This window comes from Manis javanica, chromosome 4 (assembly GCF_040802235.1).
Source record: "Manis javanica isolate MJ-LG chromosome 4, MJ_LKY, whole genome shotgun sequence".
Lineage (NCBI taxonomy): Eukaryota > Metazoa > Chordata > Mammalia > Pholidota > Manidae > Manis > Manis javanica.
In genome coordinates, this window is record NC_133159.1 from 42,697,722 (window position 1) to 42,840,832 (window position 143,111).

The window sequence follows — 143,111 nt, forward strand, 5'->3', positions numbered from 1 at the left end:
GTTCTCTTAATATTGTTTCATTCCTGGAGATCCTTCTATCTCTCTCTGTGTCAGCATCTATGCGTTCCTGTTCTCTGGTTTCTATTCCATCAATGGCCTCTTGCATCTTATCCATTCTGCTTATAAATCCTTCCAGAGTTTGTTTCACTTCTCTAATCTCCCTCCAGATGTCTGTAATCTCCCTCCGGACTTCATCCCTTAGCTCTTGCATATTTCTCTGCAGCTCTGTCAGCATGTTTATGATTTTTATTTTGAATTCTTTTTCAGAGAGACTGGTTAGGTCTGCCTCTGCAGATCCTTTCTCAGGTGTTGTTTGAACTATCTTGGACTGGACTAACTTTTTTTGCCCTTTCATGGTGATTGCAGTGGCTGTAGGCAGGTTGCGGGTGTGTCAGTTGGGAGAAGAAAGTCCTTTCCTGCTTGCTGGATACCTTGCCCTTCTCCGCTGCCTGTGTCGGTTACCCGCACTCCTGGAGCAGCCACCAGGTTAGTCCCCTAAGCTGCTGTGGGCGGGGTCTCTGTCAGAGCAGCACGGAGCCCTGTGGGGAGTTGCAGGCACACCAGGTGCACTCCTCTCTGCTAGCAGCACCCCTGCCAGGCAGCTGTGTGGCAGCAGCGGCCTTTGGGTCTGGCCCGGAAGGCTGTGCGTTGGGCTGGGATTCCAGTCAGCTGCTGGGAGCACGCGTGCTCCCTCTGGCTCCACTGCAGGTGTGCGTGGGGCTCTCCTGCGCGGGCCTCTACTGGGCTCCTCTGGCTTCACTGCTGCCTGTGCACACGAGCCGCGCCCAGGCTGTTCGGTCGCGCTGCTGCGGGCTCACACAAGCCTCTCCTGGTCCCATCTGGCACTGCTGGTGCACAGATCTGCTCCCGGTCCCTTCCGGCGCTGCTGTCCCTGGCACACGCTGCCACTATCCCTACTGGGCCAGTGTGTTGGGGTCCATGCCAGTTGGAGGAACGACTGGCAGGCTGCTTAGTGCTGTGAGGGGCTTCAGAGCTGCACTGCCTCCCCCGGGTTTAGGGCACCTAAGTTTCCCCGGGATTCCCAGCTACTGGCTGTGTGTGCCAGGACAACTTTGTCCAGCTATGGGGTCCCTGTCTCTTTAAGACTTGCAGAAAGCACTCGCTTTTCTTTTGTCTCAGGGGCGCCAGTTGTGGGGACCTGCCCACAGGTTTTGCTTTTCCGTTTCTCTAATATTCAGCACCCCATGCATCTTGTGTCTGCATTCCAGGTGTGGATTTCTAGAGCTGATTGTTTAGCAGTCCTGGGCTTTCACTCCCTCCCTGTTCCGACTCCTTTCTTCCCGCCGGGTTCTGGGGTGGGGGAGCATTTGCATCCCGCCTGGCCGCAGCTTGTATCTTACCCCCTTCGTGTGAAGTTGAGTTCTTGCAGATGTAGATGTATCCTGGCTGTTGTACTGCATCCACTGGTGTCTCTTTTAGGAATAGTTGTATTTATTGTATTTTCATAAATATATATGTTTTGGAGAGGAGATTTCCTCTGAACTACTCACACTGCCATCTTCCCGTGATCCTCTGTCTGGAGTGGATTCTTAAGGGATTTTTATGTACAATATTATGTCATCTGCAAACAGTGACAATTTGACTTCTTCCTTACAAATCTGAATGCCTTTTATTTCTTTGTTTTGTCTGATTGCCATGGCTAGGACCTCCAGTACTATGTTGAATAAAAGCCGGATGAGTGGCCATCCTTGTTTTGTTCCTGATCTTAGGGGAAAAGCTTTGATCTTCTCGCTGTTCAGTATGATGTTGGCTGTGGGTTTATCATATATGGCCTATATTATGTTGAGGTACTTGCCCTCTATACCCATTTTGCTGAGAGTTTTTATCATGAATGGATGTTGAATTTTGTCAAATGCTTTTTCAGCATCTATGGAGATGATCATGTGGTTTTTGTCCTTTTTGTTGATGTGGTGGACGATGTTGATGGATTTTCGGATGTTGTACCATCCTTGCATCCCTGAGATGAATTCCACTTGATCATGGTGTATGATCCTCTTGATGTAGTTTTGAATTTGTTTTGCTAATATTTTGTTGAGTATTTTTGCATCTATGTTCATCAGGGATATTGGTTTGTAGTTTTCTTTTTTTGTGGTGTCTTTCCCTTGTTTTGGACTAGAGTGATGCTGGCCTCATAGAATGAGTTTTGGAGTATTCCCTCCTCTCCTATTTTTTGGAAAATTTTAAGGAGAATGGGTATTATGTCTTATCTAAATGTCTGATAAAATTCAGCATTGAATCCATCTGGTCTGGGGGTTTTATTCTTGGGTAGTTTTTTGATTGCCACTTCAATTTCATTGCTGGTAATTGGTCTGTCTAGAGTTTCTGTTTCTTCCTGGGTCAGTCTTGGAAGGTTGTATTTTTCTAGAAAGTTGTCCACTTCTTCTAGGTTATCCAGTTTTTTAGCATATATTTTTTCATAGTATTCTCTAATAATTCCTTGTATTTCTGTGGTGTCCTTTAGTGACTTCTCCTTTCTCTTTTCTGATTCTGTTTATGTGTGTAGACTCTCTTTTTTTCTTGGTAAGTCTGGCTAAGGGTTTATCTATTTGATTTTCTCGAAGAACTAGCTCCTGCTTTCATTGATTCTTTCTATTGTTTTAGTCTTCTTGATTTTATTTATTTCTGCTCTAATCTTTATTATATCCCTCCTTCTACTGACTTTGGGCCTCATTTGTTCTTCTTTTTCTAGTTTTGTTGATTGCGAGTTTAGACTGTTCATATCGGATTGTTCTTCTGAGGTAGGCCTGTATTGCAGTATGCTTTCCTCTTGGCACCACCTTTGCTGCATCCCACAGATTTTGTGGTGTTGAATTATTGTTGTCATTTGTCTCCATATATTGCTTGTTCTCTGTTTTTATTTGGTCATGGATTCATTGGTTATTTAGGAGCATATTGTTAAGCCTCCATGTGTTTGTAGGCTTTTTTGTTTTTTGTTTTTTTGCGTAATTTATTTCTAGTTTCACACCTTTGTGGTCTGAGAAGCTGGTTGGTACAGTTTCAACCTTTTTGAATTTATCAAAGCTCTTTATGTGGCCTAGAATATAATTTACTCTTGAAAATATTCCATGTGCACTTGAGAAGAATGTGTATTCTGCTGCTTTTGGGTGGAGAGTTCTGTAGATGTTGGTTAGGTCCATCTGTTCTAATGTGTTGTTCAGTGCCTCTGTCTCCTTACTTATTTTCTGTCTGGTGGATCTGTCCTTTGGAGTGAGTGGAGTGTTGAAGTCTCCTAGAATGAATGCATTGCATTCCATTTCCCCTTTTAATTCTTAGCATTTGTTTGTCATATGTAGGTGCTCCTGTGTTGCATGCATAGATATTTATATTGGTTATATCCTCTTGCTAGATTGACCCCTTTATCATTATGTAATGTCCGTCTTTGTTTCTTGTGACTTTGTTTTAAAGTCTATTTTGTCTGATACAAGTACTGCAACACCTGCTTTTTTCTCCCTAGTAGTTGCATGAAATATTTTTTTCCATCCCTTTAGTCTGTGTATGCCTTTGGGTTTGAAGTGAGTCTCTTGTAGGCAGCATATAGTCGGGTCTTGTTTTTTTATCCATTCAGTGACTATGTCTTTTGATTGGTGCATTCAGAGCATTTACATTTAGGGTGATTATCAATAGGTGTGTACTTATTGCCATGGCAGACTTTAAATTCATGGTTACCAAAGGTTCAAGGGTAACTTCCTTACTATCTAAGAGCCTAACTTAACTCACTTAGTATGCTATTATAAATACAATCTAAAGGTTCTTTTTTCCCCCTTTTTCCTCCTCCATTCTTTATACATTAGGTATCATATTCTGTACGCTTTGTCTACCCCTTTTTATTACCTCTGCTGACAGCTATTTAACCTTAGGAGCACTTCCATCTATAGCAGTCCCTCCAAAATACACTATAGAGATGGTTTGTGGGAGCTAAATTCTCTCAGCTTTTGCTTATCTGGAAATTGTTTAATCCCCCTTCAAATTTAAATGATAATCTTGCTGGATAAAGTCTTCTTGGTTTGAGGCCCTTCTGCTTCAGTGCATTAAATACATCATGCCACTCCCTTCTGGGCTGTAAGGTTTCTGTTGAGAAGTCAGATAGCCTGATGGGTTTTCCTTTGTATGTGATCTTATTTCTTTCTCTGGCTGCTTTAAATAGTCTGTCCTATCCTTGATCTTTGCCATTTTAATTATTATATGTCTTGGTGTTGTTCTCCTTGGGTCCCTTGTGTTGGAGATCTGTGTACCTTCATGGCCTGAGAGACTATCTCCTTCCCCAGATTGGGGAAGTTTTCAGCAATTACCTCCTCAATGACACTTTCTATTCCTTTTTCTCTTTTTCTTCTGGTACCCCCATAATGCGAAGATTGTTCTGTTTGGACTGGCCACATAGTTCTCTCAATATTCTTTCATTCCTAGAGATCCTTTTTTCTCTGTGCTTCAGCTTTTTTGTATTCCTCTTCTCTAGCTTCTATTTCATTTATTGTCTCCACCATATCTAATATGCTTTTAATACCCTCCATTGTGCTCTTCAACTATTGGATCTCTGTCCTAAATTCATTATGAGTTCTTGAATATTTTTCTGTACTTCCATGAGCATGTTTATGATTTCTATTTTGAAATCTCTTTCAGGAAGATTTATTAACTCAGTCTCACTTGGTCCTTTCCCTGGTGTTGAGATTTTGCTTTGAACCAGGTTCCTCTGACATTTCATGTTTGTTATGCAGTGCCCTCTAGTGCCTAGAACTCTACTCTCTGTAGCTGCTCAGCCTCTGAAGCAATGTTTGGGGTCGCAGGGGTGTGGTGCTGTTTCATTTCATGGCTGCTAAGCCTGTCTCCACTGCCAGAACCAGTGGGCGGACCACAGAGATGTAAGCCTCTATGCTTTGTTTGTAGCTGCCGTAGGTGGGGCTTCCCTCTGGCTTGCCTGACGCCAGGGCAGGAGCTGCTGGTTTGAGAGCCAGGTGCAGCCTAGCCAGGAGGAAGACACAGCAGGCTATGTATCATGGTGGGAGGCCTTGGAGCTGTGTAGCTGGCCAGAGGTATGGAGTGCCTGAAGATCATTTACGTTCCCAACCTGCTGGGCAGAGTGCACCTGGACTATTTTGTCTACCCATCCTTCCTCCTGAGCAGTAAGCTCTGTGCAATCGTTGCCCCTTTAGCAGCCCTCGTGCTGTTAGTCTCTCAGACTGCCAGCCCAGATCAGCCAGATATGAATTGTTTTCCATAAGTAGCTGGAATCTCCCCCTCCAGGTATTCTGCCTTATCTTTCCAACCCCACTAATCACCAGAGCACCACGCAATGTAGGTTCACGCTCCCAGAGCAGATCTCCAGGGCTAGGTGTTCAGCAGTCCCAGGCCTGCACCCCCTCCCTGCTCTGTTTCTCTTCCTCCCGCCAGTGAGCTGGGGTGGGAGAAGAGCTTGGGTCCTGCAGGGTCACAGCTTTGGTACATTACCCTATTCCGTGAGGTCTGCTCTTTTCTCCAGGTGTATGCAGACTGGTGCAGCCCTCTTTCCTGTTGCTCTTTCAGGATTAGTTGTATTAATTATATTTTCATATTATATTGGTTTTAGAAGGAGATCTGTCTCACCTCTCATGCTGCCATCTTTAATCCAATCCCTCTCATACACTGTACTCTTAAATTTTTCTTCAAATTGTCACAAACGTCTAAACTTTTTGCCAATATTTTTCGAAAAAAAATCCATGTTTAAGTGGACTTGTGCAGTTTAAACCTTTTCTTCAAGGGTCAACTGTACTTCAATAACATCAAATATCCAGTGTTCAAATTTCCTTAATGATGTCAATTTTACATTCTTGAATCATGATCCAAATAGGGTCCAAACATTGTATTATGTGTCTCTTAAATCACCTTTAATCTATAGGTTCCCACTCCATCTCTATTTTACCTTTACAATTTATTAATTGAAGAAACCAGATCCCTCTGGAGTTCCCTCTGGATATTGCTGATTGGATTTCCACTGTACTTTTTAACATGTTTCTCTATTATTTCCTGTAAATTGGTAGTTATGTCTAGAGTTGATTAGATTTTTTGGGCAATACTTTAATAGGATGTTAGTGTTTGAAAAAGTAATTGAGAAGAATCCACATATTCAGATCTTTATAATAAAAATTGCATTTTGTTACATATTTATTAAAGACAATCATTTTCAGTTTATAAAAAAAATACTGCCCTGATATACACAAAAATTTCCTAATAATGGTAATTAAAAACAACTACTTCCACCCCCCTGTGTCCACACCAATATTCAATCTAGATTGGCTTAATCTTGAAGTGTAATCCAATAAGACTGAACACCAAACACTTCAGGTCCTGGACAAGATAATAAAATACTCGTAAGCCTTCTGGATCCCTATGATACAAGAGGAAAAATATGTTTAAAAAGCTGAGGAAAACTGAAAGAAAATAATATTTAATTACCCAGATTACTTACATACCAAGATATTCCTCATAAAGGTACTTACAGAATTAAAACTCTGAAAATAATCAAGCTTCCAAAAAGGAAAAAGCTACATGCTGTATATTAAAATAAAATATTATGAGGTCACTTAAAATGTTAAGGTTTTTTTAAAATAGGGAAATACTTACATTAAATGAAAAAAATAATAAAATAACAGATTGTTGACCTCGGTCATATTTTTTTGTGCCTTTAATAAACTAAATATTTTTTAATACAAGGAAAAAAGATAAATACTTCAGGATATTAAAGATCATCTAATAAATTTACTTCTACTTTCCTACATTTCCTGTATTTTCTACAATGAGCATGTATTATGTTTGGATTTAGGAAAACTTTTTTTAAAGTAGTAGTATTGAGCTGGACCAAGAGGCTGAAAATTACTGTGGCGTAACTGGCCAACAGCAGGGAGACTGTCCTAAGGAGGAGTTATGCCCAACGGGTACTAAAGGTGAGCCATTTTGAATCCCAAATCCTCAAAACACCAGAGCCAAAGAAGTCGCCAAATTCTAAGGACTCTTTGTAGCATATAGATTCATGTCAACTTTATAACTTACCCTCTTGACACGAATTTTTAAATTTATATTCTAAATAATTTAAAGTTTCACCGAAGTCAGGTATGTATTTAGTCTAACTGGCCAACACTGTGGAAGGTGTTAGACTCAGTGATGCTATAGTTTATCTCAAGCACTTCTTTTGTTGTATTTCCTTTTTCTAGCCAGATTCTTACCCACTTTGGCTTCTCCTATGGCATTACTCTGTGTGTATGTTTGTCATTGATAAACTCTTATTAGTAGTCACTGAATAAAACATTAAAAGCATTAAGAGCAAGCCCTAAAAAATATTTTGGAGTCTCTCTCTAAAGAAGGGGGCAAAGCTGATCCCTTCTGTCTTTCATTTGTACCAGATCTTATTGTCATAGTCCCAATTTGATTAACTGTTTCATATTAACCTGCTCCAAAACAGACACATCTGGATATGAGCATCATGAACACTTACTTGGATTGATTAACATCAATAAGAGAACCAATTTTTGATGTTGTGAAAGAAATGTGTTCATCTCCAATGACAATTTCAAGCTCCTAAAAACATTAAAAGAAAGTTAAGCTGAACTGGATTTTTCATCAACCACACAGAAGGATTCATCATAGGCCAACTCACATAAACTCTACTACAGATGGCTTCATAAGCCAGACAAGTTCACTCAGCACTAACCTGTACTGGGTACCAGAAACAAAGAGAAAGGATTAAATACTGGTTTAGCTCTTGAGTAACTCATACTAGTAGAGGCAATTGTGTTTGCCGGGCTCCACTATTTCTGGAATTTGGAAGAATTTACATAGTGCTTTGTATGAGTTTTCATTATTAATAATGAGGCGTTAACATGTGTAAGTTTGTTTTACAAATACAAGAATCTAACCTTTCTGGGTAACAGGAGACAACAAAGAATTCCATACCTTGTCACTTACTAGCTGTATGCCCTTGGGTCTCATAATTTCTAAATAGGGATACAAGTACTATAATATAAATCTTAAAAATATCTTGGGGGAAGGGTGGTTTGATATTGTGTACCACCTATTGTTTTTGGGGCTCAGAAAAGATCAGCAGAATCAAAGATCTCTACCATTGTGGAATTTACAATCTAGTGAGCCCGACTTCTTTCTTCTTTTTTTCTATTTCTTTTTGATTTATAGTCTTTCAATTATGAAAAGAACTAGAACAGAAAGTAAACCACGAGACCAATATTCTCAACCCCAGATTTGAAAATGTTAATTTTGTACAACTTGTGTCAGATTTTTTTTTAAAGAAATAAAACACTACAAAGTCTAGGTCCACCTCCCATTCCATTTTCCTTCCTGTATCCCCAGAAGTTGAGATATATTCTTTCCACTCGTGTTTTTTAATTTTTACATAATGATCATACTGTATCTCTTCTTTTTTTATTCAACATTGTATGTCAAATAGTTCATTAGTTTTAATGCTTTAGAATATTCCATTCATTCCCCTATTGAAGCAGACTTATGTTCCTAATTTTTGTTACTATAAATGATGTGGCAAGAATATTCTTCCATTTATCTTCCTGTATATATATGAAAATGTCTCTAGGAAAATTCCTAGAAGCTGGCTCTTATTAGTATTTTCAACTCTGCCAGATATTACCAAACTTCTCCCTGAAATGGGTGTCCCAGTATTATTCCCACCGGTATGTATGATACCCCTTTTCACAGCCTTTTTAAAACTTAGTGCCCTTTATTTTGGCCATTCTAATGGGTCTGAAATGGTATCTTATTACTATCCTAATTTTTGTTTTTCAATCAAACTGTTAATACTTTCACATATATTGGCCACTTGATTTTCCAGTTTCATAAACTGTCTATTCATAACCTTTACACATTCTGCCACTGGGTTATCTTTTTATTATTAATTTATAGTTCTTTATATATTCTTAACATAAACCCATTTCTATGTTTTGCCAGTATCTTCCTGTAGTGTGTGGCTTATCTTTCAGCTTTATTTTGATGTGTTTACCTAAATAGAGGTTTTAAATTTAGGGAAGTCTAATTTACCAATCTTTTCCCTTGAGTTTAAAAAACTTCTCTACCTAGGAATTATAAAAGATAGTTTACATTTTCTTCTATTTTCTACAATCTTGCTTTATTTCTATAAATGCTCTAACTTTAAAATATTCCATGAATATATTGCCAATAGTCCTGGTACAATTTGTTAAACAATTCATCCTTTTTTCCTTTTAATTTGAAAGTCTACTTCCACCATACATTGTTCCAAGTCCCATATATGCATGGGTTTGTTTCTGAGCTCTCTGTTCCACTGTTTCAGTGAGGCTGAACCACAGTACAAAGGACTTTACAAGAAATCCCCAAAATTGTCTTGGCTATTCTTACTCCTATGATCTTCCACGAATTCAATGCTATCAGGTTCTAGGAAAAATCCTGTTGTAATTTGATTTGAATTGGAATTAATTTATAAATTATTTTGATGAAAATCAATATAATGAGTCTTTCCATCCACAAAGATGATACACTTTTTTATGGCCTTTCTCTAAAGTCCTTTCTCCTAAGTTTTATCCATCTTGTTAAATTTACTCCCAAGTTCGTCATAGCTTTTGCTGCTATTATGAGTGGGATTTTGTTTCTATCTACACCACCTAATAGGTTGTTGCTAGTACATAGGAGTATATCCTGCCCACTTCACAGGACTGTTGTGATAGCTGAATGAGTTAATGGAGCTGAAAAATCTTATCAATGGTAAAGCAAAATACATATATATCATATTACTGAGATCCTGTGGACATAAATTAAGAAGTTAGCTTTCGTAAGTACTGAGGATAGGATTTTATTTTCACTTTTCCTTAACAGTTGGCCCAACAGGTTAACTAGGAATTAGCTTATATGGGTTTTCATATTAACTTAATAAATATAATTATTCTTGAGCTTTTACTATACACTGGTACTACTTTAGTCATTAGAAATATCGCAATGAAAAAAATAGGTAAAATCTTTGTACTGTAGGAGCCTGCATATACACTGTGGTCTATTGTACTGGAGGGGGAAAGGGATACATAAAGGAGTACAAACAAGACAATTTCAGCCAATGATAAAAGCTATGAAAAAAAAATCTTTATGTTTTTAGAAAAATGATGGGGACAGGCATTTTAGATTGGATGGACAAGCAAGATATCACTGAGGAAGTGACATTTGAAGACTGCAATAAAAAAGATGTCTTGGATAGAATATTCCAGGCAGTATGCAGCATATGCAAAGATCCTAACCTGAGAATAACTTAGATGTGTCTAAGGAACAGAAATAAGGCCAGTGTTGAGTCTTGAATATGGTGGAGACATTGTCAGAATGGTAGAAGATAAGGTAGGAGTTTGGATCTTATTTTAAATGCAGTGGGGAGACATTACAGAGTTTAAAATCAGTGGAATAGACCAAAGTTTGCATTTGAAAAGATTAGTCGGGCTTCAGGATAGAAAACGGGCTGTATAGAGCAAGAGGAGAAGCAAGGAAATAAAAAGTCTGGATTAGGAAGGAGCAGTTGACATGAAATCTTTCCTGTTTAGTCAAATATGACGGTGGCTTTAAAAATTTTTACAACAGTCTTCAGAATAAATATATAAAACATGGATTTAAAACATATACTTAGTTATTTGCATGATCTTCCTTCCATTTGATTATTGAAATAACTATGTTCTGTTTATCTTTGTATCCTCACAATGCTTGGTCCATATTAGTTACTCAGTGAGGTGGGCAGCAAAACTCTGAGGGGAGGAAGGGGACTGTTCCATGAAGAAATTCAGGGCTGGGCTCTAGGTTCAGCCCCATCACCTGTTCTCTGTTCCTCCCTGTGGGATTACTGCTTCCTCAGACCAAGGTGCTGGCAGTCTACTTTGTGTATGGCTCCATAACACACACACACAAACATACAAGTGGATTTGCTGTCACATGCACAGCAGTAAACCTCATCTCATTTGTAAGATGCCTACAGTAAAGGAGTGTTGCCAAACCACTCACCTGCCGGCCCACTCGGTCAGGAGGAGGCCACAAAGCATCATCTTCTTTGGTAATTTCACTGTCATCAATTATTCTCTTCAGTTCCTCCATCACACTTTTATGTACATATGCCTGAAAGCAAGTTAAAAAACAGAATTTAAGTTGTATCCCAAAGCATTGTTCTGAGTCAGATATTGATAAAAGACTGCTCCTGAAAACTTTTCCTGGCACCTTTGTAGGTGGGGAGACATTTAGGCTTGGCCTCAGCATGCTGAGGAAGAGGGCAGGGTCAGAAGTATCCAGTGATTACATCTCAACCCACCATCTACTTCTTTTTACTTCTTGGCACCTCCTGTTCACTCAGACCTTCTCTTTGCCTACATACCCAACTCATATCTAAACTCAAAACAAAAGATCTTTGAGTAATCCTGGTTTTTCTTAACTAGAGGACATGATTCTGAAGAGCGGAGACATGTCTTTTAAAATACATTTTGCATATTAGTCCATGTTAAAAAAGTGTGAGGATGCTGATGAGTGGGTAAGCATAAAACTGACTGCTAGTTAAATATAATAGTATAAAAACAATTTGACTGCTAAGACATTTTCAAATGAGACAAAGTAGTTAGAAGGCTAGAGTAACCTTGGTGAAGCCTTAATGGGGTGGTAGAAATCACACCAAAATGAAGCACATGGACTTGACAGAGGCAGGCATTAAGTTTGAATTCCTGTCTATCTCTTACCAGCTGGGGTGAATTTGAACAAACTCCATAATTAATATCTGGGCCTTCATTATCTTATCTGTAAAGGGCATATAATAACACCCATAACAAAGGGTTACAATCAGGGTTAAATAAGATTACGTATGTAAAATACCTAGTAACATGCCTGCCACCGAACATGCACTCAGTGATGTTAACTGCTTTCCCATGCTCCCTTTCCCCATTCAAATGCAAATTCTATTGAGGATGATCTGCCAGGGAATATATCAAATACTGAAGTATAACATTTAATTTTATACACACACACAGGAAATTTGGGATAGGTTTCACTATTTCTGTTTACACAGATGGAGAAATTGAGACTTAGCAGTTCAACCAGGGAATTTGCCCAAGGTCACATGGCTAGTAAGTAGCGGATTCAGGGTTCAAACCAAGATTTTCAAGACTTCAAATGATTATCAGTAATCAATTCAGCACTGTGAATGAAAATATAAACTAAAGGATTTGAGAAACACTTTAGAAGCTGTTTAGATACATGTCTATACCTTCCTATTCTTTATCTTTCAATGCTATTCCCAGAAAGAACAAAAACAAGACAGAAAGCTAAACTGTAGTGGCTGAAAGCTCTCAGAAGGCTCATTACCTCTTTTCTGATCATGACATCGTTTTTGTAATTGCTGTTGTTGGCATATCTCAATTTCCCTGTGGGAGGCAAAAAGCAAATTCAGTGTATAATAAAAACATGAATAAAGCATCATTAGTTTATCAAGACTAATCACTGTTGCTTAAAGTGTATCCTAACTTTCCCTTCAAAGTGTCTAAGATTAATTTTTTTTATACCTTTGGTGCTTCAATAGGAGTAGTCGTTTCAATTCTTCACTTTAGGCTATCAAATAGCCTCACAGCCAAAAATACAGCTGACATTGAATTACGGTTCTTGCAAAAGGCAGCTCAGGTGCGATAAAAGAACACAGGCAGACTCTTTTGTGACTGGCAAACCATATCTCTGCAGGTTAATGTCTTCAGCTGAAAACAGGGATAGTAATGGGTAACTTACCTGTGCACAAGCCTCCTGAAGCTCATATGAGTTGCAAAAGTATTTTGAAACTGTAAAATGCTGTTTACATAATGTGACCCTGCAACACTCTGATCTATTCCTAAAATGGAAAAGTTGTGGTTTTATTATTGAACATATTTGGTATAGAAAGCTCTTTTGTGTATATGTGCATCTGACAGGCTAATCTTGGTAAATGGTGGATATGAAGGAAAAGATAAAGGGAAATAAAGAAGATGATTTTTCTCATGTAGAATAGAAGGTCCAGATGTAAAAAGAGTCAAATTAATTGAGGCCTCACTGTACCATCTATGCCACAGGTCTCCATTCAGTTCATTCTCCACACAGCAGACAATGTGATGTAGTAGCAGATTTGTCTTATTAGGCTACTCTAATATGTGGGTACTGACAATGGCTTCCCACTGCCTCCATGATATAACCAACTTCCTCAACACGCCGCACTGCCAAGCTGAGTCCCTGTCTGCCTTTCCACCCCTCTCTCACACAGCTGCATTAAACTATTTGGTTTCTGCAGGAAACATCTCATGCACTTTTTTGGTTTTCGGCCTCTTTGCCTTTAATGCTGTCCAAAATGCCTTCTTGACTCTCATCTGCCTTATCAACTCAAATCCTCCAACCCTCCTCCCCAACTCATTTATGTAGGAAGCCTTCTCTGACCTTGAGGCTAGATTAGGTGCCTTTTTTTCTGCTCCCAGAATCCCTCTGTTTCTTTCTGTCACAGCACCCAATACACTGTCTTGTCACTGTTTACAGATCTATCTCCTCACAGTTGAAGCTTGTCAAATTCATCATTTAGTGGGAGTTTTCATCTTTGGTTCCTTTTTCTTCACTACAGTGCTCCCTCCCCAAATCCTACCAATCAGCAAAGTCCTATTGGTTCTGCCTCCAACACTATCTTCACCCTTCTCTCCTCTTTTATTATTACCCTATTCCCAATCAGCATCACTTCTGTCTTGACAATTGTAATCATCTCCTAATAAGTAGCCCGATTTTCCACTCTTGCCCATTCTGCACTCAATAATTAGAATACTTTTTCAAGAACAGATCACATCTCCTCTCTGCTTAAAACTTCCCAATGGCTTTCTGCTGCACTTAAAACCCAAACTCTTTATTCTGGCCTAGAAAGACCTACATAGTGTGACCCCTGCCTACTTACTTATCCGACATCATCTACTATTCTCCCCAGAGCTTACTTTTCAGCCACACTGGCCACGGGAAACACGTCTAGCTCATTCCTGCTCTATGGCCTTGACACTTGTTAGTCCCTGTCTACAACGCTTTTTCCTGAGCTTCACAAGGTTGGCTCCTTTTGTCCATCAGGGCTCAATTCAAATAACAACTCCTCAGAGAGCAATCCAATGGCCACCCTATCTAAAAGCAGCCCACCGGCAATGTTCGTCATTTTGTTTTATTTTCTGACTACTCATCACTATCTGGAATCTTTTTTGTTTATGATCTCTCTTTCAACACTAGAACACAAATTCCATGAAAGTGGAAACTTGCCTATCGTTCACTCCTGTATCCCAGACTGTGGAACAGAGCCTGGCGCAAAGTTGGCGCTCAATCAGTGTGTGCTGAATGAAGCATTCTGGCCAAAAATGTCACTAAACCACAGAACGTGCACATGGACAGAAAGGATCAGTGGGGCAGACACAAAAACGTTCCCTTCCAATCCGCGCCACACGGTGTCAGTCCTTTTCTAGTTCCTCGCACATCCAGGCCTCCCGGCCTCCCCACCGCCCGACCCCAGGCCCAGCCCTTGCTCCCGGGGGACGGGAGGCAGTTCTTACCGTCGGGTCGGAACTCAAACTCCAGAAACTCGTGGCCGAACTTGCCCTTGTGACCAACGTAGTAACGCAAATAAAAATCACTCTCCATGGTTCCTAACCAGGCAACCGAGAACAAATTCCAATAGCAAACCGTACCAAGGCTGCATGCGCGCGACACTGACGTTTACTGCGGCGCGCGGAAGCTACGTCAAGGTAACGCCGTAGCCCGGAGCGAAGTAGCCCCTGCCCTCCCCTGCCCGGAAGTGGGGGCCAGAGTGCCCCGCCCCCGGCGGAAACAAATCTCTTTCTGCCCGGGCGGGGGCCGTGCAGCACCGCCCTCTCAGCCCCAGGGAAGAAACCGGCGGAGGCTCGCTGCGCGGAGTTCGCCTGGGCTCGACCCCAAAAGCCGCCCGGGGGGGCTTAATTTGGGTTCCCGCAGGGGTTCTGGCAACCGCTTTTCAAGACCTCAGGCACAACACCCGAGTCTCGCCGTCCCTCCAGGCTCAACCTTTTAAAATCACCCGACTTGTGAGAGTCGGACAAAAAGCTCTCCTAGGTCTCAACAGTAAAACGGGGTTTTATGTTATGTTAAATGACCTGACTCCACAGAACACAGCGCACGATAGTGCATGTGTCCTAGGTTGGCTCCTCCTGAGCTTTGCTGTTTAAAGACCAATTCAAGAAAACCGTCTCAGCGACCCTTTCCCTGAAACCATCGTGGAGATGGCCATTTCCCTGGAACTAACTCGCCTGCACTGCTCCCTCATTTTATCTCTTTCCACCTTTTATTTTTTACCTTTTCCTTTCTACCTCACTGGTCTCTATTGTAGATGCTGTGAGTAGAGGTTGAATATCTGATCCTCCACTCGCCAGTCATCTATGCATTGCTTACCCAGCAGTGATTCTCAGCCCTGGTTGCCCAATACAATCACCTAGGAGGATCTAAAAAAAGCTGATGCCTCGACCGCACTCCAAACCAGTTAATCAAACTCTCGTGGTGAACCTTGCACCTGGGCATTGGTATTTTTTCTAAAGTTCCACAGGTGAGTCAGGGCTGAGGATTACTGCCTAAGAAGCTCTTGTCTTTTCACACCGAAGTGGTTGACCTCTGTGAAGGGATGCTGGCTGTGGAAAACGTTTCCTCCTCGAGTGGGCAAAGAGCAATCAAAGTTCTAATTATTGGGAGACTGCTTTAGCTCACCTAAGTTCCAGCCAGAGGGGGGACTGAAATTGGGGTCTAGAGATGGGTCCTGGAATGGCATCATTCTTGGAGCCTGGCAACTATTATTCTCTATTGAGGCCATTGGTCTCTGATTCTCACTCCCAGTCCTGCCATTACTTCTTTTCTCCCGAAACAAGCATTGGTAGTAGAGTATAGAGTACATGTGATGGGAGGGAAAAAAATCACTAGAGACTTGTTAAAATAATCCCTTGTGTGACAGGGATTGACTGTGATGGAAGACGAACTGATTGAATTTATGGACCTCAGGTTTATCTTTAAAATGAGCATGTTAATGTTATACGCCTGGCAGAACTGTTGTAAAGATAAGAAACAATGTCTTGGGAAACGTAAAATATTTTGTAAACTCTAAATTGCTATAAGACCGGTCTTGCCAATGGGCTTCAGCCCGGGCAAGTTCGCTATAGATTCAGTGTGACCAAAGAAATTGACCGCAAAACGCTCTTTCGGGTGAAAGGGTTTATTACCCTGCTTGTTCTCAGGCGGCAGATCCAGCACTAGTGTCTCTGCCTCTGCCCAGAGCAATGGGTCGAGCCCTTTATACAGTGCAATAATAACTCAGTGCCTAAAGGTGTGGAAGCGGTAGCCCAGCAATAGGCCAGTTACATCATCAGGTGGTTTAAGTTCAGTGAGGATCCTGGCCATAGGAACCCCAACTTCCCCACAAGACCATAAGGCATTTTTATTTTAAAAAAAAAATGGATACGGATGGTAACGAAATTGTATATAAAAAAAGAAGGGAACCACCAAATGTTAACACCTAATAAATATCAGCCCCTAGGCTGAGCCCATTTACAAGTGCTTGTTCTTTGAATCCTCACAACAATTTTGAGGTGATTGTATGTATATAGAGACATTGGGTAATTCAGGCGAGGTTATTTTCTAAGAGAGAAAGTAAAAAAATGTTAAGTGAATCTGGACATCTGCAGTGTGATGACAACACAAGCACTGAAAAACTTAAAAGACACCCAACTCAATCAGGCAGTAAAGTGATCCAGGTTTGGGGCAACATGCTACAGCTGAGAGCAGTCTGTGTATCAGATACACCTGAATTCAGCATAATTTACTGAGCATGTTATTTATGTCATGTGCTAGAAATATACTGGCAAGCAAGACAGACCTTTATAGAGCTTGGAGAGGAGGCAAGGAGTGTACAAGCAATTATAATGTAGGGATAATGAAGGTCACAAATAGGGAGAGCACAGAGTACTATGGAAGCACATGGGCTGGCTCCTAATCCAGTCTAGGGGTTTAGGAAAGTCTTTGCAAAGGAAATGTTCCAGACAGAGGGACCAGAACTGTAGTAAGAATGAAATTGGGAATTTAGTAATGAGGTTAGAGAAGGGGCAGAAGCCAAATCATGAGGGCTCTCACAAGCCATATTAAGAAGTTTGGACTAAAACTCAAGTGTATTCGATTTTAATGCAAGGGAAACAGATGAAAGGCTTAAAGCAGTGAAGTGGATGGGGGTGGTGACGATATGACCAGTTAGCATTCTCGAAAGATCCCCTGGCTGCAGTGTTGTAGACTGGATTGGAGATGTAAAGATGAGAAGTATGAAATCCAGATAAGTAGTTGCTAATAACAGTTAACATCACTAAGTAGTTATGATAGCGATAATCTAAGATGATGGTGACCTATATTGGGATAGTGGCAAAGGAGATATAAAAGTGGATGGATTTGAGATAGAATACCATAATTTAAGGAGTGAGCAAACAGATTAAGATGTGGTCAGAAAAGTAGGGGAAAACCGGGAGTATGGTGTTGATGCCGGGGTTCTTGTCTGCGGAGTCGATGAATGAACTTAGCAAACAGTCAAGGTAGGAGAGCCAGGGACGGGCTTTTATTTAGAGATACAGTGAGAGAATAGAGAGAGTCCATAGCGGTGTGCTGTCTAGGAGATTTACAGGCTGTTGAGAGACAAAGAGCTAGGGATGCAGATTCACCAAATAGTCTCTACATGTTTATCTTTGAAGAGACAGTAAGTTTCTTATCAGTTTTCCAGACTATTTTGCAGAGTTAACGCAAGAAATTTACTGCTTTGATTATGTCTCAGAATAGCAGTTTTTTGGTTTGGGAGTATATCAGTCAAGGCTGTTTGTCTTGCTCCCAATGTGGACTGAGTTATTGTGTTTGTTAAATAGAAAGTTAAGAATCTTAACTTCTTGGGTGTAAAAAAAGTCTTATCTTTAAGATGGAATCCTTCCTGCCCTTCACTATGTTGTTTACAGCTGGGCCTGCCTGCTATATTAATTGCCCAGGTTATATATTACTTGATTAGGGGCTGGAGGAGGAAAAGCAGCATTTGGGTAAAGTTAAAGATAAACTGGGCCTTTTAGCAGGCTAAAGTAAATTTTAGAATAGCCTCATTTAATTGAGACAAACAAGACATGGGATATGCTGAGATATTTTCTTATCTGGGGGATGTTCAAACATTCCAGGCTAAGTTACTCCTGGCTTTTAGTTTTAACTAATCTTCACTGAAGAATGCTTATATTCCTAGTTTGATGTTTTACTTTAGAGAATTAATGTGACTCTGTCTTTGCTTAATTGTTTAATACGGAGTTTTGGTAGGGGTCTTTTTCCAGAGGCCCTCACTGTACTCTGACTACATCCATGGTCCCTGTCTGTGTCTTGTAAACCAAAATAAGTACATTTCAAGAGAGGAGAGCCAACTGTATTAAATATTGCCTCTAGGTCAAGGAAGATAAAAACTGAAAGTATTTATAAGATTTATAATCAAGGAGGGTCTGGGTGACCTTGGTAAAAACCACCTCAGTAGCATGAGAGTGAGGAGCAGGGCAGAAGTATTGGGATACAAGTAGGCAAAATTTGTTGTGGAAGCATATAAGTATCTTCCCCTATGAGCTAGGTCTGAGTCTGAGAGAACAGACAAGGCTTTCCAGAGGAGCAGGCCCTAAGTGGACAGAGAATGCCACAGGTAGGTACATGAATGCTACATGTACTTCGGGGACACTAAACATAATTGCATGACTTTGAGCACTTCTTCACCCGTTTCCTCATCTATAAAGTGAAAATAATATTGATAGTATTTATCTCACAGGATTGTTGATGAAGACTAAGATAATTTATGGAGGGTACTGGGTACACATTAGGGACTTAATCAATGATTGTTCACTCCCCCCCTCATTAAAGCATCACAATAAAATACTTCCAGATTTTAAAAATGAATTTAATCTCTCTCTAGAAACAGTGCACTGATTTTACAAATGTCCACATTTGGTTTTTAATTCACCAAGATGATGTCAGTACAGCTAATGAGATGCAGCACACCACCCTTTGACTCTGGAAGAGAAAACAGCAAAGGGCATGGAGTAGAGAAGCTAAAGGAACTCAGAATGACAAGACAAAAAGAGCAGAAACGGTCAGTGAGACCCAACATTCTAACATGCCTGTTACATCAAATACAGTAATTTGAGGGTGTGGGGGGAGGACAAACAAGGAAAATTCACTTGGGCACAATGTGATGGAGTTTGCAAACCAGTATTTCACTCCGTTTGTATAGAACAAAATGCTATTTTAAAACACATAGTTTGTACAGATATTTGTTTTCTCTTGTAGCTTTGTAAAAAAGTATCAAAACCTTCATGTCTTTAAATATATATATTTATACACATATACAGGTGGCTTTTTAGAATTACTTTTTATAGCACAAAGTGTTTGTAAATGCAGAGGGTTTCTGCTGATTCTTGACTATGCACATGGTGCATAGTTTGAATGAATAGAGCTTCCTAATTTCTTCTATTAACTGAAAATTTGAAGCTGTAATTCCTCTACCTCTAAGTTCTCCATATTCTGAAAATCCCCAATACCCTAAAAATCCAGTGTGAGGACTCTGATACTCTTATCTTCATGCATTGATCAGAAGGGAAGTTATTTACTCTGAAACGTCTTATCTATATTCCATGAAATGATGCGTGTATGGCTGGCATTAGGGGGTGGGGGGCTCTGGTTCCTGTGCCCTCTCTCCATTCTCACCAGTGCTTGGCTGGGCAGTGCTTGGAAGTCCCCTCTGCAGACTTCATGTCCCAGTTTTCTTTCTCGTTGAGAAAATCTCAGAGGCTTTTGACAACAGGGAAGGGTTCTGTGAAAATCCCACTGCTCTTACATTAGTTTTCATTGACCATATCATAAGACTTTGACTCAAATACAGGAAAAGCAGTCACATTTCCCTTTGGTCACTGAAAGCTTGAGGCTGAAGACTGTTGTGTCTGCAAACACATCTGGAGGAATTTTCCGTGATACACTTGGTGCCATGTACACATAAATGACCAAGAAATGTTTGCTTAATTGAATCAGAAATGAAATAGTATTCTATAAAGTGCTTACATTGAACCTGTCTTTCCATCCAGTCTCATTCTTTTGCTAAGTCCCCTTTAAGCCTTTTGCTCATTAGAATGAATTAGATGCCGCATGTCTTAGCCCAGTGTCTCTTCTACCTGAAGCAGCCTGGACACCCCTACTTAGTATTTAGGACTTAGCTTAAGGTCACTTTTCCTATAATGCCTTTCTTGACTCCATTCCTCACTTCCTTTGGTAGAAATGAACTCTCTCTCCTTTGTGCCCTAACAGTACTCTGAAAAGAATTTATTCCTCTTTTTTTCCCATGTCTTCCTCTACTGCTCTTGCGAGCTCCTAGAGGACAGAAAACCTTTGCTTGACTTGCACATTTGCAGTGCCTGGCACTTAGCTGGTACTTAGCAAATGGTTTCAGTGAATGAATATATTGCAATCACAGAGAGAGAATTGGAGAGTGATTGTACTTACTGCCGCAAATTTAATTCCAATCCCATTCTGAGGTTATAGGTTACCTCAATCTGTTTTATAAATATGCATGCTATCACGAGTAAATAAATAAAATTTTAGTTTTCCCTGTTTCTGGAAGGCCATTTCTGCCAGTGGCTTCGTAATTCCACTGGAAAGAGACCATAAAATAGGTAGCAGGTCCAGTACAGTGTTCAGGCAGCCCACAGTAGTCTCCTGGAGAAGGAAAGGGAGGAAAAGGACCGGGACCAGTTTCACTTAAATTAAGAAAGAAACGTCTGTTAAATCTTCTGTCCTCCTGGCATCTCCAAGCTCCCTTCCAGCTTTGTAGTCCAATAACTCTACAGCTCATTATTGGCTGTAGACATATGATGGCACAGGGGCAAAAAGGCAAGAGAAATGCAACTACGCCTCAAAATGCCTCCAAGAATAGGGGAAGGATGGACCAGGCTCCTCAGATTTCATCTTTTTATTGCCATCCAACATGTGAGCATCACCCAATTTGGTTTTTGTAGGTTGCTACATAGCTGCTTCTTTCAAACTGCAGTTGTAGCGTGTTAAGGAAACATGGATGTCTCCAAGAATGGATGTCATTATCATTTTGAGATCTCAGGTTGAATCATCCTGATCCCCATTCATTATTTTTTTCTGCAAGGGCCAGGATCTGACTGAAAGCTTAGAAGCTATGAGTTAGTTACTTACTTCCCCAGGAAATTGTTTCTTTGGAGGCAGTTACAGAAAAACATTCTTTTATGATAAAGTGGTTTTATGTAAATTACAATGTTTTTCACTTTCATCATTTTCCTCCAGTCAAAAATAATTTTATTTTCGACTCCTGAAAAAACAGTAGTAAGTGATTAAACTCCATAGGAGTATGTCACCTGTATTTAAAATTCTGTTCAGTATTGGTCATTCTAAGTCAATGTACCCTCTCAATGTTTCAGGACTATCAACACATGCCTATCATGAGGAAATTGCTTGTTTATGCAAAGCATAGTGCCCAGGCTCCAGAACACAGTTCTTTTCTTAGAAGTTAGAAGACCATGAGTGATGTAGAAAAAGGTCCTAGGAACAGAGTGATAGAAATGCAGAGAAATGCAGAATGTCTGCCTGGAAATTCAAAGGGTATAAAGCTGGTGAGACACCCAAGCTTCACTGAGTGTGGGGCAGCCAAAGAGTAGCAAGGAGGAATTTGCTTAAATGTATCAACTTTCAGGTATGTTAAAGGTTAGATATAAGTCCTCTGCTTCTACTTAAGCCAAACACTTCATTGTCACATCTTGTCCCTGGTTGTCCAGTGGGAGTAAAGTGGCAGAACAGCAGAGTTAAATTAAGAAAAGACAACACCTTGGATCAGAGAGCCGTCAGGGACTTAATTCCTTCTGGGACTGTAGGATGATGTTTCCGATGGTAGATCCCCACAAAGAGAAAAGAACACTTCTCTCTGCCTCCCCCAAAGCTCAGGAAAGGCAAAGAAGATGTCCATAATGAAAAAAAAAAATCTATACATAAACCCACAGTTTTTCCTTTTATTTACAAAGCAGTAAACCAAATCCCTGTGTGAACATATATATCCAACATACTTTAATATTGTGTATGCCATTTCCCCCTCAAATGGGACCTTACATTTGGCCAGTTTTTCTGACTTAAGCCACAATTTAGTTTCATCTATATGGACACATGATGGTAACAAACCTATGTATTACTTTGAATGCTTTCCCCACCTAAAGGAAGTGGTAGAGAGTAAGGGGAAGGGAGAAATAGAGCTGTAACAAAACTTATTCTACCATCCTTATCCTCATCTATAGCATATCTCAGAGATTCACCGCCTGAGCCAGTCCCTGGAGTAAACTTGGGCTGTTCTAGAACCATCTCCACTTAGCTCTCTGTAAGTAAGAATGGCACCATCAGGGTGCTTCAGAGGAAACTTAATGAATTCAACCCAAGTGTCCTGAAGGAAAATGAAGTTACTCGAAATGATAAACTTTCAAACAAGGAGTAGCCGAGCTTCAGGCATGTTCTCACCTGAACTCACAAGAACTTCTGGCACTGTTTACAGCCTGTACACAGGCCTCAGCCACAGAAGAGAAAGCCCAGGTGGGAGTCACAGAAGCTGTGTGCCAACCAAAAGCCTTTTCCTGACCGATTGGGATCCTAGGAGTAGCCAGAGGTGGAAAAGATCTGCCTTTTCCACTACATGCTTGTAAAAACCATGGCATCTGTTTTTGGAGCCAAATTTCCAAAGGCTTTCTGAAAATTAGATACCCCTCTTGTGGACTGTTTTAAAATAAACTTATCTTTATGCATCTGAACAACGGCCATAGGTATACCTCTTCTCTACAGATTTTTCTCTCTTTCACATATACACACACACACATAAACATAAATGTACGGAGTCCGTGTGGTGGGCCAATCATACCAAAAATAAATACTCTCATGTTTCTAAATTATTTATAGAACTAATCTTATTTTTGAAATATGTTAATAAATAACCTAAATGAGGGAGGGAGTTGAAGTGTTTTTCTTTTTTTTACTTATGTTGATGGATAGCCACAAAGCATAATCATTTTATTTACAAAAAAAACCCCCAAACTCCAAAACCTAAAAAATCCCCCCAAAATCAAATATCCTCTGTAAATATAGTTTTAAAATGATGAGTAAGCTACTGTACTATCGGCCCTGTTTGGTTACGTACATCATGTTAGTCACTCAGCAGTAGCCATTCCATGAATTCCTCATGGATAGTGCAACCAGGTAAAAAGTGTATAAAACATTATACATATAAAAACTCTCACATCCTTTGGATGTTTGCAGTTCATCATAACTTTGTGGTTACCCCTCTGCAACATAAATTAAAAAAAAAATTACACACACACACGCACACACACACTCACACAGACCCATATCCAGAAACCCTTCCATCCAGAGAGTGTAGTGCATGGGACTGAACTCCATGAGGCACGAAGGGAGTGGTCCCATCCTCAAGGCAGTCCATCGTCTTCAAGGCTTAATGCCACTCGCTGGGGAGACAGAGCAAAGAAATGATCATTAGACCCGCAGGAGTTATTTATTGAATACCCACACGATACCAGACATTCTATTAATTTGCAGGCATTAGCTCACATAATCTTCCAACTATCCCCAAGAGACAGATTTGTCCTATTTCTTTTACAGAAGAGAAAAGTGAGACTCAATAAGCTTAAGCAACATTTATCCAGGATCACAGAGCAAGTGGGTGAACTAAAATTTGACCCCAGATCTGTGTGAAAACAGAGCTGTAGCTTTTTCCATCATTCTGTTCTGCCTCTCTCTAAAGGAGGGCTACAGAGAGCTAATGACTAGAAAGTCACTATAAAATCCCTTACAGGAGTTTTAGGTTTGCCCCACTTCACTGGGTTAGCTTTGGCAAATGTTTAATCCCAGGCCATTAGCTACTTGTCTCTAGCATGCCAGTCACAGTAGGAAGGTAATCTGCACCCCTCCCAACTGATAAAACAGAGTCAGAAGGCAACGCAGGCCAATTAAATTCACTCCCTCTTTCCTTCACCCCTACTTTTTAGTCATTAGATGCTTGACTTCCCTCTGCCACAAATGGCAGACCACTAGATGGCAAGCCCACTGACCCCTCACTTGGTCTATGCCCTCGGGGCCAGTGGACGTAAGTTTTTTTCTGTATTGTCCTGAAATCTACTTCTTTACCATCTGATGGCCCCTGATTCAGTATCTCAGAGAGTTCACATAGATAATCCTTGAAATTTCCAGACGGTGTTTGAGTTCCCTTCCCTTCCTTCTGAGTGGTTTCTTCTCTAAGCTACACATCTAGCCTTCCCTGGCTGGTTCTCATGCAGTCCTGTTTCCCACTCTTCCATTCCCTGGAGAGCCCTCCTCTGGACAGACCCCAGGGTCACAGTATCTTTCTCATAGCTATATGAATTTGGGCTAACCATTCACCTCTTTGAGCCTTGGTTTTATCATCTGTCAAATGGGAATAATAATAGGACCTACCTCATAGGGTTTTTGGGAAGTCAAATGAGAGTGTGGAGAGCTTAATACAGTATCTAACACACACAGGGTCCGGAGGATTCTAGATCAACCTAACCAGCATGAAATAGAACCAGATCAGCACTTTCTATCTCTGGACATTCTACATACAATAAAAAGTAAGTCCTCTGCCTTTCAGATCATCTGGGTTATTTGTGATTTTGCATGAAGGCCATGGCCTTGCTCCACTGGCACAGATATTCAAGACTGTCTTCTAGACCAGTTGCCCTCCCACTCTCTCCAAGCCAGACTAGGCCAAAGGCAGATCCCAGCAGTGGGTGGGGAGCTACCTGAGAAAGAGATGGGGAGAGAACAGGCTGTTGAGAAGATGAACTTCCGGAGTTTCAAGGCTATTTACCCTGTGATGCAAGTAGAAAGAGCATGTGCTTTTGTGTACATACAGGTTGGAATTTGAATCCTGGTTCTGCCACTTCCTGGCTGTGACCCTAGGCAAGTTACTCAATTTCTCTGAGTCTCAGTTTCCTCATTTGCAAAATGGGGCTAATGGTATCAACTTCATAAGATTATTGTGAAGACTAAATGAGAAAATGTATGTAAAACACCAAGTAGTGTCCGACACGTAGTAGGGCCTCACTAAGTGTCAATTTCCTCACTTTCCTACTTGATTTCTCTGCAGGAGCTTATTCCTCAGGCCTTAGAGTCATCAGGAATAGCTCCTCCTCAGTGGCTATTTCCCTCTCTGGAAACAATGCCACTTTACATGTATAGAGTGCTTTATAACTCACGAAGCACTCCCAAATGTGCTATTTTGCTTGAACTTTATACATTTAGGAGGCAGATAGAATGGGGGTTATTATTCCCATTTCATAAATAAAAGTGAGCAGAGAGAGTGACTAAGAGCACAGGGCTGTGGAAGAGTGAATCTGGGAGTCATCTTCTTACTGTGAGCTCCATGGTGCTTCCACTGCACCCTGCCTCATTTTTAAAACCTGGTTCAGTAACTGTGTGGATTGGCCGAGGTTAAGGATCCTCAAAGCCATGTGCTAACCCTCCTCACTTGCTCAACTCCATCTCCCATGCCTCCCCTTCATGAATAATTTGCTTACGCAGCAAGTCAGTCAGCCCTGCCCCATACTCACTCATTTCCCTCAGTCTGCAACGAACCCACCTTTCCTCTTTGCCCTGAAACACATCTTAAAATTTGTAGCCTTCCAGAACCAGAAAGCCTTCTAGGATTGGCTACACCTGCTTGGGTTCATGCCCTCACTCACCAGCCTCTCAGACTCAGAGGGGCACTGCCCTACCTTGCACTTGACGACAGGCAGCTCGGAAAGAGGGTTCTTCGGGAGCTGGTGCAGCTGTGACCTTGGTTCTCCCGGCAAGACAAAAAGCTCCTTGAGGGCAGGGGCTGGGTCTTCCAGTTCTCTGGTCTCCCCAAGACAGGGCTCTGCCCACAGTGGGTGATCAAAGCTGATGATTGCCTGACAGGGGGATGGACTGGATGACCTATGAGGTCACGGTCAGCCCCAACTCTGCTGCTATACAGCCGTGACATCTGCTTCAGCCACTTTGTGGTCCTTGCTCTCCCAACACGCCATTCCCTGTTGTGCCTGTCAGCCTTTGCACATGCTTCTTCCTGGGATGCCATTTTCCTCCTTCTCTACCTGGAAAACTGCTATTGATCTTTTAAGGACATGGTTCATCTGTCACCTCTGTGAGGCATTCTCTGCCTGATTTCCCAAATGGACCTAACAACTCCCTTGTTGATGTTTCCCTAGCATTTGTTCAACAAATATTTACTGGGAGGCAGCTATGCTGAGCTAGGCACCAGGGAAACAGATCAATCAGACAATCCTGCCCTCAAGGAGTTTATGGTCTAAGAGGGAGACCAATGAGTAAAGAGACAAGTTGACTAGGGTGTGACAGGCACCGTGATGGAGAGGCTGTGGGAGAACAAAGAAGCCAGGGAGAGCATCCCAGAACAGAGGGCCCCTGAGCTCCGCACTGGCATTCAGCACACAGGGAGAGGCTCTGACTCCCCAGACAGCTCCTCGGGAGCAAATACAGACCTTGCTTCTTTGAACCCTTGGTGTTGGTACTCAGCTGGTAACAAGTGCACAGTGTTTGCCGAAGTGAACTCATTTGAACTGAATGGCCACAATGACCCTTCCAGGCCAAAGTCCTGAAAACTTCCTCAACAGAAAGGCATATGGCCTTCTTTACTCCAGAAGAGCCACTGGGTACAAGGCGGTCCTGATACCTTCTACCCCAACCACGTGTCCCAGCATTTCTTTGTTCCCAGGGCCTAGAACAGTGCCTGGCGCATAGTGGGTCCTTGAGAAGTGTTTGGAGAAGGAAGGGAGGGAGGGAGGGAGGGAGGCAGGGAAGTAAGGAAGGAATTCTTACAGCAAGAAATACTTACTGCAGGATAGACATGGCCAATCTGAGCAGTCCTCCCTATGTGCAGTTCATCTTCATCCTCCTCTTCCGTGGTTTTCCTGTACACTGGGTTGTCGAAATTCATGCTTTTGGTGTTCTTCCGTTTCCAGTTCCTCCAGATCAGGTAGCCACTCATGCCCAGCAGGGCTACTACCGCTGGAGGGAGAGACACAGTACACTGGACCTCCAGCAGGCTCCGACCCGCTGCTCAGATGTCACTGCATTTTTTGCCACCTCTCCAGCTTTACTGCCCCTTGTTTCTCAGTCTGTTTCTGAGCCCTTCTCCCATATCTTCCTTCATTAGCTACACATCCTTCAAGACCCAGCTCAAATGTGAAGTCCTCCTCAACTTCTCAAGGTAGAGTCAGTCGCTCGCCCATGTTCTTTCCCAGGCCATGGTATTATGCTTTATATATGTGTACCTCCAACTAGACTGAGCTCCTGAGCGAGGGACTGGGTCTTCTTGACCTCACTGTGCCCAAAGCCTGGCACTGAGTAGCTTCTTAGTAACATGCACTGAATGAGTGAGCGGGTAAATTTTTCACCACACCTTTGCCCTAATGCTCTGCTTCCTTGGATCTTCTAAGAAAACCATTCTCTCCCCAAATTGGAGGGCAGAGGGTGAGGTAGGGTGTTTCTTTCCAAAGCTGGGGCCCTGTAAGAAGAGGAGTATCTCTAGAAGGGGACACAGCAGGGACACATGAGCTCTGAGTTAGAATAAATGACTGGGCAAAGGAGGAAATCCTCAAACAGAGCTGGGCAAAAATGGGGCAAGCAGCGTCGTGAGATACCAGGCGATCACTGTGAGCGCTCCAGTGGGAGCTGGACAACAGCTATCCAGGCTGCTGTAAAGGGGGTTTTGACTTGGTAAGGTTATAATAGATATGCGTTAAAGACAGGAACAAGGCAAGGATGCCTGTTATTACAGTTGCTATTTGCTGTTCCAGTGATGTAGCTATGCAGTAAGACCAGACAAAGAACTAAATGGTGCACATATGGGAAAGGGAGAAACCAATAGTTATTAAGAACAGATACTGTATGTTTAGAAAATCTTGGAAAAGCAGATGAAAAACTAAGAGAAATAACTTTTGTTCATCAAGAATCAACATAAAAAACCAATAGCTTTCTTATTAATTGGCAATAACCAATTGGAAAATGGAATGGAATAAGAACACATTCATAGTAAGTCCTCTACAATCTATAAAATTTTACTGAAGGACATAAAAGAAGGCTGAAATAAATAGGGAGATATGTCATGTTCCTTGGTGGGCAGCTTCAATATTGTTAAAAAAAATTCTCCCCACATCAATTTACATATCCACAGCATAAGATTCCATCATTATTGTTATAGAATTAACAAGATAATTCTAAAGTTAATCTAGAAGAGAAATTGAATAAAAATAGCTATGAAAATGTTGCAAGAATTCTAATGCCTTATTAGATGTTAAAACATCACAAAGTTGTGCTTCTAGAGCATGGGAATAGACAGACAATTGGTGGAGGAGAATGAACAACCTAGAAGCAGGCCAAAGTATGTATAGGTAGGTAGTTCATAAAAAGATGAAAATTCAAGTCAGCAGGAAAGGATGGACTATTCAGTAATGGTCTTGGGAAAACTAGATAGGCATGTAGGAAAAAAACAGATGAATCTCTATCTCAAACCATACTGTGAAATAAATTCCAAATGAATTAATATCTAAATACTAAAAAAATGTTTAAAGTAGTGGAAAAAAATATATAGGGAGACACTTTAATAATTTAGAATGAGGCAAATTTCCTGAAGCAAGACACAAAGCCCAGAAATCATAACACAAAAGGTTAACACATCTGGTACTTAAAATTTTTAAATTCTTGTATGGCAAAATATACCATAAACAAATTTAAAAATCAAAATGGCAGTGTGGGGGAAAATATCTGTAACCTGTATTACAAAAGTTTAACATGCGGTATATACATATTTCTACAAATAAATAAGGATAAGACAAAGAACCAACAGCAAAATAAGAAAGGCCTGTGCAATAGGCAATTCATTAAGGATGAAATGGAAATGGCCAATAAGCTTATAAAAAAAGCCTCTATCTCTCAGGGAAATATCAGGGAAAGACTATTAATTTTTTCCCCTGAGATGAGCAGAAATTAAAAATATTGGTTATATCAGGGTGGGTTACATCAAGAAAACAGCACATACATTGCCTTCAACAGAGCAGTGGATAGCAGGGAAGGGTTGATTTCTCTTTCATTCAACAATGCTCAGAGTGTCTTCTGCTCACTCCACCCAAAATAAGTTTGGACTAATCTCACTATGACCTTTACTGTTGAAGCCTTTCAAGGCCAAGGCAAATGCCATCCTCTCCAGAAGAACCACTTCCCTCCCCTCTATGGAGCATCACACCCTTGTTAACGCATGATAATACATGTTAATGCCTCTTACATTAATTTTTAAGAAATGACTAAGTCTGATTAAAGACTGAAAGCTCTTGAGTCTTTTATCTTTATCTTCCCTGGATCCTTGGCACTTGGCACAGTCCCTTACACAGAGTAGAAGTTTTTTAAAACATTCACTCACTAACTCACCACCATCTTGGTGGTTCCCAGGATAAATGGGCAGAGTCCTTGTCCTTGAGATACTCATGGACAAGTAAGTGAGATAAACCTATGAATGGACAATCACAACTCACAGATCCTGTCACAAAATGAGACTGGTATGACAGACAGGATTACAGCGTGCTATGTGAAAATCAGGGTCGGACAGAGTGAATCAGCTGCTGTGGTTCTCTGCAAAGTTTAACCAAATGCTGTATTTGGCCAAACGGAACTCCTAGTTCCAAACTTACTCTACCCCTGCCCTCCCATTCCCTTCCTCAGTCCTGGCTTTGCTTATGTTTTTACTGCGTAGACTGCTTTTGATCCTTCTTCAGTTGGCTGACTCAGCACAAATACCATTTCCACTAGGAAACCTTCCCTGCCTGCTTCTCTTCTCTCCCAATTCCAAGTTAAGTGCTTCCACTGAACCACACACAGCTTAATTTTAGGACTTACCAAGTCGTAACAAATGATCTGTGTTATGTCGTGTCTCTCCAACAAGACTTTAAACTTTCGGAGGACAGGAACCACATCTTACTCATTTTCAACCACCTCTACCCCCCATCACAGAGTCTGGCACATCATAGCTGTTTGATAAATGTTTGTTGGAAACCACACAGGAAGAACACAAGACAGCATGATCCAGCAAAGGAATGGTGAAGCAGATCTACTGATTAATTCAACAAATATTTTATTTCCTACCATGTGCCAGACACTGCTAGAGCTGGGCGCATAGCAACAGAGACACCAGCACTGTCTGCATGGAGCCTGCAGTTCAGCTTCACATGGCTGGTGTGCAGAGTGAATGAAGGGGAAATAGGGCCGCATCTGGACGGTTGCCTGGGGTCAGGCTTTGTGTGCCAAGCTAAGAAACCAAATTATAGGACTGGGAGGTGGGCAGGAAGGCTGCCAGGGCAGAAAAAGTCCACGGGACAAGTCAGTGTGCTATGTACTCTATCCCCCTTGTACTTTTCCCCAGTCCCAGGGCAGGGTCTCTCTTTTCTCCCCAGTAACGTGGGGTCAACTCACCCATGGGCACAACGATCCCAATGACAGCAGCAGTGACTGTTGAGCCCATCTTGCCACTTTCATTCCCATCTGCAAAACACAAACACTTGCAGAATGACATTCCATTACCGTGAGTCCAAGTCCTTGCTGGCCTCCAGCAGTAAGAACTGCCCAACTGCTTCTTGCCCTGATTCCAAAATGATAATCCTATCAAAACTCCTGTGAGGTGAGCAGGACAAAGGTTATATCCATTTCAAAGATGGAGAAATGGAGTCTTACTGGGGTTCTGGGGACTCAAAGATAAGTAAGAGAGCTGGGACTCAAATGCTACTCCTTCCACAGTACGTGGTAGAAAGCTGGGGGCTGTGCGTGTAGGTGAGCATGTAGGACCTTATGTTGCTGACTGACTGGGGCAATTGTCATTATCAGCCAGCGTCCGTTGCTTTGTCTCTGTTGGTTTTGGTGGTCTGTCTGTCCATTTGCATTATCAGTTTATTTTTAATAAGTAATTAAAATGGGATGTGGTATAATGTAACAGAATCAAGAGCACAGAGTCCTGGGTCAGATTTCTTGGGCTTAAATCCTGTTTCTACAACTCACCACTTATGTGGGCAAGTTATTATACATTATACTTTTTTATCTTTAGAATAGGCATAATGATATTACCTAACTCCTTGGGACAATGTGAAGCTTAGAATGAGATAATTCATTTAGAATGCTTACTTAGCACAGTGCCTGGCTTGGCCTTGTCTAGTTCAAAGAGGGTGGGCAGTACTGTGAGGCCAAAATAAAATAGGGTATATAAAAGTACATTCTTAACTGAAAAGTGCTTGGAAAATGTACTGCATTTAAAAGAATACATGTTGTATCATCCTTTTCACTCATAACTATCTTCATTAAAACATTTGCATGGCACTTTTTAGTTTAAAAAGCATTTTTCCTTCGGATCCTCATGACAGCCCTCTGAGGCTGAAGAGGAGCTACCATCTACACTTGCTCCAAGAGAGGAGATGAGTACCCTGGGCAATGGCCAAAGGGCCATCCTTTCAGTGTGTCTGCCTCTCCTGGTTATTCGATGGGAGCCTAGTTATTAAGCAGAGAAAAAAGCTGCACCACTTACAGAGCTTCCTGTGGAAATTCTGCTGCCCTGTCACTGCACGGCCAGAGCAAGCACTGGGCGGGGATACGAAGGCCAAGAGCCTGATTAAGCTGCCCGGGAGGCTTCCTGGTCAGGGACTCTGCCCCCAGGAAGAGGAACTGGAGCTCAGACCTGTTCCCCCTGCCTCTCCAAACCTTAGGGTGAGTGCTCAACTCTGAAAACCCAGCTTCTGCTGGGAGATGGGCCTGGTGAGAAAGGTGCTGCCAAGTTACTTAGTTTCTGAGCCACGCATGTATGGGAAAAAATGCAAGATAGTTTATCCTCTTGAATGAACTCCCCCTGGCAGGTACGTCAGTTAAAAAGGTATTTGCTGACTAATGAGAAAGAACATTTCTAGCAGTAACAATTACTGCTCCCAGGGATTTAATAAGTGGTGAACTCAATTACTTTCACCCAGGGTTTGGAAAGAGAGCAGACCATAGTTACGGATATTACTGTCTGGGGCCGACTGAGGGTGCTAAGAATGGAGCTTCGGAAGTTTCCAAATCTTCAGGATACTCCCTCATACACACATCAGTAATGTGTGACAGCACACACACATGGAGTTGGTAGAGGCTGTGTGTGCCAGCACTTCTGTTTCCACTGCCTCCTCTGTCTCTCGCGGCAGTCTTGTGGACCTAGGGGAGGGGTTATTATTCCCACTTTGTAGGTGAGGCTCAGAGACAGGAAGTGGATTCCCTCAAGACGCTCCTTAAGTTAGGGGCACCTAAGACCGCTAGCTTGCAGGTGGGCACTCTACCTCCCTCTGCTTCCTCCTCGGAGGTACCCAGAATTTAGCTCTGGTTGATCTCTTCTTCCCACATACCCCCATCCCGGCTTCCCTAGGACCCCGCACCCATGTCATGGAGGAATACTCATTTCCTTACAGTGCTGGGAGTGGTTGCTGGTTGCAGGGCTTGGGGTAGACGGGCTGATGCTGGGAGCCCAGGGAACAGTAACTGAGCTCGGGACCGCAGCTGCCAGGCTCGGGGTCTCTGTGCTGCGGTTCTCGTCAGTGGGGCTGTGGGCCGTGGTCCCAGGGGCTCTTGTGGTGTTGGCCACCGTCCTCGTCGTGGTGGAGGCTAACGTTGTAGTTGAGGTAGACTGAGGTGCTGGAGGAGAAAGACCATGGCGGTCACTTGGAAAGACAATTTTGTTACTTTGGTGCCTAAATTATGTCCCCATGAACCACACTTATGAACTCATCTTCATGGTTCAGCTCAAATGCTACTTCTGCGAAGCCTTCCCTAATCCTCCTGAACGGGCTATGATCTTATCTTTAGCTGAATCTCAAGCTCTTTGTCTATGTTTATACTGCATGCTGATTTAATAAAGATAAGCCATTAAGACACGCTGCAGAATTAGGTATGCACAAGACCACTGTAGACTGGGTGGTGGGAAAATGGTATAAATCTGGAAGATTTTGTATGCATACTATTACTCCATTATGTTTAAATTCTCAAGCCACTTTAAACAGCTGAACCTAGAAATCATAAATGATGCTGCAGACTATGCTCAAACAAAAGGTCTTGGCACTGCATCAAGACTAGAGAATGAATGTAAATTTGTATGGTTGCAGTCGTAACTGATTATTAGTCCTGATCATATCACAAGCCTCTAAGTTCTTGGTGAAAAACAGGCAAGCGGATAGTCAACTGCATGTAAACAGTGACTGAGGCCATGGGATCAAGGTTTCTTAATTTGAGGTCTTCAAGGGGTTCCAGAAACCCCCTGAAATGGACTTTAAGATGTTGTATGTATATGTGCACTTTTCTTGGTAATGAGAAGACAAAGCCTTGGGAGGACCCTGGGAGACACCAGCATTCAAGGAAGGTAAAGAGGAGCCTGCAAAGGCACCAAGCAGCCACAGAACACAGGAAGAATGAGAGCTTATGGTGGCCCAGAAGCCAGGGAGGATTTCAGCAGGATGGAGCCTGGCATTTCCAGGGCCACCCCTCCTGGGAGGTCTGCTCACCTCGGTAGCACCTCTTCATGTCTGGGCCCAGCCACATTGTGTCAGGACAGGCACACGTGTATTTGGGAGAGTGGCTGGAGATCTGAGGAGCAGGAAGGCACAGGTACTCACAGCCTCCATTGGGCTGGGTGCTCAGCTCACAGGCATCTGCAGCTAATGGCACACGGAGGGGGAGAGAGTTAGGGCAAAGACTGGACATGCCAGGTCTTCCCTCCTCCCAAGGACGAAGCCCTTCCTGCTCAGCTTGCTCAAAAAGCTTTCTCTGCTACTTTTATTAGGCACCTTCCAGCACTGTGCCTGGTGTTTTGTCCCTACATTTTCATTTAATCCTAACAACTCTTGAGACTTGACTGACAAAAGACGCAGAGGCTCAGAGAGAACAAACCTGTCAAAGCTATACCTCTGGTAATTTGGAGACAGAATTTAAATTGAGGTCTGTTGGAATCCAAAGTCTATGTTTTTTTCCCCTATGCCATACACCACATCTCGAATCAGGGCCAACCTTATCTCCTTACTCCTCTACACTGTCCCACCTTCACCCTGGCAGCCAACACCTCAGTACAGTTAGACTTGGTATATCCTAGTGCTAGGGGAGGGGAAACCTGCTAGGAGGATTCCTGGCTTCCACTCCGGACCAACAAGCTGAATTACTGTATGACCCTAGGCTACATCAGCTTATGCTCCTGCAAAATGGGCACAGCAATAAATGAGAAGCAGTGTGCTCCCTTATAGCAGGAGCTCTGGACTCAGACTTGAGTTTAGGTTTTAGTTCTGCCACCTGCTAACATTATTTTACCTCTCTGAGCTACAGTTTCCTCAGTTGTTAAGTGAGAACAGTAATACCTACACTTTGTAGGACTGGCAAAAAAGGACTTATGTATTTATTTACACCCAGCCTTATTTCCTCAAGAGCTTGAGGTAAAATGAGATAAAATATGTGACTGCAAAGCACACTAGCAATGAGAGAATTGCTGCCATTATTCTGGGGCTGCTGAGACACTACATGTCACGCAAGTGAACACAGGCTGTCTAAGGGAGAGAGAGGACATGAGCAGGGGACCTGGGACCAGGGAAGGCTCACCTCTTGGCTGTTTCAGCTCATGGAAGATGACAATGTCATGTGGGTTATTGAGGTTCTCAGCTAGGACGGAGATTTCCAGGCCATTGAGCCGGTTTGCACTGAAAATGGCCTCATTCTCCAGGTCTGTCCAGAACACCTTGTCCTGTGGGGTACAGATGCAGATGGGAGGCCTAGAACCTAAACCCATGACATCAGTCTAAAGGCTTGGCACCAAACCATAGGCACAGAACTGCCCTGACATCTCCCTTGGGCAATCCTGTCTAAACATCCACAGTGGACACAACCTCTGATCTGTGGCCTATGCTCTGGTACCCCCCTTCTATCTCAGAGAGTTATTCTGTGATTTGGGGCTTTGGCTTGAAGGCTGCTCATTAATGCTCAGTTAGGCCTCCTTCCTGGAGCCCAGCAGAAACCCAAGGTTGGGTCTTTTTAGCTGTTACCATTACTGGGGCCTGGGATCAAGGTTGGAGGGGATGTATGAGTTCCTGAGGACTATTCCCTGCTGGGCCTTCCATGGCCTCAGAGTGTACATGTGTATACACCCAGTGGTTAGTCCACACAAATCTAGAATGGCACACGGAGAATGGCATGCATCTGTAGGCAAATCCATGTTTGTAGATACAACTATGTAGCTTCATGCACAGACCTGGACATATAGCCACACGTTCATCTACACGTACAAAGGCACAGTTATACCTAAATAAGCACTTGGCTAAGTACTGGTATACAAATTTACACTTACAAGCACTTGCCACTAGCACTTACAGGAATGCAAGCTTTTAAATGGACGCACTTACATATACACATGCACATACATATATTTGGTGTGTATATGTTACACATACGCACAAGCACATACACACGTGTCTCAACACACCTGCCTTTTGAAACAGGGATTGGACTTGGAGGTGGGGCTTTGCCCACAATTTCAGAGCAGTGCTGGGTGATGTCACTCCAAAGGAATATTGCCAGCGCCCACCACAGACCACTGTCCCCTTGCTTTCCCTCCCCTTGGTGGCAAGTTAGTTTGGGGGGAGAGGTAGATGTGTGAGACCTTGGTTGGTTCTGGCTTCCTTGTTCTCCAAGGGGAATGGTTGTTTGGGTCAGAACACAGGAGGGCCTTGCCTCTTCACCCTCCTGGGAGCTTCCTGAGAACTCAGATGATGTCTGACTCACTTCTATGACCCCAGGGTCCAGCAAAGGCTGGCAAAAATGTACTGAGTTGAGTAACATCTCTCAGTCCATAGTAAATGGTTCTAAGGAAATGATATTCCTTCTTCCTCCCTCTCTTTCTTGGGTACCTTCTATTTATGTGGGCACAGTGCTGGGTGCTGAGGTGCAGAGAGGAAACATACATGGCCTAGTATGGAGGAAACTTACCCTTGAGAAGTGCTCTGAGAGGAAAGTCTTGGAAAGGGAGCAGAGGAAAGGCCGCCAGGTGAACAACAGACTGCAAAGCCTTTGTTTGTAGGCAGCTCATAAATTGTGCACAAACAAGTCAGTTGGTTTCCCTGTCCCTTGGTTTCCATTTGGACAAGTCTCAGGGAGTTGTCCTATTTGAATAAGACTTTTCTAGGCTTCAGCTTCCTGATGGGGCCATTTCTCCCCTTAAGAGGCTTACCTCAAACACAGCTATCCCAAAAGGGTGGCTCAGGAAGTCAGGGGAAGAAATCAGCATCTTTCTGTTGCCCCCACTAAAGTCAATGCCAGACAGCTGGTGCAGCTTGGAGTCTACCCAGTACAAGCGCTGGTTCAGCAAATCTAGGGGAGAAAAAAAGAGATGGGGGATCAGGTCATGAGCCTGGGACTCCAACCTGGATCTCTGCAACTCTGTGCCCCCTCCTGGAAATGGCTTACATTACCAAGCCAGGCCTCAGAATGAGGCCAGGAGGTACCCATCAGGAAACACAGGCGCAGGCACTCTGAGGGGACAAGGAAACAAGACCCCTGGAGCTCTAGACAGTGGTCAGGACCAGGTGCTAGGGCAGGCCCCCAACCCAGGGAAGGCAGGGCTCACCCAGGGTAATTCCGTTGGGCCATTCAATGTTGTCTGACACAAGTGTTTGCCGTTCCACGCCATTGAGCCCAGCCTTCTCGATCCTGGCCTCGTTCCCCCAGTCAGACCAATACATGAACCTGAAAGAGAGAAGAACCCAATTTGGCTTCTTGTCATCAAGAGACATGACTGGGGTGGTCTGGGTCACATGGGCTCAACAACCCAGGGAATGTTGGAGATTATGCTTAATGGGGACTGGGAAGACCTCTGACGTCTACTGGAACCATCCCATCTTCATCTGAGGGGGAGCCTGCATTCCCCAAGAGTACCTCCAGCCTTGGTGGAACAGCCAGTGAGCCCATCTCTTACTTCCGGCAGCTCCAACTAGAGCCTTAAAGGGCCAGAGCTGGAAAAGCCAGTCAACCTCCTTTTACTGTCCTGGTCTACAGAGGACAAAGTGGATGGACAGCCTACCCAGGGCCATGCAACTGGAACTCTGTCCAGGGCCTCTCTCTAGGCTTTAACATTACTGAGCACTTAGTGTGTTCTGGGCACGAGGTGGGGTGGTTTCACCTCATGAATCTACAAATACAGTTTTCACGTCCATGTAAAAGCATACATTCCTGTAAGTGCCAGTGGTGAGTGCTTGTAAGTGTAAGTTCACTAATCTTATCCTCTAATCACTGCCCCCTCTAATCCCCCTCAAATACAGCCCAAACAAGCTTTCACAAATGGAAATAAGTTGTCACTGTCCTATTGTTAAACTTTACAGCCCATGTGACTCAGACCACCCCCATCATCTCTTATTGCCCTTAAAGTAAAACCCCAAGTCCTTTCCACAGCTGACAGGGCTCTGCATGCGTGGGTCCCTGCCTACCCTTTGGCTGTTTCTCCTTCCATCGTGCTGCACCCCTACAAACCCCATAACTGCTTCACTGGGTTCTCTTAGTTCCTCCAGGGCACCAAGCTTTCCTCACTCTAGGCCTTCACAGAGCCTCTGGCCCCCACTCTTTCCCTGGTTAGTCCCCAGTTTAAATGTCTTTTCAGTAGAGAATCTTTCTCTGACCCCTCAATGCAAATAAGTTCTTTCTGTTATTATGTCTTAAAGCACCCTGTTCTTCCCTCCACAGTACTTACACCATCGGCATCTATGTATACATTTGGGAAGTCTGGTGTATTTATTGTCTGTTCCCCACTGGTCTGTAATCTCCCCTGAACGCAGGCTCTTATTTGTCTTGTTTCTCATTTTCTACCTGGCTCACGTGGTAGCTCATGGGTGATAGATAATAGGTCCTTATTTAATATTTGTTGAACACAGTAATGTTTTCATTCTAGCCTCACCACAGCCCCAGAGGGGTATAATTATTAGTCCCAGTTTACAGATGAGTCAGTTGTAGCTCAGTGGGGTTGACTTCCCTAAGATCACATTGTTAATAAGTGGTGGAGCCAGCCTTCAAATTTAAATACAAATTCAAGCTGGACTCTAAAGCCTGTGTGCCTGATCCTCCCCCAGATTGCCTCTGCTGAAATCTGGTGTTGATCTAAGGCTGACTCCAGGCTTGGGGGCTGAACGGTTGTCCTAGATACCTTGCATTTGGGGTCACTCTCTACCCATCTGCATTCTGCTCTGTATGCTGAAAAGCTGACCCGTGTGAGAACCACATCAGTGGGCTTGCCTCCCAGACTTCCGGCTCCCAGTTTGTTCAGCAAAACATTGGAGGGGGAGGAGGGAGACACTGAGGTCAGGATATTCATTTCCCTGACTCCTCTCTAAAGAGTTGCCTGCAACTGGCTAATGCTCTCAAGGTGACCCTCTCTTCCCCACTCTCTCCTTCCCATTTCAGGTAACCCTCCCTGACGCTGCCACTCAAGCCTAGGGTCGGTAACCGCCTACTGTTTCTAGTCCAGGGGAGTGTATCAGCCTTTAGCCACCCCTTTGTACATAGTCCCTTTGTTAGTGCCCCTCAAATTATCTAGGTCCCTGACAAGACCATAGTGAACTGGGGATGGGCTGGGTATAACTGTATGCTTGGGGACAGGGCAGGGCAAGTGCAGCCCCAGGTCTGCATTAGAGGGCTGAAGCAAAGGTTAAATGAGAGGACTTAGTATCTGTGAAGAGCCTAGCACCTGATGCACATGAATTAAAGGGCAGCTGTCAGTCACTCCCCAAGACCTTGCACGTCCTCTCAGGGGGTTCCCTTGCCCTCCGCTGCCACCACTGGAAGAAGAGGGTTTTCTGATCCCTGTTTTAACAATTAGGGAAACAGCAATATGAAGAAGCTAGTGATCCTGGTAAATGTAATATGATGCAGCTGCTGGAAATCATGCCCTCTCAGGACATCCCCATGGAGGGAGGGAGGGGGCCTGCTCCGTTCAGGATCCCTACCCTCTATATGGAGGTGTGGCCAGAGCAAGGCAGCCTGGGTGGTGAGGGGCCAAGAGACTGTGGGGACAGGCATGGGAATGGAGGTGGGCGGCCTGGAGCAGAGTAGACCCAGTGATCTTGGTCCTCAAATCTTGCCGGCTATCCTGCAGGGCAGGGAGTAGACATGTTTATTAAAATTCCAGAGGCCATCAGAGGAAGTCAAAGCTAGGCAGATTTGGAAATATGAAGGAAAAAGCCTAACATTTTCTAATGGGCAGAGCTGTCCCCAAATGAAACAGCCCCTCTGTCTCGGCATGTGTGTGAGCAGCTACCAGATGCCCACTGGCAGCATGCAGCAGCCTGGGGAAAGCCTTCCTGCCCCAGGAGTCCCCACCAGGCAAACCTAGAGCCCTACCCTGCTCCGAGAAGCTCTGATTCTATGATGTGATAAGAGAGCCCTGGTGACCAATGCCCAAAGGCCCCTTGGTCAGGGGTTAAATAGGCTGAGGGGCCCACACGGACTTTCTTCCCCTGTCTGTGCGTGAGTGACCAGGGGCTCAAGATAGTTCCTGTGGCAGACACCTGAGGACTGAGTACCGATGGGGGGAGAATGGGAATTTGGGGTGGGGTCACTCACCCTCGCAGGGGGTCGACAGCGATGGCCCGGGGTTCACTTAGGTCACGGCTGAAGAGAGTGCATCGGCGGCTGCCATCCACTGTGGCCACTGAGATGGTCTTGTTGCCCGAGTCGGTCCAGTAAATGTGCTTGTGGACCCAGTCTACTGCCAGGCCCTCTGGCGAGTGCAGCTGCTTGTCAATGAGGACCTCCTGATCTGCCGGGTTGCTGGCCTTGTCCATGTAGGCACTGAGGATAACCAGAGCTGGCCATGGGGTGGGTGCTCCATCCTCCACAGGCCCACCTGGAGCTGTCTGTGTACCTGTCCTCCTCACCCCTTCCCTCTGGGCCACTGCTGTAGATTTTAGAGGAACTTGGCTAATTTCTATTCAACATATTTCCTGGGCCACCAAGTAAGCATACAGACTTGAATCAGCCACAGCATCTGGCCTGGAGGAGCTCAGTTTAGTGGAGGACAGAAATTTACAGTCAGGTAATTACAGTACAATGTGATATGGCAGCACGAGAGGCCTCAGCAGCACAGAAATGGAGACTGCACCATCCCTGGAGGGTTGCAGAAGGCTCTGTAGTTGAGTCCTGAAGGACTTGTTCATTAGGAACACCAAGAACAGAAGCAGAGGGAACGGCATGTGCGAATGCCCAGAGGTATGTGTTCCGGAACAGTGAGCTATCCAGTGGGGGAAGAGCTAAGCAGGTGGGGTATAAGACCAGTACTTTCAAGACTAGAAGTAAGTGTAGGCAGGAGTGACATCCTGAGGGGCTGTGGATGCCATGCTAAGGAGGAGGGTCTTATCCTGGAATGGTAGCTGAACACAGGTCGGAGGGCACATCAGAAAGGCATGTTAGCACTGTGGCATCAGGGAACACAAGGTAGATTGGAAGGGGAAGGAATGAAGGCAGGGAGACTGGTTAGGAGGCTCTCAGAGCATCTAGGTGAGTGATGAAGAGGCTCTGCAGAGGGTCGTGCCAGTGACAATGGAGAGAAGACGCTGAAAATATAGACACTCAGGAGGCAACATCAATAGGACTTTGTCTTCCAAATGCTGTTTTCCCAAAGGTTTCTTCTCCCCTACATCCTCTCCCTGGGCTATTAGTCCCACAATGCCCACTGTTGTTCAAAACTCCCATTCCAACAACTCTTCTAAGCTCTAGACTATACAGCCACCTGGCCCCCCTTGGATATCCCATGTGCACCTTGAGCTCAACCTATCCAAAACTGCTCATCCCCATTCCCCTCGCCTCAGCCAGTCAGCCCGGCTGCCCAAGTGCCCACTGATTCTCCCCCGCTGCTTCCATCTCAGAGAATGGCACCGCTCTCCCGGAAACTCCCCACCAGAAACCGGAGACCCCGCAGGAACCTGGAAGTTCATTTGACTCTTCCTCCTGCCGTCCCCCCACAGTCTGTCATCGAATCCTGCCTCTCCCAGTCCCAACTGTTGGACAGGCACTGCTCTAGCTTTTCTGTGTGCGTGTGAACTGAATGTGTGTCTGTGTGCTAGGGGGTTGTGGAGGCATCGAGTGGTCAGTGGGCAGCACCTGGTCCATCCGTCCATCCATCATTCTTAAAGAGCGTCATCGGCAGCTCTGCCAAGCGGATCTCAGCACAAAGACAGGACATGACTGCCAAAAGGGGAAAGGGGGCCTGGCCATGCAGGGAGGATGTCTAACAAGGCCTAGGAGAGCACCTCCTCACATGGGTGAGCGTTCCCAAGAGCCCAGGTCCACTGACTGGTGTCGCACACTGCAGGGCTGGACTGGGGCATCTGGGGAGAGTTCTCTGAACCCCCAGATCAGGTTACAGGCCTCCTCTGTCCTTTCCCCCTCACGATCATCACAGTGGAAGTCACTGTGTTATGAGTGGGATCCTCCAGGCAGGACTGGGTCTGAGTCATCTCTGAGTTCTCAGGATAGAGCACACAGATATGTGAGCTGCTTTGACAGCCCTCACCAAAGCCAGGGATTTTTTCCTTTCTGCCTTGGATGAATATTTCCTGTGTCTTGCACTGCCCACCCCCTAAGGCCACCAGAAGTCAGTAAAGGCTAGGTGTGTGGGGCTCAAAGCAGCTCTCCCAGCAGAGCCTTCCTCCTGGGCCAGCCCTGGAGGTGGTGAAGCCTTGGCAGTTCCACATCCACTGTGATCCTGCGCCCCTTCCCAAGCCCCAGTTCTAACCTGGGGCATTCTATAGGCAGAGGGGCCCAGAGGCCACCCTTCCTCTCCTCTGCCAGAGCGCTGCCTCCACCCAGACCTGGCTGCAGGACACCTGCCCCTGCTCACCTGTAGATCTTGCGGTAGGAGAGGTCACACCAGTAGATGCGGTTGGTGGCCACTTCAACATCTAGCGCCACAACATTCTTGAGCATAGGGATCAGGCGCGAGTAGTCCCGCTTCACCAGGTCTATCCTTCGCACTTCGTGCCGGTTGGTGAAGATTAGGGTTGGGCTTCTGCCAGCTGCCATGCAGGAGGGTGAGAAAGGGTCAGTGCCAGAGGTGGGGGATCTGGGACCAAGGCTCTGCCACTGGTTTGCTGAGCGAAGCCTCATTTTCCTACAATATAGGGGTGGTAATTCCTACCTCAGAGGCTAGAGGAGCAGATGAAATAATGGGTACTTTAAAAAAGATGAAAAATGGGTACAAATAAATAATGGGTACATAATATGCAAAGTACCACACCTAACAGGATTTTTATTCTTTATATTAGACACAAACTCCCCCAAAATGTTTATGATTACCCATTTCCTCCTTAGGCTTGCGTTGAAGGCCTGAAGTGGGACCCCAAGCTCCCTGTCCAGGCTCATCACCCACCGCTCTAACTCCTCCAGATTCCAGCCACCAGACCACCCACCATTACCCGGCCATAGCAGGACTTTGCTACCGGGGCTTTCCCTCGTTTGTCCCCTCTAACTAGAATGCATCGTTCCCAATAGCTACCATCTCCCCACTACAATAGTTCAGAAAGGGGCAACATGAGCATTAAGTGTTCTAGGAGGGTGACTGAAACTATGGCGTGGAGGACAGACAGGAGAACTGGGGGTGAGATTCAAGGAGGTCATTGTGAGTATTTATTTTATGCAGAGTGTATCTGGGTACATGGCAAGAGATGAAACTGCATTAGCTGGCAGGGGCCAGATCACCAAGGGTCCTGTGAGCTGGGTGAGGAGTTTGCACTTCATTCTGAGCCAAAAGCATGGGTGGGATGTGTGATATATGACACAGATTATATACATGCAACAGTCAACCCACAGTTGCCCAGGTATATACAAAACCCATTTTTATTAGACTTAGGATTGGATAAGACTATCAGTGACCCAGATGTTCCTGGCTACTCCTTATGGAGGGTCACTGCCCCACAGGCCTTTGAAGGCTCAGCTCTTAGCACGCTGCTGTCCCCAGCTGGGTTTAGACATATTGGGCTGCTCCCAGGCACCAACACTGTCTGAGTTGCCTGGACCTGCCTTGGCCTTCTCGCCCTCTTGTTTTCCAGTTGGCCTTCTCGCCCTCTTGTTTTCCAGTTGACACTTCTGCAGGCCACCTGGTCCCCGTCACTGTGCACCTGTGTCAGGCTAATGTGCTCCCCGGGGACATAGGGGGACCAGCACAGAGCCATGTGGGGCCTGGGGCCGGGTAGGTGACCTGTGTGTGATGATGGCGACTATTTCAAAGTAGAGTGGGGATGAGAGGGAGGATGTGGTGCAAACAGAGACCACAGGAAAACGGGGCTCAAGCACAGGAAGGCAGGAGGAGGAAGGCTGACTGCAAGGCCCAGTTCTGCCTCCGACAAACTGATTTTCCTCACCCCAGAATGATGAAATGAAGCAGTGGCACTTCCTAAAGGCAGGAGCTGGGTTACAGGATGGCTGAGGTGATTTTGATGGAGAGCTATGACTGTGACAGGAATCCAGTGTGTTTACCATTTGAGTTTTTGTGTAACTGCATCTTAGATATTCAAGGGTATACATGTGCAGTGGTGTGTTGGAAATATATAATCCATGTTGTATATATGTCCCATATGGGGGTAAGAAGTTTGCAAGTTATATGCTAATGTATGTGTTATATATTGTACAGTTTGGGTGGTATGCTTTTTGGGTTTATGGACTATGTGCCAGTCATTGTGGCTTCTCTCTTGTTAGAATCTATTTATTGCGTATTGTATTTGTACATCTGAACTCCAGACTCATATGTCCACCTACCAGTGAATACCTCTACTTAGATGTCTGAACAGTTTTCTTAAACTTAACATGTCCAAATCAATCTAATATTCCCCAAACCCTGCTTATCTTACCATCTTTCCCAACTCCATAAACAGCAATCCTATTTTTCTAGCTGTTTGGCCAAAAACTTTGGAGTTATCTTTGACTCTTTTTTCTCTCACATCCTACAGGTAATTCATAAGTAAGCCTTGTTGCTTCAAAATAAATCCTGACCTTCAAAGTATATACAGTCTGTCCACTTCTCACTACTTGTCCTGTGACACCCTGGTCCAAGCCACCATCACCTCTCTTCTGTTTTGCAAAAATTTCTTAAAAGAGTTTCCTTGCTTCCTCCCTTGTCCTCTACAGTCTACTGTCAACATAGCAACCAGAGGCAACCTGTTGACATGTAAGGTATACCACCTTCCGCTGCTGCTCGAAGCCCTCAAAGGCATCTCCTTGATTCAGAGTGGAATCGAGAGTCAGCCCTTACAATGGTCTGGAAGGCCTTTGTGATCTGCCCCATGTCCCCTCTGACTTCGTCTTCTCCAGTCTCCTTGCTTCGGCTGTGCCGGCTCCCTTGTTATGTGAACACACAGGCATCTCCTGCCTTAAGGCCTTTGCACTCTCTGTTCCTTTGTCCTGAAGTGCAGTTCCTGCAGGTAAATGTATGGTTCCTTCCTTCACCTCCTTCAAGTCTTTACTCAAGTGTCACCTTTTCATGAAGGTGAGGGCTCCTGACCACTCTAAGTATCTAAAACTGTAACCCACTGCCCTCCTGGACTTTTTTCTCCCCTTCCCTACTTCATATTTCTCCATAGCCATTATCACCATCTGCCATGCACTGGATTTTATTTATTTATGATTTCTTCTCTGTCTTCTCCACTAGGATGTAAGTCCCATGAGGGCAGATAGGGATTTGTGTCTATTTTGCTTACTGCTGAATCCCCAGGGCTTACAATTGTAGGTGATAAGAATAAAGAATTGAATAAAATGAATCAATTCAGTTGGCAGAACTGATCGGTGTGCAGGCCTGCACGTTATCATGCTCTGTGTGGGCCACCCATGCTGTATATGTGTAGTCTGCATGGTCCAGTCTGTGTCCACACGCTGTGTGTTGTGAGCCAGCGGGCTGTACTGGGTGGCTCTTTGCAGTGTCCATGGGGGTGTTAGGTGTGCAGTGCATTGTGTGTGTGATGGAAATGTACACTCTGAGCACTGTGTGTGCAACCTACTTTCCGTATGTGGGTGTATGTGCACATCTGCTCCTCATATATGTGAAAGCAGGCTGCTTTCTATACTCCTCAGAGCTGCCCCTTGCCCCCCATCTCGGGCTGTCCATACCAACGGCCTTGCAGTTCTTGCTCGGTGTGTCCATCTCATAGCCAGGGTAGCACTCGCACTTAAAGTAGCCCTTGTAATTGACACAGATCTGGCTGCAGGCGTCTGGGTCCTCGCACTCATCAATGTCTGTGGGGAGGAGCAGAGGTCACAACTGGCAGAAGGACCAGCCTCGGTTTGGGGGGGAGGGGAGGGCCTCACCGCCGCAAGTCTGCTGGTCCAAGAGCCTGTAGCCTGCTGGGCACGTGCACTCAAAGCCAATCTTGAGGTCGGTGCAGATGTGGGAGCAGCCGCCGTTGTTGTGCAGACACTCGTTCAGTCCTGGGGAGGAAAGCGGGCTTCTGAGGGTCCAGGAGCCCAGGCGGGGGTGGGGCCAGGCAGGGGTGGCGCCTAGAGCGAAGCAGACTCAGGGCAGCGGGCATCCAGAGTCAGGATGCTCTGCGACCTCACTGAGCCTCGGCCTCATTAGCCAGGTGGCTGGGTAAGAGGAGGTTCAGAGAGGGCCACGTCCTTGCTTCAAGGTCCGACTCACAGACAGGGACAGAGTGGAACCAGAACTCGGGTCCTTTGCCTCCCAGACCAGGGCTCTGTCCACCACCAGGCTGGAGGCAGCTGGGCTGCCTAAGGTCTTTCCTTTCACAAACTCGTTTCTTACTCCTGACGACCTCGGAGCTGAAGGGGCTGTGTGTACTGCGTCCAACCAGTCTCTTCTGAAAGCCCTTGCTTTAGCCCCTCCAGCCTCGGGGAGCCCACTTCCCTCCTGGGGCAGCTCTCTTCACCTGCAACAGCACTGCCTGCTGAAAGGCTCCTCTCACAGGACCGGCCCTCCTCCAGCTTCTGCTCCCGCTCCCAGCTCAGCTGTGTGGCGGGGGCCTGAGCCCAGTGGAATCTGAGTCTGAACCCTCAGGATCTCCCTAAAGTGTTGATTTCTGGTCCCCGTCCATACAAGTGCCTTTGCCTGGATACACTCCATCTGTCCATGAGGGCTCTGGACAGGGCCCTGAGTTGGTCTGCCACCCAGAAGTCTGAACAATCAAAGATGCTCCCTATTGAGCTTGTGGATATCTAAGACTCCCAGGCCTTTTTGTACATGGAGCTGTTGCTTTTCCTACCATGAAGTATGATGGATTTTTTTCACTTCCTCTTCTCTCAGCATCTGCCCCTATCTCTACACTTAGTCACGGGCCTATCCCAGGAAGACCAACTGGTGCACGGGATGCAGGGATGCCAGGAGGTCATGTGGTTCCTGTGTCCTCCCACTTCCTTACCACCTTCTGGCAGGGTCCTGGGAAGGTCAAGGAGGCCAAGACCAAGGCTCACTAAGTTCTCACAGCATCTTCTGAGCTTTAGAATCACAGAAGGTTAATTCTGCAAGCTAAGGGAAGGTGCATGCCACCCCTCTGCCCACCGGGTTCATGCACTGCCACTCCAGCCAAGCCAAGCAGAGTTGAACTGAGCCAGCCATGGCCATGCACATAGCTGGTCTGAACTGCCCACCCCAGGACATGCACAGCTGTGGGTGCCCCACCTCCACCTTGAGCCATGCTTAGAGAGAATGTTCCCTTTTACCCCTAGGCCGCCTCCTGTTTGCCTGGGATGTTGGCGGAACTGAAAGAACAAGACCACAGCAACCCCATGACTCAGCCAGACCTTGCCCTCTGGAGCACTCAGCTCCGTGCAGTGGGCTGAGCCACAGCAGCTTTGGGGTGTCTCTGTGGGGCACCTCCTCCCGGAATCCTCCTGTTCTTTAGGCCTTCCCTGACCTCTCCCATACCACAGTGTCCCCTCAGCATTGCCTGTTCCCTCATTCCCCCACCTGCTCAGCGCCTCACCACGCATCACTCGTTTCCTCCCTCTCCTTTGGCACGTATCAGCAACTCAACAATTTATTTGTTGAGCACCTGATGGGGGCACGTGTCCTAAAGGGGAACGGAAAGAGCTCAAAGTGACTCAGACCTTCTCTGAAAGAGGAAGGCACAGAGTCCTCCGTGCATGAGGTGGGCCAGGGCAGGAGAATGGGTAGCACGTCTGGACCCTTCTCTCCCTCCAGCGCTGAGGCTGAAGGGGATTCCCAGGGCCTGCCCAATTCTGTCTAGCCTGGAGGTGATTCTGCTGGGGGCTTGCAGGGTAGGAGAGGGGCAGGTGGTCCAGAGAGGCCTGAGTAGTATTTGTGATGTACCGTGGAAGGAAGGGACAGTGTCACTTGCCCCAGCACGTGCACACACTGCATGCTCACACACACCCCTTACATGCAGAGGCAGACAGGCCCGTGGACTCCACAGACACAATCACACAGACGTGGGGGACACGCACAGACACGTGATGCAGTTCCCTTGCCTTACTCAGAGAAGGAGCCATGGATACAGATACTGCCCTCTCACCAGCACAGAGACACAAACACATGCGTACATACTTCTCTTTGGTGTGTCATGCAAAAGATGAGAGAGAAGAGAGTTTAGTAGGTTAGCATTCCCTGGCTAAGCCCAAATCTGGGTGGGGTGGAGAGGCTATGCTCAGTTGCTCCCACTTACTGTCATCTTTGCCATAGGTTTTTTCTTCCAGAACTTTTTGTGGTAGGCCTCTAGGGGAGGCAGTGTAAGAGGGGAGTCTGTCTCCTGCGAGCCCAGTTGGAGGCTGAATGACCTCCACCCAGCTTCTCTTCCTTTCAAAATCAACTTTTAAATCTCCAAAGGGGTGGAAACTCACTAGTCCTGGGGTGCTCTGGAGAACGAAACTCCTGAGGGCCCGGGTGGGGCAGTGCTGGGTGAGAACAGGTTTGCCAGGGAGGCAGGGAGAGACCGTCTGCCCCAGGCTCTGTCCCCCCAGGAATTCTCTGTCCGAACTCCTGACCTCGGAAATGAGCTTTCCTGGAGCCCACACTGGGTTTCCAGCATGTTCTCTGGGATGCCCACCCCATCTACAGCCCAGACTTCCCTGTTCTTTTCCAGCTGGAACCCACCCCAACAGCTCTACCATCATGGCAGTTGCTCATTCTGTTCCTGAGTCATGTCCAGTCTCTTAAGCCTGGTCTCCCAGGAAGTCCAAGCTCCCCAGGACTCAGGCTGTGCCACCTTCTGCTGGGTGTGCCCCACCCTCACCCAGGCCTGGCTGGAGCCACATGGTCTTGGGGTGCTCCTCAATCGGCAGCCTGCCTGCCTGCTGTTCCCCACACCTCCCTCTGCTGGGACTCCTGCAAGGGGATGGAAGGCCTCAGAGGCCAGGGCAGAAACACTAAAGAAGAGAGAAAGTTCCAGAGTGAGCACACACTCGGAGGTCTGAACGTGGAAGGAGTGAGGAGAGGCCGGGTTTGTGAGAGGAAGCATATATTTTGAGCATCTGGGCTGGAAAGGAAAGGCCCTTAGATTTGTAGAAATGCAGAATGACAGGCCTCAAAGGCAAAGAGCCCTGTTTGAAGGCACAGGACAGAGGTGAGTCCAGAGAGAGGGTCAGAGGGGCAGGCGAGGGCCTGGGCCCAGACACCAGGAGTGGCGGTGGCAGGGAGGGTTAGGTCAGCAGTGGAAACATAGATAGGTACAGTACCACACTCTTTCAGAGGCTCATCCGACCAGTCCCGGCAGTCCCTCTGAGCATCACACACTTTCCCGCCGTCCACGCACTCGCCACTCTTACACTGAAATCTGCGGGGACCCTCACATGTTGACTCTGTCGGGCCAGACAAGAGAGTGGACAGCACCTGTGAGATCTTGGGCTGGGAGGGCTGGACCGGCCAGGTTCATGGGAGGCAAACTGAGCTCCAGCTCCCTGCCCCACTGGCCTTCGGAGGGCAGCTCAGGACAGACAGCTGAATACAGGACCCGTGGGAGTTCTGCTCATAGAAGGACAGGACCCCAAAAATGATCAGGATGCCTGGGCATCACCTAGGTAGCAGGGCCAGGGGGGTCTGTGTCTGATCTGGCAGTACTGGGGCCCTGGGAGGGAAGAGCAGCAGCAAGAGCAGATTCTAGGGGCTGGACTGCCCATCTGAGGAGAATCTTTGCCCTGCAAGCCTTGGATAGAGGAGGGTACCTCACTGCCCAACCTTTTACCCACTTCCCCAGATGACCACCAGGTCAGGATCCCTGCTCCTGCAGGCGGGGATGATGACCAGACAGGCATCTGAGAATAAAGGAGTTTCCTTGAGAATAGGATGCAGCCTGTGCTCAGTCTGGGACCTAGTGAGGGGAGCACCTGGGTGCTTGGATATGGACCGAAGGTGGGGTGGACTTCCTGCAGTGCCCTTTCATGTCTCCCTAGGCCTATTCAGCTTCTGAAGAACGCTAAAAACTTCAGTTCTGGGGCCACTGGAACCCCAAGGAAGGGGTCTGGGTGACTAAGGGACAAGTGATGTTCTGGGGGACCCAGGGGAGACCTCTCCCAACTCTGCTCTCTCCAGGGAGCCAGGGCAGAGCTCAGGGCCTCTCTTCACAGAGGAATCTGCCCCTCGGCCTCCTACCACGCACCCTGCAGGCAGCCAGCTTCATCACTCCCATCTGGACAGTCCTGTTCCTGGTTGCAGCGCTTGATTGCAGGGACACAAGTCCCATCCCCACACTGGAACTCGTCCCCACGGCAGGTGCCCAGCGCTGCCAGGAGAGTACAAGGGGAGAGTGTCAGGGCCAATGTGATATTGGGCCAAGTCTTCTCCCCTTACCCCCACCCTACCCCATATCCACCCCAGCAAGAACAGAACCAGTGGCTGAGCTTGGGAGTCCTCAGAGGACACCGGGCCAAGGCACTTCCAGTGTACAGACGGGAAGACTGAAGCTCAGAGAGGAGGAAGGCCTTACCCAGGGTCATACACGGCACTCTGGCTGGCAGAACCAGGACTAAAACTCAGGTCTCCTGTGTTCCCAACCACCGTCTTCTCCCCAGGGCCACCCCTCCAGAGCAGACATGCCTTCTTTTGAGTCTTGGTGCTCATTAACTTAATGACTTCACCCCTTTGGCAAATCCTTCCTGGGCACCCATGTGCAGGGTGCTATGCAGAGACTACTAAGCGCCTCCCCATCCTCCAGGAGCTCTTGGGCAGAGGAGGGCAGAGGAACAGACATAGGAGGACATCACAGTGTGGGGTGTGCGGACAAGAAGGGTGCTCAGGGAACTGTGGTAGCTTAGCCCAGCTGGGACTGGGAAGCATCCACGAGGCCTGTAGGGATGCGCAGGCCCAGCAGGGACAGAGGCTGGGGCAAGTGCCTGAGTGTACCAACGTCTGGGGCCCTGGGAGCAGTGGGTGAATGTCTGGGACAAAAAGGCAGGGGTGGGGGTATGACAGGGAGGGCATCACCAAGGGCACAGGAGGCAGTGAAGACCCTTGTCCTCTGGAATTAAACCTGAGCGCCACAGCTTAGTAGCTACGTGACCTCAAACAGGCCACTTGGCTTTTCCTCCCCAGCTCGGGCTCCTCTCCCCAGTAAAACAGGCGAAGGCCCGCAGAGGAAGCGAGGAGAGGAAGCCTGCGCTGGGGACGGCGCGCACCCGCGGCGCCTGAGCTTGGTGCGCAGGGCTGCGCGACGTGGAGGGCGGGGGCTTACGGCAGTCGGCCTCGTCCGACTTGTCCTTGCAGTCGCGGTCGCCGTCGCAGCGCCAGCCCAGGTGCACGCACTCGCCGCTGCGGCAGGCGAACTGGGCGGCGGCGGCGCAGGCGGCGGGCGCGGACGTGGCCCCCAGGCCTGCGCGGCCGCAGAGCTCGGCTGCCTCGTCCGAGCGGTCCTCGCAGTCGAACTGGCGGTCGCAGACCCAGCGCTCGGGGATGCAGGCGCCGCCGTCGCCGCCGCAACGGAACTCGCGGGGCCCGCAGGCCGGGTCAGCACAGCCGCGCTCGTCGCTGCCGTCGCCGCAGTCGTCGTCGCCGTCGCACACGAACACGGCGGCCAGGCAAGAGCGGTTGCTGCACTGGAACTCGTTCGGGGCGCACACTGCGCGGGACAGAGAGCCGTCGGCCCGCCGAACCCCGTCCCTGGAGCCCGGGGCCGCAGACCCTCACCTACCGGCAAGAATGAGCCCTGCGGGGGAGCCAAACGGCGAAGGGGGCTTCCAGTACGGGTCCTGCCCGGGTCATGCGGGGCCTCCCCAAACCTCCCCGGCCCCAACGGGGGTGAGAATTGCTATTCTGCGGCATTATGGTGGGACTAGGTGAGTCTAAAGCGGCAGAGCGCGGCCTGTCTTGAAGTCAGCTTCGGGACGTTGCTAGGAAATGATATGTACCATGACACTGATCCTACCAGGAAACTAGGTCCAGGGGCTGTTTCTTTACAGCACAGCTCAGGTCCCTCCCCGGCCCCGTCTGCCTGCCCCGTCCCATCTACGTGCCCTGGCCTGGTGTCCAAGGCCACTGGCATGGAGCCTCACTTCTATGCCCCATGACCTCACGGCAGCACACACCCTGGCCTCAACCACACTGGACTGTTTGCACCTGCTCTCACCTCCAGGCCTCTGCCCAAGCGTTCCATCTGCTGGGTGCCCACCTCTTACCCACCACTGTTTCTGTATTTCACAACGACAAGTTCCCATCCTTCAAGGGTCCAAATTCCACCTCTTGCATAACACACTTCTTGCTCCCCTGCTGCTCCCGCCCTCTTCTCTCCTTTTGGGTGCCCTTCACAGCACCCTCAAGTGTCTGGGTCTCGTGCCCTCCTCCATCTGCCCAGAGACCATAAACTGCATGGGGAGAGGCTCCCAGGCAGACCCAGCTTTGTCCTGAGGCCCTGGCACAGAGCTCCCTGGAGCAGGTGGCTGTGCAGTAGATGGTGGCTAGACCAGCCCAGCTGTGAGGAGTAATTGAAGGAAGTGCAGTCGTTTTTAAGGGCAGAGTCACTGCTTCTGCCTGGGGCCCTGGGCTTCCCCTCTCTGGTGGCCTTCTTGACCACCAGCTTACACATGGGGAAACTGAGGGCCAGAGAGAGGGGCAGCTTGCCTGGGTCACACAGTCAGTCCATGGTGATGAGGAAACAGAACTCAGGTTTGGGTTTCTTCCTTCCTACTCTGATGCCTCTCAGCTTTCTGGTTTCTCCTCCCCTCCTGGAGTATAATCTGCTTTCACAGCAGGGACCTTCTCATCTCCTTTCCTTCTTCATTCCTTACACAGAGGCGGAGAACAGGCCTGGGGGCGCCCAGGAAGGGTGTGTGCAGCGGCTGTGGCCACGGATAACATGGTGGTGGCCGCAGCACCATATCTGTCCATGTGGGGGCGCCAAGTGTCTGTTTTATTTTCTGATGGAAAATTACCAGTTTTCATTGTTAGTGAATGTAAAATAGAATGTTGTCTTCAGTCTCACAATGTAGACATCTCATCATGTGTTGCTGACAGCTCTATCAAGTTCCTGACAGTTGCATTTTTTTCTCCTTCGGGCCTTTCGGGATGTTGGGGCACTGGAGGGAAAAGCACACACTAACTACCCTGTAATGTCTGCTCCTCCACATCTCATAGATGCCTGGATTAGCTCCCCTCTCCCTGCCCAGACTCCGCTTGTACATGTCCAGGGGACACCAGGTTTGGAGTTCTGGGAGGAAGTGTTTCTTGTTCCTGAGTTCTCCCTGAGGTTTTGAAACTGACAGCAACTTGAAGAATCTCAGGCGGACACCCAGAGACTCCACTCCTACTGCTCACACTTGGGAGAAGCTCTGAGGGGTAAGAGAAGGGAGAATTCTTTTTCTACCACCCAGGTGGTTGGAAGCTACAGCACAGAAGCCCAACCAAGACCCTCTAACATCCTACAGTAAAGGAGTAATGCTCCTGCCACAACACGCCCTAGTTAGAGATACTCCCACCCCGTGCAATAGGGGCTGATGGCCCCTCAGGCTGTGGAAACTGCTGATTACAGGGGTGGGGTGGGGAGTGCGGGGAGGGCGGGGTAAGGAAGGAAGAGGATGCTCATTGGCCACTGAGGCCCTGCAAAATTATCATGACTGAAGAAACAAGCCAGTGCCATCAGCAAGGCTTTGAAATCGCTAGCCCCAGCCAGGATCTCCCCCCATACCCAGATGCTTCCTGCTTCAGATACATCAGAACTCCAGACTTAGAATCCAGGGTGCTGTGACTCAGAAGCCTCCCAAAGAGATGATATTTCCCCTGGGCCAGGGAAGATGGATAAGATGCAAGTACACAGCCTGGTGGAAGGAATGGACCGGGGAGGTAGTGGTGGGCAAGTGCCTGGTAAGAGCCCCCAAGTGACTACTCATATTTCTCTTAGCCTCACAGCCTAGTTATTGGTAGCCAGTCTGTCTCCGTATTAATCGTGAGCTCCCAGAGGGAAGAGTGTGTAGGATTCACCTCGTTGTCCCTTCCTGAGCCTGGCTCCAGGCCTGGCACACAGTAGGTGCCCAGTGAATTGAAACGAGCACAGCCCCTCTGGCCCAGGCCCTGCTGGCCCTCCCTGGGAAGGAGATAATCCTGTGTTTGAAGCTCAGTGATGTGGAACTGTCCCAGTGACCACTTCCATCTGTCCCTGCCGAGGCTGCTGGGAATGACTTCCCCACCCTGTGGTATCTGTGCTCAAATCTTGAGATTTCAGCAATAGTTGTCCTTCACACCTCAGGAATCTGTCCCCTCCCCACTGACACTGCCAGTGCCCTGGTCCTGGCCCCCTGCGCTGGTTCTCCTACCTTTGTTTGGAGATCAGTACAGACTTATGGAATGGATGAGCAGATGTCAGGCATGGTATACACTAACGGGCTTGGCCATCCAGATGTGAATTTGAATCTCAGTTCCATTACTCAGGCCTGGGCACTTTTCCTCGCTTGTCTGAGCCTCAGTTTCCTCCCCCATAAAATGGGGGTGACAATGGCTACTCATGAGGTGGTCATGAGGATGAAAGAACGAAATGTCCCCAGAGTGCCTGGCCATCACTAGTGTCTGACAATCACCCTTTCCTCTCCATCCACCAAGTCTTTGAGACCAGGCCTCCACCAGCAGCGGCCACTGCTCCCTGAGGCTGCCTGGCCATGCCTGGCAGACCATGGGGCCTGACCCGACTCACAGGTGACACAGCCGGCTTCGTCCACTCCGCTCTCACAGTCCTTCTCCCCGTCACAGCGCCACGAGGCAGGCACACACTTGTGGCTGGTGGGTCCACAGCTCAGCTTCTCTGCAGGACACACCTGCTTGGCTGTGGAGACAGACACCCATGCAGAGGTTAGCCAAAGGGACAGAGCATGGTGCCAACCAGTCCTGCCATCCAGCTCCAGCCACCTGGCCCAACCCCCTGGGAACCCATCAGAGTCTCCTGCCCTGGGTCTCGGTTTCTTCGCCTGAAAGGAAGCCCTGTCTGTCACTAAGGCTTTCCGAATCCTACATCTGACTGCCACTGCCCTGCCTGACACCCTTTCATAGTGCCCTGGTCCCTGGGACTCAGGCCCCTCCTTGATCCAGCCAACCGCTGCCTGCCTCACTAGGCCCACCTCCCACCCCTTCAAGCCTCACCTTTAAGCTCCAGCAATGTGCAGCTGCATGCCCTACACACTTCCTCTGCCATTTCCCAGCTGTAGGCCCTTGGGTAAGATATGACCCAGTTGGATCTTGGTGTTCCTTCCAGATCAGCAGCTCCATGACCTGAACCTGTAGGTCTGGAGGGCTCATCAAGGCCCCAGGAGCTCCCATGACCTTCTCTCTACCCCAGCAATGGTGCTGAGCCCACCGTTGAGAGCAGCCACGGTGTGGCAGGGCCCAGCGGGAGCACACAGCTCTAATTACTGCAGCAGCAATCAGAGGCTGACTCAATCAGGGCCTGAACCCCTAGGGCTGATTCTCAATTTGGAAGAAAGAACGAGAACCCCGACCAGGGCTGAAGACGGCTCTCTTCCTGAGCTTCCCAGGACGACCCACGTGACAGACACAGCCGTGGCAGATGCACCTCAGACCTCCGTGGCTGGGCCCCCACTGCCTTCCAGAGTGAACAGGAGGCCCAGACTCATGGTCTTTAGGATATACTGGACGTAATGCTAGATATTTGCATTTAATTTTCACAATGAGCCAGCAGGTAAGGATTAGGTCATGGCCTCCAGTGTGCAGGTCAAGGGCATAGGCTCTGGAGCCTGGCTGCCTGGATTCAAATTCTAGATTGGTCACTCACTGGCTCTGTGACCTCAGTCAACAATCCTTATCTCTGCGACAAAGAAGTGAGGATCTCATAGGACTGTTCTAATGACTGAGTTAATGTCTGTAAGGTACTGAGACTGCCCAGCCCACTGCTCATTAATGCTACCTACTATTATTTTCCATGTATAAGAGATGACTTGTTTATTTACTCAGCATCTAGTGAAAACTTGTGTACCAGACATGGTGGTAAGGGCTGGATTCTAGCCACACAGCTGGTAAGGAATAGAGAGGATTCAGTCAGCTGCGCCAGGGAATGGGCACACAGGTTCATTTGCTCTATGATCTCAGAGTAGGTTCCCTTTCCCTACTTCCAGAGCCAGGGTGGGAGGCCATGAGGGATGGAAAAAGGGCAGACAAGATGGTATGGGGGCCAGGTGTTGAATCAAGGACCCCATGGAAGAGGAGAACCTTAGACCCTCAACTGCAGACTCCAGAGTTATCTGTACAAATACATTTCATGAACTATAAGGCGATTCATTGGGGATACAGGACTCAGGATTCATTTTACAGAAAATCCCCTTTACAAATAACAGTTCGGTAGAACGCTGCAAGAAACACTGACATTCAAAGATCTTTTACAAAGGCCACCTCAGGGCTATAGTGCATGTTGGTGAAGGGGGCCTGGGAAGCAGGAGGGGAGCCCCTCCAGAGCGCCTCTACCATGAACACACAGTGGGCCTCAATGGGCACTGCCCCTATGGGCTGACAGAAGCTGGCTGGCGCTTCCTAGACCCTGACTATAGGAAGGGGTATGAGCACTGTGAGAAGTTCAGGTTCCTGGGCCCCAGTTCATACTAGACTGAGTCCAGTCTTCAATGGCAAAGCCCAGGAGTCTGCATTTTAGTGACTCCCTTGATCCTTGATGATTCCCTTTGAGAACCACTGGGTCATCATTCTGCAAGACTACAGGATATAGGATATTTCATTTCTTTGATTCATTCCCATAAAAGTGATAGAAGTGTTCTGTGTATTTCCAAGCCCCTGAGAGGGCAATGGGATGGAGGGACAAGGGACATATGACCATTCTGCATATGGCCAGGCCTCAGGCAACACAACCTCCCAGGGGACTTGGAAGGAAGCCACATTTACTGAGCACCTGCAGTGTGTCAGGCAGCTCCACGCTGAGGATTTAGTATTTTCTCATTTCACCCACATCATCACCCTACCAGGTAAACAGGCCCAGCAGGGTATGATGTAAACTCCAGGGGTTCCAGTCACAATGATCATCATGTCGGCAGTGACCCTGGAGTGGAGGATGGCAGTCCTGCAGGTAAACTCCATTTTACAGATGATGAAACTGAGGCTCACAGAGACCAAGTAACTGGATCCAGATTCCTCTGAGCAAACCCTGCCCTTTCTGTTAAAACCCGCATGCTCCTATGGGTAGGTAAGTGGCCCAGCAGCAGCCCCAAACGCTCTGCCTAAAAGCCCAGGTGACTGAAATGACCCTTGACTGTCCACACCACCTCCAGCAGCCTGGTTCTGCATACCCCAGTGCAGCAGGCAGCTGCTTGAACTTTTAATGAATATTTATACAGGTAATTGCATAACCTTTCAGCAAGGACAATGATTAAACAATTCGTCTGCTTCCTTTCTTTATAATTAATAAGACATTTTCCATCCCTAAATAGACAGCTCTAATTACAAGCTCTTGAGGATTTAGCAGGGCTTGACACCAGTCCTCCAACCCTCAAAGAGCCAAGGCACCGTCTTGGAGTGCCAGGGCACAAGAGGTCATCCTGAGGAGCATCGGTGGGGTGACAGGAGAACGAAGCAGAGAGAGGAAGAGGCCTGCTGAGGCTACTGGATACTGGGTGTTCCAGCCGCCTGTCTGCCCTGGACCCTCACCAGCTCTCTTGTGATGCAGCTCTTCCCCAGAGACAGGGTGGGAACCTTACTCTCTGGGCTCCTGGCTCAGGCCTCTACTGCCTAGCCCTGGGAAGTCTGGGTATTGTTGGTATGCAGTATCTCCTTATGAGTTGGGTAGTAGTATTACCTCTATTTTATAGATGAGAGCAAAGCCCAGAGAGGGTAGGTTGTTTGCTCAAAGTCTTGTGCTAAGGGGAAGAGCTGGACTTCCATTCCACATCTCTCTTAATTCCAAGCACTGTTTAACTTATTGCATTTAACCATTATACATGAGAAAAATAGGCCTGCCGGTCTCCCTGGCATCTCTGGGCTGGAGAGGGGTCACTGGAGGAAAGGGGCTCACTGGGCCTTTGCTCAGCAGGGTCTACAAGATGGCCACCTGATGTCCACTCTCAGGATAACTCAAAGCAAAGGCCTGCCAGCAGCATAATGCAGAAAAAGGAGCAGGAGCTTTGGAACAGACAGACCTGGGTCCAAATCCCATTTGCTAACACAAAGATCCTTCAGCAAGTCACTTAACCTCTCTGCACCCCTGAAAATGGGGTTATATAATCAATCTCCTAGAGTTGGTGGATGGTTTAAATGAAGAAATATGAAAATCTCTACACTTAGAGCCTGGAAGAAGCTTGAAGTTCAGAAAATAGTTGCCTTTGTTTTATTTCAGGAAATGCAAATACAAACAGGTGGGAGGGCCTGGCCTCAGCCCTGCTGAATACACAGTATCAGAGCCCTTGCTGCCCGCTGCGATGCGGCTGCCACCCCGGAATGCCTCTCTCTCTGAGACAGATGCCCTGATGCATGCCTGTGGCCTGCTGTCAAGGATCCCCAAGTTCTGAGAGGGAGGAGGGAAGAAACCCACTGTCTCCCAGACATCAGGAACCTTCCAAAGTCAAAAAGAGCCTGAAACTGCATCTGGAGTGGCCACAGGCACTTACAAATTCCCAGAGAACCCTGCCCCAGAAACCCAAATCCACCGGTACTGTCTGCAATTCACAAGTTCAAGGTAATAGAAAGGGAAACATCTGCTGAATAAGAGACTCAAAGTGGTTGATGCTTCCTGAGCAAACACACCAGCAGTACTGGGTCATGTGAGGCTCCGGGACAGACAACCTCCAAATGGGCACTGCCAGCTCCAAGCGACCAGAGACTCAGGTGGTGGGAACTCTGTCCAGCTGCTACCCTGGGAAGCATGACATGGGACTGTCCCACAGGGAAGAAGGGGGCAGTTACAACAAGCTTCTTCACATCAGGTCAGGCAAAGCACTTCTAGTTGGGCCAGGCTCTAACTCGCTGGGTGATCTCAGAAAATCTCCGGGCCTCCACATTCTGATCTGTAAGAGGAAGGTGCCCTTGGATAACCAGTGAGGTCACTCTTTCAGGTGGACAGGTTCTGAGACGCATGAATAAAACCCTACTTTCACTCATTCACCTTGAACCAACCTTCCCACCCCCATACAGATGCCTGAAGGTGGGTCAGAATCATCCCCAATCAAGGGAGCTATAATTAGAGCTGAAATGTTACTTTCATTAGGCAAATGTCCCAGGCTTTCCTACTGTGACTCCTGGCTGTATTTGATAGGCGCAAAACTCAGAACCAGAAGGAAACAGACCTGGGAGAAACCCTGGCCAGCTGGGGGCAGACAGCACAGCAGGGAACACAAAAACAGGAGCCTGCTCCTTAGATCTTTTCCTCTTAGTCCAAACCCCCCTCACACTCTTCTGTTCTAAGATTTTAAATTGGTGTATATGGGGGAGAAGACCTGGAATCAAAATGTAGTGATAACAACACTGCCATTTACTCCAGCACTGACACTTTGCATGCATTTTTTTCCATTTGATCCTCACAACCTCTGTCAGGCAGATACCATTACCCCCATTTTACAGATGAATAAACTGAGGCTCAGAGAGATTGGGCACCTTGTCTGACACCTCCCAGGGTACAGGACCTAAATCCAAGTATGTCAGACACCAAACTCTCTACACTTGCTATTGCCTATAATCTTTCTTGAGGGTGGGAAGGAGGCTCTATCCTGGAAGCTGGCACAGTCCCCAGGAACCTGGAAGGCTGTGGAAGTTGCTATGGCAATACCAAAGAAATGGGCAGCAGTTTGGCTACAGGGTGCCCACTCGGTCAAAAAGCTGTGAGCAAGCCTGCCACCAGGTCCTGCTGCCCCAAATTCTGCCTGACCCTTGAGGCCTCACTCTGGCCAACCTCCTCCAGGCAGTCCTCCCACCTGCCTCCTAAGGCTGCTGTGGGGATGAGATGAATTAATGCATACAGAGAGCAGAGCACCTCACAGGCACACGGGAAACACCAGACAGGCACCAGCTTTGCCTATGGTGAATGTTAACTCTGCATAGGAAGTGGGGTCCTGGGCCTCATGCCTCAGCTGGGCACAGGCAAGGGAGAAAGAGGGTCTCAGAATGCTAAGAGTCCAGGAATCTTAGAATCATGGTCTTTGGAATCCAGGAATATTGGAAAGTGGGGCCCAGACAGGGGCAGAAAAGTATGCCACACCTCACAGTGAATCGCTGGAAGAGCACAGAGAGCTGGGCCTCCCTACTCCCAGGGTGTGGCCTTGGCTGCTGCCCCTACGGGGCACTCCGTTGAGCCTCAGAGAGCCTGAGGAGCCCGTCTTTGCCACAGTAGGCAAACCAGCCATGAACAACTTGTGTGTCTTAGAAGCAAGGCCCTCAATTTCTCTGGGCCTCCAGTTATTCAACGGTCAAGTAACAGTGCCGTACAGCTGGGTACAAAGCAGTCCTGGGAGGCAGGAGGGGTAAGGTTGGAGGGTCCCTGCACAGCCCAGAGGGAGGGAGGAAGAGAAGGAGCAGGCAGGCAAGGGGAGGCAGCTCAAGACAGCAGCGGGGGCAGGGCCTGGAGGGGGGCAGAAGGCAGGGGTAAAGGGGCATGGATACAAAGACGGGGAGGTGGGGAGCAAGGGGAGCACAGCTCAGGCAGTAGGACAGACCCCAACACTAACAGTGATGAGGCTCCCCACCCCTCCCCTTGCCCCCAAATTCAGAACACTGCCAGAGAGGGGCCAGCCAGCTGACGGCAGTGGGGGCAAAGCCCGGGGCTGCAGCTGCCCTCCCCAAACCCGCTCCGGGAAGCACACAGCTCTGCCCCTTGTTGGCTGGGCAGCCACGGGCTGGGGGGGCTATCCTGTCTGAGCCTTGGTTTCCTTCTCTCCAAACAGGGATGTGCACTCTCCAAGGGCGCCCTGAGGATGAGTCACAGGTGGGCGTGGTCAGGCTTTGTTCCTTCTGAAGCTCAGGACAAAGCACTGGGCTGCCCTCCTGCCCAGGCACCCCTGGGACAGGTTGGCTACCTGGTGGGGCGAGGAAAGGACAGGGCCTGTGGCTGGCTGGGGGGCTGGGGCAGCTGTGCCAGGAAATGCGGGGGTCCCCCTGACTTGGGTGGGGCTGCCCTTGCTCATTCGCTCGCGCTCTCTCTCTTTCACAAGAGACTGGTAGCTCTGTTGCTACGAGACAAGGAAACCCAGTTATCAGCAGCCACAGCCTGGGATGGGACACTGGCCTCCACTGTCCCTGCCGCAGCAACTCGGGCCACCATGGCTCCTAACAAGGACCGGGGACTGTGACGCCCAGCCCCACCGTCCTCCACGAGCTCCCTGCCAACCTTTTGTCTCCATCTTACTTGGAGAAGCTCTGCCTTGGAGCACCGGGTCCTGCCCCGCCCCCTTCTCATCTCCTTTTTAATTTAACAAATGTCACGGAATGACCTGTGGGTGTAAATTTGCTTTGAGGATTAGGGCCTGGACAAGAAATCAGGGAGAGACAAAGCCCTGAGCGTGGGAGGCGGGCCCGGGGCTTGGCTCTGGCCCTTGCCTCACTGCGGGCTGCCTCTGCTGCCCCCAGCCTGCCAAGGAGGCTGAGGCTCCTGCGCTTATTCCACAGAGCAGAGGAAAGAGCTGGGGCCTGAAAGTCCTGGCTGGGTGGACTTGGGCAAGTCACTCAACCTCTCTGAGCCTCAGTGGCCTCCTTTGCAAAAATCAGAAAGTGTCAGTACCTGCCTCCTAAGGCTGCTGTGAGGATGAGATGAATTAATGCATACAGAGAGCAGGGCACCTCACCAGGCACATGGGAAACACCGGACAGGCACCAGCTGTCATCAGTAGAGTTAGAATTATGATCAGAGTCCTCAGGAAAATAGTGGGGGAGGCCTGGAGGATGTACTGTGGCTGCCCCTGGGGAGAAGGGCTGCTTCTAGCCCCTGGTCCTGCAGGAGCAGGCTCAAACTTGCAAGAGGCCTGTGAAGAAAGCCCCAGAATGGGTCTCCAGAAACCAGTGACAGGAAAGCCCTGGCTGGTTCAAAGCCCCCAAGGGCGTGGCGCAATGTGGGTCTAGGGCTGTGTTCCGCAGACTGCCTCACTGGCACCTTCCACCCTCCCAACAAGGAGGACCTGATGGAGAAGCTAAGGCCCGGGGGCAGGACTCACTGCAGGCGGCCTGGGACTCGTCTGAGCCATCCGGGCACTCCTCCTCGCCGTCACACTGCCATCGCTCAGGGATGCAGTGGCCGTTGTCACAGGTGAAGTCGCTGTCCGAACAGGTCCTCTTGGCTGCAGGGCAAGGAGAGCAGCGTGAGGAGCCCTGTGGGCACTGAGGTTTCCCCACCGGGGCTACGGGGTGGCTGGGATGCAGTCTGGAAGCAGGACCGCAGGACCTCCCACAGCCCCACTAGGCCAGAGGGGGCCCTGCCGACCAAGAGGACAGGAGAGAAACACTCACTCATTCAACACACTGAGCACCAGGTGGACACTGGCGACACCTGGCCTTGCCCTCCAAGTTCAGGAACTCAATCAGGTCCAACAAGACAGATAGGACCCACCCACCAACGGAATGCCTGTTCCCCTGCCACCGCCTCTATGAAGCCTTCCCTGATCACTGACAGCAAGTGCCTCAGCCCCTTCCTCCGGTGCTCAGTCCTTTTACCGGGCTGTCCTGCTCCCTGCACCCAGAGAGAAGCCCAGACCCTTTCTGCCAGCACCAGGGATCTGGAGATACAGATCCTTAACAGCAAACAATTACTCTGTGGCAAGACATGTTCTGTTCAGAATGGTGGGAAGAGCATCTACTGGGGGAGACACCCAAATCAGTCTCTGCCACCCAAGGTGCTTACAGCCTGGAACACAGGCCTCTGAGGGGTGAGTTTGAATCCCGGCGCTGCCTGAATACTGGCGCTGCCTCTCTCTGTCTGGGTGCCTTTGGGAATAGTACTTAGCCTCTGAGCTTGTTTTCTTATCTATATAATGGGGAGAAGAAAACAAAAGGCTCTGAGGAGTATCAAGTTACACTGTCTGAAGCATGGGCAGCAGAGATCCCAGCACACAGCAGATGGGGTCGGCAGCAGTCGTTTTTTTATGGTCTGAGTCTTAGAAACAAAGGAAATGTGTATTCTGTGCCCTCAGGGGTCGTACGTAGGTAGCTGGCTGAGATCTCACAGCTGGTAGCAAAACTGGGGCAAGATCGCAGGGACCAACACAGTTTGCATTCCTCCCTGGCCCCGCATTGGCCTGACGTGCCTCCAGTGTCAGATTCGGCACAGGACCCAACTTAGGGCAGGTCACAGTCGGGGCACTGAACCAAAGGGCGATGTAGGTGCCCAGCCCCTGTGCCCACACCTCCAGGGCTGAGGCTCACCTGCTCTCTGGGAAGCTCCTTCCCAGTGGCCAGCCTTGGAGGACACATCCTCCCACAGACCCTCTGGCTGCCTCTGGGGCCATGTAACTGCTCCCCCTGCCCTAAGCCACTTAGCAAGGACCTGGGGACAGGCACCTGAATCCATTCCGAAATTCTGCCTTTCAATGGAAACCTTGCAAGTACATCCATGTTCAAAGATGAGTTTTCTTCTCACTTTCCTTAGAAGAATACCTCTGTCTGTGCAGGGTTAAAGAAACCAGAGGAATCGGGAGTCCACCTACAGATGGGGGACCTAAAACCCAGAGTAGGAAAGGGGTTGGCCCAGGAAACACAGCAAAGCAGGGATCACTACCAGCTCTCCTGCCTCCCAGCACAGGCCCCGGAGCAGCCTTCCCCAAGCCCTGCACCAAGGGATAACTGTGGGCAATAGATACCAGTACCTTTTGGTAAATCACTGCCCATAATCATCTGACAGTAAGTACAGTTATGAACCACAGCACCTGGGGCAGTTCCTAACATGAGCACCAGAGTATCCCACAAGAAGCTCAGCATCCAAAAAAGAAACGTATATCCTAGCATTTTCTTTTTCCTTTTCTAACATTCTCAGAGTGCGTTCTGTGTGCCAGGCTCGGTGAAAGGTATATCACCAGGAAATCCCATGACAAATGGCCCATTAGGTCCCCACTTGACACATAGGAAATCCAGACCCTGGGTGCTAAGTTCCATACCTGAGTTTGCATCTGGGTGGAAGCAGGGCCGCAATTTGATCTCACAGTCAGACACCCCTCTTCCCCACCATGGCTCTCCAAATGAAATGTTCAGCAATATCAGATGTGTAAGAAAAGCTCCAAAGGAGGTTCTTTGGAAGAACCCAAGGAAGCTTCAGTTCTACAGTCAGTGAGCTTGCATCTGCGCCAGGCTCTGCACCAAGCACACAGAAGAGAAATCAGCATGGCCGGTCCCCAGGAGCTCAGTTGAGTGCGTGACCGGGCGGACCTCTGAAGACCAAGGGAGGCTTGACGAAGAAGGTGTTAGAGGGGTTCTGTCACTGGGCACAGGCCAGCTACACACTCTCCAAAGACCCTTTTCTTCCTGACATTCTGAGAGCCCGGGAAGGAGCTGGGCTCCTCACGGTGTGCCAAGCCCTGTGAGGTGCCGGGCAAAGAGGCCAGAACAGCCACAGGCACCACAGGGCCCTGCTGGGCAGCCTCAGGGCTGGATGTCCCACAGTGGGGGTTAAGGAACTGAGTTCACTGTCAGGGCCAGTTTGGGCATTTTCCACCCTGGGTCTGGTCTGGACCTTTTTCCCAGGATCCCAGTGAAAACTCATTATTAATCCCATGTTACAGAAGAGAAAACAGAGGCTCAGAGAATCAGTGTGGGAGACGGCAAGAAGAGAAATTTTAATTTCATGTGTCAGCTGCCAAAACTTGGACTCTTTCCACTAAGGCCCACAGCTACCTCAGCATTAACAGGATATGATCGAGGATCCCAGAGAGGCAAATGCAGTATGACCAGGGAAATGTCTCTCTGGCCCCAGGGCCACAGGACAAGGCAATGGGGCAGATCAGCCATTTAGCCTGGAGGCACCTGCATGAAGGGTCCCCTGGAATGTGCCCAGAAACGTGCAGCAAAATGAACCTGGGCTGATGACAACTTATGCTCTTCCAACGGACTGCCGTGGGGAAACTGAGGCAGCTTGGTCACTATCGGGTTGGGGATTCATCTAAACCACCTTAGTGGGCCCCTGTCTGAAGTGTAACCACAGGGAAGGATTTGGAGTCAGTGCTGAGACTGAATGTTGGCATGGCCACCTCCTCTCTGGAAGGCCTTGGGCAAAGTCCTGTCTCCTTGGGGCAAGTGGGGCTGGTGGCTTTCCTAGGCAGCACTGCCACCAAGACTAAAGGCTAAAGGCTCTCCCAGTGGACCCCAGTGAGCATCCCAGTGTCCGCTCATTCAGCGTCATGAGCCCCAAAGCCCCTCATCAAGAGTCTACATCAGCCCTGCCAAGAGATGAGGGCTGAGTGGTCTTTCAAGGCTGTCGGGGCAAGCCATGCCAGACCCCTGCTCTGCTGGCACTGGCAGCCTTGGCTCCAGCTCCCAGGGTGATTCCCCAGCTGGGCTTGAGGCCGTGGCTCCCTGCTTACAGGGATTTATTTCCTTCATGCCAGTCTGCCCCCTGGACAATGCCCACCTCTGTGAGTCCCTGTATTCCACAGCCCAGGAGCAGTACATAGTCATCCAAGGTCTGCGACATCATAATCTGGTGCCATGGCAACAGGAGGGCTGCCACAAAAGACTTGGGATTCCAGAGGTGGGGTGGGGGGAGCCAAGCCCCAGGCAGAGTAGGAGAGAATGGGAAGCCCAGGACAAAGGAAGCAGGCACTGCTATTTACAACAAGAATGCAGGCTGCGGACAGCATCGGACAGTCCACAGTCAGTCAAACTCTGCTCTGCCATTTGTGGGCTGTGTGACATCTTGCAGGTTACACAACTTCTCTGAGCTTCACTTTGTTCATCTGTATTCAAGGATACTATCCCTGCTTCTCCAAACACACTCAGTTGTTGTGAGGAGAAAATGAGGTAAGGAAGGCACCAGGCTTTATAAACAGAGAGGCATAAAGGTGCAAGTTTGAGGCATGTAAAGTCAGCAGCTCTAGCCGTTATGTGTGTGACATTGGGCCTGCCTCCCTGTCTGCAAAGGGAAGTGTGGTGCTGACTGAATCTTAAGCCCTGCTCAATGCCCAGAGTCTATGATCTTGTGAAATTATTGTGATCACTCAGCACCTCCCAGCTTCCCCACCTCTGGAGGCGTCCTTCCCTGAGACAATAATGCATTCTTCACACTGCTGTTCCCCTCCCACGCTCATCCAGCAGCCCTAGTGCAGACAGGGGGCTTCAAAACAAAGATTAGTCAGAACTGCCAGGTGGCGAGCTCGGTGTGGCTTCCTCTTGGCAATCACAATGCTCTGTCATGTCAGAGCCCAGGGGCTTGAAGGCCCCTGTGCAGCTCTCCCATTCTATAAGCCAGAAAACCAGGCACCAGAGAGAAGTGGCTTCTCAAAGTCATAGCACGTGTCTGTGAAGGGCTGTATCTGAATCTCGGTATTCTGACTTTTGGTCCCACTATGTGGCCAGGAAGCCAGGGTAGTGCCATCTAACCTGGTCCAGGAATCAAGGAAGACTTCGTGGAGGAGGAGACTATGATCAAGGAAGAGGAGTGAGCCAAGGGGCAGGAGTGAAGAGAGCAATGAAGGGCACTCTGGGGAGAGGGATAGCAGGGCCTGGGGCGTAGAGGACCCAGCAGAATGGCAATTTGGGCCTGGGGAGGAGATAAGTGGCCGGGGACCTGACAGTCCCACTAGACCAGGGGCCAATTCGCCCTGCCTGGCATCAAGCTGCCCCTCAGAGGCTCAGTGCAGGGACCTGGCTCTCCCCGAGCTCACCCATGGACTGACCCAGCTTTGCTAAGCAGCTGACAAAACCCGTGGCTCAAAGCTGCCAGGGTTTCCTTCAGGATTTGGTGAGACTGTGTAAGACAGACAAGAAAGAGGCAGAGGGTGCAACAGACAGCAGGGGTGGCCGTCTCCCTAGACGTTTGGGATAAGACATTATTTCCTGCCTTGGAGATGCATGAGGCCCACTGGCTTACTGAGGGCCCTGAGAAGGCCTACAGTAAAGATACCAAATTGACTCTGTTTCCTCCAGCACTTCCCAAATTTGCTTAACCAAGGAACTTTTCTGGATGCCATGCCTATTAATTCCCCAAGAAAAAGTGGCCCAAGGAAACACAGCTGTAGTGCAAGCCCCAAATCCTACGTATAAGAACATGAGGCCCAGAGATGGCGAGGCCTGTGGCCCCCAGCAGAGGCGGGTACCTGATCTCTCTCTGCTCAGCTCCATCAAGCCTTGAAAAATGGGAAATGGTGTTCACAGAGCCCCTGCGCCCTGGCCCCGAGTGGAGCTGCGGGGACTCTACTGGGGGACCCTAGCCCTCAGAGCAGGGACTTGCCCAGAGAAAAGCCAGGGAGGGGATTGAAACCAGGCCACATGAGACAGGGAGATGAGAGAAATCTGAGAGGTAGCCTCAGGTTTCTACAGACTGATGGGGGGCCCCAGGGAATATTCTCTGAAGGCAGAGCAGAGACTCACTGGCAAGATGGATTCTAGCTCAATATTGTTGCTGAGGCACCTGGGCAGGTCCATTCCCTCTAGGGGCAGCTGAGAGATGGAGAGAGCAATGATTACAAACCCTACCTTGAAGCCCGCAGAAGGGCCTCATCTGTTCCCATTTCCTCTCCCAAGCCTGGAGCAGCACCGGCTGGCCTGGCTCCTGCAGCCCAGCCCTAAGGCAGCTGGGCCACTTGTACTGGGGTTGGAGAGATGAAAGGGCTGCACCCCCACAGCTACCCTTCTGCAGAGCCCGGCAGGTCCTGGCATTGCCAAGACAACCCTGCCAGCAGAACGAGGATCCGGGGTGGAGGCAGGGGGTGTGCCAGCCCGCCCCTGGCCTACTAACCTGGCAGGCAGATTTAAATGACAGCCCAGGAAGCTACTATTAAACTGTCACCGCAGTCAACAGGACGACAGACCCCGAGTGTTCTCTGGCTGCAGCAACAACACAGCAGGAGTGAGAGGGGGAGGAGAGGGCCCAGGGCAACTGCCCCTGCCGCCCGGAGGCCCCGTCTGCCTGCCCATTCACCCACCGGCCCGAGCCACCCTCACAGGCTGTGGCAGGTCCTGGCTGGAACTGTGGCACAGTGCAGGGCCTGAAAAACTTTATTCTTTATTTTTAAGCAGAGGAAGACTTTTTCCAAGTGAAACTCTGACATATAAAACATAAAACTAGAACTGTGCTACTGAAAGTGGGGTGAGGGGGACCCCATCAGCTGGTTCCCCACTACCTCTGACAACCCTGGAAGGGCCACGGAGCCTGGGGCTCACAGCCCAGCAGCAGCAACTTGGGGTTCAGCGGCAGGGGGCTCAAGCCCAGACCTCCCCCACATGGTTGCTCTTCCTAAGAGTGCTTGAAGATCCTGGGGGTCTGACACAACATTCAGAACAGCCTCCAGAAGTTTAAGGTTCTAATTCTCCATGGACCCAAGGTTCTTAGACTGCACCACTCTGATCTGCTCTCCCTTGGGCCCATGGCGGGATGCCGGGACAGTCACTGCGTGGATCACACATGCCGATGAGCCGCAGGCTGCCCCAAGCCCACCTCTGAGAGGGGCTGTGTCTCTGAGTCCAAGCGTCCACACGCTGACAGTCAGACTCAAGACTCTTGGTGGTGCCAAAAGAAAATGGTTCCCACATTGTCCAGACACCCACAGAGCATGGTAGGCAGGGCCCAGCTCGCAGCTTTGTGTGGCTCAGCAGGTTCTGTGGCCCAGGCCACCACCACCATTCATCAGCAGGTGACATCTGAGTCCGCTTTCTCCCCCACCCTCCCATCCCACCTGGGGAGAAAGAGGAAATGAAGCAGGAGAGGGTGCTAGGGGGAGGAGTGGGCATGTGAAGGGTTTAAGGGAGATGGAAGAATGAGGGGTGAGGTGGGGGGGCACCACTGGGGTGGGGGTATCTTTGCTTTTAAAGTGGGTAGAGTTTCCCTCACAATGTTCCAAGTTCCCTCCTCTTTCCCCTACCCATTGCCCTCAAGAGCTACACATTTTAACCAGTCCAGATCATAAGACAAAACAAAAACAAAAAAGACAAGGTGTGAAAATGAAGTTTGGAGGGCTGGGGAGGGGAGAGCAGAGGGGAGGCAGTAGCAGCCTTCCCAGAGGTGGCGGCACTTGGCTAGGCGAGACTCCCCAGCTGGAGGAGGGGCATGGGGTGGCAGGGTCAGGCAGTGTCCTGTGGCTGTGGCAGAGGTCACAGATGTCACTCCATGAGCTGCCTGTCCTACTTTGCCTCATATCTCCACAGTGCCCTCAGCTGGGAGTTCTTAGAGGGGTGTGCTATCCACTAGATGAGGGCAGAGACGAGCCCCAGAAGGACTTTAATGAGGCTTTCCAGCCAGGCTTTGAACCACGGCCCTCTCTCCCTGGTCCAGGGCTTTTTCCTCAATATCCTCAGTCTGGGTGTCCACCTGGACCCACACCAGTGCTTCCCCATCGTGTCCTTCATCTCCATGTTGCCCTCACCACCTCACACAGGGCCTGAAACCAAGCAGGTACTCGAGAGCACCCACAGCCCCACATCACCGACGGGCCCTGTCACCTCTTCCCATTCTGGGTCTGTTTCCTCATGTGAACAAATCCTTAGGACCCCTCCCTCCAGCTGGCATTTAGGGTCTCTGACTCTCTCTGACACAGGTGTGTTGTGGTTCATGGTGCTACCCTCCAACAGGGTCACCTGGGGCTTCCCGCAGCCAAGTCCCTCCTCCAGGCCCCAGCACATCCCAGCTGCTCTTGGATGCTGCCTGACTCCGACCCCACTGCCACCGAGGGAGGCCCAAGCCCTTGCCGGGGGTATGTGGGACTCCCCGTTGCCACAGCCAAGACGAGCGTCTCCAAGGCACAGACGACAAAGGGGCCTTCCTGTCGCAGTGATTTGTGGATGCAGGAGGTATTGAGCCAGAGACAGCTGGTGGGCGGGGGGGGAAGATGGGAGTGGGGGAGAGGTGGGTGGGATCAGCAGGGGTCTCTGGCTGGCGCCTGCAAAAGGATCAAACATCATGCACATGGGGGGCTGCTTAGATGAACAAGCAGCAAACAGAGGAGACGGCCACTCCCCTGCCCACCCCCCAGGCTCAGACCAGTCCCACCCTGGACTGGGTCCTCTCACTTGGCACTGGGGTTTTGGGTCCCAAGGAAAGAGGGAAACTGAGGGCATCCTCAGAGTAGAAGCCTCTAGAAGGCAGGAGCCCTGCCTGGCTTCCAGCCACACACTGTGCCTCCATCAGGAAGGGAGCTCCAGGCTGGCTCCAATGGGGACTCAGCCTCCTCGTGCCAGGGGACCTTCCTGTGTAATCCCAGCCAGGCCACCTGGGTCGGGGGTCCACAGCTCTGCCTCTCTCGGGCAGGCCTTGGAGCTTTCCAAGGACCCCCACCTCCCGGCCCTGTTCTGCTGCCAGCCACTGGACAGAAGGGAGAGCAGCTCTTCTGCCTTCTCTTCTGAGGAAAAGGCCCCAGAGCCCATTCCAGCCAGGCGCTGATGCAAATACTTTCATCAGTTAGCCTGGTAGGTGAAGTGCTTCCCAAGGGGAAACCCACTGGGCCATCCTTGTGACCAATGGGCAGCAGCATCCTGTTACTGGGAGATCCATCTCTTGGGGTTGGGCCTGTGGCCTCTCTGGGGCACCCCCATGTGCTGGCCCAGGGCTTCTTGCCCAGGAGTGGGTGTGAACTCTGCAATCTCGAGCCCGCCAACCGGCCATCCAGGGAGCCTTTGCCCACCTGAGTGCCCAGTAGGAGGCTCGAAGGTCAGGGAATCACTCAAAGCTGCTGAGGCCTGTGCCAGAGAGGCTGCTGGGTTTCACTTGGAGAGAGGTTAAGGTTATTTTACTAGAAAAGGGGTTAGCATTGGGTTATCTGTCACCTCTGGCTTGGCCTGTGTGTCTCTATTGTGCAACCTTGTGTATGTCCTTTGCCTTCTCTGTACCTTCTCTCTTCCTTCATGACGACTTAAGTTCCTTTCTATTTGATCCATGGTGTACAAGATCGAGAATGAGACTGACAAGAGGGAGGAAACTGTGTCCCATCCAACAGGCCCTCCCACTTCACCCCTATGGCTCTAGTTGGGGGGGGCGGGTGTAAGTCCAGAGCCAATAGCCATTTATATGCTGAAGGACTGTGGAAAGCCATCTTTCCTTGCCCTGTAGAGTTCCCATCTCTCCTAGAACATGACCAAGTCTCTTAGTAGAAACACTAAGCTGCCCTACTAACTGCTCTGGCCCTTCCCCGGCTACCAGCGCTTCCCATGTCCTCTCAGCGCTCATGAGAACCACAGCTTTCCCCCAGCTGCTTTTCCTTACGCAGCTCTCCCAGGCAGGAGCCGCTGCTTCCACCTCCGCCTGGCAAAGCTCCTCCCACCCGCAATGCCAGCTTAACATCAGCTGCTGGTAGTGTCTGGAGCCACCCCCCACCTCCAGTAAGACAGAAGTGGAGCGCCAGCCCAGGGCCTGCCAGGCCCAGTGTACCAATGGGGAGCATTAACAAGCTCGATTCCCATGGGGTGCTTATTTTGCCTCCATATTTGTTGCAGGCCAGACCTGGGCAGTGCCCACAGTGAGCCTCTCCGGGCTGCGCCCACCCTGGCTAGTGCCAAGGTGAAGGTCTGCAGCCCTGCTGGACAGCACCCGACTCCCTGTTGATGGCCTGGGGGGCCAGGAGCTCTCTGCCAGATGGGAGCCAGCTCTGTAAGTCATCCTAACAGCTTAGCGAGATGGAGACACACAGCTCAGCTGCCACCGTGCAACAGGCTGCAGGGAGGTGCAAACTCTTTCCTGCCACATCTGAAGCCAGGGCTTTGGCTGTGAGAAAGGCCTTCATAGGGCTTCTCTGGGGCAGTACCACAAACCTACGCCTGGTTGGGGAGGCCAAGGGGAGCCTCTGAGTAGTGTGGGCCTTGGAGCCCCTGGACACTACTCCAGGCTGCCCCTGACCTCTGGGGTGACCTTGGACAAGTCCTTTGTCCTCCCCATGCCTCAGTCTCCTCGTCTAGAAGTGGGTGGAGAAAGGAGTCAGGTTTTCCCTGTGCACCATTCATGGGCCTGCCTTGGGTGCTTCATCAGGTCAGGAGTGGCAGGGACAGACGGAGGCCCTCTAGGTGTGTGGCCAGGGCTGAGTTTCATCTGCCTTCTCTATCTGCTTTTCAGATCTACCTTTTCCTTCTGGATCAAACAAGATTTCTCAGGGTGGGCTTCCCTGGCCCCACTGCTGCTGGCCAAACTCACCCCTTATTTGAGGTCCAACTTAAAGGCTCCCCGCCTCAGGGATGGGGGCAGTAGGTGCACTCCTGAGGACAGCAGAGCACACACATGGCTTAGGGTAGGTACCCCGAGGACAGAGGGGAAGGGCTCTAAAGGCAGGGGCCACAGGAGAGCAGCAGCTCAGAGACGAGGAACTGCAGGACTATTGGAGGGACAAGGAGACCGTGTGGACGGAAACTCAGCAAGGCCCAACGGAAACCGGCAGACCTGGGATCCTGAATGAATGCAGTGCTAAGTGACAGGTTTGCGACCCCAACCCCAGTCCCTCTGCCTGACTCTTCACAGCAGCCCTACGAGGTGGGGGCTGTCACCCACTTTATGAGATAAGAATGCATTGCCCTTGAAAGGCAATGGGCTGTCCCAAGGTCACATAGCTCAAGGCAGGAACAGAACCCAGGTTGTCTAGTCCATGATACTCTTCAAAGAAAAAGACGAGATGTGGTCCTTCCCTCACAGTTTACAGCCAAGCCGAGGAGCCAAGAACTTAGACATAATAGCCACAATGCAGACAGGATAAGATGGGCCTGATGAGAACTGAAGGTGGTGGGGTCACTGTGGGCCTTCAGACAGTTGTCTCTCCCCTGTGCCTCTGTGCCCCCAGCTCAAAGCAAGGCCACTGAGCTTGGGGGCCTCCGAGCCCTCCCCAGCGCCCCTCTCTGTGGCTGGCTGCCGGCAGGGAGAGGGGCAGAGCTGAGAGCCTTTGCGTTGGTCCTCAAAGGGGTGAGTTTGGTCAGCAACAGTGGGGCCAGGGAAGCCCACCCTGAGAAATTTAGTTTGATGCAGAAGGAAAAGGTAGATCCTAAAAAGAGATGGAGAAGGCAGTTTCTTTTTTGGCTTCTTGGTGCATTTGGAAAGAAATGGGATCCATTCTCTGCATCAGCCAGGGGTTGGTTCCAATGGGGAAGCATGAGCCACAACCTCACCAGGCAGTAGATTCCCGAGAGGAATGGTCACGGGCCCCTCATCGCACTGACTACCTCTGGCTGCTTAGGTCCTATTCAACTCCAGGAGGCAGGCAGCCTGTGGCTGCGCCAGCAGCAAGCAACTCAGGATCCTGGAAGCCCCAGTATGACTACAGGTGAGTTACTTAATCTCCCAGAACCTCAGTTTCCCCATCTATAAAACAGGGCTAGCAAAAACTACACTCCTCAGGGGACAAGTGTGAAAGAAAGATGACTGTAGATGTTGAAATTACATAGTGAATTGTACAGCCTACAAAGGCGAGGGAATGCTTGTCAATGATCGATTTATTTCTTACCTTCACCCCCACCACTTTCCTGCACTTTGGAGGAGAGCTGGGTTGCCTTTCTGCTGGAATGGGAGATGGCTGGGGCCAATTAGACAAGGGGCTTGGCTCTGTTGAGAAAAGCCGCTGGGTGCCCTGACGTGTGGGGGGTGGCCAGTGCAGAGGGGGCAATGTTGGGGGTCACCAAAGGAGCCAGTTGGGGCTGTAGGCAGAACACACCTGGACATCTGGCCTGGAAGCCATCTTGTCCAGCCCTTGCATTTCATACCTGGGGAAACTGAGGCCAGAGAAGACCAGGGCTGGCCTGAGGTCATCCTCCCAAGGCAGCCCCACAAAGTAATTATATTGTCTCCCAAAACCCAGTCATGGAGGAGAACTGCAGCTTAAGAGGTCACAGAATTGTAAAATGGGCTTAGAATCACAGAACAGAATCTTCAATTCCAGGAGAGGATCTCAGAATCTTCAAGCACACTGTTTGGACATACTTTGACCCAAATGGCCCAGTGTTAGGACCATGGGTTCACAGAATCTTTCCAATTTTGAAATCACAGAATCTTAAACTCACAGGCAGAGGACAGAACTCTAAAGGCTTCAGATCACAGACTCTAATCCAGGCACCAGGGGTAGCAAAGGCGTGCTACTTCCCCCACCAGTGTAGGAATCCTCTGTTCCCATCACTGACATATGGCCATTCCACCCCCTTGAATGCTCTCAGTGACAGGGGACTCAGCAGCTGTGCCGGCTGGAGACTGGATGCGTTCCTTCCTCTTGAACAGGGAGGGAAATAAGTTCTCAACAGGAGATCCCGACTTCATACAAATGGATTTTTCACCCCTCCTTGTCTTGGCTCTGGTCAGAGAGATTCCTAGGGGAGTGGAAAGGAGCCAAGAGCTGCCGCAGAATGACTCTGACCAGCAGACAGGCTGGTAATAGGTTTCGATGGGGAAAAAGGAAGGAGAGGGGAGATTAATTCCATCTTAGTATGCGATAAAGGAAATTAAGGCATAATCCTGAGGAGGCAGCAGTTCTATTAACCTGTGTAGAATACCAATTACTTCAGGCTTCTCAAAATTGCTAGAAATAAAGAGAAAACCCCAAATGCAAATGTGACTGTGGCCAGGACTCATCTGGATGAGGCTGTTTGCTCTGGCACCCTAATGATAGGGACGAGGGAAAATTCACCATTTCCTGGGAGATGGCCCTGCCAGAGTTGAGGAAGAGAGGCAGGCCCATGGGTTGCCACTGGACCGCCTGCCCAGTGCTTGGGGCAGAGGGGATCTCCAGGCCCCCCGCAGGGCCTTCGGGGCTTCCCCTTGCCCAGCACCCACGCTAAGTCCTGTGTTCTGAGGGGGAACCTGGGAGGGCAGAGCTTCTGATGACTTCTTTTCTAACTGGAAAGTCTGAGGTCTGCTGATATAAGCCCAAAGAATCAAGTAAGGGGCCTACTGTGAGCAAGGTACCCCTCAAGGTAGCCCTGCAGTTAGGTGAGGCCTTCAGAGGTGGCCAGGTCTCAGGTGCTGGTTCTGCTGGGGGCACAGGGCTCTGGCAGATACCACCCACATATCTGAGGCCAGCCATGGGGCAGGCAGCACGGGCAGAATTAATGGCCATGGGCCACAGCTGTGTGATTTCAGGCAGGTTACTTGACCTCTCAGAGCCTGTGTTTTCCTTCTCTAAAACTGTGATGATGAATCCTGACTTGCAGGGTAGCTGGCTGTGAGATCATGCCTGTCAGTGCCTGACACAGGGCTTGGCATTTAGAAAATCTTCAGTGATGGAAGTTCCTCCTAACTTTTTTCAGTAATTCTCCTACTCCCAAACTTTGTACATAGCAGGCCCTGGGAAGTTTTTGTTCTAATTGTTAAAGGGCGTCGGGAGGCCTGGCCTCTGTCTTCCTGGTTCTTCCTAATTTGGTTTTTCCACATATAAAGTTGAAGGGCTGTTCCCTGGAGAAAATGGTCCAGGAGGTATGGCCAGGCAGCCAGATGGACTCATAGGACAGACTCTTTCAGAAGTGGAGTCCCCATCGAACCCTGATGATAAACCTGAGAGGGACAGAGCCAAGACTGGCCCCCTAGGTGCACAGGTGGTGAGTGGAGGTCACAAGGAGGCCCAGCCACCAACAGTCCCTGCCACCTTCACCCCTGCCCCCACACTAGTCTCTCCTGAGCCCCGCAGAGAGCCAGGGTCCTCTAGGTGGGGCCTCTCCTCCACCCTTGTGCATGGGCCAAGCCGAGAAGAGCTGTGTGGGGAATGGGACAAGTCCCCAGCTGTCAAGCCACTGGGAGGCTGGGAGGCCAGGTGTCCCATGGGCACATCTTCCTCCTCCTTTGGGAGTTGCCCCGCTCTACTGGAAAGCCTTGCATGGCCCCATGTGGGATCTCACGACCTCCACAGAGGCTTCTTCTAGCCACAGCCTCATCACCCTGTGTTGCTGTCACTCAACTATCTTTCCCACTGGACTAGCAGCTCATTGGAGGCTAAGGTCTGCATGGTGGACCCCACAGGGATGCTTAGGTTATATGTGCTGCATGAAGGAATGAATGAACAATGTGCAATCTTGAGACTTGGGTATTTTCTATCTACACAGAATTTACAGCCTAAGATACAAATCATGTTTACCAGCCAGCATTCTGCATATATAGTAAAAAAACAATCATCATTAAAACATTGCTTCAAAAATCCTTTATTCTTGCATAATGACCTGGAGCTTCAGGGGGTCCCATATTCCCCAGTTGGTTGGCACCCCCACATCCTTCCCCTCAGGTACAGGAACCACCTCTGTGTCCCCTCTCTCTCTTTCCAAAGACACAGCAGTGCAGTACTCAGAACAGAGCTAGGGGCCAGGAGACCTGGGTCCCAGCCCCAGCTATACGCCTGAGCTAGTGTGGCCTTGAGCAAGCCACTCTTCCTTTCCCTTTCTGGGCCTCAGCGTCACCACCTACTGGATGAAGGGTGGGCCTCCTTGTTCTCTGAGTGCTCTTCTTGCTCTAGTTCACTGCGGTGAGCCGCATGGGAAGACTTCAGATGGAAGACAGTGCCAGAACCCAGGCAGACAATTCTGGAGAAAGGCCTACTGCCTGAAAGGCTGGACCTGCACCTCAGGGAACTCTGGGAGCATGTGGCCCTGATCATAATGTGAAGGCCACCAATGCATCTTGAGACTTACAAATCCCTTTGCATATGCTTCTCCATTGAGTTCTTACAACTACCCCAGGAGGCTCAGAAAAGGACAGGATAGGCCCAGGTCACACAGCAAGTCAGTGGACCATCTGTTTGCATTCTGACACCATCACCCTGGGCCAGGCCAGTGACCTAGCTGCATCCTCCACAAAATGGGAAGGACAAAGGTCTACAGTGCAAGGCCTGACCTTGCTCCCTGAACAACCCTGAGAAATGGGGGTGCTACTCTCTCAGGAACCTCTCCGAGCCATCATGAAAATCCAGCAACATAAAAGATGCCAAAACCATGAGGTGCTGGCCAGGGCAAAGCCCACTGGAGCAGAAAGAGCACTGCACAAGGAGCCCCAGAGTCTCACCTCCAGTACTGGCCCCTCTGCACACTGGCTTTGTGCTTGGGCAGGCCTAGTTTCTCCATCCGTCAACGGGACAAGAATCCCACCCGGCCCACCCCCTGCAGGCCAGCTGGGTACTTGCCAAACCTCTCCTCTTCCCACCTATGTACAGCCTACGTGTCTGTGGCCACCACCTCAGCTAGAAGGGGTCAAGAGGCTGCTTCCTCTCTGCACACAGCCCAGCTTGACTCACAGCCTCAGAATGCCAGGCCTGGGCTCAGAAGTGTGCTCAGGCAGACCCTTAGCTGTGTGCATGCAGCATTTGTGCAGATGGGCACACATGCACAGAGAGGTACACACCTCCCACTTGCACACTCAGATGTGCACCACATGCTGAACACACTCAGACACACAGGCCAAACTGTGCACACACTGTAGCACATGAACCACACAGCCACACATGCACAGGTGGCTTCATATGACACACACACACTATACACAAGGAGGCATAGATTTTCCTGCCTCTCCCGTAACAGCCAGATGGTGGGATTCTCCCAGAGGGCTACCATTTAATGCTCCAATTAATTAAAAAAAAATTCTCAGTACCCAGAGCCTGGGTTTGTTCCAAATATCCCAGGCATGGCCCAGTCTGAAGTCTAGGAGGGAAGCAGATCCTTGGGGAGGGGGTGTGGGGCCAGGCGTCCAGGGAGAGGGAGGGACTCCCCTGTACCTTCACCTGAAAGGTTGATACCTGGCCTAGCTAGGGGGGTTGGGCTTCCAGGCCATCTGCGCAGATGGGGGCCTGGTCCTGGTTCCTAGAGCACTTCCTGACCGAGGCCAGGTAGAGACCCCACCGGGGCGTCTCTGGCAGGGCTGTCTGGGCCAGCCTGCACACTGCAGCAGACCAGGCGCCCAGTCCCTCAGAGGTGCCAAGGCTCCTGGAAGACTGCACTGCAGTTCTAGGGGCTCGCGTCCAGATCCAAATCTATCCTACTGAATGACGTCAGGGCGCTGTGGCTGTGAACACAGCAGAGCCACCACAGTGTGCTGTGTGCAGTGGAGGAGGAGAAAGACTAAGGGCTAGTCTGGAGGGACTCGAGCTGCTCCCTACCCTCTGCTCATGGGCCTCCAGTGAGGGAGCGCTCACCAGGGCTCTCTGCAGGCAGCCTGCTCAGACTGGACCCGAGTCTATTCTCACCCAGCTCTCCTGGCAAGCCTGCCCACTCTCTGGGCCACGGGGCTCCAGAGGTTCAGGCTGGCAGGAACCGTGCAGCACTCGCCCTCCAGGCCTCTCCTCTGCCTTTCTTGGGGGTTGCGATCTTTGCTGCTGAGTGTTTGGGAAAACGCAGCAATAAATTTACCGCCTCACTTATGAGTAATTTGCTGTCAGGAGCTCTGTGTAAGCTGAGGACTGAATTAACAAGGCTTAATTAACATTAATGTTGTGACACATCTCAAACCAGAGTCGGAAATTCCCCATCCTCACAGCCCAGGCCCTTGCCTGCCGCCTCCCTGCTCAGGTGGGAGGTGAGGGGCCCAGGGAGGGCTCCTGGAGCTGCTGACGGACGTGACCGGGGGCTGCTGTTTCCCAGGATCAGGAGGGATTTGGGATCTGGGGGCTGGAGGCTTGTAGGAGATCACGGGAAGCCAGGAGCCTCCACAACCTCAATTCCAAAGGCACTTTCAGGCTAAGGCCTTCACCCTGCCTGGCACAGCAGCAAACACATGGGCCTCGGAGTCCCAGGAACCAGGGTTCAAGTCTGCCTCTCACCTGCTGAGGGAACTTGGGGGAGTCGCCCCACCCCTCTGAGCCCCACCATCCCCATCAGCAAAGGGACGGGACAAATGCCCCTCACAGGGCCATTAGAGGACTTAAGAGGTCATGTATGGAGAGCAGAGGTGCTCGGAGATCATTTCCCTGCCTCACTGTGAGCGTAGGAGTGAACCTATGGAGTGGTTACTGTGCTCATCAGACTCAGTCCTCCCAATATCCTTTGAGGAAGGGACTGTGTAATCCCACTGCACAGAGTGGCCCACCAAGGCACTCAGAGGGGAGGTGATTTGCTCAAGGTCATACAGACAGCAGGATAAGCAGACCACAGCCACCCACCACACTCACTGGAGAGCCCCTGGAAGGAGCCAGAGGGCCACAGTGGGAGGAAAGGCCGGGCAGTGGGGGCCATGCTGGGGTGGGCACAGGGTCTGGCAGTGGTGATTATGGAATCAATCTGTGAATGGTGGAGGAAGTGGAGAAGTGTGTCCCACCAGAGAGGCCCAGGTACCTGTTTTTAACCACTGGGACTTACTAAGCTGTCCCCGAGTGCCCAGCCTGTGTCAGGCTCTGGGGATGAAATAAATGCACCCCTGGCTCTCAAGATCGGTATAGCCTTCTACTCTCAGCTTTCCCCCAGGGCACCCAGCCCAGCCCTGGCACAGGGCGGGCATACTGTAATTCATCATTAATGATCTCCATTCTTAATATTAATGTGGAAGACATCTCAGACCAGAACCAACTTCAAGGAGCAGCAGGACGGAGGCCCAGCTCCCACCCACCTACCCCAACACCTCAGGCCCCCAGCCATCACCCAGGTCACTGAACAGGACAGGCCATGTTCAAATCCTTGGGCTCTACCCAGGAGCACACCCACACCCTGGGCTCCAGAAGGGGCTCTGGGCCCAAGTCCCCAGGTCTCATCTGAGTTGGAATCTCGGTGTCAAGGATCTGTCTGGGAATTGTGTGCACAAGGGAAGGGGGCCAGGGCAGGGGCAGATCTACCCTCCAGAGTATGACGCTGTGAAGCCCCATGTACCCGCAAGCCCTGACACAATGCCCTGCTTCAGCCTCCCCACCCCCAGCCAACTCACACACTAGCCATATGACCTTGAGGAAGCCACTCATTACTGTTGCCTCATGTCTCTCCTCTGTAAGATGGGCAATAAAAACAGTCCCTATCTCATGGGGCCAATGTGAGGAGCAAATGAGATACTGCCTGGCATGGAGTGAGGGCTCAGTAATGACAGCTATGCTTGCTGCCAACCTAACATCAGTGCAGGGCAGACACAGCCCTGTGAGGGGCAGGTAAGGGGAGCTAGGTGGGCTCGAGGGTGCCTCCAGCCCCTCCAGGGCTGCTCTAAGGCAGCAGGCTCAGCCAGGGGGCTCTGCATGGCACCTGTGATGGCCCTGGGATCCACAAGGCCTCTCAGTTCAGAATCAGAAGTTTGTTTCTGGAAATAGAAAAAACTGCCTTATAAAGAAGTGAGGCCTCTGTCCCAAGAGGTATGCAAGCAGAGGATCCATCCATTCATTTAATAAGGGCTAACTGGGCGCCTCGTGTGCTGGGCCCTGGGGGAGTTGGGAAAGAGCACGAGACCCAGTCCTGCCTGAGGGAACCCATACTCTAAAAAGGCAAGGGAAGCTGGCGGTGCCAGCCCCACCCCAGTCAGGCCTGCCCACCCCTGTAAATGTGCCAGAGCCTGGAGAAAAAACAAGGGGCCCTTCCTTTGCCATGAAGGGGGCTTAGGAAATACCCAGGGCAACCTACAGAGGGGCTGAGCTCTGGCCAAGAAGACATGAAGCTGGGCCCCACCTAGTTTGAGCGCCCCAGGACCTCCTGGTGCCATGCTCTCCTTGCCCTGGTCCACCTTGCCCACAGCTCAGTGCCAGCCCCTAGGGTCCCTGCCCACCCTGACACCCAGGGAGGGGTACAGAGGAAGTGTCCTTGGAGGGGCACCCTGCTGGCAGCAGGTATAGAGGAGGAGGAGGTGACTGTCTCAGCTTAAACAGGGCCAGGGGCAAGGGCAGGGCCAGTCCCAGGCAGGTGGTGGGCTCACTCCTGCCCACTTTCCTGCCCACCAGCATCTACAGCCCCCCACCCCCAACCATGGTTCCTGGGAAGCAGGATCCAAGGAGGCCCAGCAGCCAGACCACCAGCTGCTGCCCCCTCCCCATACAAACCCTGGCCACAAAGCACCCTCCTCCCAGCTCTGCCCGCCTGCGGTGACAGCCTCTTGGCACCAGCTCTCCCCTTCCCTCCATCTGTCAGGATTCGGTGCAGACAGACTGTGAGAACCACAAGGGGAAGCAGGGCTCTGCTTGGAACCCGCACCCCCCCCACTGCCTCCCCAGCCCTCCCCCCTACCCCATGTCCTCTCTCCTCCTCCTCCTCCCACTGATGGAGACATTGACAGTGTGGGGGAAGGAAAGGGAGAGGACCAGCCAGCCAGGGACCCCCACCTACTGGTAACCACCACATAGCATGGCCACCCATTTGTCTTCATCTTTTACTTTCTCCCTGTCCATTAGGGAGTTGGAACCCTGTGGGACTGTGGGCTCAGTGTCCCCATCTGTACAACTGGTGCAGTAAATCCAGCCAGGCCCACCCGCTAGGGATACTAGGAGCCCGGGGGCAATACGTGGGAAGGGCTTTGTAAACATAGAGCCTTGTGCAAGGCAAATGTTTGGTGTCCCCAGCTTCTTCCTATTTAATGTGGAAATGGATCTGACAAAGATCCCAGTGCTGCCATAGGCTTGAGAGTAGTGAGGGCAGAATAGGACATGAACAGACAGGAAAAAGCCTAAAAGAATATAAATGGCAGCAGGAATGCAAAGCAGGGCTGTCAGGGTAAATGATCCTCAGAGGGTAGTGTGAGGAGAGCAGGGCAAAGATGGGGAAACTGAGGCCCAGAGATAGCAGTCACACAGCTGTGTTAGAGGCAGGATGGAACAACGGCCTGACCTCCCAGCCCGTCCTCACTGGCACCCCAACTGGGATGCTCAGCCCCGGCTTCTCCAGGCCTTTAGTTGGATCTGTTTCTCTTTGAATTCTCCCGAAATGTGGGGGGAAAAATTGGCTTTGTTCTTTGTTTTAAAGTGAGCCCTGCCTAATTGGCAGTGACCCCACAAGTAATATAAGGGAAGCCCTTTGCAGACCTTGAGGGGGGCAGCAGGGGTTGCAAGCTGCAGGCAGATGGGCCAAGTGTCCTGCTTGATATGGGACTTCTAGACTTCAAACCAGGACAGTTCCAAGCAGAGCCAACATGATGGCCAACCATGTGAAAGCAGGCACTGGCAGCACCAAAGTGCTGGGCAAATGAGGGGCAGGCATTTTTACTGAAGAGCAAGCAGAACCCCTGCTAACTCCTTACCCCTGTGAGGCTGGGCCCAAGGTCCCCGATGCCCAGGGAATAGGAAGTTCTGCTCTAGCTGAGGTCTTGGGGTCCCTTGGGGCCATGCCTGAGCCCAACCACAGTACAGGTGTGCTCAAGGGAAAGGGGAGGGGCTTGGGTCCTCCCCGCCTTTTACAGCCAAGTAAACTTAAGGTTCAGAAAAGGGAAGCCAACTGCCCAAGGTTGCACAGAGTTAGGTGGCCAATGCTCAGAACACAGGGCCTGGTTTTCCATCTACAGATCCTCTCCAGCTCCTGGCAGGACGCTGGCACAGAACAGGGCTCCTGTGAACCCTGGAGCTTGGACTCAAAGTCCCCAGTCCACACCAGTGCTTCCCTGAGACTCACAGAACCACCGCGCCCAGCAGGTTCAGCATGGGGAGTGGAAACGCAGTGCAGGGTGGTGGGGGCACAGGGCATATGCAAAGCTGGAGAGAGCCCGGCCTCTCACTCCTCCAAAGGCTCAGGCCAGGTCCCCCTGCCTCATCCTAGGCCCTCTGGTGGGGGTGAACTGAAGACTTTTAACCAGACCATCCCAGACTAGAGTGGCCAGGAAGGAGATGGAGAGAAGCACAGGGATGGGGAGCCCAGAGGAGTCCCCAACCCACCGGGGAAAGGCTCCCTGGGAATTGTGACTCCTGAGGTAAAGGGGGTTGGCCAAGCAGAGGCAGGGCCCTCCGGGCAGCAGGAACTGCATGTGAGAGTATGATGCCCCTGTGTCACTGATTTTGAGTATAGCTGGAGCTCAGAGATGTAGGGCTTGTGGAAAAGTGGGTGGTGAGGTCTGGGGCTGGAGTAAGGCCAGGGGTGTGCAAGGTCTTGAAGGGCCCTGAATGTCAGTCAAGCAGGCGTGATCCCATGAATGGTGAATGTCACAGCAGGATGCTGGGTAAGCACAGGACACAGCTCAGCATGCACGGGAGCTCTCAGCTGCAGGCAGAGAGGGGAGACCAGGTTGGCACTGTTGCAGTGTCCAGGGAGGCGATGGCAGCAGGGGGAAGGGCCTGGGCAGGCAGGTGGCAGGGGAGGACTTATTGGTGAGGAGACAGGGGCTGCCATGACTCCCAGGTTCCTAACCGAGGCCTGGGTGATGCCCACGCAGTGGATTGGTCTTAGGGACAGGAGAGCTCCATCCACAGCCCTGCAGTATCCGCGTGTGGGCCACAGGCCATCGCAGGGTCTGAGCACTGCACCCTGCTGACCAGGAGACCAAGCTGTCTATAGAGATGTCATCTTTACCTCTAGGCAGAGTGTATCTGTCTTTGTCCTCTGCTTCCCTGGGAGGCAGGTTGCAGTTACAGGAGGCAGCCAGTGAGTGCTTACAGAGACTGAGAGCGTGCGGCCCAGTGAGTCCTGAGAAAGTGGTCCAGGAGGGGAGTGGGCCTTATCTAAGGCCACACAGCACACCAGCTGTCACAGACCAGGAAAGGACACTGAGAAGGCTTGGGTACAGATGGGGCTTGGTGGGGGGGTGGGGAATCTCTTTCTAGAAATAGACCTAGAAATAGAGCTGAGACCAGAGGTAGTCAGGAGAGTTCCAGGAGGCAGATCTGGGATTTTCTAACGGGGACAGAGAAACTATTTGGTGAGTTAGTGAGCTCCCTGTCCCTGGATGTATTCAAGTTGAAGTTGGACATGCCCCACTGCACACCCACTACTGAGGGGTTTCCTGCATTGGGGTGGGGGTAGGGAGGCTGCTGCTCCGGCTCCAAGACCACAAGACTCACTCAGTCATTCAACACATGTTCACCAAGGCCTGCTCTGTGCCAGGCCAGGGACAGCAGGCAGTGCGGGTGTGTGGAGCAGACCCAGAGAAACCCCGCTATCAACCTTCCCCACCCCACTGTGGGGGGGTGAGGCCAGAGCTGGGCAGCGGACAGAGGACGGAGGCCCTGGCTGCCCACACTCAATGTTACCAGTCTGCACCCTCCCCTCTAACAAATGGAGCTCCCTTATCTTCCTGGGCACATTTGTGGCACAGGGACAAGGGCTGGGCTGGGCGAGACACAATGCAACCTCTTCCTGCACCCCACCCTTCCTGGAGGTCCCTCAGGTGCTGGACTCATTTCCTAAATGAGGTCCCTGGAAGGACTCTTCCTAATTAAATTAGTACAGTAAGTTATGGCCTGGGGCCACAGGGAAGAAGGGGAGACAAAAGAGACATCTTGGGGGCACCCCAAGATGGGAGGGGACATTCCACCCAACAGTACAGCAGCAGAACATGGGGAGGGATTTCTGAAGGACAGATGGGAGATGGAGGTTCAGAGGGGGTCAGAATAAGCCTAGCAAATTGTGACTTGAGTACTCCAGGCACTACTTTTAGTGTTTTTTGTAAATAAATTCACATAATCCTCCAGGATCTTGAAAGTTAGGCATTGATGGCTCCATCTTACAGGTACAGCAAGTGGGCAAAGAGGTGAAGTAACCAGCCCAGGGTCCCTCAGCTAGGAAGCAGTGGTATGGACTTGACCTCAAGAAGCCTGGTTAGAGGCCCTGCGGAGCCTTTCATGGATGAGGAAGCGCACACAGGAGCAGTCAGAGGTAGAAGGGCCCTGGAGGGGCTCTTCACATCCATGGCTCCCACCTGGCTGCACAGCAGGCAAAGATTTATAGTCAAGCCTGGACGGGAGCCAGGGAATCTGAATTTCAAAAGCTACCCAAAATAACTCAAACTCCTGATCCAGTCCTAACTCCTCCCCAGTAAAGGCAGAGAGACTAAGTCGCAGAGAGGGGCACAGACTAGTCCAAGTCACTCAGCCAAGTCAGTGACAAGGTGAGGCTACGTGGTTCCTGGTGTGGGGGGCTGAGAGCTTGGGTAGATTGGCTCTTAATGGAGTTAAGTTAACCAGCAGAAACAAGGGCTCAGGCCTCTGTTCCCAGGGAGAGGGCTCAGCACAGGATCTGCATGTGTGGGAGAGACTGAAGGCCAGGAAGAGGGAGGGCGTGGAGGGGACAGAGAGCAGGACTGCAACTGCACAGGTTGGCAGACCCTCATGCCCTGCTGTGGCCCAACAACTGGTATAGGAAGAATGGACTGGCTCCATGGGCCCCGGTGAAGTTTCTGGTACTTCACATGGGCCAGAAATTACTTACTACCCATGTGTACAGAGCAGGAGCCTGAGACTGAGGTTTGGGGGACTTGCCACAGGTCCCCCAGCTAGGATGTGGAAGGACTGCGGAGGAAACCTAGGTCTGGCTCACACTGGGAAGGCACGAGGGGAGGGGGACAGGAGAGCATCACCTGTGCAGGTGATATCAAGTCCACCCTGGTAGGCTCACTGGTATTAAAAAATCAGCCCAGTCAGGCTCAGCAAAAAAATAAATAAACAGAAACCCCTGAATGGATGTAGGTTCTCCAAATAAACAGCTGGTTCTGGTTTTGCATGTATGGTTTAGAAGGAGGAAGAAAGCTGCTGACAGTCCCTTCTTCCACTTGGCCACTCCCTGTGCAGGAATCCAAGGCTGGGGAAGGGGCAGGGGGTGCTCCTTTTCAGCGCCAGGGTCTGAGCAGAATACCTTACATCAGCCTGCACACCTCCAAGAAGTGGGCTCATTACCCCCATTTCACAGACCAAAGATCTAAAGCTCAGGATCTAAAGCTCGCAGCCCCTGTGTGGGGGTTAGATTTCACAGCCCCTGCCCGGGGCCTCCAGGGCCTCTCGGAACAGCGGCAGCTCCTTGGACCCCGCACATCTTGGGCCTGGCTGCGGTGGACTCCAGCTCCTATGAACACCCTGGCTCTCAGGGGACAACAAAAGAATCTCAGAGAATTGGGGCTGAGAGGGGCCTGGAGCTGCCTCACTCTCAAAGAGCAGAGACCCCCAGGGGAGCAGGGACCTGCAGATGGCCACTTGGCAAGGTGGGAGCAGGTGAAGCACAGGAAGGCCTATCATCTGGACCATGGAGTCTGTATCAACCTCAGCCCTCTGGGTTGGGGGTAGGGAGCTGACCCAGGCAGCAGGCTGCAGGTTGAGGCCTGGCAGGGAGGGGCTGCTGTGGCATGGCAGTGGGCAGGCTGGGAACAGAGATTGCTGGCACCTCTCCAGCTACAAATAATGCCCCACCACAAACAGCCCAGCGGGGGGCTTTGGCTTTGGCGTGGCCGGGTTGCCTTGGCTGGCAGGGGAGGAAGAGCGTCCCCTTGGCTCCACAGCCTTCCTGAGTCCGCCTCCCTCCCGGTGCACACCCCCTGTACGTGCACACGTGCGCTTGTGCACACGGCTGAGAGAGGGCTCTGAGGGTGTCAGGGCAGCAGACACAGCTCAGGATCCAGGAAGTGAAGGAGGGAGAAGCACTGCCCTACAAGTCCTGAATTCAGTCCACCAGGAAAATCCCCGGTTGGACTCTACAGTTACTCACTTGAGCAGCTTAACCTGGGCCTGATGGGGCCTTCCTGCCTCTCATTAGCTGCCTACTCTCTGGTGCTAACCTGGACCCATTGGTGAACCAAGGTCCCTCCTGGGTAACTAACTTAACTTTCCCTGGCTCCCTGTGGTTTTAACCAGCTCCCAAGGACTATCCAGGGAGCAGCCACCCTGGGGCCCCCAGTGCAAATGGGAGCAGGATGAGATGATCCCTACGGCCCCTCCCAACCCGAGAAGCTGAGTTCCCCTAAGTGGCCAAGTTCTCCTGACCGGCCAGCTGACCCACATCCCTCCTGCTGCGATTTTGGTAGCTGCCCTCTTGTTGTGTCCTCGGTGGAGGAAGCTGCTGACAGTCCCTGTGCAGGGATCCCAGGCTGGGTAAGAGGAAGGGGGTGCTCCTTTTCAGGGCCAGGGTCTGAGCAGAATACCTTACATCAGCCTGCACACCTCCAAGAAGTGGGCTCATTACCCCCATTTCACAGACCAAAGATCTAAAGCTCAGGGTCCAAGACCCACAACCAGCTAACGGGTCAGGGGCTGGTGGGCCTGCCTCTGGTTTCCCTCTTCGCTCCACTGCATGCAGCCCAGTCCCAGGCACAGGAAGAGGGCAGGAGTCAAGTCGCCCAACGAGCCTGGGCCTCAGGGCTGAGTTCTGGAAGTGGACTGGAGGAAGGAGATCCTGGAGGCGGCCCGCCTGGCTGGGAAAAGCTATGAGGAGTTAGGGGGTGTCGTGGGGTGGGAAAACAGCTCCTCAGGAGAGAGAGCAATTGAGGAGGATGAAAAGCCCAGCTACCCTCCATCTGCCTGCCCAGAATCCACCCACCAACCAACCAAGCCAGCTACATCCCCACCAACTCTCACCAGGCAGTAGGGAGCTTGAGGCCACAGGTCCCCTACCTCCAGGCCAAGACTGGCCCGGAGCCCTGCTCCAGGGAAAAAGAACATTCTGAGTGTTGGCTGCAGTGCAGGTAGAGCAAGGACAAATGGGTCAAGGGACACTGAAGTTCAGAGAGGGAGAACCACTTACCCAGGGTCATACAGCAAATTAAGGGCAGAGACAGAACAACTATCATAATCTGTGGAGGAGATGGATTCTACAGATATCTTTAGAAACATAAAAACCAGTTTTGTTTGCTTTTGTTCTCTTCAGTGGGAATGGGGAGTCCTTGGGTCCAGAACACAATTGTCCTTGTGTTGTTTTGTGTAGCCTGGATCTGGCTACTTTGTCAGGACCGTGGGGCCAGGATGAGGGGGCCTTAGGCTCAAGGAACAGTGAGATCCTGGAGGCAGCCCGCCTGGCTGGGAAAAGCCATGAGGAGTTAGGGGGTGTCGTGGGGTGGGAAAACAGCTCCTCGGGAGAGAGAGCAATTGATGAGCATGAAAACCCATGTGCTCAGTAAGCCTTTCCTAGGAATTTATTTTAAGGAAAGAACCAGACAAATGCACAAAGGATACAAGGATGCTCATCCTAGCACTGCACAGAGTAGGAAAAAAACAGAACCAGCTGAACACATGTCTGTCAACAAGAGACTGTTATTAAATTAGGGAACATTCACGCAGTGGAACACCATCTAGCCCTTTAACAGAAGATATGAATCCATTGTTATTGACATGGAAAGACATGAATGATGTGGGGGGGAAACAACTGGCATAACACATCCTCATTTTTGTTAAAAACAAATAAACAAAAAACAGCTCACATGCAGAGAAAAACCTCTGGGAAGATATGCTGCTTACATGGTTTTTATTAGGGTGATTGTTACTTTCCTTCTTTGCTTTTCTGGATTGTCTGTGTTTTTTTGTTGCAAGTAGGAAATTACTTTTATATAATCAGAAAATGTTACTTCCACTGGAACAATAAATAAATAAAATCAACTGAAGTGAGTTTCAGCTTCAGCATTACCAATAACTAGCAGTGTGGCCCTGGGGAGCTCCATGCCCTCCCTGAGCCTCAATTTCCTCATCAGGAAAATGGGGGTGATAATTATCTTCACCCCAGCTTCCTCCCAGGATGGCTGTGAAGCATGAACTGAAACAGTCTGCAGAGTGGCTGGGATAAAAGCCCTTGTGGTACTCCAAGGCCAGTGACCAGGGGAGGATGGTGGCCATATGACCATTCCATGGACTCCCAGACTGGCAGTCCCCAGAGAGGCTGTGGGCTACCTGCCCTGCCACGTTCCAAGGTGCAGGTGCATAGAGGCTGAGGGCCATGGGAACCGCGCCAGCCTGGGAGTCCCAGAGCCCTGCCTCTTTGGGTGACTCTCTTGGTCACCAGAGGGCCTTCTAAGGGGCCTGATAGATGCTGGGTTCTGCAGCCCCAAAGTGGCCAGCTTGGGCTGGGCCCTGCCCTAGACACAGAGGTCAGACCAGTACAGCAAGTGGGAGTTCATAGTCGGGGTCCTCTCCTAAGCCACTCTGGCTAAGGGGCTATTCCTGGGACCTGTGACATATAGCAGCTTGTGAGAGGAGCCAGGGTGAGCACAGGTGGTGATTCACACTGCTGCCTGGGGTCCCAATTCATACTTGAGGGCACACAGGGGACACAGCTGCTCAGTACACCTGGTGCACCCACTGGCAGAGGCTGGCAAAGAGGGACAGACGCCTGGGATGCCTGGAAAAGGAGGCTGAGGCATGCCCTCCTGACATTCATGGGGCTGTTGGGACTGGGATGTGAGAATGCTTCTCTTCTGCAGCCAGACAGGCATGGCCTAGTCCTGCCCTGACCAGCCAGACCGCCTGGAGCAGGCACTTCACCTCTGGAGCCTGGCTCTTTCCTCTGAGAAGTGCAGTGATGACTCTTCAAGGCTGGCTGAAGGAGGTCTTGCAATGAGAAAACCCCCCGCAGGCCAACGTTCACTAACTCTGACTACAACTGACATTATTATTTTAGATGAGCTCCCAGCAATCCAGGGACAGGCAGGCAGGGCCCAGTGTGGGAGCCCAAAGCCCAGGAGCCTGTGCTGGGCTCTCAGCTTGACAACACCTGTTCTCTGATCCTGCAGGAAGAGAGCAGGTTGTGGGGAGGTGGGAGCATCCTGTTCTGACTGAGTCCCTCCCAGGAACTGAGGATGCTCTATTCTGAGAATGGGTCCTGGTTGATACGTGGAGCTGATTTTCAGATACCAGGGCCTTGGTTTCATCTTTGGAAGCAAGGGCTGGAAAAGCTCCCAAGTGTGTGGGATGAGTGCTGAGAGGCCAGCATGGGAGGTAGCCCAGGCCCAGTGTGACTGCTGATTAGTTGCTCACTGGTGCTGTCTGCGCTTCAGGTGACCCAGCTCCCATGAGAGGGCCTGACTGAGGTCCCTACAGGATGCCCAGCTTCCCTGTCCAGCCTCAAGGGCCCTTAAGGGTCCTCTCAGAAGGCCCTGGCCCCCCACATTTGACTGACATCAGCTTTTGTTCCTCAAAAGTGGGTGACATTTCCTCAGCCACCCATTCATGGCTCACAGCTGTCCCCCAGATGCGCCCTCTGTACCAGGCCCCGAGGTCCCACGGTTCCCAACCTCCTCGGGTTGCTCACAGGTGCTCCCAAGTAACCAGAGCTCCTACAGCAGGCAATGGCAAGGCCGCACAAAGCCATAGGTAGCCAGCCATGAGAGAGGTTAGATTCTACTGGGAAGATTGGGGAGGCTTCATGGAGGTGGCAGTGAGCTGGGTTTTGAAGGCTGAGTAGGAATCAGGGAAGATAATCCAAGCAGAGGGCAAAGTATGTACAAAGACCTAGAGTCAGAGAATTGCACGGGGGGCTCAAAGAAACTATGATCACATTTTAGATAGTCCTAATGATGGGTTCTTAGACTTTTCTGGAGGAAGGTTGATAAACGGGATGTCACTCCTAGAACTGGGACTGGCTTGAGGTCACCTGCACTCGTGACATATCACCAGGTCCTCAGTTTCCCTATCTATACAGGTGGAACAGTAATCACTTCACAGGCAATGGCCATGAGAAGCCTCAGAAACTGTGGAGGGCCATACCCATGGGCAGCTGGACAAGGGGCACCTTAAGTTGGGGCTCTGAGGGGTCACCAGGGAAGAAGGTCCCTCCTGGGCCCACCTGCCAGGCCAGAAACCTGCAGCCCAGGGAGGCACTGCTGGACACTGTGGCCACTTACCCATTTCCTCCATGCCCTCTGAGCTCTAGGCCCAGACCCCAACAGGGTAGACAGAGACAGCTCGGAGAGGAAGAGCCTGAGGAAAAGTCTAGGCTCTGGAACAGAAAGACCCAGCTCCACCACTTAGGTGCCATGACATTGGCCAAGTCACTTCTCTTTGAGCCTCAGTTTCATCATCTTTAAAATGGGAATGATACAAAAACAACCTCACTGGGTTGTGAGTAGCAAAGCTAATGACTGCAAATTGTCCAACATGGCACCAGGCATGGAATAAGCAGCCAATGCCTGTTATGAGTAATTCCCTCAAGGGAACTATTTATTTTGAAATCCCTAGTGCCCAGCACAAGGTTGGCCCAGCAGACAATGTGGAAAAGAAGGGTTGGAGACTGAGGGAAGAACAAGGCCATGTTGTGGGAGCTCAGGGATGAGGTGGGAAGCAGGGGTGGGGCTGGAGGGCAAATGGTCAAGGAAGGTGACCCCAGGGAGGTTGCATCTCCACCAGGCCTTCAAAGACTGGGTGACCTGGATATGCAAGTAGCTGTGGGGCAGATGTTACAAGTGCTTTTTGGAACTGGGCCCAGGGCCTGGCTCCACAGCCCCTAGGACACAGCCCCACAAGCCCCCATAGGCCCCAGGTCTGGCTTTCTGGGGAAGCGCTCTGGGGCCAGGAGAGCTTCTATTTGGTTATATTCCTTGAAATAAATCCACACATTCTCCTGCTCCATCAGCCCTCTAGGTTCTTCCTCTCCCTCACCTCTCCCCTGGGGCATCTCTCTGGCTTCACCTGCTCCTGGTATTTCCCCAAGGAGGGAAAACTGTCAAGCCAGCCACCTACAGACAATTGGGGAGGAAAACAGCCCTGAGGCCTATTGCACTAAGGACCCCCAGGAGGCCTGAGAAAGCCAGGGTTCTTGGAGGGGAACTCTGCCCCAGGAGGGCGTGTGGGAAGGCCCATAGGAGAGTCTACAGCAAACATTCCCAAGGCCTGCTGGGCCCAGCCCTGAGCCTAAACGAGAGGGAAGCTTGGGGCCTGCTGGGCAAAGCCATGGGGCTATAGGCTTTCCTGCCCTTCCCAGGCACAGCCAGGAGGAAAGCAGCATAGACCAGACCCAGAAAACAGCATTGGGACAAGCACGGGGCCTGAGGGAAGCCATCCTCAGCCTCTCCCTGGCCATTCATTCACTGAGACCATCAAAGCCTGTTTGACTCATTTCTTCCCTCAGCCCCTCCCTGGGCAACGTTCTGCCACTTCCAGGTCCATTTGAAAGGCCTTGGAACCACTGCAACAGAGGCTGGGCAAACCACTGTCTGGGGCAACCCCAGTTGCAGGAGCCTTCAGACATCTGGCTAAGCCAATGGGGGCAGGGGAAGAGGGGGGTTCTTGGGTGACCTGCAGAGATTCTCAAACTCCTCTTCAAGATCAAACTCATTTGCCATTCACTGAACACCTGCTGTTTGCCAGGCACAATATCTCTGGAAAGGAAAAACTATTATTGGCTCCAAGGCCAATCGGCCAGAGGTCATGCTTAGGATAGAAAACCAAGTGTGTGTCTGATTCAGGGACCCAGTGAGCTGTGATTTCAACACAGGTCCCTAAGTCACCCTCTCAACTTCGATTTCTCAGCCTTGGGGAGAAAGAGTACCAGGGAGGGCTTCCTGGAGGAGGTGACACCTGCACAGAAGCTTCACAGTGACAATAAGAAAGTAGTCAGGTGGGGAAGCACAGACTGTTCCAGGCAGAAGCAATGACATGCAAAGGCCTGGAAGTGAAAAGTAATAGGAAGGCCAGAATGAGTTCAGTGTCATAAGGTCACAGAAAAAGGCTGGAGGGGAGTGGGCAATGGGCTGGTCACAGAGAGCCAAATGCTGACAAGTCTAAGCTGATTTTATCTCATGGGTAGGTGGGAGCCTCAGGAAGACTCTGAAAGGTGGAGTTGCCTGGTCACATGAGGAAACTGAGATTTAGGGAGGAGCAGCACTGTCTGTCAGATGATTCCTTTCAAAAAGGAGATGAAGCTGGGCCTGGTGTCAGTGGCATGAGAAGGGGGCCAAGACCAGGCGGCACACTGCAGGCCAGATGTGGGCTGCAGCCCCAGCTGGGAGCTATGGCCAAGCTTCAATTATTTACAAGCCTGCTTCCCAGCAAGCCTCGGTGCTTCTGCAGCCTGGGCCCAGCTAATGAACTCTCAGCCATGGAAGACTTCCCTGCGGCCACTCTTTATTAAACCTGGGATGGAGGGGTGATGGGGGCTGGGAGAACAAGGACAGCCTAATGGAGCCTGAGCAAGGTAGAGACATCTGAGCACAAAACTGGTCCACCTGTATACCGAACTCACCCACAAAGAGAAGCATGGAGTTCTTCTCGGAACTGGGGGTGACAGGGAATGGGGCAGGTGGTTTGAAGGGGATTGGGGGAAAACCTTGTCATCTCAAGATAAGCAAACAGAGGTCTGGGAGAACTTGCCTAAGGTAATCATCTAGTGCCTGAGCTAGCAGTTTCCACAGTTGGGTGCCTGCATTCACATTCCAGCAATTTCTCTTAAAAATCATAAAGTCCTCTGTGCCTTTGTAAAATGGGGATAAGCAGGTACTCCAAACTGAGGGGCATGAGGGGGGCACATAAAATTTCAGCACAATGCCTGGTCCACCGCAAATGGTCAGCTATTGTTACTCTGGGAGCAAAGGTTCAGCCAGACACCAGACCTCCCCCTCCCCCATCTCTGCCCCCAGACACTAAGGAGCAACAGGAAACTAAGGCCAGGGGACCAGCTGGCCTACGTGACCCAGGTCCACAGGCAGGGATCCCACCCTGCTTTGCCTGGCTGGGCTGCCCTGGGCTTCCTTTGGCCTGGCCCTTTGGCTTCCAGCCCTTTCCTCCACTTTGAAGGCCCTTTGAGCTAGGAACTGAAGCCCCATGAGCCTTTCCCTTCCCCTCCCACCAGCTCTAGCCATGTCTCCAAAGGGCCAAGTCCCATCTGCTGTGGAGCTGGACCAGGATTAGAGGGCCTTAAGAGTTCTGGTTCCAACCCTGCAGAGCTTGTGACTTTTGTCACTTCATCTCTCTGAACCTCAATTCCCTTCTCTATAATATAAGGACTGTGCTGCCCATTTTTAAATGGTGGTATGCCTTGAGGGAATAGTATTAGTTAACATCTTTCAAGGCCTAGCTTATCTGTTTCCTCCTCCAGGAAGCCCTCCTTGGCTTTGTCAACATATAAACTCCCTCCCTCCAGCTCCAACAGTTCTCAGTATTCATGGCCTTTTGGAGGCTTCACATAGACTCCACTTAAAACTGCAATGCCCATCTTGCAGGCTTAGAGAGGTACAGAAGTAGGGTAGCTCAGGGCCCCCTCATGGGGTGGAAGGGTTGGAGCACCGAAGGAGGGGGTCAGATAGAAGGCAGGGAGGCTGCTCCTGAAAAAGCCAGTAGACTTGAGGGGAGGACAGTTCAAGAAATGCAGTTTGGGCAGATGGCCCAGAATGGGGGGAACTCCCCAGGTGGGAAAGGAAGGGGAGGGAAGACCATTTTATAAACACCTGGCCTAACACAGTTACCCAAAGCCCCTCCTCCTCCAAGATTTCTCTTTGTGGCTCCTAGGAGTCTCTTCCCAAATACCTTGGAGGGTGTGAACACTCATCCATTCCCTTGACTTCCACAGCCCTGTGTGAAGACTTTCTGCAAGTATAACCTATGTTAGAGGAACAGCTATGCCTGTTTGTCTGTGATGAGGAAACAAACTCAAAATCAAGCCCCATGGGATTGATGTTTGGTACTGACAGCATGGTCCCCACCCTTTCCACTCCAAGCCATCAACATCACTTGCATCTCATTTACTGTCTTCCTGTGGCTCCATCCCACTCATCCAAGAACAAGGCAGGAGACAAGACTGGTCATCGGAGTGCCCTGTCCCTTTGGAGCCACCCCACCACCTCATCCTCCATCTTGCCCAAAGGAGAGGCAAGGTGGCAGGCCCAACACTCAGAGCGCAGCTGTCCAGCCCCCAGACCACCCGCCCAGTCCTTCTGCACCACACTCCCCGCCACAGCAGACAGCACCCCTAAGCTAGGGGGCAGGCGTACATCCTGACCAAGGTCTGTCACTCTCAGCTCTATGACCTTGGGCAAATCACTCGACTTCCCTGGGCCAGCATCCTTATCCACAAATGGGGATGACAAGAAAAACTTCTGCTCTTCACAGCCACCCTCACAAGACTGTTATTATGAAAGAGCCAGAGAGGTAAGGCAAAACCAGCCCAGAAATGCACAGCTGCTATTCCCCTGCCTCACTGTCAGCACTCCCACTGGAAGTGGACCACAGAATGACTCCCAGGGATGAGATCTGTCATCATATGTCACCCTGGCACAGCCATTTTCCTAATTTCAACAGCACTGGAAAATGGTCAGGGTCATAATTAGGCTAAGAACTGGAGTCAGATGCGTAAATTCAAGCTCCTACTTAGCTCACCAGTTGTTAGGCAAATACTTCATCTCCTAGTGTCTCAGTTTTTCAAATCTGTAAAATAGGACCACTCCGAAAATTAGAGTTTATGTAAGGTAAGCACTGATCAGTGCTTGGCACAAAGCTACCAGTCAGCACCTGTTGGTCTCATTACCTCCAGTTACAGTTCTAGGACTGGTCCTCAAAACCAGCACAGGAAACATTAGCCCAAGTGGGCAAGAGAAGGAAACTGAGGCAGGAGGGAAAGATGAGCCCAAGTCACAGAGCCAGGTCTAGGTTGGGTCTGGAAATGAACCCAGAGGCTGACTGGCAAACCCAGAAAAAAGCCACAATGCCTGTCCAGGTGTTCTAGCCCTCCCGCCACTGTGTGGAGCTGTGGGCTCTGTCCACTTGTCGCCCTCCTCCCGCAGACCCTGAGACCTGGCCTGCGGGGTGTTCTCCCAACACAGCAGGCCCTCAGCAACAATGAATGAATGCATCTATAAAAAGCGCTCTGTTTTTCTGTTCCTGGAAACTACACTCGTTCCACCGTGGCAACTGCCCACGCTTCCTTTCTCACAGACATCTTAAACTAAGCGCATCACGAGAAAGAACTTCCAAAGCGATCGCACCCAGGTGTACAAACACCACACTCCGCCAAAGTGGCTGCGGGGTTAACGCGCGGCCTCGGATCTCTTCCAGGAAACAAACTCTTCCTTCTGGCCTCCTCCTTCCTGGTCTGCCCCATGACTCATGCCGAGCCGGGCTGGCAGGAGAACGCGGTGGGATAACCGAAGGGGCATAACCGAAGTGGCACAAAAAAGGTCTCACCATGACTAGGCAGAAAAGCCGCGGGAGCCCCAGCCCTGCCTGCGCTTACTACCAGGGGGATGCGAGCAGGGGTGAGGCCAGGGCGGGGCCAAGGAAGGGCCACCTGCCCAGGCCCCAGAAAACTGCCCGCTCCAGGATTGGCCGCTCCGGCCACGGGGACCTATGGGGTGGTCCTGGCCCAGCCAATCAGGGACCCCAAGGAGCCCATTCATTCACAAAAACCAGCAGGAAAAGGAAGGCAGCGAGGCCTAGAATTGCGTGGAACCCTGAAACCCGCGCGCGTTCTGTGGTGTCGGGGGAGGAATCCGGAGGCTCAAACCGCAGGAGGCTTGGTGCGTGCCCGCGCCCAGGCGTGGTGCCCCCTTCCTCAGGCCACGCCGCTCCGGGCTCCGCCCCCAGCGCCGTTAAGACACGCGGCCGCCCAGCTTCCGCCGGTTCCTTAAGAACCACCCAAGCCCCAGGGAGGCGGTGTCCTGGAGGCTTCCAGGCTGCAGGCTCCCGCGGAGAGGTATACGCAGGTGGCCCGGCAGCGGATGCAGCCACGAGCTAAGCAAGGCGACCCCCCACCGTTCCCCCCCTCGCGGGTCGGCCACTCACGGCAATCGTCCTCGTCGCTGTTGTCCGAACAGTCGTCGTCCTCGTCGCATCTCCATACGGAGGGGATGCAGCGTTCGTTCCGGCACCGGAACTGGTCCTCTTCGCACTCCTTGACCCGCCCTACGTTGGGAAGAGAAGGCGTGAGCCGGACCTGCGGACCATGCAGTTCTGGCCGCGGGGAGGGGTCTACTGGGGTGAAGAAAAGACAGCGACGCTAGAGGCGACGGCCCCAGAAGCCTCGGGCACCCTCTATCCACGAGGGCAGGATGGTAAGGGTTCTGGGATGACGGGCTGATCCGTGGTACGACCAGGCCAGGCACACACGGTCGGTGGCACCCGACTTAGGTATACCCCCCATTCAGGGCACTCGCCCGTATACACGCCCACAGAGACCCACGCAGACACAGCCCCAAGCAGGCGGCGGCACACGCACTGGGCGCCGCGGACGCATCCCTCCGGTACGCAGCCCCTTTTCTCCGCGGCGCGCAGGGCTCGACGCAAACGCATTGTCAGGGGGGTGAAGTCTCTGGGCTCCGCTCACCGCCGCCGTGGAGCGCGCGTATCAAATAAACCCCAGCAGCGAGAATCACATAGGCCATCCGAAACCACCAATGACCACCCCCTGCAAAGTTCCCGGCCGGCCAGGCCCCCGCTGCGCCCATCCCCCGGGAGCAGGTGCGGGCGCAGAGCCCACAGCACAGCTGCGGGGTGGGGGTCGAGGGCAAATTCAGGGAGCCGGGTCCCGATTAGCCTACCCTACCCGGGCGCCACGGCCAGGCCCCGGCTCCACCCGCCCCGTGCCGCTGACCGCGCTTTGTTGGCAGAGCAGCCCCAGAGCTGCGCCGGGACCGGCCTCCGCACCTTGGCCACCGCGCAGGGGTTCCGCCGCCGTGAGATGCTGGAGGCGCAGCAGGAGGAACAGCAGCGCCAGCGGCCAGAGCGCGTCCCGCTCGGGGCGGCCCATGGCGGCTCGGGCTCCGGCCGCCGCGCCCGCGCCCCCTGCAGCTGCCACCGCCGCGTCTCAGCCCGCTGAGCTCTCGCCGCGGCGCCGGGGCTGCCGCTGCCGCCGCCGCCGCCGCTGCCGCCCGCCCCGGCTCCTCGGCTGCATTTCAAGCAGGTTTCGTGACGCTCGGCGGCGGGGCGGGCTCAGGCTGGGCGCGCGGCCCCGGCCCTGGGCGGCCGCCGCCGGCGCGCGCCCCCTCGCTGCCGCCTCCGCCCACGCTCCTCCGCGTGCCGCCGTCTCTCCGCCTACTGCCGGGTCGCTCCTCCCTCACGCATTCCGGGCGCCCGCGGGCTGGGCGCTTCAGGCTCTGGGATGAGCCAGGCGGTGCCCCTTACCCCCGAGGCAGCAGATGGTCCTAGGGAAGAGGCGACAGGCCGATGGGTGGCCGAGGGATGCCTAGGAGCGAAACTGGGCAAGAGAGGAGATGATGCTCCCGAGTGCAGAGGCCTTGCAGTGTGTACATGTAGCAGGGTGGGGGCGGGTGGGAGTACCAGGGTGTGCATCATCAGGGAGAAGCTGAGTGAGCGGGACTGGTCTTCTGCACCCTTCATCAGCTCCGGCGCAAATATTAAATGTCCATGTAGCTGGTTAATGTGCATCTGTGCATGGTACACGCTCATGTGGCCATAACCAAGGCTGTGAGGCAAGTGGCTGGGCTTGGAGCACAGACTTCATGCATTCATCCTCACTCTGAACTCTCCATGGGCCCAGGCAGAGCGGCACGCAATCAGGAGCCTGCAGGGACAATATCGGTAGTCCTTGCTGTGATGGAGAAGGGTGGGGTCCCTGCATCATCCCTGCAGATAGGTGACACATAATGCAGGCCTCTGCTAGAATGAGAAGGCCCCTCTGGAAGGTCGCAGCCCCACCTCAACCATGCCAGGGTGCAGGTTGCAGACAGCTGACAGGAACTAGATTTTAGCCACCTTCTAGTAAGAGGCCTAATGGGCGCAGCCTTTGGGCAATGAGGTTTGAGGGCATTGCCCACTAAGAAACAGATCGGCAGGTGCTAGGCACAGTGTAGGTCCACCCTTCCCTTCCCTCTTGCCGCCTCACTTCCATGGCAGAGGACCAGAAGAATGGGCTTCAGAAGCTGTTAATCCCAGGCCTGGAAGCCACTCTCTGTCTCATCAGCCTTTTTACCTACCGCAAGGGGCAGCCCCTCAACGGTGTGCCACCCCACAGGAGAGAGGCCCAGACCCCAGAGACCCCAGCAGGCGCTCCTGCTTACCTCCTCTGTCTTTTGTCCATTCAGTTATCCAGCAAGCGCACTGCAGCCCTGCCCTGTGCCTGGGAGTGTCAAGGTGAATCAGACATGGTACCAGCCTCCGTGAAGTCCCTGCCTAGAGGGGAGACAGACTCTCAATAGACAGACAATGAGATGTGGACATGCTTACAACAAAAATTTATAGCGCACCTACTATGTGCCCAGCATATTCTGAGACCTAGAGATACAGTGTAGAAATAGATGAGGTCCCTCTTTACTCTCCAGCAGTTTATGTCTTAGTTGGGAGAAACAGACACAAAAGCAAAGACACACAAACAATTTCAGGAAAAAATTAAACAGGGTGATGTGGGGTGATGGGAGGTAACTTTAGAGGTGATCAAGGAAGGCCCCTCTGAGGAGGTGACATTTCACTGAGTGGCAAGAAGGAGCCTGCTATGGATTGAGTGTTTGTGTCCTCCCAGAATTCATATGCCGAAACCTAATCCCCAGTGTGAGGATATTTGGAGGGCCTTTGTGAGGCAAGAAAGACATGAATGGGATTAGTACTCTTATACGAGTGGCCCAGAGAGATCTCTGGCCCATTCTGCCATGTGAGGACACAGTAAAAAGACAGACGTCTGTGAACCAGGAAGTGGGCTGTCACCAGACACCAAATCTGCTGATATCTTGATCTTTCAGTTCCTTCATCTTGGACTTCCCAGCCTCCAGGACTTTGAGAATTAAATTTCTGTTAGTTTTAAGCAACCAGTCTATGCTATTTTGTTATGGCAGCCCAAGTGGACAAAGACAGAGTGCACAGGGAGATCAGGTTGGAAGGGCATTCCTGGCAGAGGGAACAGTGAAACGGAGACCTCAAGGTAGACTGGAGCCTGGTGATGAGGAGAAGGTGGGTGCACCAGGTGAGGTCAGAGGGAATGAATGGGCAGGCCCTGCTGGCATGAGGGCTTAGATTTTGGATTTGGTTCCAAGCATGATGCCTGCTGTAATGGCAGTATTCCCACTGTGATGGCAGGTTGCCCGAGCTGATGGAGCCCAGACTGACCTCTCCAACTCAACTCTACCTCCTTCACTCTGTGGTCTTAGGAAAGTCAGTTCCCATCTCTGAGCCTCAGTTTCTCATCTGTGAAATGGGGGAGATGGGAATTTCCATGTTCATTCTAATTTTAAGATTAATGTAATTATTGTTTGGAATGACGGTCAGAGGCAGCAAGGTAGAGAGATTAAGAGTGTGGATCCTGGGTTAGACTGTCTGGGTTTAAGCCTGTTCCTTCCCTTCCTAGCTATGTGACCTTGGGCAACTCAACCTTTGTGGCTCAGTTTTATCATCTGTAAAATGGGAATGATGACAACCTTACAGGGTTGTGAGGATTATATTAGATGAGATTATATACACACAGCATGCAGTATACAGTAGGTGCATAATACCTATTAGTTATGTTGCTATTACTCAAACATAATTCCCTTTTCAAAAACCCCTGATGACTTCCCAGCACTCAAAAGAATAAAGACTGAGCCCAGGCATTCCTTGACCTCCCCTCCAAAGGGGGTCTTTTCTCATACGATCACATGTATATCCTATTGCCACATCCGGCAGCTCCTTGACTCTCAAGTCCCTTCTTCAGAGATTCTAAAGGCGTCTCTCAGCCACCACCTGATCTGGACCACTTCCCTCTCTCCCTAGCTAGCCTGTGACCTCCCTGAGGACAGAAACCAGCTCTCCTGTATTTCTGGGTCCCTGGCATGGGGCACACTTGACCAATGTTCATTTCTGCCTCTTCTGAAAGTTTTTATACCCCTAGGAGGACTACGTCTTACTCATCCTTATTTTCAAAGGATAAATATAAGGCTTGTCACATAACAACCATTATGTGATGTGTAAATACTTGAAAAAGTTAAAAGGAAAACCATATCAAGTAATAATAGCAGCTAATACTGTGTACTTGCTCGGGTCAGATACCATCGAACTGCTTTCAATGCTGTAATTCCTTTCGTCCTTATGACATCCCCATGAGACAGGTTTTATGTTTGTCCTAGTCTACAGGTGAGCCAACAAAGGAATGAGAAGGTCACACAGCTAGTAAGTGGCAGAGCCAGCATTCGAGCTTAGATGGTAGAACTGGGAATTTTTCAGGACATGTAAGTTGGTTAATTACAGTGAGGGACAAATGGAGAAAGCCCAGCCCTTGGAACACACCAGACACCAAATGGACATTGAAGTCCTGGTACAGCTTCACCTTACTGTCTTCACCTGCCCTCTCCTTCCATCCTGGGCTGACTCAGGCATTTGGGCCTTACCCACTCTTGGGTTTCCAAAAAAAACCTTCAAACCCAACCCAAATGCAATGAATTCCCCATAAGACAGAAAACAGGTGACATTCCACCTGCTGTCAGCATGTATACCCTTCCCCTCCCAAGCCTCAATGTCCCGCCTTTAGAGCCACTAGTGGCCCAGCAGCCCACCCCATGCATATCTGTTCCCTTGCCCTGCTCCCCGAGAACTAGAGCTTCAGATCTCTGTCAGGCTGTACTCTCTGCCTGGAACACTTTTGCACTGATATTTCTAGTCATCTTTTGGGCCTCAACTCAAATGCCTCCTCCTCTAGGAAGCCTTCCAGTCTCATTTAAAGGTCCTTCACACTCCTCTGGGCTCTTACAGCACTGTGTGTCCCAATCTGATCACACTGGGGTGTCATTGTTGGGTTCTCCATCCAATGGGAAACAAGCTGCTCAAGCCAGAAACTGGGTCATCCTGGTCCCTGCTGTGTCCCCAGTGATGACTTGTTAAAGGGAAGTGTGACAACATGAATTCTCTCCAAGGCCAGGGCCAGAGGGATTGCTGCATACCCCTCCCCCAGCCTGCTCTGGCTCAGCATTGTGCTAGGCAAGGGGCACAGCTGAACAAGATTACATCCCTGCCCTTGAGGTTCTCTGGTCTGGGCAGACAGTGACACTGTAGGGTGTTAGGAGCCCCGGAGAGGGGGCTGTTCAGGGCCAGCAGATCCCCATGCCCAGGTTCCCAAGGCTGTGTCACCCATCCAGCCAGCGTCAGAGACTAGAGGCCCCGAGCTAATCACAGTGTTGCTGCAAGGGCAGCAGAGCTCTCCCACTGTTTACTCCGTTTACTTTACAGAAGTCTAGCCCAAGTCCTTCATGCTGTACTGTGAGCTAACTGCCAATTTCCCTGTTACTGTCTCTCAGTGTCTCTCGGTATCTCTCTCTCTCTCTCTGACTAGACAGAACCTCTTCATTCCTGTAAAAGAGAGATTCTAATTCATTAATGAACTTTATACAGATCCAAACTGTGGGGTTTAAATTACTGCTAACTATATGATCTGGGGGCAAGTTACTTCACCTCTCTGTGCCATAATTTCCTCATCTATAAAATGGTATAACAGTGTTACCTAACAGTACTAATTACCTATTGCTGCATAACAAAATTCCCTAAAAGGTAGCAACTTGAAACAATAATAAATGTTTACTATCTCTCACAGTGCCTGTGGGTCAGGAATATGGGAGCAGCTTAGTTGAGTCACAGTGTTGGCTGATCAGTAGACTTCTGAAGGCTTTACTGGGGCTGGAGGGGCTGGGTTGGCTCAGTCACGTGACAGTCAAGTACACGATGGCTGCTGGCGGACAACTCAGTTTTGCACCACACGGATTTCTCCATAGGACTGCTTGACATGGCAGCCAACTTGCCCTGTACTGATTCAAGAGAGAGGCAGAGAAAGTACGGAGGAAGCCACGTCTTCTGTAATCTAACAATGGAAGTCACATGCCAGTGTTTGTGCAATACCCTATCTGTTGCATGGGTCAGCCCTGCTTCATGTGGGAGTGGGCTACGCAGGAGTGTGACAGCCAGGAAGCAAAAGTCACTGTGGGCCCTCTTGGAGATTGGCTCCCACCCTATCTCATACCACTGGGGAGGATGAACTAAGTTAATATGTATAAACTGTTCAGAAGAGTTTTTAGTACATGGTGCACCCTGTATAAGGGTTTGTTATTATTGTTCTTGTCTCCAGGATAGAGGAAGCACTCCATAGAAGTTATCTGCAATTATTATGAACATTGTTGCTTTTAGCTACAGGACCCAGAAACTCAGAGGATGAAGGCATTTCAGGGTTTCCTAGCAGACCAGAGGCAGAGCAGGAGCAAGCCAGCCTTGGGTACTTGCCTCCTTCATGGCCCTGCTGTTGGACACCAGGCACCCTTTCCCTCTCTGGGCTTCGGTCCCCATCCCTAACATGAGGGGTTGGACTAGGTCTGAATTTTCCATGAGCAGTCATTCTCATCCTCCTGAATGACTTTCTCCCTTTCCACTTATGTCCTCTACTGTCATCCTAGTATTTTCCTTTAAGTCCTTTCACTTCATGAACTTAGCTTCATCCTAAACAATACTCTCTGTGAAATCTCCAGGTTTGATATGCCAGTTATATTTTTCCAGTGCACATTAAAATAAATGCGTGGCTCTTCCAATAAACAATGCTCTTCTGTCATCACATGTGTCTTGCTTCTCTAGTGCCCCCCAACTCTGTGTCCCCCATTAGTGTGGGGGAAGGATGGGGGTCAGGAGCCCTGACTGTTCTGCCCACCTTGATGGTTCCTCAAGGGGACTTGGAAGCTGCCCAGGGCCTGGGTCGCCACTGCCTGTGTCACCTTCTAGGGGAGGCTCAGCAATTTTCTGTTCACTTTTGTTTTGGTTCAGTTTTTATTTTATTTTTTCTTTTCAAAGTTTTACTTCACATAGTTTAACAAATCAATTCTGCAAAGTTTGTTATGAAATACTTAAGTCGCTTACTCTTTATGTATTTCCTTATCCCCAGAGGCAAACACTTTCAACTCTTTGAGCTGATTTTCTCAGTATTTACCTCCCTATCATTAAATAACATACTTATTTCTCTTTCTTGATCTTTCTGTTGTAGGCACCGTCTTTTGACTTCCCACCATAAAGATGGGGATTTAGTTCACATACACCTCAGAACCTCCAAGCACATATGCATATAGACACCTTCTCTCTGTGAATCAACACCCTCATCCTTCCAATATGGTTGTGTTACGTGATGTTAAAAGTTTCTTTTTTAATTCTAAAATTATTTAAATTTTATGGTAAAATGCACATAACGTAAATTTTGCAGTCTTAACCATTTTTAAGTGTACAGGTGAGCAGTGTCAACTACAATCACGTTGTGAACCCACCTCCAGAGCTCTTTTCATCTTGCAAAGCTGAAACTCCATACCCATCACACAGTAACTCCCCATTCTTTGCGCCCAGTGCCTGACAACCATATTCTGTTTTCTGTCTCTATGAATTTGATTACTCTAGGCACCTCGTATAAGTGGATTTATACAGTATTTGCCCTTTTATAGTTGGTGTATTACACTTAGTATGTCCTCAGTGTTCATCCATGTTGTGGCACACTGCAGAATTTTTAAGGCTGAATAATATTCCATTGTATGTCAGTTCCATATTTGGTTTATCCATTCATCCATCAGTAAGCACTTGCGCTGCTTCCATCTCTTGGCTATTGTGAATAACGTTGCTATGAATATGGGTGAACGGATATCTTTTCAAGTCCCTGTTTTCAGTTCTTTTGGGTACATACCTAGAAGTAGAATTGCTGGATCATATGGTAGTTCTGTTCTTAAGTTTTTGAGGAACTGCATGCTGTTCATAGTGGCTGCACCATTTTGCCCTCCAACCAATAGTGATAGGGGTTCCAGCTTCTCCACATTTGCCAACAATTGTTCTTTTCTGTTTTTTTTTTAATAGTTGCTATCCTAATGGGTATGAGGTGGGATCTCATTGTCATTTTGATTGCATTTCATTAATGACTAGTGATGTTGAGCACTGTCTCATGTACTTATTGGCTATTTGTATACTTTCTTAGAAGAAATGTCTATTTGAGTCCTTTGCCCATTTTTTAAAATATTTTTTTATTTATTTTTATTTTGGTATCATTACTCTACAATTACATGAGGAACATTATGTTTATTAGATTCCCCTCATCGTCAAGTTCCCCCACATTCCCCATTGCAGTCATTGTCCATCAGCATAATGTTATAGAATCACTACTTGTCTTTTCTGTGTTGTACAGCCCTCCTTCCCCATGCCCCCCCCACCTTATACATGCTAATCATAATGCCCTCTTTCTTTTTCACCCCCCCTTATCCCTCCCTTCCCACCCATCCTCCCCAGTCCTTTTCCCTTTGGTAACTGTTACTCCATTCTTGGGTTCTGTGAGTCTTCTGGTGTTTTGCTCCTTCAGTTTTTCCTTTGTTCTTATACTCCACAGATAAGTGAAATCATTTGATACTTGTCTTTCTCCACATGCCTTATTTCACTGAGCATAATACCCTCTAGCTCCATCCATGTTGTTGCAAATGGTAGGATTTGTTTTCTTCTTATGGCTGAATAATATTCCATTGTGTATATGTACCACATCTTCTTTATCCATTCATCTACTGATGGACACTTAGGTTGCTTCCATTTCTTGGCTATTGTGAATAGTGCTGCGATAAACATAGGGGTGCATCTGTCTTTTTCAAACTGGGCTGCTGCGTTCTTAGGGTAAATTCCTAAGAGTGGAGTTCCTGGGTCAAATGGTATTTCTATTTTGAGTTTTTTGAGGAACCTCCATACTGCTTTCCACAATGGTTGAACTAGTTTACATTCCCACCAGCAGTGTAGGAGGGTTCCCCTTTGTCCACATCCTCGCCAACATTTGTTGTTTGTCTTTTGGATGATGGCCATCTTTACTGGTGTGAGGTGATATCTCATTGTGGTTTTAATTTGCATTTCTCTGATGACTAGTGATGTGGAGCATCTTTTCATGTGTCTGTTGGCCATCTGAATTTCTTCTTTGGAGAACTGTCTGTTCAGCTCCTCTGACCATTTTTTTATTGGATTATTTGCTTTTTGTTTGTTGAGGTGCATGAGCTCTTTATATATTTTGGATGTCAACCCTTTATCAGATCTGTCATTTATGAATATATTCTCCCATACTATAGAATGCCTTTTTGTTCTATTGGTGGTGTCCTTTGCTGTTCAGAAGCTTTTCAGTTTGATACAGTCCTACTTGTTCATTTTTGCTTTTGTTTCCCTTGCCCGGGGAGATATGTTCATGAAGAAGTTGCTCATGTTTATGTCCAAGAGACTTTTTGCCTATTTTTTTTTCTAAGAGTTTTATGGTTTCATGACTTACATTCAGGTCTTTGATCCATTTTGAATTTACTTTTGTGTATGGGGTTAGACAATGATCCAGTTTCATTCTCTTACATGTATCTGTCCAGTTTTGCCAACACCAGCTGTTGAAGAGGCTATCATTTCCCCATTGTATGTCCATAGCTCCTTTATCATATATTAATTGGCCATATATGTTTGGGTTAATATCTGGACTCTCTATTCTGTTCCACTGGTCTGTGGGTCTGTTCTTGTGCCAATACCAAATTGTCTTGATTACTGTGGCTTTGTAGTAGAGCTTAAATTTGGGAAGCGAGATCCCCCCTGTTTTATTCTTCCTTCTCAGGATTGCTTTGGCTATTTGGAGTCTTTTGTGGTTCCATATGAAATTTTAAAACTATTTGTTCCAGTTCGTTGAAGAATGCTGTTGGTATTTTGATAGGCATTGCATTGAATCTGTAGATTGCTTTGGGCAGGATGGCCATTTTGACAATATTAATTCTTCCTAGCCAAGAGCATGGGAAGAGTTTCCATTTGTTAGTGTCCTCTTTAATTTCTCTTAAGAGTGTCTTGTAGTTTTCAGGGTATAGGTCTTTCACTTCCTTGGTTAGATTTATTACTAGGTATTTTATTCTTTTTGATGCAATTGTGAATGGAATTGTTTTCCTGATTTCTCTTTCTGCTAGTTCATCATTAGTGTATAGGAAAGCAACAGATTTCTGTGTATTAATTTTGTATCCTGTAACTTTGCTGAATTCAGATATTAGTTCTAGTAGTTTTGGAATGGAGTCTTTAGGGTTTTTTATGTACAATATCATGTCATCTGCAAATAGTGACAGTTTGACTTCTTTACCAATCTGGATGCCTTGTATTTCTTTGTTTTGTCTGATTGCCGTGGCTAGGACCTCCAGTACTATGTTGAATAGCAGTGGGGAGAGTGGTTTTGCTCGTCTTGTTCCCGATCTTAGAGGAAAAGCTTTCAGCTTCTCGCTGTTAAGTATGATGTTGGCTGTGGGTTTGTCATATATGGCCTTTATTATGTTGAGGTACTTGTCCTTTATACCCATTTTGTTGAGAGTTTTTATCATGAATGGATGTTGAATTTTGTCGAATGCTTTTTCAGCATCTATGGAGATGATGATCATGTGCTTTTTGTCCTTCTTTTTGTTGATGTGGTGGATGATGTTGATGGATTTTCGAATGTTGTACCATCCTTTCATCCCTGGGATGAATCCTACTTGATCATAGTGTATGATCCTCTTGATGTGTTTTTGAATTCAGTTTGCTAATATTTTGTTGAGTATTTTTGCATCTATGTTCATGAAGGATATTGGTCTGTAATTTTCTCTTTTGGTGGAGTCTTTGCCTGATTTTGGTATTAGAGTGATGCTGGCTTCATAGAATGAGTTTGGAAGTATTCCCTCCTCTTCTATTTTTTGGAAAACTTTAAGGAGAATGGGTATTATGTCTTCTTTATATGACTTATAAAATACAGCGGTGAATCCATCTGGCTCAGGGGTTTTGTTCTTAGGTAGTTTTTTATTACCAATTCAATTTCTTTGCTCGTAATTGGTCTGTTTAGATATTCCATTTCTTCCTTGGCCAGTCTTGGAAGGTTGTAGTTTTCTAGGAAGTTGTCCATCTCTTCTAGGTTTTCCAGCTTCTTAGCATATAGATTTTCATAGCATTCTCTAATAATTTTTTGTATTTCTGTGGGGTCCATTGTGATTTTTCCTTTCTCATTTCTGATTAAGCTATTATAAACACAGTCTGATGATTCTTTATTTCTCTCCCTTCTTATTCCTCCTCCTGCATTCTTTATATGTTAGGTGTTTTATTCTGTACTCTTTTGTGTTTCCTTTGACTGCTTTTGTGAGTAGTTGATTTTATTTTTTGCCTTTAGTTAGTATTCAGTTGGTCTGCTTTATTTGTTGTGATTTTATTTTCTCTGTTGACATCTCTTTAGCCTTGAGAGTGCTTCCATCTAGAGCAGTGCCTTTAAAATATCCTGTAGAGGTGGTTTGTGGGTGGCAAATTCCCTCAACTTTTGCTTGTCTTGGAATTGTTTAATCCCTCCTTCATATTTAAATGATAGTCGTGCTGGATACAGTATCCTTGGTTCAAGGCCCTTCTGTTTCATTGCATTAAATATATCATGCCATTCTCTTCTGGCCTGTAAGGTTTCTGTTGAGAAGTCTAATGATAGCCTGATGGGTTTTCCTTTGTAGGTGACCTTTTTTCTCTCTCTGGCTGCCTTTAATACTCTGTCCTTGTCCTTGATCTTTGCCATTTTAATTATTATATGTCTTGGTGTTGTCCTCCTTGGGTCCCTTGTGTTGGGAGTTCTGTGTGCTTCTGTGGTCTGAGAGGCTATTTCCTCCCTCAGTTTGGGGAGGTTTTCAGCAATTATTTCTTCAAAGACACTTTCTATCCCTTTCTCTCTCTTCTTCTTCTTCTGGCACTCCTATAATGCAAATATTGTTCCTTTTGGATTGGTCACACAGTTCTCTTAATATTCTTTCATTCCTGGAGATCCTTTTATCTCTCTCTGCCTCAGCTTCTCTGTGTTCCTGTTCTCTGATTTCTATTCCATTAACGGCCTCTTGCACCTCAGCCAGTCTGCTCTTAAGTCCTTCCAGAAATTGTTTTATTTCTGTATTCTCCATCCCAACTTCATCCTTTAGCTCTTGCATATTTCTTTGCAGGTCCATCAGCATGGTTATGACCTTTATTTTGAATTCTTTTTCAGGAAGATTGGTTAAATCTATCACCCCAGGCTCTCTCTTGAGGGTTGTCTGCGTAATTCTGGACTGGACCAAATTCTTCTGCCTTTTCATGGCAATAGAGGTAGTTGCAGGCAGGTAGTGTGTGTGTCAGCTGGGAGAACAAAGTCCTTTCCTGCTTGCTGGTTGCTTGCCCTTCTCTGCTGCCTGTGTCAGTTACCCGCACATCTGGTGCAGCCTCCAGATTAATCCCCTAGGCTGCCATGGGTGGGGTCACCGTCAGGGTAGCCCAGAGCCCTGTGGGGAGTGGCAGGCGCGCTGGGTGTGCTCTCCTGTGAGAATGGCACCCCTTCGTGCCTTGCCCAGGTTTCCTCTGCCTGTGTCAGGCAGCTACGTGGCAGCGGCAGCCTCTGGGTCTGGCCCAGGTGCCTCCATGCTGGGAGGAGATTCTGGGCAGTTGCTGTGGGCATGGCCGCTCCCCAGCTGCTCTGCTGCTGCAGCGGGGCCACACTGGACAAGGAATGACTGGCAGGCTGTTTATCGCCATGAGGGGCCTTAGGGCTGCATTGCCTCCCAGGGGGCTGGGGCGACCGAAATTCCCTGGTATTCCCAGCTGCTCGGCTGAGTGTCCTGGGACACTTCCGTCCAGCTGTGAGGCCCCTGTCCCTTTAAGACTTTCAAAAAGCACTCGCTTTCCTTTTGTCTCAGGGGAGCTGGCTGCAGGGACCCACTCGTAGATTTTACTTTTCCATTTCTCTAATATCTAGCACACCATACAATGTGTGTCTGCACTCCTGGTGTGGATTACTAGGGCTGATTATTTAGCAGTCCTGCGCTTCCACTCCCTCCCGGCTCCAACTCCTTTCTTCCCTCCGGGAGCTGGGGTAGGGGGAGTGCTCGGGTCCTGCCGGGACGCGGCTTGTATCTTACCCCCTTCATGAGATGCTGAGTTCTCGCAGATGTAGATGTAGCCTGGCTGTTGTACTGTATCCTCTGGTCTCTCTTTTAGGAATAGTTGTATTTGTTGTATTTTCAAAAATATATATGGCTTTGGGAGGAGATTTCCACTGCCCTTCTCACACGGCCTTCTTGGCTCCTCCTTCAGGAACTCTTTATATAGTCTGGATAATAACTCCAGATTTGCAAATATATCCTCTCATTTGGTGAGTAGTCTATTCACTTTATTGATTGTGTCCTTGGTACACAGTTTTTATTTTGCTACAGCTCGATTTGTCTCTTTTTTCCTTTGTTACCTGTGCTTTTAGTGTCATACCTTGAAAAGATTTTAATGTGATCATAACAAAAGAATGCCACTCATAGTGTGCCATGTTTAATTTTTTCCTGTACAACTGTGTTTTCCCTAGAATTAGTAATTGATATTTTTTTGTTTTATTTTTTTTGCTTAGCTTCCTATGTATTTGTCCCTTAATCCTTCCCAAACTCACTTGTGAAAATCTCCTTTTAACACAATCACCCGCATTAAGTATTCTACCCGCTTACTCATCAGGACAAGTCCCTGCAGATTTTTTACTGCTCCAGCCTGGACTGGTTGATGGCAAGGCCAACTGCTTGGCTGTTGTTACGGACTTCCTTCGCCATCACAAGGAGGCTTCTCTACACTTTTCTTTTGTGTTGAAAAGATCCCTTGCTTCCTAGATCCCATGTTGTCCTCTTTCTATATTCACTGCCATATTTGGGAGAACATATACTAGCTGCTTTCTAAAAGGAGGAATTTGAGGTAAACTTTAGTAAAAGTGCCACACATTTAATTGATAGTTTGACTAAGTATAGAATTCTAAATTGGAAATAATTTTCCTTTTGAATTTTGAAGGCTTGCTCCATTGCTTTCTAATTTCTGTTGAAAGTCCAATGTCATTCTGTTTTTAATCTTTTATAGGAATTCTGTTCTTTCTCTCTGAAGCTTTTAGGCTCCTGTATCTTCATTGTGTCTTGCAATAAGTCTATTTCCATTCATTGTGCTGGGCACACTGCGGGGTCCTCTCATTCTGGAAATTCATCTTCAGTTTGGAGAAAATATTCTGTAACTATCTCTATAATGATTTCCTCACCTCCATTTTCTCTGTTTATTTATTTATTTTTCTGTTTGAATGCCTGAATTATTTTAATATTGGTCTTCCTGGCCTGGTCTTCTACATTTCTTATAATTTTTTTCACCTCTTTTTGTTCTATATTCTGGAAAATTTCTTTAACTCTCTACTGAGTTGCTTTTATTTCTGTTATCATATTTCCAAGGGCTCCTTGTTTGTACTCTATTCCTTTTTTTATAATATCTTTTTATTTTCTCATGGATGCAATATTGTCTCTTACTTCTTTGAGGATGTTACCATTAACATTTTGTTGTTTCATTAAAGTGTTTATCACCATGCATAGTCTCTATTTCCTTCAAGTTAATTTTTTTCTGATTGGTGAAAAGACTAGCATAAATTGGGAGAATATATTACAGCACAAATATATCATAGCAGAGGAAATATGAATGGAAAAGTAAATGTAAAGAAAAGATGCTCAACCTTATAGTAATCAGGAGAATGCAAATTGATACCAGAGTAAGATGTCCCACAGAAAAGGAGTCTGACAGTGACAAGTATTGGTGAGGATATGAAGCAACAGGAATTTGTCTATGTTGCTAATGCAGTGAAAATTGCTGCAACCACTTCGGAGCTTGTAATTTCATTACTAAATGCAAACCACAGAGAAACTCTTACATACAAGCACCAGGAGACCTATACAAGAATGTTCATTGTAGCACCATTTATAATGGCAAAAATCTGGAAACCGAGCTAATGTTCTTAGCAAGAAAATGAATGAATAAATCGTGCCATCTCCATATAATGAAATCCTTTACAGCAGTGGAAGTGAATCAAATATAGCTGTGCTCAACTATGTGAAGGAATCTTAGAAACATAATGCTGAGTGGGAAAAGTTGTTGCGGGAGACTTCACACAACATGACCCAACATTTATAAGGCTCAAAAACAAGCAAAAATAAACTATTGTTTAGGTCTTCATACATACAAGTGGGGTGTTTTTTTTGTTTGTTTTTAACTGAGGAAACGATTCACAAAACTTGAGATAGTGTTTACTTCTGTAGGGACGGCAGGGGAATGGGATAAGAAAGAAGCCCATAGTATTATTCATGCTTTCGTGCTTACGCTGAGTTCAAAAGTGTTCATTACTATGCTTCATATCCAGGGTGGCCTTATATCCTGTGTTCCCAGGACATTCCTGATTTACACCTGTCATCCCAACATAATTATTCATCACAACCCCTTTCTTAGAAAGATCCTGATTTGGATAATAAATTATATGACTACCTGATTTATTTCTTATAAAAATGCAACATGCTAGTAAACATAATGTCCTTCATGTAATTGTAGATTAATGATACCAAAATAAAGCCAATAAAAAAATGCAACATACATCTTTTTTTGTAGTATCTATTATTATACAATATGTATAATATTTAATGCTGGGGCTATGGCCTGACCACAGTCTAATAGGATGTTTGTGGGTTAGCCCTGGCATTCTGAACCAGTCTGGGTATCTGTCTTGGGGCCTCAGACACTCTGAGGCTCCCTGTGCCCTAGTCCTCGCACCCCAGCCTACCGTGGGTACCCCCGGCCCTCTTCTCTATGTCATTCTCTATGTGGCCATCCTCCAGGGGTCCCTGAAGCCTTGCTTGCAGTCCAGGTCCACCCAGGGTCACTGATGTGCCCTCTGTGCCAGGCCCTGGGCTGGGCAATGCTGGTTACCCAGCCCAGGCCCTGCCCTTGAGGAGCTGTCAGTGTGGGGAGCTGTTCAATGCTTCCTCTAGATTTGAGTTCTGTCTGCTCCTGGTTGTCTTGCCTAATTCTTAAAAGCAATCAGCCTGGTGTGCAGATTTCCTAGTTTTAAGCTTTTCCCATCATAATCTCTTAAACCCTTGGTGCCAGCCCCAGCTGTTCTCTTGCAGTGCCGGTAGCTTGCAGATAATTGAGACACTCAACTCCTTCAGCTCAAGGGTTTCAGGAGCCTGGGGTCCTGCAGGAAGCTGCTGGGAATACTGTATCTACCTGGAATCGGGCCACAGCTGGACAGGACCCAGAAGGGGGCTGGGAGGGAAGGTAACCACAGCCACTGCTGTTCCACTGATGATGTGGCTTTCAGACCTGGAGCCTCTCTCTGGGCATGTTAGAGAAGTGGCTTCCCAGAGTCAGAAAGGCGAGGCTGCCTCCCAACAAAGTCCATCCTGCTGCTTCCCCTGCATGGTGCCGAGGGATGCGGGGACCCAGAGGGACCAGGAACCTCCTCAGAAAGGTTGGCCCTTTTCTGCCTCGCCACCTACTGGAGTGTTGCTTTGGACAAGTCCCTTCACCTCTCTGAGCCTCATCTCCACGCCTTTAAAATGGGCAGAATGACCCGACCTATGTCTGTAGGAAACCGTGAGATGATGTCAGTGTTGTCAGGGCTGGGGCCATGAGGCCCCTGGGGGAGCTCTCCCTGTGCTCAGCACATGCGGGTCAGTATTTAAAGACAAAGCTGCCTGCCGGGTGCCTGGAGCAACAACTTGCACCTGGCCTGGGTGGAGGAGCTGCTGGGCCCGAGGTGGTCTGAAAGCACAAGGGGAAAGAGGGAAACTAGAGCCAGGAAGCAGCCCAAGAGCCCCCTCTACCCGGGAGCCCAATAGACACATCGTTTATCTTCCTCCTCAGCAGGAGCTCCTGGGAGGTGGTGGCCTGGTTTTCCAGGCCCTGCAACTGCAGCCCCCAGCCCGTCTCCAGGAGACGATCTCCCAGCCTCAGGCCACGGCCAGCCAGCCCACCAGGGAATGATTCTAGTATGTGTGTGCTTTGGCATCTCTGTGTGTGACCCCACTGTTGGGTGGTATTGCATGTTTCTACAAGATGGTACATTTGTGTGTGTGCTCAGAGTATTAGAAAGCTGACTACTTCTGCAAGTATGTGATTCTGTATGGGTACCTGTGTCTTTGCTTGGATGTAAAATTCACAGCTGTTACCTGCTTATGTGTAAGCGTGTACATGGACACCTTGGTTAGGGGTCATACATGTGCACATGTGCTTTTGTTAGCTGGGCCTTGGATTTCTGGGTATACTGATGAGGAGAGAGTTGTGTATATTTGTGTGTGGCTGCATGTTTCTGAATGTGTTGCTGTGTATTTGGAGGGGATTGTGTGCTTTGTAAAACTATGAGGGCACAGGGCAGAGATTGATACATACACAATCACAATGGTGTGTGATGGGCATGCAGAGGCTGTAAGGGCCATGGGGTTTCAGAGGAAAGCGGGACAAACTCTGCTTACAGGGAAAAGAAAGTCTTTCCAGAGGGTGTGGGAGAGCCTTCAGGCAAAGGAGTATTTCAAGCAAAGGCCCAGAAGTTGGAACAACATTGTAAGAGTATCTTTAGAGGCTCTGGAGGGGCTGGATATAGGACAGGAGACAGAGTGTGGCCGTGGCTCTCATGGGGACTGCCTAGGGTCCCAGGTCTAGGCTTAGGGAAGTGAGAGAGGGGAGGACCCTGGTGAGGATGAGGAACAGGAGGCAAATGCCTCCTCTTTCCCCACATCAGCCAGGCCAGGCCTGCCTTGGGTTCCTAGGGAGATGGACCAGGTGGCTCCTATGTTGTTCTCAGCCTGTTATTTCTCTGTCCTGGTGATTATGGCCTTTGCACCAGCCAGGCCATGGGTGAGGCTAAGGAGTGATGGGGTCAGGGAGCAAGCTTGGATGGGAATCCCTGGGAACTTATCCTTACTGCTGGTTCTGCCACCAACGTGCTAGTGATGGAGATGATGAGAAGAGTCCGTGTGAGTTTAGGGTCCAGCATGTGCCATCCTGCATGTGCTCCATGTTCATAGGGTAGTGGGTAAAAGCAAGGACTCTGAAGCCAGATGGGCTGGATTCAAATCCTGACTCTACCACTCACTCGTTTGTGACCGAGGGATGCCCTTTAGCCTCTGTTCCTCAGTTTCCTAATCTACAACAGGGAAATGGTAATAGTAACATTGGCCCCTGCTGGTAGTGTTGATGCATGCTGATAGTGACTTAATATGTATAAAACAGAACAGAACGTGGCATGGTAGTTAAAGGCTTTGGAAGCATTAACTACCATTTTATTTTTATTATTATCTCTTATTTCTTACAATGACCAGATGAGGTCCACATTATTTTCTTCATTTCAGTAACACAGGCTTTGGACTCACCCAGACCTGACCATGAATCCTGACTCTGAATCTACCCTAAGCCGTATGATGTGGGGAAAGACTTGAGCTTTGGTCTCCCCATCCAGAAAATGGGACTGTTGTCAGGAATACATGGAATATCCATGCAAGGCCCTTAGCCCAGTACCTAGTACAGCATAAACACTTCTCATGGGTCATAAAAGATGGGGAAATGGAGAATCAGAGTGGTTAAGAGGCTTGACCAGGATCACAGGGCCAGTGAGGTGGCAGGCCTGGGACAAGAACATGGTGGGTCTGACCTGAAACCAGGTAGCTCCACCCTGCCAGGCTGCCTCTTCCCCAGGCCTTGTTTTCCCCATCAGGAAGGCGAGGAGATGGGCTGAGAGGGCCTGTTGGGTGGGTCAGGGGAGACAGAGGGTGCTGTATTCTGGCTCAGGGCTGCAGCCTCCAGACACCAGCTGAACCTGGGGGTGTGGAGAAAGCCCAAAGCGCAAAGCCCAAACCAGGAGCAGAATTAGGTTGCGCGACCCCAGCCCTCCGCTCTCCTGGTCTCTCACTGCCCTGCCAGAGACCTTCTCCTGAGCCCCGCCCCCTCATCAGAACCTGCTGTAACTGCCCACCCGACCGCAGCAAGTCTCAACTGCAGCAAGTCTGGTGTCTCCCCATCTCAGGAACTCTCTCCAAGCCGCGTGCCCTGTGACCTTGGGCAAGTCTCAGCCTCTTGCTGCTTTGGACCCCATAAGGCTCATCTGTTCACCACAGGAGCTCACTGCTCCTGAAAGTGCCTGACCTGCATGTCAATGGCTGGTGCTTACTGAGTGCCTGCAGTGTGCCTGGCTCTTTTCCAGCACTTTACCTGCATTAATTAAGTTAATCCTCCCACCAGCCCTGTAAGCGGCGGCGTACTACTTTATTACCCCCACTCCAGAGGGCCTGGTGAGGGACAAACGCGATAATGGAAGCAAATGGCTTTGAACAGGCTGCACCTGGTAAGTGCTACATGCATATCTGTCATTGTTATTCCTGGAACTTTGCAAAACACCATGTTCCTCATGCTTCTCTGGGCAAGTGGGAAGCAGGGAGCAGGCACTATTATTATCATTTTTACTGCGTTCATTCGTTCGTTCGTTCATTCATTCATTCATTCATTCATCTATCAACCCAGCACCCACCCAATGACCAGGCTTGGGCCAGAAGCTCTGGGGTTTCCAGCTCGAGTCAGGGGTAGAAAATCCATTGACTTGCAGGGGCTGTGCAGCCTGTAGGGATTGGAGAATCACTCCAGTAGTTTGTTATCTGGCAGGGGTGGGGACCCAGTGAGGCTCTATCTTCTGACTTTTCATGAAAAGTTGAAAATCTAGATTTTTGTGTGAAATTTTCTGATCTTTTATCTTTTAAATATTGGCAACTAATTCAATTAAAACAAACAAATAATTAAACACTACTGTACAGTCTGTGTCCTGCCCATGGAATGTTTGAACCCCCTGGGAAACTGAGACCCAGAGATACGAGGGAAACTGCTGGGCCAGAGCTGGTATTCAGACCCAGGGCTCTTGAGTCTGCGTTCCTTTCATCTGGTGTGGAGTGTGCAGAACTGGGCTTAATGTCCTTAGCCCTGCACTGGGGATCTGCTGACTGAGGACCCCATTGAGACTCACAGTGGTGCTGCTTTAATGGTGCAACTGTAGGCAGTGGGGAAGGACAGGCAGCCCAGCCTTCGAGTTGCACTGAGACGTAAGATGCTGGGGCACCCCCCACCCCAACTACTGGCTTGCACACATGTGCTGCTGTGGGCAGTTCACAAGGGCGGTGCTGGGAGTCAGAGGATTGCCAGCGTCCTGGTTCCCCCACTGGCCAGCAGGTGTGTGTCCAGCAGCTGGGGCGATCACGGCAGCCAGGGCAGGCTGTGCCCAGCTGATTAGACAGGGGCTGGACCCCTTGGTCACCACTGAACAGAATGGTCTAATCCTTCAGTGACATAAAAGGTGACTTGGGCCAGTCCCACTTACTCTCTGGGCCTGCGCTGCAAGGTTGATGGTTCCAGGGCTGTGTGGTAGAGAGAGAGAGCAAATGTGGCAGCCCCACATGGTGCCCCTCTCCCTCCCCTGACTGATTCCATGGCCTCCTCACTGTTCTCTGCTTGTCCACTCTTTTCCCTTCGAGTCTTTCCTTCCACCCAGCCAGAGGGTCTTTCTAACCCAGATGTGACCTTTTTGCCCCCCAGTCTAATATCTGCACCCCTATCCCATCTAACCCTTGGTCTGGCATTTAACACCCTTCTCAATCTGAGCCTGCTTTTTCCCACCTTACCTCTTGAGGGTCTCACTCTAGGAATCCTATGTTCTATGGCTCCTTCTTACTTCCCACACCCTTTCACACCTCTGAGCCTTTGCATATGCTGTACACCCTTCCTTTTATTCATTCTTTATTTAACTAATATTAAAGGCTACTGCTCACAGTCACTGCTTAGGCACAGAGATATAAAAGCAAGCAAAAAGGACAAAGACTTTCCCCTCATGAAGCTTACTTGAGGAGGAGAGCCAGAAAATTAAGAAATAAGCAAATTTAGAGTACATCACTGGCAACAAGGTCTGTGCTCAAACGCTGCGGTAGGGAATGGAGTCTGGAGGTGCTCAGGCAGGGCAGATGCACACAAGGCGGCCAAGATGCACACAAGCTCAGGGCCTCCCCACCTTGGGAGAAGCCCATATGTCTGGGGGTCAGGGGGCTGAATCTGGGCCACTCCATCAGTGCTTCCTGGAGGAGGTGTCCTGAGACTGACCTCGAAGGGTGGGTGGTTACTATTCAGGGTGTGAGAGTCCCTGTAGGAAGATTATTGAGGGCTCCTGGGAGTTAATTCACTCCTGACCCACTGGATGCCAGGCAGGGGGGCAGCTCTCACCCCAGGACTGGGCCTTGAACCCAGACAACTGGCCCAGGCATCTCGCTCCATGACTGCCTCGACTCCTGCCAGACACCATTCTCCTGGGATCAGGAACTGCGGGGCTGAACCAGGCAGGCAGAACACATCAAGCAGGAGCGTGGCCTAAGCAAAGGCCTGGTGCCCAGACTCTGTGTGGCCTGTGGGGAGGTTGGCGGACATGGCAGATACTGGGCAGGGCCTCCCGAGGGGCAACCCTGGCAGCCCCCAGCCAAGGTGGCCAAGGGGAGTGGGGTTTGCGGCCAAGATGCTACAGCCCGCTCTTACTTCATTTATGAACTTAATTTGTCCCATCTATCATGCTGACAGTTCAGAATTAGGCCCCTGAGGGGCCCCTTGCCTGGTTCCTGTGCTGTAATTTTGCCTGAGCTTAGGCGAACCAGGCCCGCAGTGTTTCTCTGATGCTGATTTGTGCCCAAGGCCTCTGGGAATGGGGTGGTTCAGCTGCTATTCTCAGAAGACCCCTGGGGCGTGGAAATCTGACCTAGAATAGTTTTATACCTTGGCTCAGAATAAGCTCACTGTCCCCATTTTACAGGTACAGAAGGCAAGGTCTTAGGTTACGCAGTGAGTCTGTAGCAGGGAATGCAGGACTGCTATGAGTCAGCCGGAGCCCTTTCCACTGCCTCATCCAACTCAGCATTTTGGCAGTAAGGCCTCCCAGCCAAGAGGAGGATGTCGCATCTCCCTACCAGTAGGGGCAGGTGAGGGAGGGGCAAGCTTTGGTGGAGTGAGGCCCAGAGCCTGATGAGAAACTGGCCTCTTGCTCAGAAATATGAATAATGGGGGTTGGGAAAAAGTAGAGGGTTGTTGTCCTCTCTGAGTCCCTGGCAGGCACCCCGTGCTGGGCACAAACTCCTTTGCATTTTATCAGGGAGTTATATCACTGTTGAAATAAACTTAAGTTTCAGTTTTTGGAGAGGCATAAAAAATCATCTGGAAAAAGTCTAGAAAGAACCCCCCCAAATGTAGTTACCTTTCAAGAATGTAGTGCCTGAGCTGCCTGTCACACAGAACGTGCAAACAAGGGTTGGATTCCCCCATTGTTGAAACCAGACCTAGAGTCTGAATCTGAACCCCAGGCCACTGATACATTCACTTGTCTGATCATTCAACAATCATTTATTTAGCACATGCTAGTGTCAGGTTTTGTGCCAGGCCCAGGGGTGTAGTGCTTAGTAAAGAGGCATATGTCCCTGCCCTTATGGAGACGTCAGCCTAGTGTAGGAAATAGCGGTGTGGTTTGAAGTGCTCTGGAGCAAGTTATGCAGGGTGGGGGCACTGTATCTGGTGGTCACAGGCCTCTTCAAGAAGGACATCTGAACAGACACCCAACTAAGGGGAGGGAGGGTACTTCCAAATACATATGAAGAGTGTCCAGGCACAGGGAACAGCCAGTGCAAAGCCATGTGTGCCCTGCCCCACATCCCTCCCATGGCAACCATCTCAGTCTAGGTGGTGGACCCCCAGGAGCCCCCTGCCTTCCCCACCCACTACACAGTACCACCTGCCCACAGCCCACAGCCCTGCCACGAGAGGGAGCTGGTGGGTTTAGGTGGCATGCTTGTTGAAAATAAGCAGGGAGATCCCTGGAAATCCCTCCCACTTTAGGGCCTGATTTCCCCAATATGTGGTGGTCACACCAGTAGTGGTACACAGAGTGATTTTAGAAGGCGCGTGGACAAAGATATTTTCACAGTAGTATATTTATTTTAAAATATATTTAGGAAAAAAAACAAACACATCAATCCTGGTATTATTACCAAGGAAACATGGTGAAAAGGCTTTATTTTAATTCAGATTAGAATACATATACACACAGAGAACGTTAACCACTGTTGAATCTTGAAGGATTTAGGGTGTTCATTTTCTAGTCTTTCACCTTTTCTGTGTAATTGAGGTATTTCAGAGTACAAAGTTGGTTGAGGGAATAAAACAGGAAATCCCCTTGACTCTCTTCCTAAAAACAATTCCTGTTTTCCCTGCTCTTGGTAACAGAGCACCCTGTAGACATGAATAGGTTTGGGGGCCTGACTGTCTCAGTGCGGCCCAGGGCTGTAGCCTTGAACCAGTTCTTTTTTTTTATTTTGGTATCATTAATATACAATTACATGAGCAGCATGTGGATACTAGATGCCCCCCATTATCAAGTCCCCCCCACATACCCCATTTCAGTCACTATCCATCAGTGTAGTAAGATGCTATAGAATCACTACTTGTCTTCTCTGTGCTATACTGCCTTCCCTGTGTCCCCCAGCCCAACATTATGTGAGCTAATGGTAATGCCTCTTTTTTCCCCTTATCCCTCCCTTCTCACCCATCCTCCCCAGTCCCTTTCCCTTTGGCAACTGTTAGTCCATTCTTGGGTTCTGTCAGTCTGCTGCTGTTTTATTCCTCTAGTTTTTTCTTTGTTCTTATGCTCCACAGATGAGTGAAATCATTTGATACTTGTCTTTCTCCACCTGCCTTATTTCACTGTGCATAATACCCTCTAGCTCCATCCATGTTGTTGCAAATGGTAGGATTTGTTTTCTTCTTATGGCTGAATAATATTCCATTGTGTATATGTACCACATTTTCTTTATCCATTCATCTACTGATGGACACTTAGGTTGCTTCCATTTCTTGGCTATTGTAAATAGTGCTGCGATAAACATAAGGGTGCACATGTCTTTTTGAAACTGGGCTTCTGCATTCCTAGGTTAAATTCCTAGGAGTGGAATTCCTGGGTCAAACTGTATTTCTATTTTTAGTTTTTTGAGGAACCTCCACACTGCTTTCCATAATGGTTGAACTAATTTACATACGCACCAGCAGTGTAGGAGGGTTCCCCTTTCTCCACAACCTCGCCAACATTTCTCTGATGATTAGCAATGTGGAGCATATTTTCATGTGCCTGTTGGCCATATGAATTTCTTCTTTGGAGAAATGTCTGTTCAGATCCTCTGCCCATTTTTTAATTGGGTTATTTGCTTTTTGCTTGTTGAGGTGCATGATCTCTTTATATATTTTGGATATCAGCCCTTTATCGGATCTGTCATTTATGAATATATTCTCCCATACTGTAGGATACCTTTTTGTTCTACTGATGGTGTCCTTTGCTGTACAGAAGCTTTTCAGTTTGATACAGTCCCACTTGTTCATTTTTGCTTTTGTTTCCCTTGCCCAGGGAGATATGTTCATGAAGTTGTTCATGTTTATATTCAAAAGAGTTTTGCCGAAGGCGGACACAGGATGGCGGCGTGAGTAGAGCAGTGGAAATCTCCTCCCAAAAACACATAGAGCTATGAAAATATAACAAAGAAAAATCTTCCTAAAATAGAGACCACAGGACACAGGACAACATCCTGACCACATCCACACCTGCAACAACCCAGCGCCTTGTGAAGGGGGTAAGATACAAGCCCCTGCCCGGCGGGACCCGAGCGCCCCTCCCCCCGGCTCCCGGCGGGTGGAAAGAAACCGGAGCGGTTTTTTTTTTTTTGGCGAGCGCTTTTTGGAACCCTTAAAGGGACGGGCCCCCATTGCTAGGGAAGCAGGGTGGCGGGACCGGTGAGCAGGTGCCTGGGACCGGCGGCTGAGGACAAAGAATATCCCGCGTTTCTCCCTGCGGGACCGGCGGGCGGGTGCCTGAGACCGGTGCCTGAGGACGGAGGAAATCGCACGTTTTTCCCCTTTTCTTTTTCTCTTTTTGGCGAGCGCTTTTTGGAAGCCTTAAAGGGACAGGGACCCCAGTGCTAGGGAGGCAGGGTGGTGGGACTGGTGAGCGGGTGCCTGGGACCGGCGCCTGAAGACAAAGAATATCCCACGTTTTTCCCTGCGGGACCATTGGGCGGGTGCCTGAGACCGGCACTTGAGGACAGAGGAAATCGCGCGTTTTCCCCCTTTTTTTTTTTTTCTCTTTTCTGCGAGTGCTTCTTGGAAGCCTAAAAGGGACAGGGACCCCAGTGCTAGGGAGGCAGGGCGGCGGGACTGGTGAGCGGGTGCCTGGGACCAGTGCCTGAGGACAAAGAATATCGAGCGTTCCTTCCCTGCGGGACCGGTGGGTGGGTGCTTTTTGGAAGCCTTGAAAGGACAGGGACCCTGGTGCTAGGGAGACAGGGCAGCAGGACCAGTGAGCGGGTGCCTGGGACCGGCACCTGAGGACAAAAAAAAGAAAAAAAAAATCGCTTGTTTTTTCCTTTTTTTTTTTTTCTTTCTGTTCCCTCTCTCATTGTTGCTGTTGTTGTTTTGGTCTGGAGAGTGCTTTTTGGAAGTCTTAAAGGGGCAGGACAGGTCACTTAGACCAGAGGCAGGGAATCTGGGGATCTCTGGGCACCCTAACCCCCTGGGCAGCAGGGAGCACAGAGACCCCTTACGGAGATAAATAGCCTCCTGGCCGCTCCCCCTCCAAACGGGGCTCCACCATTTTGGAGGAACAGCCCCAGCCAGATCAAGCCCACAGCAACAGTGGAGATAAACCCCAAAGCAACTGGGCAGGAAGCAGAAGCCCTGTCTGCGCACAGCTGCCCAGCACAAGCAACTAGAGGTCGCTATTCTCCCAGGAAAAGGCTACAAACCAACAAGAAGGGAAGCTCTTTCAGCGGTCACTTGTACCAGCTCTGCAAACTATCTCTATCACCATGAAAAGGCAAAACTACAGGCAGACAAAGATCACAGAGACAACACCTGAGAAGGAGACAGACCTAACTAGTCCTCCTGAAAAAGAATTCAAAATAAAAATCATGAACATGCTGACAGAGATGCAGAGAAAAATGCAAGAGCAATGGGATGAGATGCAGAGAAAAATGCAAGAGCAGTGGGATGAGATGCAGAGAAAAATGTAAGAGCAGTGGGATGCAGTCCGGAAGGAGATCACAGATGTCAGGAAAGAGATCACAGAAGTGAAACAATCCCTGGAAGGATTTATAAGCAGAATGGATAAGATGCAAGAGGCCATTGAAGGAATAGAAGCCAGAGAACAGGAACGTATAGAAGCTGACATAGAGAGAGATAAAAGGATCTCCAGGAATGAAACAATACTAAGAGAAATATGTGACCAATACAAAAGGAATAACATTCGTATTATAGGGATAATACCAGAAGAGGAAGAAAGAGGAAAAGGGATAGAAAGTGTCTTTGAAGAAATAATTGCTGAAAACTTCCCCAAACTGGGGGAGGAAATAATCGAACAGACCATGGAAGTACACAGAACCCCAAACAGAAAGGATCCAAGGAGGACAACACCAAGACACATAGTAATTAAAATGGCAAGGATCAAGGACAAGGAAAGAGTTTTAAAGGCAGCTAGAGAGAAAAAGGTCACCTATAAAGGAAAACCAATCAGGCTAACATCAGACTTCTCAACAGAAACCCTACAGGCCAGAAGAGAATGGCATGATATACTTAATGCAATGAAACAGAAGGGCCTTGAACCAAGGATACTGTATCCAGCACGACTATCATTTAAATATGATGGTGGGATTAAACAATTCCCAGACAAGCAAAAGCTAAGGGAATTTGCTTCCCACAAACCACCTCTACAGGGCATCCTACAGGGACTGCTCTAGATGGGAGCACCCCTAAAAAGAGTACAGAACAAAACACACAACATATGAAGAATGGAGGAGGAGGAATAAGAAGGGAGAGAAGAAAAGAATCTCCAGACAGTGTATATAACAGCTCAATAAGCAAGCTAAGTTAGGCAATAAGATACTAAAGAAGCTAACCTTGAACCTTTGGTAACCACGAATCTAAAGCCTGCAATGGCAATAAGTACATATCTCTCAATAGTCACCCTAAATGTAAATGGACTTAATGCACCAATTAAAAGACATAGAGTAATAGAATGGATAAAAAAGCAAGACCCATCTATATGCTGCTTACAAGAAACTCACCTTAAACCCAAAGATAAGCAGAGACTAAAAGTCAAGGGATGGAAAAACATATTTCAGGCAAACAACAGTGAGAAGAAAGCTGGGGTTGCAGTACTAATATCAGACAAAATAGACTTCAAAACAAAGAAAGTAACAAGAGATAAAGAAGGCCACTACATAATGATAAAGGGCTCAGTCCAACAAGAGGATATAACCATTCTAAATATATATGCACCCAATACAGGAGCACCAGCATATGTGAAGCAAATACTAACAGAACTAAAGAGGGAAATAGACTGCAATGCATTCATTGTAGGAGACTTCAACACACCACTCACCCCAAAGGATAGATCCACCGGGCAGAAAATAAGTAAAGACACACAGCACTGAACAACACACTAGAACAGATGGACCTAATAGACATCTATAGAACTCTACATCCAAAAGCAACAGGATATACATTCTTCTCAAGTGCACATGGAACATTCTCCAGAATAGACCACATACTAGCTCACAAAAAGAGCCTCAGTAAATTCCAAAATATTGAAATTCTACCAACCAATTTTTCAGACCACAAAGGTATGAAAGTAGAAATAAATTCTACAAAGAAAACAAAAAGGCTCACAAACACATGGAGGCTTAACAACATGCTACTAAATAATCAATGGATCAATGAACAAATCAAAATAGAGATCAAGGAATATATAGAAACAAATGACAACAACAACACTAAGCCCCAACTTCTGTGGGATGCAGCGAAAGCAGTCTTAAGAGGAAAGTATATAGCAATCCAGGCACACTTGAAGAAGGAAGAACAATCCCAAATGAATAGTCCAACATCACAATTATTAAACTGGAAAAAGAAGAACAAAGGAGGCCTAAAGTCAGCAGAAGGAGGGACATAATAAAGATCAGAGAAGAAATAAACAAAATTGAGAAGAATAATCAATAGCAAAAATCAACGAAACCAAGAGCTGGTTCTTTGAGAAAATAAACAAAATAGATAAGCCTCTAGCCCAACTTATTAAGAGAAAAAGAGAGTCAACACAAATCAACATAATCAGAAATGAGAATGGAAAAATCACGACAGACTCCACAGAAATACAAAGAATTATTAAAGACTACTATGAAAACCTATATGCCAACAAGCTGGAAAACCTAGAAGAAATGGACAACTTCCTAGAAAAATACAACCTCCCAAGACTGACCAAGGAAGAAACACAAAAGTTAAACAAACCAATTACAAGCAAAGAAATTGAAACAGTAATCAAAAAACTACCCAAGAACAAAACCCCGGGGCCGGACGGATTTACCTCGGAATTTTATCAGACACACAGAGAAGACATAATACCCATTCTCCTTAAAGTGTTCCACAAAATAGAAGAAGAGGGAATACTCCCAAACTCATTCTATGAGGCCAACATCACCCTAATACCAAAACCAGGCAAAGACCACACCAAAAAAGAAAATTACAGACCAATATCCCTGATGAATGTAGATGCAAAAATACTCAATAAAATATTAGCAAACAGAATTCAACAGTATATCAAAAGGATCATACACCATGACCAAGTGGGGTTCATCCCAGGGATGCAAGGATGGTACAACATTCGAAAATCCATCAACATCATCCACCACATCAACAAAAAGAAAGACAAAAACCACATGATCATCTCCATAGATGCTGAAAAAGCATTTGACAAAATTCAACATCCATTCATGATAAAAACTCTCAGCAAAATGGGAATAGAGGGCAAGTACCTCAACATAATAAAGGCCATATATGATAAACCCACAGCCAGCATTATACTGAACAGCGAGAAGCTGAAAGCATTTCCACTGAGATCGGGAACCAGACAGGGATGCCCACTCTCCCCACTGTTATTTAACATAGTACTGGAGGTCCTAGCCACGGCAATCAGACAAAACAAAGAAATACAAGGAATCCAGATTGGTAAAGAAGAAGTTAAACTGTCACTATTTGCAGATGATATGATACTGTACATAAAAAACCCTAAAGACTCCACTCCAAAACTACTAGAACTGATATCGGAATACAGCAAAGTTGCAGGATACAAAATTAACACACAAATCTGTAGCTTTCCTATACACTAACAACGAATCAATAGAAAGAGAAATCAGGAAAACAATTCCATTCACCATTGCATCAAAAAGAATAAAATACCTAGGAATAAACCTAACCAAAGAAGTGAAGGACTTATACTCTGAAAACTTCAAGTCACTCTTAAGAGAAATTAAAGGGGACACTAATAAATGGAAACTCATCCCATGCTCATGGCTAGGAAGAATTAATATTGTCAAAATGGCCATCCTGCCCAAAGCAATATACAGATTTGATGCAATCCCTCTCAAATTACCAACAACATTCTTCAATGATTTGGAACAAATAATTCAAAAATTCATATGGAAACACCAAAGACCCCGAATAGCCAAAGCAATCCTGAAAAAGAAGAATAAAGTAGGGGGGATCTCACTCCCCAACTTCAAGCTCTACTACAAAGCCATAGTAATCAAGACAATTTGGTACTGGCACAAGAACAGAGTCACAGACCAGTGGAACAGATTAGAGACCCCAGAAATTAACCCAAACATATATGGTCAATTAATATTTGATAAAGGAGCCATGGACATACAATGGCAAAATGACAGTCTCTTCAACAGATGGTGCTGGCAAAACTGGACAGCTACATGTAGGAGAATGAAACTGGACCATTGTCTAACCCCATATACAAAAGTAAACTCAAAATGGATCAAAGACCTGAATGTAAGTCATGAAACCATTAAACTCTTGGAAAAAAACATAGGCAAAAACCTCTTAGACATAAACATGAGTGATCTCTTCTTGAACATATCTCCCCGGGCAAGGAAAACAACAGCAAAAATGAGCAAGTGGGACTACATTAAGCTGAAAAGCTTCTGTACAGCGAAAGACACCATCAATAGAACAAAAAGGAACCCTACAGTATGGGAGAATATATTTGAAAATGACAGATCCGATAAAGGCTTGACGTCCAGAATATATAAAGAGCTCACACACCTCAACAAACAAAAAACAAATAACCCAATTAAAAAATGGGCAGAGGAACTGAACAGACAGTTCTCCAAAAAAGAAATACAGATGGCCAAGAGACACATGAAAAGATGCTCCACATCGCTAATTATCAGAGAAATGCAAATTAAAACTACAATGAGGTATCACCTCACACCAGTAAGGATAGCTGCCATCCAAAAGACAAACAACAACAAATGTTGGCGAGGCTGTGGAGAAAGGGGAACCCTCCTACACTGCTGGTGGGAATGTAAATTAGTTCAACCATTGTGGAAAGCAGTATGGAGGTGCATCAAAATGCTCAAAACAGACCTACCATTTGACCCAGGAATTCCACTCCTAGGAATTTACCCTAAGAACGCAGCAATCAAGTTTGAGAAAGACAGATGCACTCCTATGTTTATAGCAGCACTATTTACAATAGCCAAGAATTGGAAGCAACCTAAATGTCCATCGGTAGATGAATGGATAAAGAAGATGTGGTACATATACACAATGGAATACTACTCAGCCATAAGAAGTGGAAAAATCCAACCATTTGCAGCAACATGGATGGAGCTGGAGAGTATTATGCTCAGTGAAATAAGCCAAGCGGAGAAAGAGAAATACCAAATGATTTCACTCATCTGAGGAGTATAGGAACAAAGGAAAAACTGAAGGAATAAAACAGCAGCAGAATTACAGAACCCAAAAATGGACTAACAGGTACCAAAGGGAAAGGAACTGGGGAGGATGGGTGGGCAGGGAGGGACAAGGGAGGGGAAGAAGAAGGGGGGTATTAAGATTAGCATGCATGGGGGGAGGGAGAAAGGGGAGGGTGGGCTGCACAACACAGAGAGGACAAGTAGTGACTCTACAACATTTTGCTAAGCTGAGGGACAGTAACCGTAATGTGGTTGTTAGGGGGGACCTGATATAGGGGAGAGCATAGTAAACATAGTATTCTTCATGTAAGTGTAGATTCAAAATTAAAAAAAAAAAGAAGAAAGAAAGAAAGAAAGAAAAGGGGGATTACTCCTTAACAGGATAAAACTATTGGTAAATCAAAGATCAACGCATGCTTTAAATATCCTTAATGTTGATCACTTAAAGGGTGTCAGATGATCAGCTATGGAGGTACTCTTTTCTGATAATATTCCTTTCTCTTAATTAAAAAAAAAAAAAAAAAAGCAGTTACTGTGTGCTGACCTCCAATGAGTTCTGCACAGTGGTATAGAGGGCATGTCAAAGTGTGGGCAAAGGGTCTGTTTGTTTCTATGCAGAAGATCAAGGCCTAGCTTGGATACCCAGAAAATGAACTAAGATACGATATGAGGAGGAGCTTCCGGCATCAGCACTCTCTGGAGGACTTGTGCCGGGGGATGATCATCAAAAAGCCTCCACAGGGATCTGGACGATGCTGCGGTTGTGGCTGCATCCAGCCCACCGTCTCCTGGACTTGCCATAGGAATGAGGAGGGAGATGTCTAGGCTGGCATGTGCATACAGTGAGACAACGAATTTGACCGGATCTGTACTGTTGGAACTCAACCAGGAGTTGGGAGGGGTGCAAGTTGTAGCACTCCAAAATCTCATGACTATAGACTATCTATGGTTAAAAGAACATATGGGATGTGAACAGTTCCCAGAAATGGGCTGCTTTAATTTGTCTGATGGTTCAAGTACAGTTGGACAATATCCATCATATCATAGACAAATTTTCACAAATGCCTAGGGTGCCTAAATGGTTTTCTTGGCCTCACTGGAGATGGATGGTAATTATAGATTTGCTTTGTTTATGTCACCGTATTCCTATTATGTTAATATGTGTGTGCAAATTAGTTAGTAGTTTAAAACCTATACATACTTAAGGTACTATACAAGAAGATATGTCAAAGAAATAATCAATCCTCCCATGTTTCCTTCATATGCTACATCTATAGCTTTTCTTCTTCCTTCCTAATTACAACCCTTAAATGGAATTCGTGCCTCATATCGAATTTACCGAGTATCATAATTCCTCCAGGGGTAAAGATACCTCGAGACAAGTGCTGGGCATAGAAGCCACAGGGCATAAATCTGCAAAGAAGTAAAAAGCTAACCTTTGCAAACAATATGGCTTCTCTCTCACTTACCAACTTTACATTTCCCTGTATGGCCCCGGAAGATGACTGGTTAGCCAGAGACGGGTAAGATTCCTCAAGGGAGGAACAACCTAAGACAGGCACAGTCGCAGGGGGGCCATCAGGTGAGAATTTGGGGATCAACAGAGGTGAGGCTCAGAACCTCACCCCCCCTGCTTTGAGAGAAATCTTCTGCATCCGTGGATGTCTTGCTGCCCTTGTCTAGCCTGGATTAATACTTAGTCCATAGGCACACACCTGATCATCTGATCATCTACATTTGCCTTCTTACAGCACTAAACTATGTTTTCTACCTTTATCTTTCATCTACCTACCACTTCAGCATTTTATTAAAAATAAAAATAATAATAATAATAGGAGAAATGTGGGATCAACATATAAATCAAGTACAAAAATCATACGAATATTCATATTTGACCTGATTGTTTATAGGTCATATTGCATGATCAAAACCGAAAGTTTCAGTGATGAATGCCCTTGTACTGTTCACCATGTAAGAATTTATTCACTATGTAAGAATTCGTTCACCATGTAAGAACTTGTTCATTATGCTTCAGAAGATTGGAGACTGACGAGAATTAGGCTTGAGATGGATTAATGATTGTGCATTGAGCATTGACTCCCCTATACAGAATTTTATTGTTGTTAACAACCATTTGATCAATAAATATGAGAGATGCCCTCAAAAAAAAAAAAGTAATTGAGTACTTGAACAAAAACACAAACAATATAAAAGGTTTTAACTACCATCCAGAGGCAGTGACACTGTCAGCACTGTATGTTTTTCATAAATCTTCTATTTACAAATGCCTTATTTTTTCAATAAACATTAGCCTCTGTAAAAAAAAAAAAAAAAAAAAAAAAGAGTTTTGCCTATGATTTCTTCTAAGAGTTTTATGCTTTCATGACTTACATTCAGGTCTTTGATCCATTTCAAGTTTACTTTTGTGTATGGATTTAGACAGTAATCCAGTTTCATTCTCTTACATGTAGCTGTCCAGTTTTGCCAACACCAGCTGTTGAAGAGGCTGTCATTTCCCCATTGTATATCCATGGCTCCTTTATCGTATATTAATTGACCATATATCCTTGGGTTAATATCTTGACTCTCTATTCTGTTCCATTGGTCTACGGGTCTGTTCTTGTGCCAGTACCAAATTGTCTTGATTACTGTGGCTTGGTAGTAGAGCTTGAAGTTGGGAAGTGAGGTTCCCCCCTGCTTTATTCTTCCTTCTCAGGATTGCTTTGACTATTCGAGGTCTTTTGTGGTTCCATATGAATTTTAGAAGTATTTGTTCCTGAACCAGTTCTTTAACCTGCCTCAATTTCTCCATCTAAACAGTGAGATAATAAATTAGTATCTACTCCCTGTCAGGTTGTGCCAAGGCTCTGGTGAGTTCATAGATGTGAGCTATCAGAATAGTGCCCCACCTGAGGCAGGTGCTCCACAAGCGCTGGCTGTGCGATGGCTGGCCCATTCCTCGGGGAACTCTTGGCAAGATCGTTAACATGGCTCATGGTGGAAAACCACTGGGTGCCTGGCCGTAGCCCTGCACTGTAAAGGGCTTCCCGTCCTGCCTCCTGTCTTGCCTGTGAACACAAACACCCACGGAGATCTCAGCCAACTCTGCACAGAATATATTTTTATAAATCAGTCTTATTTTTTAGTACTGTATTAGCCTATAATTTTTTATTTTAATTTTAAAAATTCAATAACATTGTTTGACTTTCACTGCTCATTTTTAATATGTAAGTCTATTTGAGGCAAATCATGCTGGTTTTCCATTTGCAGAAATAATGAGAGGTTTTCTTTTAAAATAAAGTTTAAGAAGTGAATCAATCTCTGAACCACCTTCATAATATTCCTGTAAATTTAAAATGTTTAAAATCAAAAATTTACTTGAAAATACCTAGATTCATTTTTTTAAAGTTTTTACAGAAAAGAGAGTTGATGAAAGGAAGATATTAAACACTTGCTCTGGGGACTTACAGGGACTAATAGGTGGGAAACACTGCTTTGCTGGGCACCAGTTTGACCAGCCTGCTTTCCTCCCAACCCTGCCCACTGTACACAGGAGAAGACCTTGGGGGCAGGGATTGGGGAGAGGAAGAATTAGGGGTGGCAAAGCACTTTGCAGGGGACCAGCCTTGTTGGGGGTGTCTCTGCCAGGGTCCCTTTCAGAGCTGTGACCCAAGTGAATCTAATGACAGGTGGAGGGATAGTTGACACACATTGGACTAGCAACAGTGAGGAGCAGTTAGAGCCTGAAGGGCTAGGCAGGCAGCCTTGGTGGAGCCCCCTGAGAGCTGAGGCTTGGGGGGAGGAACACCTGACAGGAGCTATGGCCTTTGGTGGAGGAAGGAACTCAACCTGGCCCAGAAGGAAGGGAGCCAGGGACAGATCTCCAGCCTTTCTCCTCCCACCCTCCAAGTACCTGCTGCTGCTTGGCTGAACCAACCAAGGGAGCTCAGGGGATGCAATCAGTGTAAAGGAGAGAAGGGCCTAAGAGAATACCCACTCTTGAGCAGCTGGGAGTGGGAGGGCTGCTGCAGACATTCAGCAGATTTGTGGGAAGAGCCTGAAAGCTAGTCAGACTGCCAAGCTTCACACCTGCTGTTTAGTACAGGACAGTCACTCCCCATCTGTCCATTGGGAATGCTTCCACCAGGAGTGAGTGCAGACCATATGCAATCATATACACACCAGGCTTATAGTCAAACCACAATTATCATCTGCCCTTTCCAAAAGAGGACAGAGCCCCTCTGTCTCCTCCTGCCCCACAGGCCCAGCCTGCTCTCATACTCACCTGGGGGCCGTGACGTCCTTGGGTCATGGCTGCTCCTGCCACAGCCAGTTTGCTCACATCAGGCCTCCCTGCTATCTCAGATCCCACCACATCCCTGCGTGCCTTGCTTCCTGATACAGACCAGGAACCTGAGGCCCAAAGAGGGAGCAGCTAGGCCTAAGCCACACAAGCTGGTGGGAGGTCAGAGGATTTACAAGGGCCCAGTTGGCCAGGATATCAGCAGGAAGGCCCTTTCCCAGTAACTGGCCTGATTTCCTGGCCTGGGGGGCCTCCCCAGGAGGCAAGGGAATCCTGGTCAAGGCTTCTGGCTGTCTATAATTTTCCAGCCTAATTAAACACCTGCAAATCCATTTTGCTACTAATGATATAGAGGGAGCCTCAGGGAATTTTTGGAAGAAAAACAATCATTCAAATTGAAAGAATAAATAAGCAGTCCTGCAGGAGTAGAGGTGCCAAGGGGAGTTCGCTGATTTAAACACCCACCCATCTCCATTAAGTCACCCCTCCCCATTCCTTATGCATATATGATGGCCACTTTCTCTTTAGTAAAGAGATTGCAAAAGTACCTTCAAACTCCTCTTTCCTCCCGTGGCTTCTGTGGGCACAGTAGGGAAAGCCTGGTTCTGATCCCTGCCTGTGCTGACTGGCGGTGTGGCCTTGGACACATGCCTGCCCTCCCCGGGCCCCAGTGTTTCTCACGTGTGTAAAGAATAATGACCCCTGTCTTGTTGGCCTCATCCCCACTTTCCGACAGCCCACCATGCTCCAGCCACACTGAACTTGCCACTTCCCAATACATCCTACGAGATGGAGAAGGTCTATCAGTTAGATTTTGCTCTGTAGCAGATCCTGCCCCCTGCCCCCAGGTCAGTAGTTGGTTTGATGCAATAAGCATTTGCAGGTCCACTAGGTTTACTGCTGCGCCTGAGCCAGGACTTCCCTTCTGTGATGGATCGATTACAAAATGGGCCCCAGTTCTTCCCCCTGTCATGCTACTTGCAATGTGACTTTATAAGCCCTCCCATCAAGAAGGGGAGGTTATTTTCCTACCCCATTGATCTGGCCTGGCCTTATGATCTGCTTTGCTTAATAAAATGTGGCAGAAGTGATGGTGAGCCAGTTCCGAGTGTTGGCCTTAAGAAGTCTTGTATGCTTCCATTGCTCTCCTGCTGTCACTGCTGTCTTGAGAACAGCTTGGGCTAGCCTGCTGGAGGATGAAAGACACTATGGAGAGAGGCCCCAGCCATCCTAGCCCAGGCCAGCCTGCTCCCAACAGTCCCAGTCAACTGGGGTGACCAACTGCTTCAGTTTGCCTGAAGTTGAGGGGCTTCCTGGGATGTGGGTCTTTAGTGCTATAAATGGGGCAGTCTCAGGCAAACAGATGGTTGATGATGCTACACCTGACTGAGCAGCTGGTTCAGGTGCAGGAATAAACCCACCTGAGATCAGAAGAACTGACCAGCTGACCTATAAATGCTTGTTGCTCTAAACTAACTGCTGAATTTGGGAGCTGATGTGTTATAGAGCAAATTCTAACAGGAGCACCTCCATTTCTGTGTGAAGAACTGAGTTACTGTCCATGGCATGCAGGTTGCACACTGCACAACTGCAGGGGGAGCTGGTCACAGAACTGTGTTGGAGTGGTGATGAGGAGAGCGCGTGCACAGTGCCCAGCAAACAATGCATGCTGGGTCAGGGAGTGTTTCATGAAAGGGTGTCTGTAGAGTTCTGAATTCTCTCCTCTGTCCCCACTGCTGTTGTTCCTTCCCTGGGCTCTAAGAATTTCTCTTACTCACAAATGCAGTCACCTCCTCACTGTCCTCCTGTTCTCCAGGCTTCTCTGTATTATGTAATGGAGCCAAATTAAATTTTTTATTTTTTAAATTGTACAGTAAAATTTACTTTTTTCATGTACAGCTCTATGAATATTAACACACAGATACACTTGTGCAACCACTACCATAATCAGGACACAGAACAGTTCCATCACCCCAAAGGACTTTCTTTTTAAAATATGTATTTTTTTTTAATTAAAAAGTCCTGGAATAGATAACATCAACTTTGTAAAAAAATTTTAAGTAGAAAAGTTATTCAGGGAGAACTCTGTCCCACCACTGATGCTCCTCAGATGTAATCTCCAGCTGGTAATGTCTCCTTCCAGAGAGATTTTATGCATATACAAGCATAAATATGTGGAACCATCCTGTACACCCTAGTTATATTCAACTGGAATTGCATCATGCTTTTTTGTACTTAATATATTTTGTTGATGGTTTCAGATTGGTAATAATTGTAGTCTATGCATTCATGGTACTAACCATGTGCCAGGCATAGTCTAAATGCCTTAAGACTCATTTGCTTCTCAGTACATTTTGAGAGAGGTGGCATTACTGCTACTAATCCCATTTTAGAGGTAAGAAAGGTGAGGCACAGAGAGGTTAGATTAGGAAGCTGGCCATAGGTCACACAGCCAGTAAGTGACAGAGCTGGGGTTAGGACACAGGCGTTCCAGCTTCAGAGTCCATGTTCTGAGGATCACATTAATTCACTTCGGTTCACTTCACGCAGCTTCATGGAATTCCATTATATCCAGACACAGTCACTTATTTAACCAGCCTCCTCTTGATGGCCATTATCAGCCACTGCAAACAAGGCTGCACTGGCTATCTCTGTCATTTGTCTTTCTGGGCATGTAGAAGTGTATCTGTTGAATTAATTTCTAGAAGTTGAATGCCTGGTTCACAGGGTGCATGCACTTTTATATTTGATGGTTATCTCTAGATTGTCTTCCCAAGAATTGTAATAATTTACACTCCCATAAACAATGCAGAGACAGCTTGCTGCCCTACACTCTCACCAACACGGGATATTATCAAAAAAGTTTGGTCCATGCCATCTAAGGCAGAAATGGTAACTTGATGTAATTTTTATTGGTATTTCTCTTACTGTAATCGAGCATGGCCATCTTTTCTTATGCTCAGTAGTCATTTGTATGTATTTTTTGTGAACCATCTGTCCATGTCCTATGCGCATTTTCCGTTTGGATTATCAATCTTCAAAAAAATTGACAGGTGGTCAAATATACATATATGTTTGGTCATTTACCTTTAATTTTATTTGTGGTATTTTTTTCTAGTCAGATATGTTAGATTTTAGTGGTCATATTCATATTTTCTTCTGTGGCTTCAGGATTTGAATCATTTTGAGAAAGTCTTTCACCTTCCTAAACTCAGAAACACAAAAGAATCATCCATGTTTATGGCTCCATTTATTTACCTTTAAATCTTTGATCCACTCGAAGTGAGTGTTCATGTAATCAGTGACATTTGAGTCCAACCTACTTTCTTCCAGTTATCTAAATGTCATTTATTAAATAATCCATTTTTACCCACATATTTGCAATGACACCTTTATCAATTCATTTGTTCTTCTAACGCTGGATTCGTTTTTATCATCTTCCCAGCTATTCATTTTGTGTGTTTTTTTGTGATAAATTTACATATAATAAAACACAGATTTTAAGTGTTCAATAAATTTTGGCAAGTTGTATATATGTATAACTAACATTCAAAACAAGACAGAACATTTCCATCATTCCAGAAGATTCCCTCATGCACATTACTGGTCAATCTTCACCCTCACCATCCCACAGGCAAAAACTTTGAGTTTTTTCATCAAAGATTTGTTTTGCTTGTTCTAAAATTTCATACATAGAGAATTATATAGTATGCACATGTTTGTGTAAAGCTGCTTTCACTCAGCATATTTTTGAAATTAATCCAAGTTGTATGTACCAATAATTTGATTCTTTTTATTAATGCAACAATATTCCATTATATGACTACTCCACAGTTATTTAAGCCAGTATCCTATCCTGTCTATTTCCAGCTTGGGACTGCTATGATTAGGGCTATTATGAACATTCTTATACAGATCTTTTTATGAATATATTTTTTTCATCTCTCTTGGGTTGAATTTCTAGGTCAGAGGGTAGGTGTATGTTTAGTTTTATAAGAGACTATCAGACTTTAAAAAATTGTGTGCTATTCTACATTTCCACTAGCAATATTTAAGAATTCCAGTTGCTCTACAACCTTGCTAGTACATGATGTAAATATCTTAAAATTTAAAAATAGAAAATTTTTATTCTGGGGTGTGTGTGGTTGTATCTTATTGTGGTTTAATTTGTATTTTCCATGACAACTAACAGTATTGAGCACTTCTTCATTTGCTTATTGGCCATTTGCATATTTTCTTTTGAAGTATCAGTTCAAATCTTTTGCTTATTTTTAAATTGGGTTATTTGGGTCTCTTATTATTGAGTTGTAGGTGTTCTTTATATATCCTGCACACAATCCTATGTCAGATATATATATTTTGCAAATATTCTCTACCAATCTGTGGTTTGCTTATTCATTTTCAAATGATATCTTTTGGTGGCAGAAGCTTTTAATTTCCAAGTATAAGTTATCAATTTTTTATTTTACAGTTATTTTATATCTTGCCCAAGAAATCTCTGTTTACCTCTAAAGTCCCAAAAATATTCTCCTATGGTTTCTTTAGAGTTTATGATTTGGGAATTTTCATGTAGGTCCACATCAAATTAATGTTTGTGTGTGGCATGAGATAAAGACTGAGTTTAATATTTTCTCATATAGGTATCCAGTTGTTCCAACACTATTTGTTAAAAAAGAAGTGGCTTTACAATGAACTGTTTTCATGCCATGGATAAAACTCAAATGAACATGTATGTGGGTCTATTTCTGGATTGTCTATTGTGTTCTTTTGATCTTTTTATCTATGACTACACTGATACCACATTGTTTTAATTATTGTAGCTTTATAACAAGTCTTGAAGCCAGCCACTGTTAGTTCTCAAACTTGTTCTTCGTATTTAAGATTTCTTTAGCTATTCTAGACTCTCAAATTCTCATATGAATTTTAGAATCAGTTTGCCAACTTCTTCAAAAAAGCCTACTGTGATTATGATAGGGATTGTGCTGAATCTATAGGTCAGTTTGCTGAGAATGGATAGTTTAATGTCAAATATCAGCTTAATATCAAATCTACTTCATAGCACATCTTTCTGTTTATTTAGCTCTTATTTAATTTATCTCAGCCATATTTTATAGTTTTTAGGTACAGGTTTACATAATTTTACATAAATTTTATTTGATGTATTCCTTGTATTTGATGTTTTCTATAACAATGTGAGTGGTATTTTTAAAATTTCATTTTCCAATTTTTTTTGGCTAGTATATAGATATAAAATTGATTTTTATAAACTCACTTTATATCCTGTAACCTTGCTAAATTTACTTATTAGTTACAGTAATTCTTTATTAGATTTGATAGATTTTCTATGTAAACAGTGTATCATCTGTAAATTCCAACAGTTTAACTTATTCCTTTCCAATCTTTATGTCTTTTATTTCTTTTTCTTGTTTTATTGCACTGTCTAAAACTTCCAGTTCAATATTAAATGGAAGTGGTGAAAGTAGACATCCTTGCTTTATTCCTGAACTTAGGAAAGACTTGCTTCACCATTAAGTATGATGTTAGCTGTAGGCTTTTCTGTAGATGCCTTTTATCAGATTGAGAGTGTTCCCTTCTATTCCTAGTTTGCTGACAGTTTTTATCATGAATATATTTTGAATTTTGTCCAATGATTTTTCTGCCTCTATTGGAATGGTCATATAGGTTTCCTCCTTTACTAATATGCTGAAATCAAAAATTTAATTGATTTCTAAATGTTACACTAACCTGGCATTTCTGTAACAAATCTCACATGGTTATGATGTATTTTTCTTTTAATATATTGTTGGATTCTATTCACTAATATTTTGTTAAGGATTTTTATACTTATATTCATTTATCTGCCTTTTCCTTTTTAAATAATACCTTTTTGAAGGCTTTCATTTCAGGATTATGCTGGTCTCATAAAATGAGTTGGGAAATGCTCATATTATTTTCTCTATAGATGATAAAACTCAGTATTCATTGCTGATTTTTAAAATTTCCATTTCCTGAAAGAGTTTGTATAGAATTGGTGTTGTTTCTTCCTTCTGGGCCTAGAGTTTTCTTTGTGGGAAGGGCTTTTATTACAAATTCCATTTCCTTAATAGTGGTCTACTTAGGTTTTCTATTTTTTCTTCTGTCAGTTTTGCTAGAGTTGCATTTTTAGAGACTTTGTCCATTTCATCAAAGTTGTCCTATTTTTTCATGAAATTGTTTATAATATTCCCCAGCTATTCTTGCATGTTTTTCATGTGAACTTGAGCATCTGTCACTTTTCTCATTACAAAGAGTGCTCCAAACTCAATTCCTCTATTTACTGAGCACTCAGAGAAACTATGTATCCAAGCCTTTCTTGTAATTAAATGTGGTCATATGACGGAGTTCTAGCCAAAGGATGTGAGTGGAAGTGATGTATGTCACTTCTAGGACTGGCCCATTAAAAACTTCCCATGCTTAATCATTCATGTTTCTCTGCTAACTTCAGGCACTTGAGCCACTGTCACCTTGGAAACCATGTGTTGAGAATAGCACAGTCAAAGATTAAAGAAGTCTGATTGAGAAAGAGATGCACACAGAGAGAAGCCTACCAATCAGAAACATCTATTTTGGGCTTTCATGTAAGCTAAAAATAAGTATCTATCATGTTCTAACCATTATGTACTTGGGGTTTATTTATTAAAGCAATTAACCTACACTAATTAATATGCATTCCCAAGAACCCTATTTTTATTTTTACTAGAATCATTCTGAATATATATAGTAATATAGGGAAAACTGATTTCTTTCTACAATCTTCCTACTCAAGAACAGAGTATCTCTTTCCATTTATTCCTGTTTTGTCTTAGGTATCTAGTAGCACTTAAGTTTTTTCATATAGATCTTGCATTTTTCTTCTTAAATGTGTTGCTAGATATTTTATCTTTTATTTTTTACTTTTTGCTATTTTTGTAGATAGGACTTTTCCTTTAATTACCTTGTATAACTCATTATTCATGTATAGGAAAGTTACTAATTTTTGTATTTTAATTTTGTACCATTATCTTACCAGCTTCTCCTATCTGTAATACTTATTCTATTTTCTTGGGTTTTTCAATGATGTGATAATCATGTATTATGCAAGTAACAGTAGTTTTCTGTTTCTTTCTAATATTTACGACTTATTTATCCCTTATTTCTCATGAAGTTACAGTGCTAATATCTTGAGTAATGTTAAGCAAGACTGACGAGAAGGGACTCCCTTGTCATGCTCATGAATTTGTTGCGAATGCTTCAAATTGTTCACCATTATACATAATGGATGGCTTTTGCCTTGACATATATTATCCTGGTAAAGAAGTATCTTACCATTTCTATTTTATCAAGAAATTCTTTAAAATCTGGAATTTTAAATGTTGAATTTTATCAAATGTCTTTTCAACATGTAGAAAATAACCTTATTTTCTCCCTCTTTTGATCTACTAATGATGACATTTTATAATTACATTATTGATATTGATTTATAATATTGCATTACTGATATTACATTATTGATATTAGTAAAATTGAACCATGCAAAAATTAGTTACAGACATGTGCGACTTTCTTAATGGGTTTCTGTATTCTAAACTATATTCTTGTATTAGTTAAGGTTCTCCAAAGAAACAGAACCAATAGGGTAGACGTGTGTGTGTGGTGTGTGTATGTGTGTGTGTGTGTGTGTGTGTATGAGAGAGAGAGAGAGAGAGAGAGAGAGAGAGAGAGTGATTGAGAGATTTATTATAAGGCATTGGTTTGTGCAATTATGGAGACAAAAATCCAGAACCAGGAGAGCAGGTAGTGTAGTTCGAGTCTGAGTCTGACGGCCTGCGAAGGGGAGAGCTGGTGGTGTCATTTCCAGTTCTAGTCCAAGTGTGAAGGTGGGAGAAGATCAGTGTACAGATGGAAGACAGGCAAACAGAAAGTATTCTCCCTTCATCAGACTTTTTGTTCTATTCAGGCCCTCTACAGATTGGATGAGGCCTACCCACACTGGGGAGGGCTATTGCTTTACTCAGTCTACAATTCAAATGTTAAACTGATCCAGAAACACGCTCACAGACACACCCAGAATAGTGTTTGACTAAATATTTGTATACCCCATTGCTGAGTAAAGTTGACACATAAAATTGATCATCACAATTTCTAAAACTATTACTTTACTTAGGATAGTCATACCCCTGACATTTATGTAAAAAAAAATTGACTTATTGTTTTCTATTTTGTGTTTTGTTGTGTTTTGTTACCAATGTTAAATTGTCTTCATGAAAATAATTGGAAGGTTTCCCTCCTGTATGCTCTGGAATAGTTTACTTAGCACTGGAGTTATCTATTCCTTAAAGGCTTAGAAGAATCTATCTGTAAAACCTTTAGAGTATGGTGGTTTAGGAGAACAGCTCTTTAATAATGCCTATGGGCTATTGTGTGCTATTTGATCTTTTTAAATTTTCTTTCAGAAAAGACAAATATGATCCCATCACACATAGGCCTAGAATATAACACCTGTGTAGTGACTATTCTCAAGGTAATGTAATAGTTAATAAAGGGAAGTTTCTCTTTGTAGAATATCCTAGCTAAAAAAACAATAAAGAAATACACCTTCAAGAATCATGGGAAGAGGGCGGCTTGAGTAGTTCAGAGGAAATCTCCTCCCCAAAACATATATATTTATGAAAATACAATAAATACAACTATTCCTAAAAGAGATACCAGTGGATGCAGTACAACAGCCAGGATACATCTACATCTGTGAGAAATCAACATCACACAAAGGGGGTAAGATACAAGCCGCGGCCAGGCGGGACCTGAATGCTCCCCCACCCCAGAACCCGGCGGGAAGAAAGGAGTCAGAACAGGGAGGGAGTGAAAGCCCAGGACTGCTAAACAACCAGCTCTAGAAATCTGCACCTGGAACGCAGACACAAGGTGCACAGGATGCTGGATATTAGAGAAACGGAAAAGCAAAACCTGTGGGCAGGTCCCCGCAACCGGCGCCCCTGAGACAAAAGAAAAGCGAGTGCTTTCTGCAAGTCTTAAAGAGACAGGGACCCCATAGCTGGATGAAGTTGGGAATACCAGCAGAATGGGAATACCGGGGAAACTTAGGCGCCCTAAATGGAGGCAGTGCAGTTCTGAAGCCCCTCACAGGACTAGGGAGCCTGCCAGTCGTTCCTCCAACTGGCGCAGACCCTGACACACCGGCCCAGTAGCGGGAGAGTGGGAGTGCGCGCTGGGGATGGAAGCGCTAGAAGGAACCAAGAGCAGATCCGTGTGCCGCAGGGCTAGCCTGTAGCGGTGTGACCGAACAGACCGGGCGCGGCTCGCACACACCGGTGTCAGTGAAGCCAGAGCCCAGTAGCAGCCTGGGCGGAAAAGCCCCGCGCACACCAGCAGCAGAGCCAGAGGGAGCAGGCGCGCTCCCAGGAAACGACCGGAATCCGAGCCCAATGCACAGCCGCCCAGGCCAGAACCAAAGGCCGCTGCTGCCACACAGCTGCCTGGCAGGGGCGCCGCTAGCACGAAGGAGTGCACCTGGCATGCCTGCCACTCCCCACAGGGCTCCGCGCTGCTCTGACGGACACCCCGCCCACAGCAGCTTAGGAGATTAACCTGGTGGCTGCTCCAGGACTGCAGGTAGCCGTCACAGGCAGCGGAGAAGGACAAGGCATCCAGCAAGCAGGAAAGGACTTTCTTCTCCCAGCTGACACACTCGTAACCTGCCTACAGCCACCGCAATCACCATGAAAAGGCAAAAAAATCTGGTCCAGACCAAGATAGTTACACCTGAGAAAGGATATGCAGAGGCTGACCTAACCAGTCTCCCTGAAAAAGAATTCAAAATAAAAATCATAAACATGCTGACAGAGCTGCAGAGAAATATACAAGAGCTAAGGGATGAAGTCCAGAGAGAGATTACAGACGTCCAGAAGGAGATCACAGAAATGAAACAAACTCTGGAAGGATTTATAAGCAGAATGGATAATATGCAAGAGGCCATTGATGGAATAGAAACCAGAGAACAGGAATGCATAGAAGCTGATGCAGACAGAGATTAAAGGATCTCCAGGAATGAAACAATATTATGAGAACTGTGTGACCAATCCAAAAGGAACAATATCGGCATTATAGGGGTACCAGAAGAAGAAGAGAGAGAAAAAGGGATAGAAAGTGTCTGAAGAAATAATTGCTGAGAACTTCCCCAAACTGGGGGAGGAAATAGTTGCTCAGACTACAGAGGCACACAGAACTCCCGAGAGATGGGATCCAAAGAGGTCAACACCAAGACACATAATAATTAAAATGGCAAAGATCACGGACAGGGACAGAGTATTAAAGGCAGCGAGAGAGAGTAAAAAGATCACCTACAAAGGAAAACCCATCAGGCTATCATCAGACTTCTCAACAGAAGCCTTACAGGCCAGAAGAGAATGGCATGATATATTTAATGCAATGAAACAGAAGGGCCTTGAACCAAGGATACTGTATCCAGCACGATTATCATTTAAATATGAAGAAGGGACTGAACAATTCCCAGACAAGCAAAAGTTGAGGGAATTTGCCTCCCACAAACCACCTCTACAGGGCATCTTACAGGGACTGCTCTAGATGGGAGCACTCCTAAAAAGAGCACAGAACAAAACACACAACATATGAAGAATGGAGGAGGAAGAAAAAGAAGGGAAAGAAATAATCATCAGATTGTGTTTATAACAGCTCAATAAGCGAGTGAGGTCAGACAGTAAGGTAGTAAACAAACTAACTTTGAACCTTTGGTAACCACAAATCTAAAGCCTGCAATGGCAATAAGTACATATCTTTCAATCATCACCCTAAATGTAAATGGACTGAATGCACCAATCAAAAGACACAGAGTAATAGAATGGATAAAAAAGCAAGACCCATCTATATGCTGCTTACAAGAGACTCACCTCAAACCCAAAGACATGCACAGATTAGAAGTCAAGGGTTGGAGAAATATATTCCATGCAAACAACAGAGAGAAAAAAGCAGGTGTTGCAATACTAGCATCAGACAAAATAGACTTCAAAACAAAGAAAGTAACAAGAGATAAAGAAGGACATTACATAATGATAAAGGGCTCAGTCCAACAAGAGGATATAACCATTATAAACATGTATGCACCCAATACAGGAGCACCAATATATGTGAAACAAATACTAACAGAATTAAAGGAGGAAATAGAATGCAATGCATTCATTTTGGGAGACTTCAACACACCACTCACTCCAAAGGACAGATTCACCAGACAGAAAATAAGTAAGGACACAGAGGCACTGAACAACACACTAGAACAGATGGACCTAATAGACATCTATAGAACTCTACATCCAAAAGCAACAAGATACACATTCTTCTCAAGTGCACATGGAACATTCTCCAGAATAGACCACATACTAGGCCACAGAAAGAACCTCAGTAAATTCAAAAACATTGAAATCCTACCAACCAACTTTTCACACCACAAAGGTATAAAACTAGAAATAAATTGTACAAAGAAAGCAAAAAGGCTCACAAACACATGGAGGCTTAACAACGTGCTCCTAAATAATCAATGGATCAACGACCAAATTAAAATGGAGATGCAGCAATATATGGAAACAAATGACAACAACAACACAAAGCTACAACTTCTGTGGGACGCAGCAAAAGCAGTCTTAAGAGGAAAGTATATAGCAATCCAGGCATATTTAAAGAAGGAAGAACAATCCCAAATGAATAGTCTAATATGACAATTATCGAAATTGGAAAAAGAAGAACAAATGAGGCCTAAG

The 143,111-nt window shown here is 48.0% G+C and overlaps 2 protein-coding genes across 13 annotated transcripts; both read right to left on the bottom strand.

Annotated features, from left to right (window-relative positions):
• Positions 1–6,138: 6,138 nt before the first annotated feature.
• On the bottom strand, positions 6,139–14,783 carry MAGOH (mago homolog, exon junction complex subunit). 2 transcript variants are annotated; one of them, XM_017667655.3, is made up of 6 exons: positions 14,583–14,738; positions 12,558–12,743; positions 12,361–12,419; positions 11,020–11,130; positions 7,484–7,566; positions 6,139–6,379 (listed from the first exon to the last, which is right to left on the bottom strand). In XM_017667655.3, the coding sequence occupies exons 3-6, from the start codon at positions 12,373–12,375 to the stop codon at positions 6,280–6,282; spliced, it is 309 nt and encodes a 102-aa protein (XP_017523144.1). In that variant the 5' UTR covers positions 12,376–12,419; positions 12,558–12,743; positions 14,583–14,738; the 3' UTR covers positions 6,139–6,279. The 2 variants fall into 2 exon arrangements, with proteins under 2 accessions (XP_017523144.1, XP_017523143.1); XM_017667654.3 differs by lacking the exon at positions 12,558–12,743 and having other exon boundaries at positions 14,583–14,783.
• Positions 14,784–22,101: 7,318 nt separating this feature from the next.
• LRP8 (LDL receptor related protein 8) lies at positions 22,102–97,350 on the bottom strand. 11 transcript variants are annotated; one of them, XM_073233951.1, is made up of 21 exons: positions 97,030–97,350; positions 96,169–96,288; positions 61,765–61,887; positions 54,315–54,443; positions 50,871–51,254; positions 49,800–49,922; positions 48,880–49,002; positions 46,909–46,947; positions 45,541–45,660; positions 45,343–45,468; positions 42,086–42,260; positions 39,811–40,038; positions 36,830–36,948; positions 36,434–36,573; positions 34,813–34,954; positions 33,732–33,884; positions 32,644–32,868; positions 30,640–30,708; positions 27,011–27,183; positions 25,893–26,069; positions 22,102–23,606 (listed from the first exon to the last, which is right to left on the bottom strand). In XM_073233951.1, exons 1-21 carry the CDS (start codon positions 97,130–97,132, stop codon positions 23,568–23,570), a joined length of 3,030 nt encoding a protein of 1,009 aa, XP_073090052.1. In that variant the 5' UTR covers positions 97,133–97,350; the 3' UTR covers positions 22,102–23,567. The 11 variants fall into 11 exon arrangements, with proteins under 11 accessions (XP_073090052.1, XP_073090053.1, XP_073090054.1 ...); XM_073233952.1 differs by lacking the exon at positions 46,909–46,947 and having other exon boundaries at positions 97,030–97,349; XM_073233953.1 differs by lacking the exon at positions 48,880–49,002 and having other exon boundaries at positions 97,030–97,348.
• Between the last annotated feature and the right edge of the window lie 45,761 nt (positions 97,351–143,111).

What these genes read in the sequence shown, in the direction of transcription:
- LRP8 (XM_073233951.1), bottom strand. Translation starts at nt 97,132, where the DNA reads ATGGGCCGCCCCGAGCGGGACGCGCTCTGGCCGCTGGCGCTGCTGTTC. An exon ending in CGAAGCCGGCTGTGTCACCT is followed by an intron (nt 51,255 to 54,314) that starts GTGAGTCGGGTC and finishes TGTCCCGCGCAG; the next exon opens with TGTGCGCCCCGAACGAGTTC. An exon ending in TGAAGCTGGCTGCCTGCAGG is followed by an intron (nt 49,003 to 49,799) that starts GTGCGTGGTAGG and finishes CTGGCCCGACAG; the next exon opens with AGTCAACATGTGAGGGTCCC.
- MAGOH (XM_017667654.3), bottom strand. Translation starts at nt 14,670, where the DNA reads ATGGAGAGTGATTTTTATTTGCGTTACTACGTTGGTCACAAGGGCAAG. An exon ending in ATGTCATGATCAGAAAAGAG is followed by an intron (nt 11,131 to 12,360) that starts GTAATGAGCCTT and finishes ACTTGCTTTCAG; the next exon opens with GCATATGTACATAAAAGTGT. An exon ending in CTGACCGAGTGGGCCGGCAG is followed by an intron (nt 7,567 to 11,019) that starts GTGAGTGGTTTG and finishes TAATGTTTTTAG; the next exon opens with GAGCTTGAAATTGTCATTGG.